Source organism: Stegodyphus dumicola, chromosome 10 (genome assembly GCF_044657685.1).
Source record: "Stegodyphus dumicola isolate Sdum_Otavi_A_Nest chromosome 10, ASM4465768v1".
Taxonomy (NCBI): domain Eukaryota; kingdom Metazoa; phylum Arthropoda; class Arachnida; order Araneae; family Eresidae; genus Stegodyphus; species Stegodyphus dumicola.
The window spans coordinates 159,976,780-160,120,958 of record NC_140777.1 but is presented as its reverse complement, the minus strand read 5'-3'; the positions used below and the strand labels follow the sequence as shown (position 1 = coordinate 160,120,958).

At 38.8% G+C, this 144,179-nt stretch overlaps 1 long non-coding RNA gene across 1 annotated transcript in view; it reads left to right on the top strand.

Moving 5' to 3' along the window:
• The first annotated feature begins 143,459 nt into the window (after positions 1-143,459).
• Positions 143,460-144,179, top strand: part of LOC146995174 (uncharacterized) — a 3,097-nt gene continuing 2,377 nt past the window's right edge. Inside the window, exon 1 of the long non-coding RNA XR_015043711.1 lies at positions 143,460-143,731. This is a non-coding gene — a long non-coding RNA (uncharacterized LOC146995174). The remainder of the gene's footprint in view (positions 143,732-144,179) is intronic.

Sequence of the window (144,179 nt, the reverse complement as noted above, 5' to 3'; positions counted from 1 at the left end):
AAATATTCATGAGACCTCTGACGAAAATTGAGGAGGACGGGGAAACGTATATCACCCTCCGAGAGACTGTCCAAGACGAACAAGAAAGGAAAAAGGGTCCTCTCTTTTTCATCACTCAATTCGGGATCCATCATCTCCCCAAAATCATCCAGAGACATCAAGCCTTCGTTGAAAAGTATCAGAAAGAGGATGATGATGATGATGATGATGATGATGCGCTATGGTCTCCAGTCGCTTAAAGAAGGGGAAACGTTCTCCGCTTTCCCTATTCCATAGACTGGAGAGTTGAATCAGGAGACCAAAAAAATGGGTCTTGGAAGGAATGAGTGCATTTCAAAATGCATTCGATTCCTTCCGAGACCCATTTTTTTGGGCCACTCTCTCCTCCAATATTGGGAGAGAGAGAAAAGAAATTTATCATCTCCTGTCCAACCAAAAAGAAACTATGTATTTTTGTTTTTCTGGATGCGGCCGAATTTGTAGAGGAATCGTCCAGAAACCGGCCCTCAAGCCCATTTTCAGACTATTTCTATACATATTCGGTCATCAAGATGGTCCGGGGACGACTTTGTTTGGACATCATTTCTATATAGATAGTGAAATTTGTATAGCCATTTCTAAAGAATCTCAGAGAAAACTAAAAGCGAGATTGCAAAAAAAGAAATAGCCTCCAGTGAACACAATTCCAACGACAGTGGATTGGAAAAGTGAAGAGTTGAAAGAGAAAGTCGAAAAACGAAATGGGATCGGCTAGGAAAAATTTCTCAGAGCTCAGAAAAAAAAATTCTGAGATGTAAAAAAAAAAAAAAAAAAACTTTTTGTTAATTTTTATCATGTCTTCTAGACATGATAAAAACTCACCCCCCCTTTTGTCTGGGAATGTTGTCTCCCACTTTCTAAAAATAGACCATGACTCATCCTTTTAAAGAATAGAATTCCAAGAAAAGACTGGGTTCTGGTCTATTTTTAGAAACGGTGAGACAACATACCCAGACAAAAGGGGGTGAGTTAATTTCACTTTCAACTCTTCTCTTTTCTATAAAAGCATTCCACGTTTCTGTTCAGAACACTGTGGGCTGTTGAAAAGGCAACATGCCTCCCTCTCTACCCTAATCGGGAATCCTGATCCAGGTGTCCCCCGCTTCACGCTACACATCTTCACCCATTTCTAAAGAATCTCAGAGAAAACTATAAGCGAGATTGCAAAAAAAGAAATAGCCTCCAGTGAACACAATAGACCAGAACCCATTCTTTTCTGGGAATTTTATTCTTTAGAAAGAATGAGTCATGGTCTATTTTTAGAAACGGTGAGACAACATTCCTAGACAAAAGGGATTAGTTATTTTTTATCATGTCTAGAAGACATGATAAAAATTAACAAAAAGTATTTATAATATATATTATATAATATATATTATATAATATATATATTATATAATATATATATTATATAATATATATATTATATATTTTTTCTTTTTTTTCTGACTCAGAATTTTTTCTCGGCTCTCAGAAATTTTTCCCAGCCGATCCCATTTTGCTTTTTGACTTTCACTTTCAATTCTTCTCTTTTCTATAAAAGTATTCCACGTTTTTGTTCAGAATAATATGGGCTGTTGAAAAGGCAATATGTCTGGTCATCAAGATGGTCCGGGGACGACTTTGTTTGGACTCAACGATGACATCATTTCTATATAGATGGTGGAATTTGTATAGCAAGAGTTTAGAAACCGACTCGAACGCCTGTTTTCAGTATATTGCAATACAAATAGGGCTGTCCACACAATAAAAAAGACATCATTTTTTTCGTAAATAGAGCTCCATTTGTATAGAAATAGTCTAGAAATTGACTCGAAAGCCCGTTTTCAGTATATTGCAATACAAATACGAGGCACTCTCTCATCCAATCTTGGGAGAGAGAGATCCGGTTTCCATAGTCATCCTGTCCATTCAAAAAGACATTCTTTTTGTTTCTGAATGCAACCGAATGTATATAGGAATATATTAGAAAGCGCCCCCCCTCCAAGCCCATTTTAAGTATATTTCTATACAAATTCGGTATAAAATTGTCCGGGGACGACTTTGTCCGGAGACGACTCTGTCCGGGGACGACTCTGTTTGGTCTCAACCATGACGTCATTTTAATATAGTTGAATGTGTATAGAAATAGTCGGAAAAAGGACTCGAACGCCCGTTTTCAGCATATTCCAATACAAAATTGATTGTCCACAACATAAAAAAAGACATCATTTTTTTCTTGGATGGAGCTCCATTTGTATTAGAATATACTGAAAACTTTCACTTTCAATTCTTCTCTTTTCTATAAAAGTATTCCACGTTTTTGTTCAGAATAATGTAGGCTGTTGAAAAGGCAATACGTCTGGTCATCAAGATGGTCCGGGGACGACTTTGTTTGGACTCAACGATGACATCATTTCTAGATAGATGGTGGAATTTGTATAGGAAGAGTTTAGAAACCGACTCGAACGCCTGTTTTCAGTATATTGCAATACAAATAGGGCTGTCCACACAATAAAAAAGACATGATTTTTTTCGTAAATAGAGCTCCATTTGTATAGAAATAGTCTAGAAATTGACTCGAAAGCACGTTTTCAGTATATTGCAATACAAATAGGAGGCACTCTCTCATCCAATCTTGGGAGAGAGAGAGAGAGAGATCAGGTTTCCATAGTCATCCTGTCCATTCAAAAAGACATTCTTTTTGTTTCTGAATGCAACCGAATGTATATAGGAATATACTAGAAAGCGCCCTCCCCTCCAAGCCCATTTTAAGTATATTTCTATACAAATTCGGTATAAAATTGTCCGGGGACGACTTTGTCCGGAGACGACTCTGTCCGGGGACGACTCTGTTTGGACTCAACCATGACGTCATTTTAATATAGTGGAATGTGTATAGGAATAGTCGGAAAAAGGACTCGAACGCCCGTTTTCAGTATATTCCAATACAAAATTGATTGTCCACAACATAAAAAAAGACATCATTTTTTTCTTGGATGGAGCTCCATTTGTATTAGAATACACTGAAACCGACGCGAACGCCCGTTTTCAGTATACTCCAATACAAATTGGCTGTCCACAACATAAAAAAAAAGACATCATTTTTTTCTTGGATGGAGCTCCATTTGTATTAGAATATACTGAAAACCGACTCGAACGCCCGTTTTCAGTATACTCCAATACAAAATTGTCTGTCCACAACATAAAAAAAAGACATCACTTTTTTCTTGGATGGACCTCCATTTGTATTGAAATATACTGAAAACCAACGTGAACACCCGTTTTCAGTATATTCCAATACAAAATTGGCTGTCCACAAAATAAAAAAAAGACATCATTTTTTTCTTGGATCGAACTCCACTTGGATTGGAATATACTGAAAACCGACGTGAACACCCGTTTTCAGTATATTTCAATACAAAATTGGCAATCAACAAAATAAAAAAAAGACATCATTTTTTCTTGGATCGAGCTCCATTTGTATTGGAATATACTGAAAACCGACTCAAACAACCGTTTTCAGTATATTCCAGTACAAATTGGCAGTTCAGTAAATAAAAAAAAGACATCATTTTTTTCTTGGATCGAGCTCTATTTGTATTGAAATATACTGAAAACCGACTCGAACACCCGTTTTCAGTATATTCCAATACAAATTGGCAGTCCACAAAATAAAAAAAAGGACATCATTTCTTTCTTGGATCGAGCTCTATTTGTATTGAAATATACTGAAAACCGACTCAAACACCCGTTTTCAGTATATTCCAATACAAATTGGCAGTCCACAAAATAAAAAAAAGGACATAATTTCTTTCTTGGATCGAGCTCCATTTGTATAGAAATAGCCTAGAAATCAGTTCGAACGCCCGTTTTCAGTATATTGTAATACAAATGAAATGACATGAAAAATGCAAAAAGAAGAAAAGTAGCCTACCTTGACGGAAATTCTATTCCAAAAGGGGAAAACTTGTATCCAGGTGGGCCCACAGCACGGCCGGAACTCAGGCGAAACTCGATAGGTTGAAATCGATCCATTAAATAACATTCTTAACAAACAGTAAAGTTTTATTCACATCGAGTCGGCTGGGAAAAGTTTCTGAAAAATAAATTACCCCCCTTTTTAGTCTGAAAATTTGAAAATTTATGTCTTCAATTTTTGAAAAATTGAAGACATCAATTTTCAGACTAAAAGGGTTTTTTTTTTTTTTTTTTTTTTTTTTTTTTCAGCTAGAGAAATTTTTCTCCGGCTCTCAGAAATTTTTCCGCACTCGACTGGATGAATAAAACATCCCCGTTTCTTTAAGAATGGGCTCACTGTTAACTATTTCAGCATTCGACGTTTCGCGTCCAATAATAACTGCCGGGTGTTCAAGAATGCAGATGCACCTACTAGATTTTCTACAGAGAAGCTTGACTGGATGGAGAGTGGATGATTTTTTCCAAGATTCTCGACTTTGGACCGTCAAGAGGTAATGGATCTTTTTGTTTTTTTTCTTTTAAGAAAATTTATGGATAGATTCATTTCTTTTTGAATGGACCTAGAAAATAGGACAAAGTTCTTTTCCAAGATTGGATGAGAGAGGGACCCAAAAAAATGGGTCTCGGAAGGAATCGAATGCATTTGCACTCATTCCTTCCAAGACCCATTTTTTTTGGTCTCCTGATTCGTCTCATTCTCTCTCTCTTCTCAGTCCATTTCCATAAATATAGGGAAAGCGGAGAACCTTTCCCTACTTATTTCTAAAAATCTTTTCTTTTTTTTTCTCCTGAGTTTATGTATATATCAATTCAAATACTTTTGAGAACGGTCATCCCAATTCTCTGTCGTCTTTTCGGTTTCATCGTCCCAACACTCAGTGGACATAGTTTCAGTAGATTTTGGAGCATGGGTCGTCAGTTCATTGTCCCAACATTCAGTGGACATAGTCTCAGTAGATTTTGGAGCATGAGTCGTCTGTTCATTGTCCCAACAATCATTGCACATAGTCTTAGTGGATTTTGGAGCATGAGTCGTCCGTTCATCGTCCCAACACTCAGTGGATTTTGTCTTTGGATCCTCTGAAGATATTTTGGGGGTCTCATGAGATTCTTTGGAAGGTTTGTCCCAACAGGCTGCTGGATCGTAATGGGGAATATTTTCAGGTATGTCTCCCCAACCCTCCGTCTTCCTCGAGTTATTGGAGGAAGTTGACGAGAAAGAAGAAGTAGAAGAGCCCATCAAGTGGAAAGGCGTATGCTCATCCGGATGTTCCATCACTTGGAAACAGGAAGATTATCCCATTTCTGGATGAGGTTATCGTACGCTTTTGGGGACGGATCCTTCTCTAACTGATCGTAGGCCTTATCAAAAGCTTGCAGAGGATTGTCTGCTTCCTCCTGAATTCTCTCCTCTTTCTCCGTTCCGTCTGGATAGACGTGATTGATATGAAAATCTCCTTCCGTAATATGCCATCGATAGTTGCGCACTTTGTTTTCGGCACAATGGAAATATTTCCTCCTTTGATGATGTCGGGCACATTTTTCCCGATACTTCCAAATGATTCCATCTGGCACATAAATTTCCGTCACGGGTTTTTGATAATCCAAGGCTTTAGCAAAGAATTTAGCTTTCTGGCATCCCACCACATAAATCGTGGAGAAGCTGTGAGTGAGCGATTGGAGAACGCGTCCTAAATGGTTGTAGGGAATATGACCCTCGTTCCAACGAAGTCCGTGCCGGTTTCTCGTCAGCCAGGCATTCGTCTTTTGGTTTTTTTCACTCAGTTGGTGGAAGGGGTGAGGAGGAGCAAACGTCAACGATCCCACGGTCAAAAAATCTTTTGTCGCATAGCCCAATTCTTTTACAACGTAGGTAAATTCACCCTTCTTGTGGTTGTAGGACTGGAAACCCTCTAGATCGAGCACGATAAAGTTTTCTGAACACGCCATGGCGATGAATACGGTGATGTCTTCCACAAACAGGAGCAAAAAAAGAATCGAAAAGGTGTATATGTATAACAGGGAAGATCTAGAAAGGGGAAAAAAAACAATAAAACGTTTTAGAGTCGTCGTCTTGAAAGAGACATTTTTCTTTTCAAAGGGTTAAGAAGTCTCAAAGTTTCAAAGGTCTTTTTAAATGAAGTTATGATTATTATGACTATTAAAAAAAAACAAAGAATTAAATCGATTTTATAGATAACCATATTCATAGGACCAAAGGGACTTACCAGCTCAGTTCACGTCTTCTTCTGTTCTCTGAAGAAATCTCGCGGAGGACACACACTTTTATACTCGCGCGACATTTGTCGGGATCGCGACACCATCTAAATGTCAGGGTCATTCCAACCTCTTAAAAGGATCGGGATGAAAGAAACACTTTGATAAAAAATATATTTATGAAACGATATCTGAGGGTCGTGAGAATATTTTCTCTCCCCACCCCCCCCCGCCTATTTCAAAAAAAAAAATAAAAATTCTTTCTTGGATCGCGTCAAGATTACAAAACAACTCACAGGACTTGTTTATCTCGATCTCGTCAGGGTCACCGTTTCACATAAGAAGATGGATGGACCCTGAACTTTAGACATGATAAAAATTAATTCTACCCGCCTTTTGTCTGGTAATAGGGTCTCACCGTTTCTAAAAATAGACCAGATCCCATTCTTGGAATTCTATTCTTTAGGAAAGGAGGAGTGGTGGTCTATTTTTAGAGAGCGTGAGACAACATTCCCAGACAAAAGGGGGGGTAGAGTTAATTTTTATCATGTCTAAGACAGAATAAAAATTAACAAAAAGTTTTTTTTTTTTTTTTTTTTTTTTTTTTTTTTTTTTTTTTAAGGCTGAAAAATTTTTCTGAGCGAGCTGAGAAAGATTTTTCCTCCCAATCTTTTTCGACGATGAAAAGGGAAAAACTACTGATCCGATTTCCCTACGCTTTAGGGAAAAAAAAACAAAAAAATACTTATGAAATATTCATGTGTTGAAATTGGCTATTCAAATAAGTGACATTTTGTTTCTCATTGGAACTGTTCAACGGCGAGTTCACTCGTCTCTTTCTTTGGGGTAGGGGATGAAAGTACAGCGGTTTGTTGAAATCGATGATAATTTCCTCTTTAGTCGGCAGAACTGTAAATCTATCCCGTCTTAAGTCTTCTAATCTCTTTGAAAGTCTTTCCACTTGCTCTGCTAAGGTTTCCTCGGTACTCATGATCTCTCTTAGTTTAGGGAAGTCTTGACGTATTGGCTAGAGAACAGAGGGTCTTTTTCTTTCTATACATATATCATGTGGGAGCGTGTGATTTATAAATCCTTGTGAAATCTTTCTACGTCTTGTGTAACTTGGAAGATTCGTCTTGTGTAACTTGGAAAATTCTTCTTCTTCTCGTCGATTGGGCTGGCGTTATGGAAAAGAAATGGGATTGGAAAGAAATCAACATATTACAAAAAAAAGGAACTTTTTTTTCTATTTTTTTCTCTAGGGATTTACATACCATTTCATTCATGAACATTCAAGGGTTCTCTCCAAGACCAAATTTTAGAAGAGGACCACAAAGAGTACACTTGAGCATCCTCTTTCAGGTCTAGGTGAGATAAGGGTTGAGACCAATATTCTTGGGTCTCTAAAGCATCCCAACTTAGACATTTATTATTATTATTAGAAAGTTCATCCTCCTCCTCCTCATCGTCGCACGAGTTCTCCTGGGGAGATTCTTCCGCCTCCTCTTCGTCTTCGACAGCTTTGCTTTCGGAGGGGTAACAATGTAATTTCCGGAAAACGTAACTACCCTCCATCAAATGGTATCGAAAATTTCTCACCTTGTTCTCGGCACAATGAATCATCTTTTGGAAATATTGGTGTCGCGTGCATTTCGACGTGTTTCGCCACTCGGTTTTCCCTGGGATGTAAAACTCGTAAACGGATCGCTGGCAGAGCTTGCTGAAAAATTTGGCTTTATCGTATCCATTGACGTAGATCACCTCCACATTTTCGGTCAGTATTTTCAGGATCGTAGGAAGATGCTCGTAGGAAAGACGACCCTCGATCCATTGCAGGCCGTGTCGGTTATTTGTAGTCATCGTAATGGACAGGAGGGAGAAAAATCATGGATCCGCATAAGGTTAAATCGCAAGTGATGTAGCCCAGTTCTTTCAAGATGAAACATATATCTCCCGTCTTTGGATCATAACAGTGAAAGTATTCCATGTTCAGAACAATGTAGAAATCTTTGAGAGGTTTGGCACTCAAAATGTCCATCTTCTTCAATTGAGGAAAAAAAGAAAACAAAATTCTCTCTCTCTCTCTCGCTGTGTGTCATGAAGGAAGAAATCGATAGCGTTCTCTCGCCGTCTCCTCTTTTATATATATATAGAGAGAGAAGGTTGCACGTGACAGGTCGTATGAATTCTGGGAAAGGCCACATTCGTATATATATTTGTTTTTTGAATAATATCGTGCGTATCTCAATACACATCCATCATAATAATAATAAAGGTCACCTTGGAAAGAAAAAGAAATAAAAAACATGGAACTCGTGCTCGACTTTGAAGGTTTCTACGATTCTCAAGGAGCCTTTATTGTGAAAGAATTGGCTTACGTCACATTGGACGGTACTTCTCGAGGGGTATTTGTTTTTAAACCCCCGTTTCCATGGCAAATGCTCACCGAGAAAGAAAAACGAACCGCTGTGTGGGCGAGTGATTATTATCAGGGCTTGTCGTGGTACGAAGGAGAAATTCCGTACAGTTATTTTCCATGGGTGTTAACGATGTTGACGGAACATTTTTCCATGATTTGGGTGCGAGGAGAAATGAAACGGCAGTTTTTAGAGAAATGGTTGCAAAGATCCATTTATTGCATTTCGGGATCGACGCAAGAGATTCTCAAATACAATGGGATCGAACACATGAATTGTCCTAACCATACAAAAGGTTTTTTCCATTGCGCTCTACAAAAAGCGGTTCGGTATCATTATTATTTAAAGACACAGAGAAGAAATTCGCAAGGTCGATCCTGCACAATTCAATCTTGACAGAACTCATTAAAAAAAATACATATATCACGTTACTTCTTCAACAGCACAGATGGTTCTGAAGCGAAACTTGGAATTTTGAAATAATAGATCAGGGAGAAATCATTCTTAAAAACAAATGGTAAAGTCTCGAATCGGCTGGGAGAAAAAAAAATTTCTCAGAGCTGAGATAAAAATTCTCTAATGAAAAAAAAAAAAAAAAACTTTTGGTTAATTTTTATCATGTCTTAGACATGATAAAATTTAATGACCCTCCCTTTTTGTCTGGGAAGGATGTCTCACCCTTTCTAAAAATAGACCATGACTCATCCTTTCGCTAATGGCAATCATTCCATGAATGAATCACGATTTGTTTTTCAAAAGAGTGAGACAACATTCCCAGACGAAAAGGGAAGGGGGTCGTTAATTTTTATCATGTCTAAGACATGTTAAAAATTAACAAAATGTTTTTTTTTTTTTTTTTTTTTTTTTTTTTTTGAGTTGGAGAATTTTTCTCAGCTCTGAAAATTTTTTTCCAGCCGACTCGAGACTTTACCATTTATATTTACGAATAGTCTTTGGATTATTTATTTATTTTCTTTTAAAAAGAAAAATTCTGAGCTAGACCTATATATTGGCTTAACATTCTGGTCATAGAAACAGTCTACAATCTCATTTTTTTTTCGAGGCTAATGCACGGGTTCTCCAATCAAAAGGGTTACTATAAAGGGATTGGTTTGAAATTGAAAATGCATTTATCTGCAAATGTTGTAGGATTCTGTTGCTGAGAAGGGGGTATATTATTATTATTATTATTATTATTATTATTATTATTATTGTTATTATTATTATGATGATGATGATGATGATGATTGTGGCAGATTCGTTTTCTACATGGAAGTCTAATCTCCTCCGAAGACCTTTTCTGGGGATCGTCGATAGATGGTTTTTCAATAGGAATCGTTTCCCTCGGATCCTCAAGAGATAGAGGGGGGTCCTGTCTTGAGACATGGAGCGGTCTCTCCTCCTCCTCGAGAAGTCTTGAGAAAGGGAGAGGATTTTCGGTTCCCTTATTCTCGAGGGGTCTTGACAAATTGAGAGGTCCCTCCTCTTCGAAAGAGAGAGAAGTTTTGGTTCCCTTATCCTCGAGGGGTTTTGACAAATCGAGAGGTCCCTCATTTTCGAGGGGTCTTGATAAATGGAGAGGTTTTTCATCTTCGAGGAGGTTTGACAATGGGAGAGATCTCTCCTTCTCGAGGGGTCTCTCTTCCTCAAGGGGTCTTGAGAAAGGGAGAGGTTTTTCATCCTCGACGGGTTTTGACAAGCGGAGAGGAATCTGAACAGGCTTCTCCTCATCCCCATCATTATCGAGGAGGATGAGGATAGGCTTTTGGAAAGGTGTTTTCTTTTTCTTCTGAACAGGCTCCTCTTGATGCTCGGGAAGAGGGATGGGGTAGTTGTTCCACCATTCTATTTTTTCTTGCTCGAGGATTTTTTCAAAAGTCGTGGCCTCTTTAAGATGAGACGAAGGAGGAGAGTCCTCGAGAAGAATATAATAGGTATTCTTCCCAGTCTTCTCGATCGAGAGAGGTTCGTGCAAACATTTGTGCAACCATTCACTAAAATGAACGAGAATCCCTTTTGTCTTCTCAAGACGATCCATAATCCTATTCATTTGCGAGACGGTTAGAAAGTGGGACGTGTAAAAATATTTGGCTCGTTTCATTAACAAAATTTGTGCATCCAAAGGTGGAATGTCACGAGCCATCAACACGTTTTCGTCGGATAAAAATTCGTCCCGCATCTTTTGATAACTCCCCACGGTATGATAACCCGCACATTTTGAAAAATCGGAGGCTTTCAAGTAAACGACTCCTTGGATGATATAAAAGGAAAGATCAACATATTTATATTTGAAAGGAATACACGTAGTGAGCTGGGGATGCCTCCTCATGATCCACTTGGACAAAAATACGACTTTGGGGTTCTCCCCTTTTATTTATAGAGAGAAAGAGAGTGTGACCTTCCCTTCCCTCCTCCTCTCTCCCTGCTTCCTCTATCTCTGGACGTCCTTGGACTGGAAAGGGTGACTTTAAAGAAAAAAAAGAAGGTCATGGTTGGATAATTTTTTTTATTAAATTATTACTTTCACTTCCTCATTTCCACACACATTCATCTTTTAAGAAAAGAAAAAGAGGTCATGGAGATAAGATTTTTTGGAAAGAAGAGAGAGAGAAACAAAAAAAAACAAATAAAACGGACGTCATAGAGCCTCTATGTGTGTCTATGTGTGTCTATATATATACAAAAAGGCGAGAGTACTGGACGAGATCATTTCTTTTCCATTGGGAGCCATGTCGCTATTAGACGTTTTTCCAACTCAACGGATTTCGAACGGGGAGGATTTGAAGACGTTAAAGCAAATCTCCAACTTGAAAATTTTTTTGGCGTGTCATTGTGCGACATTTATTCCGCATTTACCACCTCATCAAGCGATCGTTTCTTTCAACCAAGATGTCGAATCCTCGGTCGACTTACCGGATTCTACCTGGCGTGCAAGATCCGCTTCAGAACCAAGAAGCTTCTTCTTCTTCTTCTTCCCTGACTTGTTCAGACAGGCAACCTCTTTTGGACTCCTCACAGACAGAACCTCTTCCAGTATCCTCTTCTTCTTCTTCTTCTCCAACCTGTCCCGACATCGTAGAGGTAGAATGTCAGCCGGGTCCACAAGTTCCAACGGGTCCAGAAATCATGGAGGCAGAATCACAGCCGGGTTCACAAGTTCCAACGGGTCCAGAAATCATGGAGGTAGAATTTCAGCCGGGTAAACAAGTTCCAACGGGTCCAGAAATCATGGAGGTAGAATCGCAGCCGGGTCCAGACATCCTAGATCCCTCCACTCATCCCAAAGAGACTCCAAGTGTTTCAAGACAGCCTTGTGAGGATCCATCCCTTCCCGTATGGAATGATTATATGGACTTACAAAATTTGGTGCAACAGGAAGGAGAAGAAAATAATCATACGGATGGGTGGGTCAAAGACTGTTTAGATCATTTAACCTCGAATGAAATTGAACTGTTATGGAATTGCATTTCTGAAATCACATCGGAAATGGGATAAAAACCAAAACAAAAAAACTTTTTTAATAACAAATTGGAGGAGGGTCATGATGTCAATTAAAAAAAATATTATATAGAGTCCAATCTTCGTGGTTCACTTCAGTTTTCCAGCATGAGGTGATCCACGTTTCTCGAAATATGGATCCCATTCCAAGAGAGATTTTCTAGAGCCTTCACTTCAGTTCTTTTTTTTTCTACCAAGAGGAGAGGGTCCCCAAAGGGTTACCCATGTCCAAAGAGAGAAAGTGTAGAGCGTTCATTTCAGTTTTTTTCCAAGTTTAGGGGAGGGAGGTCTCAAAATGACACCCCCCCATTTTCAAAGAGAGATGGTGTAGAGCGTTCATTTCTGTTTTTTTCCAAAGTTAGGGAGTTTTTAAATGACTACCCATTTCAGAGAGAGAGAGAGAAGGTGTAGAGCGTTCATTTCAGTTTTCCAAGGTTAGGATGGTGGTGGAGAATCCTCCAAAATGGCTACTCATGTCAAAGAGAGAGAGAGAGAGAAAATGCGTAGAGCGTCCATTTCAGTTTTCCAACATTAGAAGGTCCCAAAATACCGTCTGAATTCAAAGAGAGATCGTGTAGAGCGTTCATTTCCAGTTCTCCAAGATCAGAAGAAGAGAGTCCGCTTTTCCCAAAAGGGCTTTCCGTATTCAGAGACAGCGAAACGCAGACTTCAGTTTTCTCCCTCCCCAAGAATAGAGGGTCCCAAAATGGCTTCCCATTTCAAAGAGAGAGGGAGAGGCGTTCATTTCCATTCTCCAAGATAGGGTCGTCTGCATTTTCCCAAAATGGCTTCCCAATTCAAAGAGAGAGAGAGAGAGAGAAAGGGTGTGTAGAGCGGTCATGTTCATTCTCCAAGATAGGGTCGTCAGCTTTTTCTCAAAATGGCATCTCCCCATTCAAAAAGAGATCGTGACCAATTTTTTCCAGTTTTTTCCAAGATGGGGGGGAGGGAGAAGAAAACCTAGGATGGAATAACACGACACACAGACAGAAAGAGAAAAAAAACGCCATCTTGTCATTTTCTGATAGGGTACCGGTGTTCGAATACTTTTGTGACAGACTGTCTGATTATACTAGGAGAACCATGAAATCGGAAAAGCGATGGGTTTCACAGTTAACGAGGCAATCGAAGACAGACTGGAAAAGAGAGATCCTTTTTTTTAGCTGAGAAGCAGATTGCCCTGGAAATCCGTGACTCTGACCATATAATTTCTCCATAGACTCTTTGAACGGTATTCAGGAGACATCCTCCATGAGGGAAAAAAAATCTCCCCTCCCCCTTCTAAATCGACTGGAAAGAGAATGAGGTGGAAGAGATCCATCCACGAGAGATCATACTATTGAACGTCAGACAAATATGAAGTCGAATAACTTAAACAAAAAATGCTTGAAAAGTCATCGAGTCTCGAAAATCTAGGTCTCTCTCTCTCTGAAGGAAATGAGAAAATGGGAATCTGCGTTTTTCTTCCTAAACGGCTAACATTCATCTGAAGTGACACTCGAAATGTTTAAATAGATAAACGAGAATCCATTCTTATAAAAATGACGCTGTGTCGTCAATTGGAGAATCGAGTCGGCTGGGCAAATATTTTGAGAGCCAGGAAAAAAATTTTCTAACTTTGAAAAAAAAAAAAAAAAAAAACTTTTGGTTAATTTTTATCATGTCTTTAGACATGATAAAAATTAACTACCTTCCCCTTTTGTCTGGGAATGTTGTCTCACCGTTTCTAAAAATAGACCATCACTCATCCTTTCTAAAAAGAATAAAAATCCAAGAATGGGTTCTGGTCTATTTTTAGAAACGGAGAGACAACATTCCCAGACAAAAGGAGGGTAGAGTTAATTTTTATCATGTCTATAAAACATGATAAAAATTTTTTCAAATAAACATGATAAAAATTTCTCAAAATTTTTTCCCAGACGACTCGATTCTCCATTGACAGAATAAACTCTCGCTTATCTATTTAAGCATTCCCAGTTTGGTTTTAGATGAGTGTCAGCCGTTGAAGAAGAAGCATCCTGTCACTTGGGAGAGACATATTTTGAGGAGTCAACATGTTGTGTGGACCGTTGAGATAGATTTTTCTCTTCCCATTTCTTTTTAGCACGCCTCGTTAAAAAGAGGCGTTCGAATCAGAGTTTGGTATAAAGCTTGGATCAGGAAAGATTTACCCGTTCCGGCAGATCCTTGCACAATAATATCCAGAGGAGGGGGACGTTTCGATTCAGGTAACGCGTAATAAGTGTACAAACGGACGAGAACGTAGATCAGGAAATTGTATTGCTCTTTATTACATTGTCGAATACATTTTTGATAGGCTTCTTCGGACCACATATCCTTATACTGCAAATTCGTATAGCTTTCCCACTGCTTGGGAGGAAGATATTTCTTTCGCGGTCGGGAGTTCTTTTTAAGAACAGCATAACGTTCCCTTTGAAGTATTCGTTCTCGCTCTCGATTAGCTGAATTGCTTCGCCAGCGTCGTTTCTGTTCACGCATTCTTTCCCTAAGACGTTCTCTACTGGATAGGCTCATCGTGACACCACTCAAAAAAGGTGAAGTGTGTGTATGAAAGTCACTTCCTTTAATTTATATATATATATATACTTTTTGAGGAGGAGGAGGGGGGTGTGTGCGTGTGAAATGACCTCGTCTCGAAATGAACCAGCGTCGTTTCTGTTCACGCATTCTTTCCCTAAGACGTTCTCTACTGGATAGGCTCATCGTGACACCACTCAAAAAAGGTGAAGTGTGTGTATGAAAGTCACTTCCTTTAATTTATATATATATATATATACTTTTTGAGGAGGAGGAGGGGGGTGTGTGCGTGTGAAATGACCTCGTCTCGAAACGAACCAATAGCACTTCGAGAAGACTTGGAACGAGATAGGTTTCTTAGAGAGAGAGAGAGGGACACAAAAAATATATAAAAAATCAGAATGATTTATCCGTCGATCTCTGGGCTAAAAGTAAACAAACAAAATTTGAAAAGGTCAAGGTGAACTCACTGAATTCATCTTAGAAATCAGATAGGAAAAAAAAATGAGGGTACCCATGTTTCCTCTTCAACAACATAGACTCATCTAAAACGAAACTCGGAATGCTTACACAAATAAACAAGAATCCATTCTTAAATGAAAATGGGGACGTCTTGTCGATCGAGTCGGCTGGAAAAAAAATTTCTGTAACTCTGAATAAAAAAAAAAAAAAAAACTTTTGGTTAATTTTTATCATGTCTTCTAGACATGATAAAAATTAATGAACCCCTCTTTTAGTCTGGGAAGGATGTCTCACACTTTCTAAAAATAGACCATCACTCACCCTTTCTAATGGGAACCATTCCAAGAATGAGTCATGGTCTGTTTTTTCGAATGGGTGAGACATCTATAAGACATGATAAAAATTAACCAAAAGTTTTTTTTTTTTTTTTTTTTTTTTAAACTCAGAAATTTTTTTCAGAGCTCTGAGAATTTTTTTCCCAGTCGACTTGGCTGGACAAGACATCTCTGGATTCTTTCTGGAATGGACTCTATGATCTATTTAAACATTTCGAGTTCCGAGTTTCGCTTCAGTTGAGTGTGAGCCGTTCAAGAAGAAGAAACCATCCTGTGAGTGGAGAGAGAGAACTATTCCTTTTTCCATTCACCCATTGTGTTGAACCGTTCAGATATTTGCTTTTATTATTATTTTTTTTTCCTAACCCACCCGTCTTTAAACAATGGAATAGTTTGAAAGGGTCAACCCATTTTATAGATATCACATCATACCCTCATCTCAACGGGTCTCGAGTGGGAGGAAGGAAGGAGCAGGCGACGAGAACTAAGCATGTCTGTTTATCGAGTAGACGCATCGGGGAAAGAACGATGCCCGACCGACCCCCAACATCCTCACTACGAATTATACGTTACGGATCCTGAAGGAAATCCTATCTTGGCTCGAGACGAAAACGGTCATGAGTATTACGCGGTAGATTTAAACGGAAACCAATACATTTTAGCTCCTCGACGGTATGCCCGAACGTCTTTTGGACGAGAATACTACCCGAAATTTCAAAATGGGGACGAGTATTCGCTTTATACGTCTGTTTTATTCCCTTATGCCAAAGACGAATCGGGCCATGAAATGTATCCTAAAAAGGCGGATGGAGTCGAGTATTGTTTAACGGCCGGCGATCGAACTCGTTATGCTCGCGACGCTTGGGGAAATGAGTTTTATCCTCGAAGAGAGGATCAGCAAACGGATTACCTCTGTGAAGAAGTGGGGTATGCGAAAAGAGGCGACGGATCCGAAACGTATCCTAAATTTTATATCTACACTTCTGGTTAAGATCTCTCTCTCTTTCTATCGAAAGAGAAGAAAATAATAAAGAGTGTGTTACTGCAATGGAGCATTCTGACGCGGAACCTATTTCTTATTCCATTTGGTGTGTGAAATGCCGAGCCAAGACCGATACGGTCGACGTCCACTATCGCATGTCGAAAAATCGACGGCCTAGATATCCAACGAAACGTAAAAAGAGCGACGAGGATCTAAAAAAGCTACGACCCTTTCCAGAAGGGGAGGAAGCAATGAATATTCAGGTGAGTCCACAGCATGGACTGCACGAAAATGAAACGGCTTCCGCAGATAACAGAATGTTCGAGATGTCTGTCGTCGATCGAGTCAGCTGGTAAAATTTTCTAAGAGCTGAGAAAAATGTTCGCATACCTTCACAGAAATTCTTTCCAGGAGGGAGAAGTGTGTATCCAGGTCGAATTCACAGCACAGACTGAACTAAAGTTGGAAACACGAGTGGTTTAAATAGAGAAGGGAGAGTTCCTTCTAGAAACAATTTGGATCTGTCTTGTTTGGATCATCGAGTCGGCTTGGAAAAAATTATCAGAGCTTTGGAAAAAATTTCTGAGTGATGAAAAAAAAAAAAAACTTTTTGTTAATTTTTATCATGTCTTCTAGACATGATAAAAATTAACTCTCTCTTCTTTTTGTCTGGGAAGGATGTCTTACCGTTTCGAAAAACAAACCGTGACTCATTCTTGGAATAATTGCCATGAGAAGGATGAGTTTTGGTTTCGTTTTCGAAACGGTGAGACATCCTTCCTTGACAAAAAGAGGGGACAGTTAATTTTTATCATGTCTATAAGACATGATAAAAATTAACAAATTTTTTTTTTCATTACTTAGAAATTTTTTCCAGAGCTCTGAGAATTCTTTTCTCCCCCCCAACCAACTCAATGGACTAGACGATGAGTTTTTAAGAATGGACGTTTTGTTATTTATGCAGATATTCCGAGTTTTGCGTCAGGTAAATGCGCGCTCACATTAGATTGGATTTTTTTCAAACAGGTCTAGAGAGTGGATAACCCATCAAGAATTCTTCGACAGGTTTTTGGAAAAAGAAATCGTCAAGAAGTGAGTATTGATTTTGATATTTTCTTTTCAACCTTGGTTCAGTTTCTAGTACATTCCTATACTAATTCCATTGTATTTAAAAAAATAATGTCAGCACGGACTGATCTGACCCGAAACGCTTGCCCATCCAGTTGGCTGGAGGGAGGGAAAAAAAAGAAATTTGTTGTGAAGGATATGTCAGTTTTTTTCTAAAAATAGATTTCTAAGAAAAGAACGAACCTTTGTTGGAAATCTATTTTTAGAAACATGTCGAGACAACATGTTGACAAGAAAAAAAATTCTTTTTTTTTCCTGAGAGCGAAATGATTTTTTTCTTTCCACCCACTTTTCTTATTCTTTGGGAGGAAGGAAGAACTTCCCTTCCCCCCGCCTTTTTTCCACTAGTATTTATATAGATCCGAGTTTTTCTGCCTACAGGGTTCATTCTCGTTCTTCCTTCTCAACCGAGCAAAACTAAAATGTCGACCGATGCCGTTGCAGTTCTACCTACCCTGGTGGAAATCACGCCCGTCTGTCATCTCGAACGAGCTCATAAATGGGAACCTCTCTCCCGTTTCGAGGAATGGTTTCGGGACCCGGAGCGTATGGAACAAATCGTCCAAGAAACCATGTGCTATTTATCCTGTTAGGATGGAAAAATCCTGCATTATTTTTCGTCCATCGAAGCTTTCAAGCATTTTGCTTTCCAATCGATGATGGAGGCAGGAACCTTTCGCTTACACGCTTATCTGCGATGGGAAAATGTGATCGCCGTCGATGCTGGAACTTTTTTAAAACTGTTTTACGTTTCACCCGAGTGGGTTCATATCCTTCAAACCGGAGAAGCTTCTATACGTCTTTATGGATGGGAAATGGAATCAGAATCCGACGGGTATCGTATGATTCCCTATCGACTGCGAGCTCGCTCCGTGTACATTATTCACGGACCTCTTTACTACCAACTCCAATTTCATGACAAGACGCTGTTTGCCGTAGACGCCCTCTCCAGGAAGAAAATGGAGCCTTTACGAGCGTTGCATCCTGAACAGCATTTCCAATTCCCTGCTCGCGAGGAAGAGAGGAGAAGGAAAAGATCCAGAAGGAGGAGACACCTAAAGAGGTACTAAAAAGAAGTCGGAAGGTAGAAGAACTTTTTTTTTTCATTAACGGAAAAAAACAGTGGATCATTCTTTGTATATTTCTTGGAAAAAAAAGAAAAGACTAATAGTCATAATAGAGGGAGTTAGGAGGGACCCTATCTATATATAGCTCTCTATATAAATCGGAAGCGTCAACAGGACGGTCCATCCAAAACAATCTATCCTATCTTTCTCAGAGCAGAGTGGAAGAAAGGCCAAGATGCGTGGACTCATTGGAAGCAAAATTCGAGTGGTTTAAATAGATAAGTGAGAAAAGATTTTGAGAGGTGTTGTTTTATGGATGGAGCTGGCTGGGAAAAAATTGGCAAAGCTCAGAGAAAAATTTCTAAATTGAAAAAAAAAAAATTTTGTTAATTTTTATCATGTCTTATAGACATGATAAAAATTAACTAACTCTTCTTTTTGTCTGGGAATGATGTCTCACCGTTTCGAAAAATAGACCATCACTCATCATCCTTTCTAAAATAATAGAATTTCAAGAATGGGATATGTTCTATTTTTCGAAACGGTGAGACATCATTCCCAGACAAAAAGAAGAGAGAGTTAATTTTTATCATGTCTACAAGACATGATAAAAATTAACCAAAAGTTTTTTTTTCTTTTTTTTTTAACTCAAAATTTTTTTCCAGAGCGCTGAGAAATTTTTCCCAGTCGACTCACTCATCCAAACAAGACATCTAAAATTGTTTCTAGAAGGAGCTCTTATTTTTTTCTATTTAAGAAACTCGAGTTTCGGTTTCCCATCAGTCTGTACTGTGCATTCAACCTGGATACCCATTTTTTGGAGATAGGGGGGGAACTTTCGTAGTTTTTTTTCTGAAACTCTCTATGGATCAGAGAATGTCACACATATCCTCCTCCGTGGATCGAAATGGACTGATCGCCACATCTGTTTTAAATAATAGTTTTGAATTTTCCACCTCCTCCCTAAGATTGGACTATCTCAATATTTTTTTAAAAGAAAAACAAAATTATTTTTTATGATTATTCTACAATTTTTAGTTTTTTCTTCCCCCCCCCCACTCTTTAAGAAGAATAAAAACATAAAGCACATTGAAACAGTTCCGATAAATTTTGAAACTGAAAGTCCATCACCTTGTTCTCCACGGGACTAAAATAAGTTTCCCCGGTCTGAGAATCTTCTTGAATTTGAAGAGGTTCTCTCATCACACTCTGAAGCCAGGTCGAAAAGAGGAGAGCGACTGGACCCAAATCGTTGAGCAGTCTTTCCAGGGAATCGAAGGTGATAAAAGGGGTATGGCAGAGAATCCGGCTGGGGCGGTCCGACGTATCGATCCAGAGATCCGTCGTTAAGGATCGGTAAGGGCGAAAAGGGGCTCGAGAGATCCATTGCTGAATCGTCCGTTGACCTTTCGGACTCATCCAAGTCCCTTGCTGGGAAAGGCAAGTCACGAGTTCCGATCCTCGAAAATAGAGCGTGCCCGACCCCAAGTAAAACGTGAGGGGGATCGTCTTCGCGAAACGGAAACGAATCGCGAGGGAAAAAGACTCTCGCCGTAACCACTCTATGGCATTTGGTTTTCTCTCTCTCTCTCTCTCTTTCTCCTGAGGATGAGATGGAAAAAAAAGAAAAGACAACTTTTCTCTCGGTTTCTTTTATATATAGGAAGAGAGAGGGGGAGGAGTGTTCTCGAAAAGACTCATGGGAAATTTCTTCTTCTTCTTCTTTTTGGGGTAGGTGGGAGGAACTTGTTTTTTTTTTGGTGGAGAGAATGCGTCGGATGACATCCTGAGACATTTAAAAAAAGAATAGATAGGATGGATTCTTCAAGTGGGAAATGCGGGGTGGTTAAGGGATCTTATTTTAAAGAATATTATTACCATTCTTCGAGGGTGAGACGTCTTACCATTAAGTCAGGTAATCCGAGATGATGAGCATTCCTTTTGACATGCCTCATATGTTTTCTAATAGTTATGTAACATAAATTTTCCAGGCTAAGAATACGTGGTTCAACAGCATAATTGAGTAACCGCATATTTTCCTCTTCCAATTTTCCATTTTTTCGCCAGCGTTCTAAAACTGTTTTGGGATCGCAACACCGGACATTCGCACCAGCAAGCAACAACATATCCACGATGAGTTTGCATCGTAATTGACAGGCATAGTGTAAAGGGGTAAAACCAAAAATATCATGTTTGTTCATGTCGCATCCAAGAAGAATCAGTTGCCGAACGATATCATCCATTGAGAACAAAATAGCGAAATGTAAAGCATTTCTTTCGTTAATCCGTGTTCATAAAAAACGGGTGGTTCCGCGTTTATTATTAATTTTGTGAATATCCATTGATGAAAACTGTTAGAAAAACTCATATTGAATTCAACTCTATTAAATTTACGCGTAGCTTCTTTGATAGATAGGTAGGAGATATCCTTAAATTCTTCACTGGACGGGATTCTTGAGAAGAGAGGGTAGAACCATGTTGGAGAGCACACACTCATTCTAAAAGGAAACACGGATTGAACTAAAGCGAAACTCGGAATGCTTAAATAGATGAGCGATAGTCCGTTCTTAAAAAATTGGATGGTTTTGTCCATCGAGTTGGCTGGGAAAAATTTCTGAGAGCCAAGAAAAAATGTATAAGCCTTAAAAAAAAAAAAAAAAAAAAACTTTTGGTTAATTTTTATCATGTCTTAAGACATGATCTTCTTTATGTCTGAGAATGATGTCTCATCCTTTCGAATATGTTTCTAAAAATAAATTTCCAAGAAAGAAATGAGTCATGTTCTATTTTTAGAAGCATATCGAGACAACAGGTTATCAACATCATTTGAAAAAGAGGGTATAGTTAATTTTTATCATGTCTAAAGACATGATAAAAATTAACAAAAAGTTTTTTTTTTTTTTTTTTTAGGTTGAAAATTTTTCTGAGAGAAATATTTTTCCCAACGACTTATCTTATTTACTCCTACCTACTTTCATTCCCCCCTCTCACTCTTTCTCTATATAAACGATTGCAGAAGGAATCGCGGCTCATTTTCTTGAGCAGATAGGTCCAGAACAGTTGGCTGCGGGAGACTTAATCATGACGTGTGAAGACGATGATGAACCCTGTTTGGACTTGCAACCTTCTTCGCCTTTATATGAATGTGTTTCTTCGGAGAATGAGTATATCACGTTGTGGTCTGATATATCGCCAACTCCTTCTCCTCCACCTGTCCGCCGTAGGATCAAAAAGAAGAAACCTAATCCAATTCGTGATACTCCTTCTCTGAATTTCAATCCGCCGTTATCGCCCATTCCGTCTCCTTCCTCTCATTATTCAGAAATAATGGACCAATCCTCTCCACCACACATGCGTTCTACAATAGAAGAAGATCTTCCCTCCTCATCTCATTCTACTTCTTCTACTAAAAAAAAGAAATATCGAACTGAAATTCATCCGAGTGTCATAGGTGTGCTGGCCATCACGTCTGATGGATACACTCTGACAAACAGTGTCCGGTTTGCCTCTAGAGACATGAAAACGTATCGACCGCATACCAAATGGATTCAGCAATTGAATGAGGATCTGCGAAAACTTCATATTCAAAGACTGTATGTCGCGAATGAACATTGTCGAAAAAAAATTTATCAATTGCTCCGTGTTGAATCTGTATGGACAGTAAGCTATAAACCTTCTCGTCGTCCAAAGCAATGTGAGTATTGTGGAACGAAATATTGTCATCGATTTATGGCTATGATCGCCCTGCAACAAATAGTGAAATATGGTGTCAATAAATATATTCATTGAAGAACCAAATGAAGTATCATTTTTATAGATGATGATTAATATTTTGTCCAACCTCCTCTGTGTTCTATGACAGATGCAATTCGTCGAGGCATGGACGCGATTAATGTTTCAAAATAAGTTTCTTCCAAACTATAAAAAGCATCGCGGACCAAGTCCCATAATTCCAATCGGTTTCGAGCAACCCGATTCGTTAATCGACGTTCTAATTCCGCCCAAACATTTTCGACGGGATTCAAATCAGCTCCTTTAGGAGGCCAGTCTTCGACCATAGGAATTTCATGTTCTCGAATCCATTGTGTGACGCGTAAACTCGTATGGATCGGAGAGAGATCGTGCATGAACAAGAGACGGTATTCGCTGATCAAAGGGTTTAAAGAAACATCGGGAGGTTGACTATGATCGAGAAGCACCGGCTCTAAAATATTAGAGAGGTAATAGTCGGCATTTAAATGCTGGATCCCGATTCGACGGATTTGGTTGGGAAATTTTCCGCTCATGCACATCCAGACACTGAGATTAAAACGACCGGAACGTTGACGGCCTTCTAACGCAGAAGAAAAATAACGTTCGTCTTGATAACGCAGGACCTGTCGAGGCTGCCATACGCGAATAGGACCGTACCCGATCGAACTGAATACTTTCTCGTCGGAAAATATAATCCGGGACCAATCAACGACCGTCCATTCCGCACGCTGAGAAGCAAAGTTGTAGCGTCGTTGACAATGAATCTTCCGCAAATAATCTTTTCGGACGGGGATGCGCGACACTAATTTTTTTTCTTTTAATCGTCGACGAACCGTTTGAGCGGTGCAAGGCACTTGTAATCGACGACCAATATCCGTCGCGGGTAAAAAAGGATCACCCGTCGACATTTCAAAAATACGTTGATCCATTTCTTGGGTCGTGGCTCGAGGTCGGCCGGATTTGTGTTTGGTTTGATAGTTCTCCTCATTTTCCGAGGAGCGGGAGATCCAATATTGAACTGTGGAAGGAGCGACATTCAAGTGTCGAGCAATTTGACGAACCGTTTGCCCTCGTTCATAATACGAACGACGAATTTCCCGTCTTATTTCAATAGGTGTATACGGCATGATAAGAATAAGAATAATACAAGTAGGATCTTGGTTACCATGTTCCTTGATTTCATTTCAACGTGTCACGGTTCTGATAAAATGGTAGCAAGTGTCAATGGTCAATTACAGTGCACGGAATGTGATCAAGTTCAAGATGCGTATGCTTTTATTTTACGAGCATCCTTTCCTGGTGACAGTGATCCGTTCTTATCAGCTCGTCTAGCTCGAGAATATGCGAATTGGACGGGAGATTTGAACGTACCCTGCACATTTCCTCTCATAGGGATTCCTGGTATTTTACCGATCCGTAATGTTTCCGTCACGTTACGTATTTTATTAAACGGGATTCGATTATTACAATGCGTGAATGCCCCTTTTCGATCCCAGGCCGAACCTTTTGAATCGTATGAATCGCTCGAACGGTTCATGATCGAATACATGGACGAATACGCCCAGCATATCGAAAAAATCGCCAACGAAGAGAATCACTCCCAAGTCGATAAAGCGGCTCTGCACGCTCTTTACACCAACATGTAATCGCTCATGGAAAATGTCCATCAAGACGAGGACCAATCTTTCAATTTCTTAAGTTATTATCACAAAGTCCTAGCTCCCTACGTAAAAATATGTGACGGCGACGATGCTTCGTTCCTTCTACCTCCTACTTCCAAGGATGTTGAAAAGGATCCCGCTTATCAATTATGTTTGGAAATGAAAGCCTCGAATCAAATTCGGGCTCGTTATTCTCCTTACACGACCCTATTTGATCTTGTGCACGTCATGATTTATTGCAATTTATGCCGGAACGAACTCAACGTGGTTGCGAATTTCGTGTTTGAGTTTGGAGTTCGCATTTGTCGTCGCCCCTTCTTCTTCAAAGAATCGTTCTTGACCCAGCAATTGCGAAAACTGGTCACTTCTCAAATTACGTACCATCGGAATACAGAATTCTACTACCTCCTTCGAGAGATTCAACAAGGCGGCACGTGCGATGCCTTATCACTAGAATTTATTGAAAAAATGAGTCGAATCGAAACCTTTTTAGCGAAAGTGTTCCTAGGAAAAGCGGATGATCGAATAAAGCAGTTTGCGTTCAAACAAAATTTCCCCTACGTTCTGTTTGTTCCGAAAGAAGACGAAGAGACGACGAAAAAAGCCACCCAAATTGATGAGTACCTCGGATATCTTTTCGGGACCGGGTTTATTATTTCCAAGCTCAAAGGTAAAGGATTAGTGAAAGGTTCGATCGCGACAGGTAAGAAATTTTACCGTCTTGTACAGAAAGTGGCCTTGAAAATACGCGAATTTGAAAAATCCGACGAAGAAATTTTCTGGACGATGGAAATGGTGAAACTGTTCTTATGTTCCGACGGGTATATGGAAAAAGAATTGAGAATGTTACTGAATGTAGCGACGAAGGAATCTCAAGTTCCCTCTCGTCAAGAAATATGTCAAGGAGGAGGAGGAGGAAGAAGAAACGAAGACGGCGAAGAGATGGATATGTCATAATCAAGTGAATCATTGGGGAAAATGGCAGACGCAGAGGAAGAAATCTGTGGAATTTGCCTGAAGGCCTTCAAAGAAACGAAACGCCATAAAGTCTACAATCTCGATCGTGAGCATTCCTTTCATATTAAATGTATAAAGAAATGGATTCGAGAGTATGGTAAAAAGAAATGCCCGACCTGTCGGACTCGTATCAGCCAGGATGATATGCTCTATTTTACCAGCGGAACATTGCAAATGGAACATTTAAGAATAGATTCGGATGAAGAGGAAGAGGAGGAGGAAGAACCAGAGGTGGAAGAACCGCCAAGGCAACGACGAAGACGAAGACCCGAAGAAGAATTAGTCGATCTGGGAGGCCATGGTCTCATTTTTTCAGGGCCTAGTACCAGTCAGACGAGACCCAGAAGACAGAGAAGAGAAGATTTAGTGGGAGATTATGCTTATATGGATACACCTAGACAAAATTCACCTACCTCAGATGATGAAGAACGGGAAGTCAATCCTTATTTTGGTCGACCGAATGCATTTTGGAGAGAAATGAGACGACAAAGACGAAGTAGAAGGAATTAGATGATTCTTAAAATAAAAATAAATACAGTACGCAAAAAAGCAAAAGTAAGACTCACGACTGGTGTATAATATTTCGTTATCAACAGATCCATCTCCTAAACATCGTTATATCAACAGATCTATTTCCAAATGGAAAAGTAAAACCGACCGACTGTTGAAAAATATTTCTCAAAAAAATTTTGATAGTTAAAAAAAAAAAAAACAAAAAAAACTTTTTGTTAATTTTTATCATGTCTTTTGGACATGATAAAAATTAACTGTACCTTCTTTTTTATTTTGAATAATGTCACCTTTTCTAAAAATAGATTTCTAAGAATGAATCATGCTTTTCTTGGAAATTTATACTTAGAAACATGTCTAGACAACATGTTGACATCATTCCAAACAAAAAGGAGGGTAGAGTTAATTTTTATCATGTCTTAGACATGATAAAAATTAACAAAAAGTTTTTTTTTTTTTTTTTTTTTTTTTTAATACCACATTAGATTTTTTTGAGAAATATTTTCCACCAGTCGGTCGGTCGGTTTTACTTTCTTTTTTTGGAGATGTTGATAACGATATATAAGTCGATATATAAGTTTCACTCACTGGGTTCTGATTCATTCGTTTTCGCCTTTGCTTTCACGAGATATCGAGACCGCTTTAGCATTTCGAAGGAAGCCCCTTTCATGTTATACTGTTTCTTCAATCGTCGCTTTAGATTAAATAAATACTGGTAATGATTTTTTCCAAATAGTTTGGATGGAGGAGCATTGAAAAGAAACTGGAATAACTTTATCTGATTTGGATCCTTATAGACTTCTAAAGATTTAGACGCAAACGCTTTTCTTTTCTCTGGATCATCGTTTAGATAGCCCAAGATGTGAATCATCCACAATTCCGTTTCTAACAGTAATAAGACTATCAGCGACAGTTCATCTGTTTCATAATTGAAGAGAGAGTGATTACGGATTTTATTCATCTGCTCTGCTGTAAAACGTTGGTGTTTTCGACGACGAGGTTTCTTGACCACCACCTCATCTGCAGAAGGTAAGAACCATTTTCGTCGAATAGCATTTAAAGCATTTGAAATATATTTCGCGGAACGTTGTGTTTGATCGATAAGATATTGGTGATATTCTTGAAGTGTTTCGGTATGATTTAGATCTTTATGCATTTGTAACACCAAGTTTCATATTGACTTTCATAAATAGAGTAGACTAATTTACTAGTTTTTGAGGGAGACATGATGCTTCTTTTATTTTTGGTATAATGAAGAACTCTTACTTATTTATAATTTTTTTAATAGGTTTCTGAATCAAAAAAAAATATTTATAATAAGAAGAAGAAACAGTAGAAACAAAATGGCCGAATGTTGTCCAATTTGCTTAGACGAACTCATTGCCGAAGATGTAGAAACCATTTCTACTTTAACGTGTCAACATCAGTTCCACACGAAATGTATTGACATTTGGAGAGAAAAAGCATTGACGTGTCCTGTCTGCCGAGAACCGTTTGAAGATGCCCTGCAGAAATTAATTTCTATGTTTCTCCCTTTGCGACGTTCTTTTTTATATGATGTAATTTACGATTATGAAAACCGCATCAGGTTTTCAGACGATGAGGCTGATTTAGATGATTTACTCATGTATGAATTATTGGGACCTTGGGAAACTTCTGAGGAGGAAGAGGAGGAGGAAACAGAATCAATCGAACCTGAGGAAGAAAACCAGAGTGAGGAAACTAATTGAGACTGGAAAAAGGAATCGAGACCATAGATGGGTTTGAGTAAATTAGCCGATGACGGATGTAGGGATTGGACTCGAACCGATGGAATGGATTGGGACTGATATTCATCCCATTTCTTTAATCCCATCCGAAGATTTAAAGCCAATGACTTTTTCATATATTCGGAAAGAAGGAATCGCCAGGTTTTGGGACGATACTTTCCAATAATCTCGAGAGCGTTTAACATGCTGAGATAGCATTCTTGAGATGTCCGACACAGTTTCAAATGAAAGACAACATCCATTTCATTCTCGATCTGCTTCCACCATCTCCCAGTTTGATATTTCCTTGGGTACAGCACTTCATTGTGTGGATATATTTCAGCCTCATCTTCGATCCACGGTTTCATGGTACTGGAAGGAAGGTCGTAGGGATCGCCTAAATGATAATTCAGTAACTGACAATTAGATAAATTGAGATGAAGATGGCTCGTGAAAACAATGAGACGATCGGCATAGGCTGGTTTGACCACCGAGTCTCCAAAATTCGGTTCGATCCAGATGAGAAGATCGCAATGCGTGACGTCGCATTCATAAGACGGATCTAACCCGCTGACGAACCAATCGTTGGAATCGTCGAGAAGAATATGGACCGTTTTATGATGTCGAACAAAAAGGGTTTCCAAATGATAGGATAAGAGGGAAGGATGCCTTCCTAAATTACCTAATACAACGGTTACGGGTGCGTCTTGACATTTCTTGAAAAGATCTTGAATGGAACCCATGCTGGTTGTTCCGCATACTTGATTCCCGAGACGAGTCAGAAAAGACCCCATGCTTCTTATTCTTTATTTTTTTAACGCAGCTCGCATATATTCTTGATCTTTCTGGAATTCCGATTCAGGATAAGGTGGCTTTTGAAGACTGGCATTCACTTCATTATGAAATTGAAACCAGACGTGGGCAAAGTGTTCGCCTAAAAACCGTTCTTTATACGTTTTGAATTTGGATAAGTAATGATACACACAAATCCCGCATCGGAGAGTTCGATATAAAGATTCTGTCACAAAGTCTCTCCAAAGAGTTTTCGTGAGACGAATATCCTCGTCCTGCTCGTCCTGAACTGAAAACGCTTCGGCCATCCAATGTAAAAGCCTCCAGTAATAAGGACCAAAGACCAACGTGTTGTGGTAATTGATGTGATGAAAATAATCTTCGGCTGAAAAAGGTTGTGGGGATACGGAAATGCCGATCCGGGTCATCAAGTCTCGAATCGCCTGACTTTTCCCCTGGAGTAATTCAATCACCGCTTCGTCTAAAAAGAAAAAGTATTCGCTTTTCCATCGAATACGGTACAGGAGCGTTAAGACGCAGTACGTGGTCAATTTAAAGAGTTGAATCCAACTGTATTCGCCTACCCAAGCTCCAGGTCGTAGAAACGTCCGTCCCCATTTATCTTGGTTCATTAAATTGGCCATGAATAATAAATAGGTGACGACGACTTCATCTAATCGTTGTTGGGCTCTTCTTCTCGGAAAGCGGTCGTAAAGTGGGTGACGTCAATACTCGGAGGAGGAGGTGGAGAAGAAGGGGTTTTGAAGTGTAAAAGTTCATGAATTTTATGAGCCACGAACGGTGAAACACGAGCCTGGCTTTCTTGGAGTTCGTTCGAAACGATCGGTTCATCTTCGAAATAAGTTCGTTTTAAACGTTTAAAGGTTTGAGCATCCATTCTCTTTACTTAAACCACCATTGACGAAAACGGCAATACCAATCTCCCACGTCTTTATTTTGCACCGAACTGCCGAGCAATTCGCCGAAAGTTGTAAAAATCCTCAGCTTGCGAATGTATCCAAAAGCCAGAAAGAGAAAAATGAGTCCGTTGATGAGGAGGAAAAGGAGAAAGAACCAGCTTTGTGTTAAAATGAGACAAAACAGGATCACGAAGGACGGATACGCTCCAGCGATTAAAAGCGTTCCTAATGTTAAGGAATCCATTTGTTTTTTTTCTTCTTCTTCTCTATTCTTGACCTAATGTCTCGTAATAAAGGGTCCAATACGTAATATTCTGGTAAGCATTATAAACGGGATGGTGGATAAAGAGAAATAATAAAATCCATAAGAGGATCGATACCATATTTTTGTTTTCTTTGTTCTGAGTCAGAAGAGAAGAGATAATAATAAAGTAACTCATATTAATTAAAAAAATGGTTCGAAGGGATAAATCCAAATCTGATAAAGCGGAACGAAAATTGCTTCGAATGGAAGCAGCTCCTCCTAATCATGTAGGAGACCCAGTCGTTGACAACCCCCTTAACAATCACCCTCCAAGCAATCCATCTAACCATCCTCCTCCAATCCATGACAATCCTCCTAATAATGATAATGTAGGCAATATTCCCATGGACGTGGATGAGGAAATAATTCGTCGGCATAGGCGAGATCTCCTGAATTACGAAGAATACTACCCCGATGGAATGAAATCAGATAAGCGCTATGCCAAATTGGCTGACGGAAATGAGATTTATGCTAAGAATCGACAAGGAGATGAATTTTATATGCTGGATCCCGATGGAAATATTGTGTTTGCGAAACAAATCTCTCCCATCACCGGTAAAATAACCCCTGTCTATGCCGTCGATCATCTGAACCGTTCTATTTTACCCGTCGATGCCCAAAACCGTCCCGTGTATGGATTTGATAGTGATGGGGAACCCATGTTTCCCATAGAAAACGGAAAAATGGTGTATCTGTTCTACGGAGGAAAAGAATGGTATCCGGAAAATCCTCAGACCAAAGAACAAATCTATGCTTTAGACGAGCACCATCGACCCTATTTTGCCAAAGACGAGCATCAAAAGCCTTACTATGCTCGAAAACTCGATATCAATCAATTCTCCATCGAATATGCCCCTCTCGATTCCAACGGTCAACGGATCTATATTCCCTTAGAGAACAATAAATTCCAATACCCGTTTAATCTCGTCACAAAACGACCGCTGTTTGAACTCTCTCCGGATCAGGACGAAATGCATTTCCGAAACAATACGCTATGTGAATATTATCCCGTCAACGAATTCAACGATGAAATTTACGCTCGAGATCGTTTGCACAATGAAATGCCGGCTAGGAACATCGATGGAACCCCTTATTACGCTAAGAGAGCGAGTGGGGACGAATACTATCCCAAGCAACTCAACGGTCTCGAAACGTATATTCGAATTGGAAATAGGGACGAACCGGCCTTAGATGCTTTAGGAGGAGGCATTTATGCGAAAGATGAAAACTTGGACGAATATTATCCGAGAATGTACCACGACGACAATGACGAATAAAGCAAAACGATTACCAAAGGATCTTCGATGGCAAAAGATGAGTATTATGCAGTCGACAATCTTGGAAATCAACGATATAGAAAGGATCGAAGGGAATTTGAAACATATATTACCACTGACGATCCCAGTCTACTGTATGCCCTAGACAAATATAAAGTTCCCCATTATGCTAAAAAACCCGTATATATCGGTGGAGAAAAAAAATTTGAGGAGTATTATGGAAAAATCAATAACTTGCCCGTCTTTCTAAAATACCAGGGTCAAGAAATTTATGCCAAAGAGCATTCCGGGGCCGAGATGTATCCCAAAGATTTGTTTGGTAACGACATGATTGCTCGAGATGCCGACGGGCGGTATTATTATGCTAAAGATGAGTCAGGAAATGAAAAATATCCCTTGTTCGCTGACGATACGGAACACAAGCCCGAATACATGTCTTACGCCCTCGATAAAAACGGTATTCCGTTCTATCCTATCAATTCTCAGGGTAAACCCATCTATCCTAAAAATGCTACAGGCGATGAATTTTATCAAATCCTTCACCCTTTCACTCAGCAAGCCATCTTTGGAAGAGATACCGATCAGAACCAAGTGTATGCGCGGAAAGCGGATGGAGGCGAAATTTACCCGGACAGCGGTCAATTCGCCATGACGAGGCTGAAAGAATTCTTTTATGCTCATGATAAGAACGGGGTCATTATTTACCCGGTCGATCAACACGGCAACGAACGATATTTAGTGACGGACAAAGGATCGTACGATCAATTGATGAAAGATCCGGCCGTGAAACGATACGCCAAAGATGCAGACAATAATGAAATCTATCCGGAAATTATTCATACCGATAAGCGCATTACCCAAAAACCTTTAGGAAACCGGTACGCTCAAAATAAATTGCGTGAATATTACTACCCGGTCGATCGATACAATAACGAGTACATTGTCCAGTTCAAGAAAGTGAGTGAGGAACAAATCTTTGCGAGTGGATACCCCATCACGTGTGATCAAATCATCATTGTTCCCAATTTAAATGACAAGCCCTGGACGCCTGCGTTTATATGAGACCCTAGAATTGAACCCGAAAATTTGATAGGCTAATTGTACCGATCGCATTCGAAACCGATGGATTATTTGACCAATTTGAGATCTAAACGCGCTTCTCGACACGGGTTCCAACCCTATAAAGTTATATATAATAACTCGGAGGGTAAAGTGGTCGAGAAAGTGGAAAGCGGTCTTCCAGGACAGGAAGATCCAGTGGAAGAGGAAGAGAAAAAGAAGAAAAGAAAGAAGAAAATATATGCCAACCCGATACAGTCTGACGAAAATAATCATCAATCCACCACCAACTGGACTAAAATCATTCTTTCTATGATAGGTATCTTGGCCATACTTGCGGTCCTAATCTGCATTAATATACTGTTTAAAAACTAAAGTCGTGAGAGAAAGAAAAATATCTAAAACAATCCATTCTTAAAAAGATTGGGATGTCTTGTCAATCCAGTCGGTTGGAAAAAATTTTTCAGAGCTGACAAAAAAAAAAAAAAAAAAAAACTTTTTGTTAATTTTTATCATGTCTTCTAGACATGATAAAAATTAACTATCTACTCTTTTTGTCTAGGAATGATGTCTCACCCTTTCGAAAATTAGACCATGACTCACCCTTTCTAAAAATAAAATTCCAAGAAATAAATGAGTCATGGTGTATTTTTAGAAACATGGTGACACATCATTGAAAACAAAAGGGGATAGTTAATTTTTATCATGTCTAGAAGACATGATAAAAATTAACAAAAAGTTTTTTTTTTTTTTTTTTTTTTTTAATAGCTTTGAGAAATTTTTTCCAGCTGACTGGATTCACAAGTCATCACCATTTTTTTTAGGAATGAACTCTTCCTTATCTATTTAAGCATTTCGAGTTTCGCTTCAAATGTGTACGGGCTGTTGAAGAGGGACCCACCTAGATCCTAGTTGACTCATTCATGGGGAAGAAAAAAAAGTATTCTATAACGTGTTGGATAATGTTGGAGGTAAGTCTCTTTCTTTTTCATTTTTTTCTAAAGATTTATGAATGACAAACGGAAAGGTTTCTTTCTTGTACTCTTGAAGGCGATGAAAATAAAACAAAGCTTCTTGGAAAGCACAATATTTGGTCCGACCTATATGTTTCGGACAAAACGATGAATATTCATAGTTCATTGGTATGGGCGCGGTATGAAACGCCTCCTTGTTCTTGGAGACGAAATTGAAATAAATAGGACGGGCCAGTATCTGGTACAAAACATTAATTTTCCAATAATGAGGGCAGTAAATGTTTTTATATCCTGCCGTTAGAGCTACGAGAAACGGTTTTAATTGATCGTACGGCAAATGACCCTCATTCCATGAAAAGCCATGCGTTATATCCGCTAACGGTAAATGAACACTCGATACACTTTGTTTGGCGGAATAGGATAATTCAGACCACGGTATGGGTGGTTCCACGTAGATAATGCCTTGGGAACGATCATGGGTGATATAAGCCACTTCTTTAATAATATAGTCGGAAAAGTCATCATTATAAGAAAGATTGAGTTCTTTGGCGAGAGGATCACCATTCAATTCGAAACCTTCGAAATTGAGAACGATATAGGATTCCATGTTTTATTTTTATCGGTCATCTTGTTTCAGGAGAACATTGAATCTAAAATCCTCTACGGTTATCACATGAAAATCTCTCAATTTGCCTTTTAGATAGGTGGCTCCAACTAAGTGGATGGATTGAGTTCCATATTTTTTCTTTAATTGTTGGAAACAAATCCGCTCTGATACTTGTACTGCAATAGGTCCTAGACGTATCTTATCTTTGCGAGTGAACAGAGTTATATATTCTATACCCACTCGATGTTGACGAAACTTTTGTAGAAATTGTATTAAGGACCAAGATTGAAGACCCAAGGTCGATTTTAAATCTCTTTCCAAATTAAACGTGGCAGTATGGGAAATAAGAACAATATATCGAAAGGAGGGACCTATTTGTCGATTGAACCGTTCGGTGATTCGCCATGGAAGAAAGGTTGAATGATTCATTTTTTTTTTCAATTTAATTTAATTTTTTTTTTCTTCGGTTCGAAGGATTAAACAAGCATGGCAGAGTATTACGATATTTCTGTTTTGAAAACTATTCAATTACCGATTGATCGACTCATCCGATTCGTGATTGGGCAAAATCCTCAACTTGAAAACTATCAAGCGACGTACCGGTTTCTGAATCTATTTTTTGACATTACGCCTCGACTCGCTCGAGATTTTCAATCACAGGCCGTTGCTCATATCCGTCACGTGTTAGATAACATGTCGCAATATGGACACCTATATCTTTTAATCGATCAGCAGCCCCTGTTTAATGCCCTGGAATGGAATGATGAAGAATTTATTTTATCGAATGAAGAAGTCTTAGACCCTATTCGCAAAATGGCCAGTCAGTTTTTTTCTAAAGATTCTGCTCATTACCATATCACTTGCATCTATCTCTTATATTTTTACGCACTACTCGCGAATCCGAAATATACTTGGATCACAATGGATTATTTAATGCACGGCAATAAATATCATCAATATTTATTAGCTAATCATGCTCACGAAGAAAAGTAAAAATAAAATCATTAGACGAGAAATTTATTTTTGAAAAGATAAAGCAATATAATGGAATTTTATCCGAATCGATATGGTAGCGAATATTACAAATATCGAAAAAAAAGATCCAGTCTTTGTGAAAAGTGAATATGGTCATGAAAGGTATGCCATTCACTCCCAAAAGGGGGAAATCTATCCCGACAAAGGTGATCCTTTCGCTAAAACCCGAGAGGGCCTTCCATATTATGCCAAAGATCGCAAAGGAAATGAAAAATATCCTCTACAACGTAAAAAATCCCTCGTTATTCAAATTCAAAACGAATTCGTTCTGGCCAAATACGCGGACGGAAAAGAACGATACCCGGTGGATTTTAGAGGGAACGAATATTATTTAGTGAAAAATGAAGAACCTTACGTCCTGAAAGATGCCCAAGGTGAAATCTACTTTGCTAAAACATGTAGTGGAAAAGTCCTCATTCCCTGGAATTATTTTGAACAGTACAAGTATCTTCTCTCAGAACATTATAAACGCACATGCGATGCTGCAGGAAACTGCGTTTATCAATCCACGGTACCCGTTGAAGAAATTCTTAAAAAGTTGTTTCCATGCCTCTGTTTGTGCTTAGCTGAAATACCTACAATGGCTTTTATTCTAGCAGCTACGTTAAAGTCAATACCAGGACTGTAAGAACAACATTCTTATATATAGTCAGTGAGAAGAGAAAGAATGACTCGAAGCTGGCTGAGAAAAAATTCTATTAAAAAAAAAAAAAATGCCTTTTTCTTCCGAAATTGATGTCTTCAATTTTCGAAAAATTGAAGACATCAATTTTCAGACTAAAAGGTTTTTTTTTTTATTTTTTTTTTAAATCTTTAGAATTTTTTCTCAGCTGTTAGAAATTTTTCCAACCCGACTCGATCGACCGGACATCACCATGTTTTAAGAATGGACTCTCACTTATATATTTCAGCATTGCGAGTTTCACTTCACATGATTCTGTGTTTTTGAAGAAGAAACATCTTGAAATCTGGCTTTCTTCAGTCAACTTTTGTTTTTTCCAAGTCATTACACAATGAAATGTTGGGAACCTACCTCATGCATAAGTAAAAAGGTTAGTAATTCTTGTCTTTTTTCAGATTTTTGATGATAACATTATCGTAATAAATAACTTGTCTTTTATGCTGAGGCAGATCAATGGGTTCATCGTCCATTTTAAATGTTTCGTGGTTGAGTGTTCTCCCTCTTCGTCGTCATGCTTTCGTTTGAGAGACGAATTCAATTCGTCATTTTCAAACTGAAGGGGTTCTACTATATCCAAAGAAGAGGAAATATTATTTTCGGCTGAAAAGGAACTGAAATCCATTTCGGTCCGTTTCAAATGTCCAAATTCATCATTGAAACGCATAATGAGTTCCGTTTCGTGGATGGAGGTGTCGCGCATCGTTTTCAAAAATTGTCGAATGCCCGATTTCAGTTCGTTAAAGGTCGTAACAGAACCGGGAATGATTTGTACATCGGCATACTGTTTGAATTGTGTAAAAATATCGGTCGAAGATAGAAATTCTTTTTTGAATTCTACTAATATTTCAGGTTCGGAACGGTAACGGATCATGCCGTCCTCCATGTTAATATTGTGGGCCAGATGCAGATAAATCATTAAAAAGAAACCTTTATAGGAATCTTCGACGATAGAATCTTTGGTTTCGAGTAAATATTGATCCTGCATCACTTGTTCTGAGGTGAGGGATGGAGCATTTTTCGTAAACACGGCGTCAAAAGGAATCGCTACCACGCGATCATTAAACGCATCTGTGGCCGTACACACTGGGAACGTATTGGTAGAAGCCATGAGTTTGGCACTGGGAATCGCTCCTACATTTTGCTCGTACAAATTCCGAAAACTGGTGGTCGAATTACCCGTGATTTCTTTCACGAGGTTTTCGTTTAATTTTCCCGACATTTCTTCAACAGTCACTACCCGACAACAAAATAACGAAGAGACCAGTTCGGGTTGGGCTGATTGTCCTTGATCACTCGTCGTTTGTAAATTGACGGCTCGAATACCATGACTATAGCCTCCAAAGACCTTCGAGATCATTTGAAAGAATTTACTTTTTCCATTGCGCGTGTTGCCTTTCAAAATAAAAAATTTGCGACCGTAATTGGTCACAATGAGAAGACTGGCCAGGACATCTAAAAGGTACATGAACAGATCGTATTCGAAACACGTATATTTACACATGTGCACATAAAAATGAAGCATGCTTTGAATGAGCGGGTTGGTTTCTAGTTTGTCATGAAACTCGCGCACTTTTTCCCGCAGCGTATCCAGTAAATCGTCCGTGAGGTCGAGAAAACAGCTTTTCAGGTATTGTAGAAAAAATTTCCGGTCGGTTAATAAACCATAGATGGCTATCAAATCCGGATCGTGACGAAATTGCATCAACTCGTGTCGAGTAAAATTGATGCCCAGACGTCGATCCGATAGGTAAAATTCCGGAACCGTCCCTCCTACATGACCCGTCAAGAGATTCAGAACCCCATCGTGGGTTCGAATATGCCATTTATGTCGATCCATTTGAATGATTTCACGATCAATGTTGGTTCGACTCAGAATGGACGAGACCACATAATTAATGTTGACCTGTTTCATAATGTCTGTGAAAGGACACATGTTTTTAGTTTTATCGGCAAACTGATTCCGAGCATAGGCCTGAATGGAGGACCAGATGGCATTCATCAGGTTTAGAATTTCTATCTGGTGGGGCACTTCTTGCCAGTACTCGTGGATATTATTCCACATATAGCGTTGAGGTTTCTTACAGGAATTGTGCATGGTAATGACGAGAATCGGAAAATATCGCTCTTGAATTCGATGAATTTGTTCCACGAGCTGATCTCCAGACACCGAATATAAAATAACGCCTTTCATGGTTTTGATAATAGCTTCCAGTTTATCTTTAAATTTGTAAATTTTAGGATTGAGATTCGAACCACAAAAGAGGATCGTGTCGAGAGTAAAATCTTGGGAAATGATATCTATAATTTTACTGTTGATTTTTTCTACAGAATCTATGAGTTCGTGAGATTCTAATATCGTACGCAAATGGGATGCGAGTGTATGGGAGGACATTCGTAAATGTTGACACAAAGCACAAAAGACAAGTAAAAAATAGTAACCTTGATTGTACTGCATAATCGTACGAAGGGGATTGGGATCGGAATGCAAACTAGGATTGTCTAACTTGAGAGCTTGATTCACCGTCTGGAATACATCGTTTTCGATGACGAGAGAATTTTGACTTTCCCGGTACCATCGTTTTAGAGCCCGGTTATTCGATTCAAAGTCTGAAATCACAAACCCGTTAAACTTGATAAAGTAAAACGTTTTTAATCAATGATGACCTTCGGTTCCAAAATCCTTCCCTTTGTAAATATACATCGGGGTTTTTAGTTTATACACAAACGTAGCCACTTTTTCATCGTCGGGTCCAGCTTCCTCATCTTTGCTAATAAGCGTGGGATACGATACTCGATACAAAGGATCATACAGTGTCACCACAGGCATCATATATTCATAAATTTGTTTTTGAATATCCATTGGCTGGAGGTGGAGCAGTTTACGAAAAAAGGAATTGGTATTATCCTTGCGACGTTTAAATTTTGATTGAATGCCTAACAATCGCATGCTGAAAGCATTAGGATTGGTCAAATCTAAACGCCAGGTGGTTTGTTCGTCTACATAAATAATCAGCATGGGTTCGTATTTATTCGTATAGGGCTTGGAGGAATTCACAAGCGTCGCATTCGCTAAAACGTCCAACTGGAAAATAAATTCAGATGTTTCGTGATAGAACCGGGGTTGAAGTTGGCTGCAGAATTGAATATAATCATCATGAGCGATCGAGATTTCCGGCAAATGGACATGAATACCACCTCCTGGATGAATAGCCACAATAAATGTAAAATGCTTAATGGATAAAAAGTAAAATTTTAAGGTTGAGAGAATAACAGAATCTACATAATCGTAGAGCATAGATGAAGGAAGGGATGCATCGCATTCAGTTTTAATATCAATATCTAGGATAAGGGAATGATGGGTCGTCGAGCAAAGATCCATCGTTAAAAAAAGATTTTCGGCAGACGTTCGAGTATAAAATCGAGAAAATTGTGCGTAGTCTTTTCGGTTACAGTAAAAGATTCCTCCCGACATCTGGTAGAAAATGTAAGCATCGTTGGGCGCATCTTCAACCGAATTAATCCTTGTTAAATAATGGAGGCTCTGCGACATGATTATATATCTTTAACTTGATTAATATTTCTTAAAAAAATACAAGCAATGCTTTGTAAGTAAATATCCTATAAAATCTCCACGTGCTCCTCTAAAGAATAAATAAACTGAGCACTTTTACCTTCATAAAGTCTGTTCCTATATACTGTTGAATTCACGGCACAGAATGATTTAAAGTGAAATTCGTTTCGCACGTCTTAAATAGATAAACCAGAGTTCTTTCTAGCCAGAGCTCAGAAAAAATTCCAAAGTAGATATTAAAAAAAAAAAAAAAAAAAAAAAAAAAAAAAAAAAGAACTTTTTGTTAATTTTTATCATGTCTTTAGACATGATAAAAATTAACTACCTTAACCTTTTGTCTGGGAATGTTGTCTCACACTTTCGGAAAATAGAACATGACTCATCCTTTCTAAAAATAGAACTCCAATAAAAGAATGGGTCAAGGTATATTTTTTAGAGAGTGAGACATCCTTCCCTGACAAAAAGAGGGGACAGTTAATTTTTATCATGTCTAAAAAACATGATAAAAATTAACAAAAAGTTTTTTTTTTTTTTTTTTTTTTTTTTTTTTTTTTAATATACATTTCAGATTATCTGAGAAATTTTTCCCAGCCAGCTTTTACTTTTCTAGACATAAACGTCCTTGTTTATGTCCTTGAATAACGTCATCTCTCATGTATATATAAAGCGTGTAAGTTGGCTCTGTAGACTTATTCCTTTCGAGGAAGAAGGCGAGATAAAGTAAGCTCTGTCATGGATAATGAAAAGTATTACAATGTTTCGGATTATGTGGAAGCGTATGGAAATGTTTATAGACAATATTATTTTATAGCTGTTCGTTTCAAACTACCCATCTTCCATGTCGATACTTTGAAACATTTTAGCCCGGGTCTCGTTCGAGCACCTTGCATTCTCGTGGTCAGTGAAAATCGACTCATTTTCCAAAGAGAAAATTTAGACAAAGACTATCCGTTTCCTCGTGGGTCTTTAGTCTTTTGCGTGCATGGAACAAAAGAGGATCCTCGTTGGATTAACGTCTCTAGAGATACGACCGATCAGTTTTTACAAAGTTTATTTCCCTCTCGAGATTTTATCAAGGTCTCCTATGAAAATAATACCTTATTTGTTTGTTCGACCATCAATCCGTTTTCCTTGTTCTGGAAAGTACTTCCTCGCAATATGGCTTTTCGCGCCTTAAGCGATCTGACGAAGACCTACATTAAAAAGAGAACCTTTCCAGTTAGAGCATTGCATGCGCCTCCGATTTTTCAAACGAAATACGCACGTCTGGGAATCGTGGTCCAACTGGTATCACTATTTACATCCCATGCTCATCCTCCACTTCATACATTTAACGGGACAAGCTGCGAGTGCTCAATTGGCTGCCAAACTTCATAAATTGTGGAAACGCTCTCTTCCACCTTACCTGCATACGGATTCTATTCCATCGGACTTTTATACTTGTGAAATTACTTTTGACGACACGAAATTAACCGGTGTTTGGTTTGTCGTTTTGAATATGCCTTTAGTGATGTATGTTTCGCCCATGATTGCGTCATTCCATCATGAAACGTTCCTCGACGTGAATCGTGAACAATGTAATTATTGGCTACCGTTTTACCGAAATAATGAATTATGGACCCGAGAAGGATTTAAAATATACGTTTCCCACTTTAGAAAGAATCGTCGCTACTTGAAAGAAGTCATGATTTGGTTATCGTCCCGCTCCGAAGAAAAATATCAATATATGTTGCTCGATTTGAACAAAGTAGCCTACCTTTTAATGATTTAAAAAAAGCAAAAAGAAAAGAATGTTACGAGAACTGGTTCGATGTCTTATTCAATACCAGTCCGACCCCACTTTTATATCTTTAAATGTTGTCGATGGTCTCAAACAAAATCTTCGAGACGACGTGATCGATGCTTTTCTCCTGAGTCGACCTTTACTCCATCTCTATCCTCAACTGTATAAAAAGAGTTCGAGCATCATCGATTTCTTGTTTCGCATTTCGGGCTTGCATTTGGAAGAGATTGTTCCGATGGAATCGCAGGACCTGGAAAACAAAATCGCTGCTTTGGAAACTCAATTGGAGGCGGATCGGAAAGCTTTCGAGAAACAAATCGAGACGCTCCAACAAGAGCACCGGAACGAAATACGTTATTTTCTAGCAGAAAAAGAACAATATGTGAATACCGCTCGATTCGGAAAAGAGCATTCAGTCGTGGATTTTCAACGACAATTGGAACGCCTTACATGGGAGAAAGAAACCCTGCAGACTGAGTTGGAGCAGCTGAAACGGAATCACGAAACCTTACAAACTCAGTGGGAGCAATTGAAACGAGATCACGAAACCTTACAGACACAAATTCGAACGCACGAGTCTGAAAAAATACAATGGCAGAGGCAAATAGTAGAACAACAACAACAACAATTGAATAATAATAATATCGAGTTTCCAAACCGTTTGATGAACGAATGGCAAATGCTCCACCAACGCTACGAAACAGGACTTGAAGAATGGATGCAACGAACGGAAAGTTTAATCCACCCTTTGCAAATGGCTTTACAAGAAACGATGAAACTTCCTCCTTCTTCTACAACTACGGTCATTGAAACTTTACCGCTCGAATCGCCTCCTTCTCAGCAGCTCATGATCGAGTCGTCGCGATCTAAATTAGAGCAATTACAAGAAACCCTCGACCAGTTTTTAACATCGTATCAATCGGAACAAAAACAGTACGTCCAGCAATTGAACGAGGAACTGAAAGGACAATTGACCCTTTGTCAAAACGAGAAACGGATATTGGAAAAGCAGTTGGAGCAGGGTCAGAAAGAACGAACCGACCTCCTGCAAAAATGGAAAATCGAGTCCGAAACACATTTCCAGGAAGGTATTCAACGCGTCCTTGACACGCTGCAAAAGAAAAATCCTCATATCGAGACGATTCTTCGAGACGAAATGGCTAAACAAATGAAGGAGTTCCACGAAACGCAGTTTATGACGTTTTTACAGACGATCCTTCCCCCCTCATTTTGGAAACCTTTAGGTGCGAACCAAGATTGGAAAACGTTTTTCTTCCAGCAAATTCAAACGTATATCCAGTATTTACAAAATTGGCAAACCCAGCTTTTGAACCAATTTACACTTCTCGGGAATGCTTTAAATCAATCGCTAACGCCCGACAATTTAGCTCATACCATTCTTCACAGTCTCCCTTCTTCCTCTAAAAGCATGATGGAAGACACGACCCTCTTGCAACGATTGCACGATCTTCAACAATCGATTGAGAACCAGAACGAAGCGAAGGAGGTCCTACAACAAATCCAAGCTCAAATCCATCGGGATCGTAGCCAAGAACATAAAAAATTACAGCAGAGTCTAGAACATGAAAAACGGCAACGCGTCGCTTTGGAAAAGAAACTGGAGGTCCTGAAAACGAATTTGGTAACTCTGATACGGACTAAATGGAATGCGTATTTTGGGGCCACGGATTACGATCAGATTCTCTCGGAACTCGAAAAAGTATTCCATTTCAAAGAAAATCTAGAGAGGACCCTCGAAACGCAATTGGCGCAACTGAAAGGTCATTTTCCCGAAATACCGGTCGTTCAGTTCGATAATTTGGCGTCGAGCATGATCGAATGGGCTCGACAGGTCGAGAATCACAACGATTGTGAAGTCGAGCTCCGTAAAACCAAAGAACAACTTTTCGAATTGAAACAGAAACTCGATCAAGTCGAAAGTAATTATACGAAATGTAATGAGTACCTCCTCTACGCCAAAACGAAATTGACCACGTTCCTAAAAACGATCTTTCAGAATGACCCTAGTGATCAGAGGGAAGATTGGCCGCAAGCTGTTGTCCATCAACTCCAAAACGTGATTCACGAGCATCGACAATTTCAAGATCTCGTTTATAAACAAATTGTCACGCTTCGAGCCCAGTTTCCGAACATATCGGATCCCATTGAAGAATTGGCTAATTTGGTGATTTTATATTTCGAGCAAGAACGAGACCTATACCGACGGCAGTTGGAGGAACGTCCTCACATTACCGAAGTGAAAGAACCCACTACTGTACCGGCCATTACGTATCCTACGGATCAAGTGGAGGAATTACAGCGGGAAGTGAAAGATTTACAAAACCAACTGGAAGTGTCTCGGTCTCGAAACCAAACTTTAGAAAACCAACTGGCTAAAGCTCTCGTAGCTCCGCAGGATGTAGAAATGTCCGATACTTCGAAATATAAACGAAAGCACGTATCAACGGTCGACGAAGACTATGTAAGAGGTCTGTCATTGGATTTACAAGAGGCCAAACACGCTTTGGATCGATGTCTGGACGCAAAAGCCCACTTGCAAAAGGAATTGGAACACATTAAAACCGAACTAACCCCTTCTTCCTCCGTATCGTCCGATTTCTAAATGCTCAGCGACCTGTTTTATCAATTATACGTGTCCTATTTTCGATTACGATTTGATGTCGTGTACGGAAAAACCGTTTTTTCGTCGGAGGAATATATTAGATCCGTGCTGAATAAATTGGATTTCGTGGATCGAAGCATTCGATCCAATATGACTGTGAAAGAATGGACCGATGTTTTATTGCAATACATCAAGTGGGACGTACAAACTCTGACAGGAGGGTTAGATTGGCAGGGGTCGCATACAGCCTACATTAAAGATGAATTCTTAACCTATTGCATGAATCAAACGATTGAAATCATTGACCGGTACGCGAAAGAATTGAGGAAACAGACCGAGATGTTTAGAAGTCCATAAAATAATAATAAAGGGGAACTATGGAATATTCAGAGTTAATCGATCGTATTCTTGCGCACCCGATTTTAAAAGCGGGGATTGACGAAATCGTTGAAAATAACCCGAGAACGTTAAACCTCGTGAGCCGGGAATGGAAAAATATATTAGCCAACAATCCTCAGTTTCAAGATTTTCAAGCTAAAGCGATCCCGTTCCAGCATCCCGTAGAAAAAGGTTATATTCAGATTGAAAATATTAAAGATTTCAATCATCATTATAATATTCTCGTAGCGGGGTATTGGGTTCTCTGCGCTACTAATTATAAGAGGAATCTGAATGCCCATTCTTTCATATGTAAACTCTGTCCTCCTCTGGTGGACATTACCAAAGCCGTGGCCGCCGATCATTCCCAAATGCTGATTTCAGAACAATGTCGGTTCTTCATTGAAAAATGTAGACCTTCTCTCTGTAAAGCGTGTCGGCAAATGAGTCGACGAAATGATCTGAATTCTCAGATGTCTCAAAATTAATGGTGTTTACGCAAAACCAAAGTGTTTGATGGAACGACCCTTTTAAACGTGTTTCAAGAAACCCTGAACCAAGAATTTGGGAATAACGATATGTTTATTGGTATTTTAAATATTAAAATTAATTCGCGGTACTTTTACGAAACGGACGCTGTGTATTGTAGAGTAGGAGGTACTTATAGAGATATGATTCTCTTTCAAGAAGATGCTCTGAATATGATCGAAAAACCCGTGTTTCAGTTAAATATTTTAGAACCTTCTTCGAGAAATATTATTAACGAAACCATTTCCACTACCTTCGATAAAGAGAAAATCAAAACTGAAAAGGTGGATCCAGACCAGGTTCCCATCAAAAGCAAGATCAATCCAGATCTGTGCAAACCATTCAAGAAAGAGAAGCCTAAGAAGGAGGCTGAGGATGTAAAAGGCAATGAGGATCCAGTCTATTTAGGTGAGGCTTCTGCCAGTTCTATGAAGAACAAGTTTAGTAAATTTGCGTATAAACCGTACGCTCTCAGGTCTCGTCGTGATCTGGATGATCTGGATTAGAAGTTAAAAAAAAAAAAAAAAAAACTTTTTGTTAATTTTTATCATGTCTTTAGACATGATAAAAATTAACTACCCTCCCCTTTTTGTCTGGGAATGTTGTCTCACTCTTTCGAAAAATAAACCGTGACTCATTCTTGGAATGATTGCCATTAGAAAGGATGAGTTATAGTCTATTTTTAGAAAGTGTGAGACAACATTCCCAGACAAAAAGGGAAGGGGGTTGTTAATTTTTATCATGTCTTTAGACATGATAAAAATTAACAATTTTTTTTTTTTTTTTTTTTTTTTTTTTTTTTTTTTTTTTTTTTAGATCTCAAAAATTTTTTCCAGCCGACTCGATCAACAAGACCATCATTTTTTTTCAAGAATGTGTTCTCACTTATCTATTTAAGCCATTCAAGTTTCATTTCAGATCGTTTAATGCAGTGGTTTGTGTACAAGCTTCTACATGATAAAAACAGATTCTGTGTCAAGGTATATTACCATTTTGTTTTTTTTTCCTTTTTACATAATAGAAATTTTTCTGTACTGACTTTTTAACCCCCCCCCAACCAAATCAATTTTTTTCTCCAAACCTTTTCGCATTTAGCAAGTTAGGAACCGCGTATCAGAAAACTGCATGGCATTTTTCATAATGAGATTATCGGGCAAATCCTTTCTCGTCAATTGTTTATTTAAAGCCGTTTCTTTGGAATACGTGATGCATTTGGATTGATAGAGATACGAAGATCCTGTTTCTTCTCCCATCACAACAATCGGTTCAGGGTGACAAATATCTTCTAACGTATAAAACCCAACCCCCTTTCTTGTACGCGACATTCGAAATGACGGTTTCGGGAACGAGGTCTAAATTGGGTAGTTTATGAAAATCGAATAAACAATGCGCCAGCAGGAAATTGTAAAAGGGAGAGAATTCCGTTTTAGGGTCGACAAAAAGACCTCCATTCGCCATGTCGCATACCTTTATCTTGTCGAAAAGCGTCGCTACATTTGAATTATTAATACAGTGGTATAAACCGCAAAGACGTTGCTGAAGCGTGCTCTTGAAATGAACCATCATTTCTTCTTGCATCTTCGTGGTATTGTTCACGTCTAAACAAATTTCGTTCGTGTTGCCAACACTTAAATTCCGTAGCAGTTCGTAATGGAAACGCCGATCAAACACATCCATGGCGTTATTGCGTTTCAAGTCGGTCGGGTCTTGAGAATACAGGTGGTTGATATAGTGCTCGATGCACGGGTTGAGTTTAAATGTGAGATCGTCCAACTGGACGTCGTGTAAATCGGGTCGGAAATGTTTATCCAGGAATTCGCGCGTCGGTAAAATGACAGTATTTTTCGGAAACGAGAAATTTTCCTTCACAATCAGGAAAGGTCCAACGACCTTGGTATGCGATTCCGATTCCATTCGATGATAATAAATTTGCAATCCATAAGGATTTCGAAGATGGTTCAGGCAGAGAATATTCCGAAACGCCGAAATATTGTCCGACCCACAAGGAATTTTTCGATTACTAAAAATACAATTGGATTCGTTCATTGTCTTGGTTTCTGAAAATCCAGCAAGGGTCAAGAGACATGCGATTTTTTAACAAGTCTGGAGGCAAAGTCGCTAAACAATTTAAACAATTCGACATTCCTGTCAAACGAGCAGGGGAGGTCGCTAAAGTCGTCGCGAAGAATAAACCCCTTCAAAAAGCTTTTGATAAAGTGTTTAGTAAGAAAGCTCTTCTGACCGCAGGAGGGGTGACGGCCGTCGCGCTCGGTTCTCAATATGTCAACCAATACATTCGGGACAATTCGGGCTGTTTTCTCTACAACGGGGGGGACATGGTTTGTAAACTTAAAGAATTGAGTTGTTGTCAACCCGAACCTGTTCACGGGATCGAATCGTGCACGGGATTTCCTATTCAGCAATGGAATGCGTGTGAAGGGTACGACAACGAGAAAGAGGATACGTGTTGTCGATTATGTGATTGTCAATATCACGATTGTACACCGACGCAAGAATTGAAATGCCGTCGACCCACGATCGGAGAAGCTTTAACGCATTTCAGTCAAGACGTGACGGGTTCCATCACGAGTGGTATTTTGGATGTTTTGGGTAATATACCGTACCTAAAACCAATCTCGTTGGGAATCGTTCTTGTCATCATCGGCCTTATTATTTGGAAATTCGTATAAGAAAAGATGGATATCGTTACACTTCAATCCTTAAAGACTCCTATCGATCACCTTCTTCAACATAAATATCGTCCTCGACTGAATACCGTGGTACCTCAATATATCAAATTTCATAAATTTCCGCCCTTCACGAGCCTCGTCACGCTCGAACTGGTGCGCGATCCAGAAGTACGGGAAGCGGTGCGAGACTATATTCAAACGCTGTTTCGAGAAAAAGAGAAATACGGCTATTTGTATTTTTTGAGTGAACAAAACCTCGTACTTCCATTTACAATTCAATGGAATACAGAATTGGTCGTGGATCCATTGAAATTTTTTACTATCATTACGGAAATAGATCAGATAGCCGACCAGTTCGCTCAACGGGGAGATATGACGTACGAAATAACTCGCGTTGAAATACTCTATTTTTTAGTGTTGATTGTGAATATTCAACTCAATTGGATCACGGTCGATTATTTGCTACGATGTAATCAGATGTATGATTACTTGATTGCTGCTCCTAATCGAATCTTGACCAATTCCGAAATGGAAAAGAATACAATATGATCTCCAAGTTACGAAATGCTTCTTCTTCAACCCTCCTGAGCGATCTGAAGTAAAACTTGAAATGTTTAAATAGATAAGCGAGAGTCCATTCTAGAGAGAATTTTTAGATGTCTTGCCAATCGAGTCGGCTAGGAAAAATTTCTGAGAGCCCAGAAAAATTTATGTAGATAAAAAAAAAAAAAAAAAAAAAACTTTTTGTTAATTTTTATCATGTCTTAAGACATGATAAAAATTAACTCTCTCTTCTTTTTGTCTGGGAAGGATGTCTCACCGTTTGAAAAAAACAAATCATAACTCATCCTTTCTCATGGCAATCATTGCAAGAATGAGTCACGGTTTGTTTTTCGAAACGGTGAGACATCCTTCTCAGCCAAAAAGAAGAGAGAGTTAATTTTTATCATGTCTTAAAGACATGATAAAAATTAACAAAAAGTTTTTTTTTTTTTTTTTTTTTTTAATAGCTTTCAGAAATTTTTTCCAGCCGACTCGATTCACAAGACATTTCAAGATGACGTCATCGTTTCAAGAATTGTGTATATCAGTGGATAACTTTCGCACTTCTTGTGAGTTGAGTTCATAGCTGAGCTAAGGGAATCACCATTTCTCAATCTACAGATATTTGTTTCGATTTTTTTTCTTTACAACAGAACACATGGAGAGGAAACTGGTCGTTCCATAAATTCAATTCTTAACCGGACAATATCGAGAAATTTTCGAGCTTCCCGACTTAGGCGAATGACGATCGGGGACGATGAATTTCTTGGTACAATGATACCTTCTTCTTCTTCGGTTTCGACCGTTTCGGCCGAAAAGCATATTTTATGTCGAGCCAAAGTTAGAGCCAATTGAAAGAGTTTCAGGTTGCCGTACCTGATTTCTGGATCCGTGGAACGATTCTGATGATAAAACTCCAGCCATGATTGAACCAGGTAAGGTAGATGAGCATAGGGTTTAGCAAGTGGAACTGGTTTTTCTTCTTCGATTTTGGTCAGACACCATAAATAATGAGGAATGGAAGCATATCGAACTCGGTGAAGCGCATGCTGACAATCGTATTCGTAACTCTCGAGAAACGTCAATTCGCTCACATCTGTGACGGGATGGAACAGACACGCCGTGTTTCTATTAGTAGGTTGTTTCGGATGAGATTCGAGCATGACATAACTTAAACATAAGAAAGCCTTTTTGTATTCAAACCCGATGACCGTCGAACAGAGTACGACCGGTTGAAGTGGATACGTGGTTTCTGGTTCGTAAAGAATAGGAATCCAGTGCACGGTCGTGGGGATGGCTTGATATTCCATGTACCGCTGATACGGTGATCGAACATATAAAATCGTTTCCGGTTCAGAACCGTTGACGACGAGTCCAATGCATTTCCCGTTAGGATTCGATCGAGTAGCATTTTCGAACCCGATTTGAAACGGGTATTCGATCAAGAGTCCGACCTTCTCAAGCGAATTTCTCTGATCGTACGTATTCAAAATATCTTGGACAATATATTGAGGATGGTGCTGATACGTCCATTGTTTTTGAATGAGCGCCGTACTCTTATTGTACTCAATGGGAAACGGGATGGGTTTCTCAGGATTCACGGACGGTAAAAATTCAATAAAGGAAGACGGAAAAGCCGTTCGCGTTTTCAGAGGATCGTAATAAACGTCCGGTCGATCTTTCCATTTTTGATGAAATTATGGACGAGGTCGTTCTCGCGATGGACCTGGTTGGACAAAAAACAAAGACGATACCTTTTCCCTCCGTCATCTTCTGGTAAATGTAATCTGGGCCCGTTATCGTCATCAAAGTAATGTCCTCCTGGATACGGTATATCCTATCCGTCTAAATAGAGAATTGTATGATTATTTTGGGAACGGTACACGTTTTCGAACACGGGATTTTGTAAATACCGTTCGATCGTTTTAGGATCTTTCACAAAAAATGGTGTGGCGAAAAGTTTGAAAAGATTGTGGGAGGATTCCGATGAATTCCGGATCGTGGGGAAAATGACCCGTTCGTTTTCTAAAAGAAGGATCCATGACGCATTGCGTTGAAGAAAAACGGTACACGACAAGTCCGACATTTTACAATAGGCGGCTAGGGCGAGAACGAGTGGTTTCTGACTCGGGACGACTTTATCGAAATGAACGAGTTTTCGAATCACAGAAGGTTGAAGCCGCATATGGGCTAAGGGAAAAAAAATCGTATCTTGAATCACATTGAATCCTCCTAAATGCAAGCCATGAAATTGGCTGTAAAGTGTAGCGTATTTATGAATATTCATTATCCTTTGTTTTTGAGAGGGTCGGATTAAAAAAAGAAGAAAATAGACATCTGAGAAAGTATCCGCAAGTGGAAAAGCTTACGATGAGCCGATTTTATAGTTGGCGTAGTATCCGAACTGACATTCGCTAAGGGGTCTAATAAAATCTAAAATCCATGGCTAGAGAATAGATGGGAAAGTCTTTTATGCTTCTAATAAAAACCGCTCGTTGTAAATCCAGATTCCATTGGTTAGAACAGATGCGGGAAATGTATTTGGAATTCTAATAAACAGACCAAACTGCCTTGAGTATCTGCAAGTAAAAAAATCTTACGATGAGTCAATTTTATGGTTGAAGTAGAATCTTGGATCCATTAAGGATATTGATAGAACTTGTATGTAAATAGAGAGAAAGGAATGAACAAGATAAAATGAGTTATGAATCATTTCTCCGATCCGTTTTTGGATCTAATTATAAGACATTTATGCCTTTTATTCATACTATTCAGCTTTACTGTTTATTTGTCATTACATTAGTGATTTGTCTGACCATCTACATGATTTATAAAACACAGCAAGATAAACATTAGGAAAACTATGTTCCCCCTTCATGGTATTTGTTTTTCAGATATATATATTATGGATTAAGTTATTTCTTTATCAATAGCGTCAGATCCTGGCACCCATTCAAAAAATCATTAATAATAATTTAATATCATTAATAAAATTTTGAAACCTTCTAGTATAAACCTTTTTCTTAAATTTTTGTAAAATAACAAAAATAACTAAAGTTCTAACCCTTCTATCATAACCCCATTACTTGATCAAGGTGCCTTGTTCGAGAAATGGGGTAATAATAGAGGGGTTAGAACTTTATTATGCTTTGTATTTTACGTTTAAAGGATATTTAAAAGGTTTATAGAACCCCTATATTTTTTTAATCAATTTAATTTTTAGATACCAAAAAAGGATTAGATTAAAAAAATATAAGACGGAATCAAAAATAACATATATAATAATTAATATGAAGGGATTGAATCAAGATGAATAATGAGGAATCTACAATTTTATCTGAAAGGAAAAGGAAGAAAAAGGCCTATATGAAACATTATTGGTCATTGGAAAGAGTAAAAGAAGCAAATCGATGGAGATTACGAGAGAGGAGAAGAGATCCAAACGTTCGATTCAAAGACAGGGAATACCAACGAATGAGACGATGGAAATTTTGTGAAAACTCTCTTCCTAAACATAGACACAAGCATGACAATACAGTATTCATACCATGTCCGTCAATGGAGGAATGTCAAAATATTATTAAACGGATGAATATTTCGGAAGCAACACGAACTAATTATGAATTTTATTTTAATGAATTCTATGACTGGTATCGAAAACATGGTGATGGTATAAAATATCATTATAAGAGAGCACTACAGAAATATGAAGAGTATCTGACTGAGGAAAAAAAGAAATCGCGTAATCAAGTGAAGAATAAACTATGGTTTTTATATCGTTTATTAAGTGTTAAATGGGAGCGCCCGAAGCAAACTAATATTAAAAGGTGTCGAGGCCCTCTTCTTACATTAGATGACCTAAAGAAACTGAAAGAAATAGTTATAAAGTGCTATGAATATGAAGAAATGGCATTATTTATTCTCATCATTCTTGAAACTGATTTAAAAGCAAAAGAAATTTTAAAAATTCTGAACGAAACAGATCTTCGACGGCATTATGCACAAAAAAAATTGGTATCGTCCAATATATGGGATCAACGTAATCGGTTTTTGTATGAATTTCTGGCTTGGGTTATTGCCGGCCCACTTTTCCCTCGAAGATTAGATAGTTGTTCAAGAAAGTTAAAATGATTCTTTCGAAAATATTTTCCGTATCGACCTTTTAATCCTTCCTATACTATCATTAAACGTTCCATGAAAATTGTAGGTTATCGTAAACATATGCTAGAAGAAGTAAAAAAAGAGATGGAATCAAAAACGTAACAGCTTATTTTTTAAAAATATAGTAACTGTTAACGTTTATAGATTGAGTCGAAATGCTTAGATAGAGTTAAAAAAATGGGAGTGAAGAAATATGTCAGAGAATCAGAGTTATGAAAGAATATTCCATGAAAGGAGTTGGTCAGAGAAAATTTCTTTCAAACAAAATGAAAAATAGGTAAAAAGCAAAAGATTTCCTACCTTTACTGAAGTCTTTGTCATAATGCATATGTAAGCCAATTTGGAAGATGTTACCTCCTTCAGCAGCACAGGCGATTTTGAAGCGAAAGTCAGATTACTTAAATAGATAAGAGAGAGTTTATTCTAGAAAGAATTTTGAAATGTTTTGTTGAATGAATAAACTAAAAAAGTTGTCTGGGAATAATGTCTCACCTTTTCTAAAAATAGATTTCTGAGAAAAGATTGATTATACCTTTCTTGGAAATCTGTTCTTGAAACATGTTGAGACCTGATCCAAACAAAAAAGGGGAGGTAGAGTTTTTTTTTTTTTTTTTTCACCCAACTTAATTGACTTGATCCTAAGAGTTCATTATGGTTCCCTATAAAACCGAGCTATATTCCTATGTACACATTGAGGTTTTCCTTGAATTATAGCCTTTACTTGTGGAAATTGACACATGCATTCGTGCTGATTGAACCCCCTATAGATAAATGTACCATTTTGACAAACATCTTTCGCCAATTCTCCACAATCTGGTCCATTGTAAAAAGCTGGATCCGTGCAGTAACACGAAAACTGATAAAATCCATTTTTTTCCGTAAGAATAATCATTCCCCCCTTTTCAGTTTGACACGGGTAAGGGTTCAGTTTGGGCATACAGAGTCCTCGAACACATTGCATTTCTTCCCCGTTTGTGCAAAGAAAATCACATGTATCCACACACCAGACTTTTTCTCGTCGGCAATCTTTAAGCGGTATCGATTCGTTCATGGGGATGGAATCCGATTCCATAACAGAAGTAGGAAAGAAAAATAGAAAGAGACCAAACATCATCAAGAATATATATATTTCAGCCATCTTTTTTCTTTGGACAAAAAACAAAGGATAAGGATATGGAAAGACGAGTTGATCAACACGAAGAACGTCGATCTTGTCGTCGAACGGCTCTTCAGTCTAAAATTAATACTTGGCGAGATGCTTTTACGGCATGCTTTAAAATCATGGATGATTGGGCCACGATCGATTTTAAAAAATTCCATTTCATATTTGAACGATGGGTCTCGATTCTCAATCGTATCTTGGAAAATCCAATTCGTCGATTGGACCGTTACCAAATGTCCATGTATTATAGTGAAGAGCCAGGAGGACCCAAAGAGATTATTCAGTTATATATTAATGAAACCGAAACCGAGGAAGGAAAAATTCCCGTCTACGTTATTTTTAATCTTTTCGAGTTTATTAAAATTCATCGCAATTACTGCTTAAACTATTCCACTTCGAACAAGATGCTGGTAGATCTTAACAGGGGTACGATCAATATGAACACCTATTATGCTAATCAGGTCAATGTAGATCAAACTCGATTTTATCGTAATGAAACGACATGGCAATTATTATTCATTTTTACTTTACATGCCTTGGCTCATTTAGATGTGTTTGATTTATACGATCACGCTTACTATGATACACACCAGCACGTTCGAGATTCAGTTTTCTTCCGATTATATTTCTATGGACAAGTCATTTGGGATATATAAAGCAAAAAAAAATGTCTTATCCTTCCAAAGTTCCTATTGAGTATGTTCAAAAAGTGTTAGAAGAGGAATTAAATCGAAACGTGCGTCGTTCGGAATTAACAGGGACATGTTCGTTGGGGCACGTTTTATTCGACTTGTCTCATTTACAAAACTTTTTTCCCCGCTATAGTCCAGAAGAGTTTATAAAGTTTCGAGACGATAAATTTATAATCATTCCGGGAAATTACTGGTATGACGCTATGAGTGAAGAACCTCGTGTCCAAGACTATGTAAAACGTTTCTTAAACCGTAATATAGTAGAAATAAATCCAAATATGCGGCGTCGATCTCAACGTCAACGTCCTAGAAGTCGATCGAGAAGTCGATCGAGAAGTCCAACGAGAGTCCGAACACGATCTCAAAGTCCAACAAGAGTCCGAAGTCGATCTCCAAGTCCAACAAGAGTCCGAAATCGATCCCGAAGTCGCTCTTCGAGTATAGATATACCCATTCGGCATTACTTGGCTCCTCTACCCAAAAAATGAGGGAGAAAGAGAAAGTCTAAACTCAAAGCTCGTGTTGGCTACGATCAAAAGTTTATAAAAGCCCTCGAGACAAACGAATCAGGTCTGATTCTAAAACCGACTCGAGGAATGGATCGAGATTTAAATTTGCCGGGATCTATTTGTCGGGGTATTCGCCAAGTCTGTCGCTACAAGGATCCTCAAACGAAACGTTACATCAATTTTGTTCGTGACGGGAGTGAAGACGATGAGTATGTGCTGCAACTGGAATATTAATGAATGATGGGATTTTCTAACGGGTTAAAGGCCAGCGGGACAAGAGCTTTCCAGTGATCCGAATAATGTAAATTATAAGGATCGTAATCGTATATATAAGACGGTAAAATGGCTTTATTGGTATGATTCTTCCAAGCATAATCATCTCGAAGAGACAATAATACTGATTTAGAAGTGCATGGTGATAATAAACCTTGAATCATGCGTGTTTCCAGTAAAAGAGATGAACGCGGTCCAAAATATTCGGGATCCATAGCTTGATGAGTGATCTTGGCCGTTTCATAGTTATACACCCACAGTCGTATGGACTGAGGTAAATATCGAGTACTTTCGTCGTGAGTTAAGTTCAAAAATTCTCGAATGGCAGGAATATTACTATTCAGGTACATTATGAAATTATAAATTTGTTCTTCGAACATCTTGTATTTAAACATATCAAATTCAGCAAGATGGTGGCTGGACAGTTTAACACGAAAACATTTTTCCGGATATTGATTTATAATAAAATGTTTAGGATCGATTTGTCGTCGAATAACCAATTTACTACTATCATCCGAAGTGATAAATTCCAGTTTATACGGATTGGGTTCTTCTAAATATCTTTGATTCAGCTCGAAACATGGAGAGTCGAATCGTTTTACTTTCCCGTCTGATTTATAAACCATTTTATAATAAATATCCATAACTACATAATCCACTAAAATGGGATATTTTTTCTGTTTCAATAAATCGAGGACGAGTTGTTTATAATCCATCTTCTTGTTTATCTCACAGAAAGCCACGTTCGAATGAGTTGACGAATAGGCTCATGGGGCATGAGTTCTTGAAAAGTATCTAAAACCTCGGCCAGACTGAGTTGTCGACTTTTACAAATCAGTTGATGCGTTACATCGTTGAAGACAACTTTCTCGGAGAGAATGCATTGACCACGACATTTCTTCTTAAAATAATCCAGATGCATGAGTTTCACGTACCGAATAATGTCTCGAGTCGTTCGTCGTTTCAAGAACCGATGCCATTTCTTCTCGTTTAAAAATTCTCGATGACCGATGCGTTCTCTCTTTTCCACATTCAGAGCTCCAATATCCACGAGCACGGGATGATGGTCCGTGTACACAAAAGAACATAATTTTAAAACGGGAGACGTTCCTCCGAGTCGATAACAAATACTACACAAGAAAACAATGAACGTGTAAAACGTTTCTGCTAAATATTCCGGTTGAAGAATGCGAGCACTATAAAGTCCAGGATTCATTTCAAAGAGACCTATTGTATATCCCGAAAGTTCTCGGAAATGCGTTGCAAAAGGCAACACATACTCCGAACTCAATTGTTGATGAAGAAGGATCAAATCGAAAAAATGTTCGGGCAAGTCACAAGAGCTGCTGGCACTGTAAGATCTCCATTGCATCGAGTGGGAAGTAAGCAGGCAGTGGAATCGTCTTTGATTGAAATTATTTAAAATGAGAAAACAGGCATAATCAAAATGCCAAGGACATTTGGAAGGAGCATAATAAACAATTTCTTTCACGTGTTCAATAATAGTATGAGTGGTGGATCGACTCATCTTCTTCTTTCTCTAAAAAAGAAAGATGGTGGTGGTCTGTGTCTTAGATATGGATGAGACGCTTGGATACGTTGAAGGAGAAACATTTCAAATTCGACCCAAAACCAATTTCCTGATCCAGTTTTTACGTCTTTGCAATATCGATATCATTTTGTGGAGTAAAGGTTCGGATGATTATGTCGAGCGAGTGATCAACAGTTCATTGCACGATATTGCACGATATGCGTATCGGATATTTGGCCGCACGCAATGTGAAAAGTCGTGCCGAAAGTATAATATTTCAAAATGTTCGGAACATATCAGAGTCTTGTACGATTACGACATTCTTTTAATTGGGGTCGATGATAACGTCAATGAAAATATGGACGAGCGCTATGATTTAAGAATTCACGTGAAGCCTTACAAGCAGATAGATCCCCGTGATCAAGAACTGTATAAAGTCGTGGAAAAAATTACCCAATTTTGTATAGATCATCAACGAGAGTTGTAGATGAAGCGAGATAGGGTTTTTGCTGTCAGCTGGGAACCCCATTCCGTATAGAGAAGTGAGTACGAGAAAGTTATGTGTATATAGTTCTTGAAGCAATGACGTCATTCTTAAACAAACCAATAGTAAGCCAGTTTTAAAACATGATGATTGGGAAAAGGTCGGTTGAAAATCTGGCTGGAAAAAATATGTCAGAAAAATTTACAACCATTAAAAAAAAAAAAAAAAAAAAAAAAAAACTTTTTGTTAATTTTTATCATGTCTTCTAGACATGATAAAAATTAATGACACCCCCTTTTTTGTTTTCAATGATGTCTCAACATCATGTTTCTAAAATACACCATGACTCACCATTTCTAAAAATAAAATTCCAAGAAAAGAATGAGTCATAGTTTATTTTTAGAAATGGTAAGACATCATTCAGAGACAAAAGGGTGGTAGTGTTAATTTTTATCATGTCTAAAAACATGATAAAAATTAACAAAAACATTTTTTTTTTTTTTTTTTTTTTTTTACTCTCCAGATATTTTTGTTCCAGCTCTCACACAATTTTTTTCCACTCAATTTCATCAACCAAACAAGACTGCAAAATTCTTTCTAGAATGAATTCTCGCTTATCTATTTAAATCATGCCATTTTCGCTTCAAATCAGTTTTTGCTGCTGAAGAGGTAACATCTCCTGAGGCCAGTAGTCTAATAACCAAGATACTACATTCTACTTTGTTCGAAAAAAAGAAATCTATTGAGTAAGAATGGATTATTCGTTGATTATCAAGAATATTCTTTCTTCTCCCATCCTTGAGAAAGCTATCGACGAATTAAAAGAACGTCAAGGTGCTCTCAACTTAATATGTCCCGACTGGGAAGATGTTTTAAATCACGATCCGCTGTACGAGACACATTGTCAACAAAAAGTTCAATTTTCCAAAGGAACTCGAAAAGATACTGTTCACATCCGAAACATTATTGGTTTACAAAATTGCTATAATGTTCTCGTGGCTGGTTATTGGAATTTGGAACCGGGGGAGAACAATAAAACAGGAACTTCGTTCATGAATCGACTGTGTGCTCCTTTAACTAAAATTGGCGAAAGCATGAAAGAGAATCCGCAACACAAATTTGCGGAGAATTGTCGTTTTTTCATGGACCGGTGCGATCCCGCGTTTTGCTCTGCTTGTAAAGGAGCCCAAGATAAATTTCAAATTCATAGAATTATGTGGTGTATACGAAAGAGTCGGATCTTTAATGGAGAGGGTTTAAAAAATACTTTTCAGTGTTCGATTGAAAATATGTTTGGTACGACGACTTCTTTTCTAGGTATTCTAAACCTTCAAATTTCTAACCGGTACACGTTCGGAGAAAATTCGTACAAGATAGGAGGTTTAGTTCGCGAATTTATCTTATTTAAAGAATCTGTCCTGTTCTCGACCGATCTGGATATCGAAACTCCTCTTTCCCTCCCTGTAGTCGAAGAGATGGAAGAAGGGGAAGAGAAGTGTCCCGAAACTATCGGCATTCCCAATTACGTCAAACCCGTCACTCATTTTTAAATAAGAAGAAAGCATTTAGAAATGGGTTTATGGAAAATCCATCGTCGACATTTATTATCCAAACGACGTTACCGATTTTTTGCCAAGATGGCTCAAAAAGAAATGGATCAACTTCCCTATCTCACCCCTCATAATATGTTTATTCATCGAGGTTTATCAGAATCGCTGTTGAGTAACAGTTTTGTGATTACCGATCATATGCTTTCCAGCATTATACACCGAAAAGATAATATTGATCCTCAGTACAGTCAATATTTGAACAAAATCGTTCCTTGCCGCAATTTTAATCAACCTCTCCTCCTTCAGTTAATAGCCACCTCGATCGCGGAAAAGGTGAAAACGGAACAGAAAGAATTACCGATGGACACAAGAGGACTTCCTAAAGACCCAATAGAGGATCCAAATGCTAGGAAAGTAAGTGTTATTAAGGGGGGTCCAGGAACCTCCACGGAGGATGCACTGAATCAAATGTTTGGCGTAAACAAGTAATTTAAAAAATAATGGACGACCCTGTCAAAATGGTGAAGGCTCAACGAAACGATATGGTCTACAGTGTTCGAAAGTATTTATTATCGATCCAGAATCTACAAACCAAATATAAACTTTTGCAATATTTTGAACAAATAGAGGCCCACCGACATATATCCGGTCTGGTGCATGAAGATCGAGGCGATAAAATAAAAGTTGTGAACCTCTATTGAAAAAAAGAAGATGACACTTTGGATATTTCTTCTCGTCTTTTATCTTTACCTGATCATGATCTACCTGTTTCGAAACGAGTCCCAAACGACTACAACCCATCCTTGGCAATCCATTTCCTACCACCCTCCTCAGCGGACGACGCTTTATTCGACTTGTATTCACGCAACCGATTGTGACGACGATCAAATATGTTTTCGGGGTGAATGTCTTCCCAAACTCCTTTCCCATTCCACTTGTTCTTCAGCTACGGGAGAGTGGGTTCTGGTGAATCAAAAAGGATTGAAATTCGCGACCTGTTTTTGTAAATACCCTCATCTCGTCAAGCAAATAGAACGCGAGGGGAATTGTGACGTAGACATTGCTTGCGGACCTCACGGCCGATTAGAAAGTTTAGACAAAGATCCTTTGAAAGAAGGTAAATGTGTTTGCGATTTTGGATACAAGCCGCTTTTGCAAGGTTTCGGGTGTGAAGAAATGACCGCTCACGAACGATTAGCGTTTTCGAAGGAAGAAGAAAAAAACAACGTATGTGATCCGACCGTATTTTCCGAAAAGTATCTCGCGTCTTTCCAAAAACCCGGTTACTTCCAGCAGCCCTGTTCCTTCGATGCTTTTACAGGTCAGCCTTTAAAACATACTTTTTATCAAGCAGAATTTGGAAGTTGTGTGTGCGATCCGAGGTATGGGAATATTGGGGTGCGACTCGATCATCCCTATTATTTGAAAAATAACGATAAGTGCTATAATGCTTGCGCGAATATTTTTAAAAGCGAACCCAATTCCCCGATCCATCATGTGAAACGTTTTGCCTATTTCTACATGTTTGATTATTCGCCGGTCGCGTTCATCGAATTTGAGAATTTAGACCCGACTCAATTATCCTATCCTTTCAATTATTACGTGGTCCAATCCAAGAAACACCATCTACAAATCGAAGAAACGTGGCCTTTTGACTACATGCAATATGTTTTTAAGTACCCTCCCTTTACGGTACATACGCGTCACTGCCACGAAGATCCTATTTTTCATGTTAAAACGTGCTACGAAACCATTATTCGACAAAACCAGCTCACACATTGCCAGTTGATCGAGCAAGAACTGGATGGAAAATTAAGTCAACACGCGAACGCCTACACGCTCCTGTATCGATATCCCGTATGTCTTTTTTCAGAGGAGGATCGACGCGTTCCCGAAATTTATCAAGGTCATGTCGTTCTCAATCCTTTCCATTTACTGTTGAAAGCCCTCCCAAACCTTCTTCGATCGAACGGTATTCAGATGAAACCGAATGAGGAAGGCATGTGGCACGTCACGTTTGCTCGAGCTCCTTATGTAGAAACATATGCGGCGACGTTAGATCCAGTCGTCTTTCCCGATATTAAAGGAGAACCCACGAAAGCGTTGGAAAAAATCATATCTTTTAAAGAGAAAGAGAGAGAAAATCAAAATAAAAGAAAGGGAGACATATAATCAATATAAAAATGAAACGCGCTCATGAAGAATCCGAAAAGGAATTGCACCATGGAGAGGGGGAGAAGGAGGAAGAAGAACCTACCCATAAACGAATTAAACAGTCGGACGTGTCTCTATTATTAGAGCTTCAAAATAAACACACGGATCCCGGTCAGCAAATGAATCGAGAATTGGAAACGGCTCGCGAAAAATATCTCGTTTCTTATCTACGGAAAGTCATTGAAAAACTGCCCATGAGTAAACACGTTCTAGATTCAACGACCGAAATTCCAGAAGGCTACGAAGGATTTTTAAAAATGTACAGTATCGCTAAAACATGCGTCCATTCGGAAATTCAGTTAAAAAAATTGATGGCGTTTAATTCCATCTTTGACATGTTGAATGGCGTGATCGGGAAAGTCATTCACGATAAATATATCGCTCCATATTTAACGAAACTAGTCACCGATCACGATTTGAATCGGGCTTTTGCCGTATTCCAAGAAACTCTGCAAGCAGACGATACGAACGTATCCACGGAACTCCATTGCGTTTCGTTTTTGATTCAAGACGAATTGTCAAAGAAGGAACCTCTCAAAGTCCCCAACCCTTTGTATAATCGTTTCACGCAGCAAATGTATGCCGTCAGTAAATACGTGACAAGTATATTAATGGCGATCGCAGCGAATCATGCAACTGCATCTACGCCTGACTTTGAAATCGGAACACCTAGAAAAGGAGAAAAATAACCAATGAAAAAAAAAAGCTTAGGAATACGAAAGTCCATTAGTAACAAAACATGACAATGTCAGTTGGAAAAATTTTCTAAGAGCTGAAAAAAAAAAAAAAAAAAAAAAAAAAAAAACTTTTTGTTAATTTTTATCATGTCTTTAGACATGATAAAAATTAACTCTACCCCCTTTTTCTTTTTTGTTGTGAATGATGTCTCACACTTTCTAAAACTAGATTTCTAAGCAAAAGAATGAGTCATATCGTTCTTGGAAATTTATTTTAGAAACATGTTGACACCTGATTCAAACCAAAATAGGTGTGAGGGGTGGTAAAGTTAATTTTTATCATGTCTAAAGACATGATAAAAATTAACAAAAAGTTTTTTTTTTTTTTTTTTTTTTTTTTTTTTTTTTAAATAGTCAATTTGATGTGGACAAGAAGTTACCCTTTTTTAACCAGAATAAACTTTCACTTAACTATTTAAATCGTCAGTCAGTGCTGTGGACTGGATCCAAGCTTATACTCCATCATAGGAAAAAACTTCTTATTTGGGTCCATATTCTTAAAAGAATTTCTTTTTTTGAATGTCTATTCTCCATTCGATAAATCACGCAACCAACACCAGAAACACGATCCATCGAAACTGAAATATATAGAAGAGTTTAGGAAAGAAATGAAATCCATGGAATATAGTTTCGGCCGCTTCATGGTATCGTAAACGCCGATCAAGGTTGACGAGCTGTTTAACCGGTTCAGGAGCGATTAATAATTGTCTGTCTTGATTCACCAGAATCACGGAATGAGCCCAATCCACCTCATTTAAAGAATCCACGTTGAATTTTTCTGCCGAGGGGTAATTGGGATAAACATGTTCCGTTACATATCGTAAATGCGCGTCTAAGAGTTGAGCTGTAAAAATAATATTTTTGGGATACGTCAATAACAATTGACTTCTTAGAAATTCTTCCTGATAAGGAATCCAAGCTGATGAACGATCAAGAATCGTTTCCATCATGATAGTATTTCATCTACTCTGTTTTTTTCTTCTTTACCTATTCCAATGTTTCATGTACCGAAATTTACTCGTCTATTATTCGGGACAATCGATCCCTTTACATTTCAATCTTCTTCAATGGTATCGACAAGTCCATCAAGAAATCACATAATAAAGGAATCATTAGTGGATAAAACAATGTTTGGTTTTAATCTTCGTTCGACTCTCGCCATAACCATTTTAATATGTCTGGTGACAACACTGGTCATCATGGCCCTCATCGTATATCGTCTCTCCTACGGCAGTGTGGCTTTCGTTTACGATGCTGTTGATCCGAATAAAGTCACGACCAAAGGAACGACAGCGAGCGATTTCTGGGCCAACAATAAAATGTTGCTCATTGCTCCAACGGTTGTCAATGTGATCAATATACTAATGGTCGGTTTATTACTTTACGTGTAACCGAAAAGAGAATAAAGACTAGATTCAAAAATACATCACGATGGATAGAAAGGCTATCATGGTAATTATCTTATTAGGAATTGTATTTGTCTCGTTACTCAATTTCGGCTACCTGGCAACAGCTATTTACAGTGATGCGACACCCAAAACAGGAGCCGAACATTTTAATCAACGCAACTGGATGTTTTACGGAAATATAATGCTACATATTATTGCTCTGATGCTAGGTGGAGGCATTTTTATGAAAAAGTAATGATTTAATTAAAAAAATATGACAAGACCTACCCGAGATGAATCTAAAATCTTTCAGAGAAATACTTTCATAGATAACGATGAGTCACTCGTATTCATAAACACGTTCAAGGTGATGGACGGGCGTAACTTCAATCCAAGAAGAAATATACCAACAACTGCTTTTATTGACATCTTGCCCACTCAAGAAGGAAGAACAAGAATGATCAGAGTCAGCTAGAAAAATTTTCCAAGAGCTAAAAAAAAAAAAAAAAAAAAAAACTTTTTATTAATTTTTATCATGTCTTCTAGACATGATAAAAATTTAAAAATTCACTCTACCCTCCTTTTCATTTTGAATGATGTCAACATGTTTCTAAAAATAGATCTCTAAGAATGAATCATACTTTTTTTGGAAATCTATTTTTAGACACATGTTGACATCATTCAAAACGAAAAGGAGGGTAGAGTTAATTTTTATCATGTCTAAAGACATGATAAAAATTAACAAAAAGTTTTTTTTTTTTTTTTTTTTTTTTTTTCATTACAGGAGAATATTTTTCTCAGCTCTCAGAAATTTTCCCAGCCAACTCGATTGACCAGACATCACCATTTTCTTACAATAATGAACTTTCACTTATTTATTTAAACCATCCCAGTTTCACTTCAAAAAATCAGTCTGTGCTATGACCTGAATACAAGCTTCTGTTCAGGTATGTTAATAATATATTTTTTGTTTCTTTGGCTTTTCGCGTTTAGTTTATGTGATTCGTCTTTCGCTATAGAGATCCAATATTTTATAATGGCAATTTTGATTTAAGATGGTCACCATTTTCGCCATTTTCCGTAGCGCTTGATCTGCTCGAGTGTCCATGTTGCGTCTATCTTCATAAGACATATCTAAATACAGCTTATTGGCGTTCGGTTCAATATTTAGGTGATACACTTCATGATTGCGTTCTTTGTCCATGAGAAACTTGAACACATCAAATTCATTTGGTCGGCGATCGGATTTGAACGGTTTCAGGACTCTCGGACTGTAAAGTCGTTTCCCCTTCGGATCAAAGACGAAACCCGGACAAGGTCCACCTTTTTGAGAACGAACTTCCACCTCGTCCGGTTCGACATCTTCTTCGACCTGTCGGCCATTGTCGGAACGATACTGTAATTTAAACCGTCGCCAATTGTCAATAAACGCGTTGAGAGTATCCTCCGATTCTGGAAAATATTGTCGGTAAAGCGTTTCGGCTTGAGTTTGTTCTTCGGGTAATAAATTGGCATACTCCACATATTCAGTGAACAATTTCCGGAAAATAGGATCTTTCTCACTTAAATAAGTGGCCATTTCATCCAACGTCATTTCGTATAACTGTTCGACAAAATTCATGATGGAAGTGCTTTTTTCTTCTTATTATTATTATTGAATTTTCAAAGCGGACATTATATCTTCCATTCTCTCACATTGATAGCGGTATTTTAAATATTTGAAAGATGTGATGGCCATGAGCGCTAGAAAAATGACGAGCGTTAAGACCGTGAAATGAAATTTAAAGTGAGTTTCTTCCTCATGCACAATCAACACGCAAATGGAATAGAGTAATCCGCCCGCTAAAGCAAAGATACCGAACGGTTCTAGCTTCGAAATATTCATGGTGATCCTAAAAGCGACTGGGCAACTCTCAAGTTAGTAAATACTTTATTCCAAAATTCTTCGTGAATAGCGAGCGAATTTTCTAAAGAGGCCTGGAACGTTTCGTACTGAGGCAGAGTTTGAGCAAACGATAAAATACAGTCTTTGGGATTCTGCATCGGCGTATGAACTAACCATTCGCGTAACCGGTTCCACGTCTCGGGCCAACATTGAATTTCTTGGTTGAACCGATCGGCAATCGAGGGACCGAACGTTTCATTCAAAAACCAAGAAATGCAAGCTACAGTTTGTTTCATAATCGTTTCTGAATTCATGGTTCCTTATTTTTAAATATTTTTTTTCATTTATTTCAGAAAAAGAAAAAGAAGAGCAAAGAATGAATCATTTAGACGAATTGTTTCAGTACCTTCTCCAACACAAGAAAACGATTGTGTTTGGGAACCTGAGTCGATTACCCTATGTGATCAACGATTACATTTCCAAACATTTATCCCACCTCACCATTTTTGTCATTTGTCCCTTTTATACGTACCCGTCTTCCCCTCATGTGCGTGTGATTAAACCGGAAGAATTGAGCACGAACACGTGCGATTTATTATTCTACATTGAACCTTTTCCGCATGCCGTTTTACACCACGACATTAAAACGGCTCAACACCTCGTCATTTTAACGAGCCACATGATTTTTATCGATCGATGCCATACGCGTTCCTATTTATCCTATTTTCATTTCCCGGGAAGTTTAGAAAGGTATATGGAAAAAACCAAACAGCTGATGAATTTGGAACAGACGTTCCTTTACAAAACGGATCTACCCGAAGTTAAAGAGTCCAAGAAAGCTCTTTCGATCGGTCCTAGTCCTACCCTGGATCGATGGATCAGTCCCGAGAATCCCGATCCGACTCCCTTAGAAAACACGTCATGGATTTTAATCGATCTCACGTCCTTCCGGAATACGTCGTCACTGTTATTTCATTTTTGGACAGCCTTTGATTACATGCTGAATCATATCGATCGCATTGAAGGCTGGTAATTGTGTTTTAAAACGTCCGCGGAAGCTCGTGCTTATAAGAAACTCGTTCAGAAATGGATCGATTATCTCTGTTGTAGGGAATTCCAGCACGGGAACGTGTTACAATTGAATGAAATTCTCTTCCTCACGCCTTTTTATCGAGCAGGGACGGTCGATCTTCCCATTATTTTAGAAAAGAAACGATTCGGACCTTTGGAATATATTCTTTGCACATCGGTTCAAGATGCGTATCTTGCTTCTATGCGATATAACTTAGATCCTGTCGTCGGATCCGTGTTTCGATTGAAATAAAGTCAGAATGAGTGATCCTAACGAGGATGATGTTTCGAAGGAAATTCCACCTCTTGGAACACCCGAAGTTATTTATTATGACGATATTCTACCTTCACAAATTCAAAACCAAGTCGACCTTCCTGACGATTTCGAACTTCAATTTGCTCTCCACACGTATGCCAAATCCGATGTAACCACTAGCCCTTACATTATTCGACCGTCCGTTTCTCCTTCTTCTCGAAGTTCGAGTCCAAGTTCAAGAAGAAGTCCAAGAAAACGCAGTCCGAGTCCAAGAAGGAGCAGAAGTCCAAGTCTAAGCAGGAGCAGAAGTCCAAGTCCAAGAAGAAGAAAAAGTCAGAGAAATCGTAGTCGTAGTTTAGAAATACGTCATTCTAGAAGAAGAAGTCCTGTAAGAAGAAGTCGTTCGGCTTCCTTTTCATCGTCTGCATCTTCTTCTTCCTCTCCTTCCAATATGAATCGTAGAGGAACACAAAGACCCATTCGTAGAAGACCTATGAGAAAACGTCGAGGATACGTTCTTGGATCTCGAACCGTTCGTGTGGGTCCTAATCGATTGCTTCATAAATATGGTAACCATTCCATTACGTTTGTGACCGAAGGTTGGGCCCACATACGAAATAAGAAAATTCCCAATAAAGCTTGTCGATATCTATTAAGTCATTGCTCACGACGGCATCCAACAGCTCGAGATCGATTGCCACGACAAGCTCGTATTGTTTTGAGAAAGAAAAGAGCTTAAACACAACGAGTTGAAAAAGAAACAATATCCAAGCAATTCAACAAAATAATAAAGTTCACTTACCAAAATGTGTATATAATAGACTTTAACTGAAGCTCTTTCGAGGCTGGTATCCAAAGCACAGACTGATCTGAAACCAAAACTCGAGTAATTTAAATAGTTAAGTGGAAGTCCTTTTTCTGGTTTTATCGATCGAACCAACTGGGAAAAATTTCCCAGAGCTGTAAAAAAAAAAAAAAAAAAAAAAAAAAAAAAACTTTTTGTTAATTTTAATCATGTCTTCAGACATGATTAAAATTAACTATCCCCCCTTTTGTTCAAATGATGTTAATCTGTTGTCTCGATATGTTTCTAAAAACAGAACATGACTCATTTCTTTCTTGGAAATTTATTTTTAGAAATATGTTCGAAAGGATGAGACATCATTCCCAGACAAAAGGAAGAGAGAGTTAATTTTTATCATGTCTAAAGACATGATAAAAATTAAAAAAAGTTTTTTTTTTTTTTTTTTTTTACTACCCAACTTTTGCTTCTCCTTTCTACCTCCCCCCCTTTCGTGTCACAGTATATAAACAGCTGGAGCTGAGACAATTTTCTCATTTCATACTGAGGACAAGATGGATCAGGAAAACACTGTAACCCTGGAGCCTTTGACATTACCCTTGAAGGATCGTCTCAAGTACGTGTTGGATGAAGTCGTGCTGGAAGAATTTAGTCAATCTAATTTGTTTACGACTAAAACCACCGTTCAGTTGAGAGTTTTAAAAAGAATAGCTAATATGATGATGTTTCCGTGGACCTTGATTCAAGATTTGAAACCTCTTGTACCCGTCCATCGATACTGTTTAAATACCATTTGGCGTTTATGGATGGATGTGCAACAGCAGTTGGTACAAAATAAAACCATCTCCACGCCAGATGAATGGAATATGATCGAGAAAGTTTTATCTAAAGACTATTCTAGATCGACCGATCTAATAAGACTTTCCAACATCTTATTCAAACGACAGGAAATACCTAAGATAGAAGTGTATAAATTATTTGCCGTAGACGGATTGCTGGGCGAGGATGTGCAAAAGTATGTTTTTAATCTACAGTACGGAGGAGATGAAAAAACACCTTTAAACGAACAAGAAGCTCTAGATTTTAAAGCAGTTCATGCTCGAATCGTCCGTTGTTTATATCACGAAGTTTCCAAACGATCGGAATCTCTTCTCTACGTGGATGTGATTCGACGTACTATAGAAGAAATAATAAACACTACACCTTCTACCAGTGATGAAGTAAGCGAATGGGGTGCATTGTATTTAAAGTATCTTGGAGAGGATCTATTTTCAAATATATTTTACGAAATTAAAGTCTGGAAGACGAAAGAATTGGAACAATACCAGGCGAAAAAGAATCAACAAGAAAATAATTCTCAAAAGAGAAAGAATGTGAGAGAGGATCCTAGAATCAAGAAGAAAAACAGAAATAATATGTCGGACCCTACTTTAGCTTGGAGTGATTATTTCGACCCTTCGATTGTCGATTTGCAACCTGTTCGTTATCCTTCTCCGAAGAGTCCACCTCCATCGGAAAAGGGGGAAGAAGATCCTATTTCTCCCGAGAGTCCACCTCCATCGGAAAGGGGAGGAGAAGATCCTGTAGAAGCTTCCTTCGAAAGACTAGAGTGTGAAGACGAAAATGTAGAAACTACAAGTAGTGAACAAGGCAAAATGAACCCCTAGAGACTCGGAACATTTTTTCCATGGCTCTTTAATGGAATATAAAGAGTGGACAGTCCAATAATACATTGAAGGTATGTGGGAGACTATATATATATTTTTTTGGAATAGATTTAAATACTTTAGATGCACAAATATTAGACGAAATGAACTTGTTTTTGTCCTTTACAAGAAGAACTACTAACCATGATAAAATGTTTTTGAATAGCATCCTTTCCAAAATATTTTTTCATCAGGTTCCATCCTCAACTGTAAAAACTGATTTTGACAAGATTTTATAGATAAGATAGTTCATTAAAAAATTTTTTTGAGAACTGGTTTTTATCGCTATTCCATACGCAACTGTAAAAACTAAAATTTATAGGATTTTATAGTTGAGACAATTTATTTTTTAATTAAAAAAAATTTTTTTTCGAACTGGTTTTTGTATATGTTCCATACGCAACTGTAAATACTGAATTGAATCTCATTTTATACTTGTTACTATATAAAAAAAAGAATCCTTTTATTTTTGTTGTTAAAAAAGCAACAACATCGAACATTTTTTCGATATATAGGAACAAAGCCCTCCTCCAAGATGAAATGGGATTCGTTTCAAAATAGAAATGAATATACTGTCACTTCTTACGATCTCGATCACGCTATTCGGTATGCTCAAGAAGCGACTCAACTCTATATTTACGAACAAGCTCTTCACAGTCGGTACGCTTTTATTTTTAAACATACCACCTTCCAAATAAGAAAAGCCGACTCCAAACGGGATTACTACATACCTAAAACCCTCGATCCGGAACAATGTCACGTCGTCGAAAAATTTGTTTTTACGCAAACGGGATGTGACATGATTGCCTGCTTCCCTTTCCAAGAAAATTTAGAATCGTGTTCCCCGGAAGATGAACCGCGATGGATTCGACTCGGAACGGGTTTCAGTTTAGCTTGCCAACCCGCCTGCGATCGTTACTATTCCAACACGCAGCAGAATATGGACACGGAATATCGAAATGGAAAATGTGTAGCCGTAAATCTCGCCAAGAAATTATTAGCTCTCTTGCCCGAACAAGTTTTCTTTCAATCAAATCAACCTTCTCTTCCTCGTCATCATGCCGGCCTCAATCTCGTCGAGGGTCATTTACGACTCAACCAGCCTTATTGTGAAGCGTACGGTCTTGTTTTCAACGGGTCTGATTGTGTGACGACGACGGGGCAAGATATTGGCGAATTGTTCTTGGGAAGCAGTATCTATCGATCTATTTCCACTCTGCAAAAAAATCATACGTTACCACCATATCCTCCTCATCTTCCCGACTTTGTACAAAATTGGCCCAAGAAACATGTGAAACGGTCCTTGGTTCATGAATTGGCGATTGATGTAGGGATCGATATTGGATTAGAAGCCGCGCAAAAAATCCTTGAAAAACGGATGCCTAAACTCTTAACCAAATTGAGTATGCAGTCTCTTCCCATTCAATCGGCCATCCTTCAAGCCGTCGTTCGGACCCAATTAAGTACGCTCGCAACACTTTCCAGAATCGCCGCGACAGGATTCTCGGTTACTTCCAATGTGCTGACGGGTATAAGTATTCTGTCCGCCGTACTCGATATATTGGATCCGTTTCATTTCAATAAAGTGCTGACCGCTCGAACTCTTTACGATATCGACTGGCGATTAGACGTTCAGTTTTATCAATCGGAAACGGACCATGTTCTAGAAATCACACCCGGTCTTCTATGGGACGTGTTAGAAGAAGATGCGAGCGATCGATACCTCTTCTTTGCCGAGAAAGTGCAAGAATATTTAGATGCTATCCATAAAGTGCCCATGACCGATCGACCCCAAACGCGAATGTCATTTCTCCAAAAATCACGAACAGACGAAAGAGCCCCGAAAAATTGGATTTATTTCACGATAATTGTTTATTTGTTAACAGGATTCACCTTCCTATTTCAACCCTACATGCATTACTTATGCGTGACCATCTTTTTCCTATTTGTGTTTTATTTTTATCGTCATTCTAAATAAAAGCTGAAGATTTTTGGAGGGGAAAAAAAACGACTGACTTGGAGGGGGAGTAACTAACCAGTGAATAAACTAAAAAATCAGTTAGTACTTACAAATTACAAGAAGATATTTCTTCTTTCACAGCACAGAGTGATCTGAAGTGAAACTTGGAGTTTAAATAGATAAGCAAGAGTCTCTTCCAGAAACAATTTTAACATGTCTGGTTTTCTGGATCAACTCGGCTGGGAAAAAACTGTAAGAGCTGAGAAAAATTTCTAGATGAAAAAAAAAAAAAAAACTTTTGGTTTATTTTTATCATGTCTTTAGACATGATAAAAATTAACTACCTCCCCCTTTTGTCTGGGAATGTTGTCTCACACTTTCTAAAAATAGACCATCACTCCTTTCTAAAGAATAGAATTCCAAGAATGAGTCCTGGTTTGTTTTTTCGAATGGGTGAGACATCCTTCCAGAACAAAAAGAGGGGACAGTTAATTTTTATCATGTCTATAAGACATGATAAAAATTAACCAAAAGTTTTTTTTTTTTTTTTTTTTTTTTTTTTTTTTTTTTTTCAGCTGTGAAAAATTTTTTCCCAGCCGACTCGATGGACAAGATACCATTTTTTAATAATGGACTCGTTTATCTATTTAAGCTTTCCAAGTTTCGTTTCAGATGAGTCCATGCTGCGAATACTGTTCTCCTGAAGATCTTACAATAATACCACTTTCTCGGATAAAATTCATCACCATTCGCTTTTTTAGCATAACTTAGATAGATATAGAGAAATTCCTCGTTTTTATGATCTTTCGGGTAATTCGTCTCTGGCTTTTCCCGAATTCTATCCTGTATATAATATTCTTTTCCGATGCTGGATTTAGGATAAATCTCTCCTCCCCTCGCATTGACAGCATACGTTTTCACATTTACATCCAATGAATTTAACGGGTATTCTCCTCCATTGTTTAATTTAGGATAAAATTCGTCTCCGGAATTGGATTTGGCGTACCGACGAGGAAGCGCTATATATTCATGACCCCGATATTCCACAGCGTAATATTCATTTCCATGCTCGTCTTTGGCAAAAATAGGTCGATTGTCATTATCGAAATAATACAGCTCCTGTTTAGGTTTTTTAGGATCTTTCGGATATCGTTCTTTTCCAAATTCATCTATGGTGTAAACCGAAAGCATGTTTTTTTCCTTTACCGATCTTGATATTTACATGAGTCACCTCCGATTATCCAGTTCTCTTTTGATACATCTTTCGAATCCAGTCTTCAAACGATTGGCCTGTCGTTTTGAGATGTTCGGAATTATGAACGGTCAAATAAGCCATGTAAGCGGCTAGACCAAACGTGAGGACTAATAAAAATAAAAAGATGAGCCGGTTCATTAAGAGGGTGACTGCGACTAGGATGATGCTGATATAAACCGTAGAGTAAAACAATATGCCTTGACCTAAATAACGATCCATTTTTTTTCTACTTTATTCCATTTGAATCAACGAGTCGGCCGAGACCGGATAGTCATCGGTCGTGACGGGCTTTTCGGTCATTTCACACATGTACAACAACGTCATGTCAGGATCGGGGAGGGCTTTTAATTTTCGGTCTTCCCAGTAAGCTGAACGAGGATGCGTGACGAGAATTCTAAAAAACAATTTCATGTCGCGCTCGGTCCAAATTTCATAGACTGAGGTAAGGAGGGGGATACCTTCGGGATGCTGCGTCGCATCAAAAACAGCTTCTCGTCCATCTATTTTATATCGCGCTCCATGTTCCGGTATAATTCTACTCAGCTCTTGAACTTCAAGTCGAAGGGTTAATCCAGCCGGTAAAATCCCTTCATAGGCTTCTTCTTTGGGTACGCATACGTGATACCCGTACAGAGTGGCTCGAATTCCTTCTGTGGAGGAAGAAGGACAAAAGACAAAAGGTTGACGCCAATTACAAGTGGCGTATAATACAGAATCGGGAATAAATCGTCCCGATCGTATGCGATGGCCTTCACGACACGTTTCGGGAACGCTATAAGTCGAAGCCTGTTTCACGAATCGCTGCGACCAAAATTTCAAACCTTGCCGTCGAACGCGTTTTTTTCTAATTTTTCCCTTTTCGAAAAGACACATGTGAGGAGAAGTGGGTAAATAAATAGCCGTTTTCAATTGTTTGAGAAATGGGTACGGCGTGCAGTCGGGATGAGAACAAATATTATAGCCGGGAATATAAACTTCTTCGTTGGTTTCATCACAAGAGGCACGAGGTTCATGATCAAGAGTCGTCCAGGGCCGAATCCAATTCGCAACGATCGATAAATGATAGAATTTAAACACATCGAGATGCCGATACTGAAACGCGCCGGAGATGCGCGGTCGACATTCATTTCCGTCAAAAAATGTTTGAGGAGGACACGTTTGAATTTCCCTCCGAACGCAATTAAAATATTGATCGCTCGTATCGCCTATCGCGAGTTTCGACGATGACGACTTATCCTCACAAGCCCATTCAACCGTATATTGATCCGACACTCGATAGCCTGCTCTAGAACCGTACGTTTTCGGGTTGGATCACACGTGTAAGCTACAGCTCGATCCAAGGATGTTGAAAATTGATAGGACGGAAGATGTTTCGTATACTCGTGAGCGGGAACGACAGTTTCTTTTGAGCTCGGTTGAACATTTTCACAGAAAAAAGGCGGTTGACATGTTTGGGACGTTTCGTCGTACACCATCGGTAAATGGAATAAGGCATCGCCGGTCCATGTGTCCCAGGAAAGAGGACAGGATATAGTGTCGCGAACCATTCCGTTTTCACAAATCGCGTAACCCGGAGAGTACAGAAAAGATCCTTTTTGGACGATGGGGAGAGGTCGTTGCGTATTATCCGGAAATCCGTCGCAGAGATCAGACACGCATCGCCGATAATGTGTCGAATATTTTTCTCCGGGCGGACATCGAATCATTTTCGGTCGATGACCACGACACTCGATATACGTCACCTCGTCAATCGGAAAATGTTGACCGTCTTCACAGTAAGATACGAAATGTTTTCGCGAAGTGCAAGCGTCGTAGTAGAAAAATGTCTTGGGAGGACAGGCGATTCGAATCGGTTGTTCGTTCTGGCATTCGTAATAAAAACGTCGATTGGTTGGATCAGGTAAAACCGATCCGTCATGCTGATCGATGCAGGGATTGACAGGAATGCAGGTAGAAGGAGAATGTTCTTCTTGACACATGAGCACGTCTAGAACACGACCGTGCCGACATCGATAATAATAATACATCATGGACTTTTCGCGGGGTACAAAACTCTGCGATCGTAATAAAAACAGGTAGAGGTTTTTCCCTGTTGCGGGGAGCTGAGTATCATCGGGCTGTCCAAAACATTCATCTTTTTCCCAAATCCGTCCTTCCGCGAAATAATATTCGAATGGGAGAGGAAACGTCCATGTTTTTCCCGTGGAGGTGTGAAACGAAACCTCGTTGTCGTTTGAGGTCTCGATCTGATATTGGAAACGCGTCGTTGTCGTCCGAGGAGAAGAAGGAACTTTCGGGGACGGGACCGAAAAATTATAGAAATACAAGTAGCAGTAGTATAATCCCAAAACGAATAAAAGTATGGCGAGCATCCAGCCTTTATTCATAAACGAGATGTGCCAATTATGGAAAGAGCAAAAAATTCCGAAAAAGGACACAGCAGCGTGTTGTTCCAAACCGAATTATCGACATTTTTTAAAACAAGATCGCGCGTTGGATGAAATGCCGGCTCTGTATCGTGAATGTTTATCCTGTCAACAAAAAAGAAAGATCTTGGCGCGATAAAAAAGTAAGTCAGAATGGATTCGTATCGTCTAACCCGACGTTATTTTCGTCAATTGCAACGGCTTCACTTCCTCTCGCAAATGCGGCAACGCGATTGGTATCATCATATCGTCATCCAATACGTGATGGATCCCCAAAAAGGACGCCATTTCACACTTTTTCATCCGGCTATGGATACCCATACAGAAGAGTCGCTGGTTTTCTTTGGAAAACGTCGCTTATTTCTTACGTTTATGTTGAAACGGATCGTTCACCAAGGTTTGAATGCCGAACAACGGTTACAACCGAACGCGTTATTACTTCTCAAATCGCTCGACGATCCCGTCTATGAAACACAACGCAAGGCTATTCAAAATATTTGGGAGGTCGATGCTCATTGGTATACTACGGAGAATAAAAACGATATTGCCGTGAAGAATACGGCTCCTTTCATCAAAACCGAACCTCAAGCTCTGTAATTTAAAATATCCATCGGATGGGTGAGATGATTCGGATACGACACGATTTCAATCGTATGAGGCCATTTTAGCATGTATTTATAATGTAAAAGATTGTACCGTCTCAGCGTATCGAGCCGGATAGCTGAAATATAGGTTTTTTCTTCGTTGGTTTTCTCGTACAAATAACAAATACCTTGATCGACGAACACGTAAACGTCTTGAGGAAACAGTTGCAGAAGCGACTTGTCCTTGGAAAAGTGTCGAATCACAGTATAATGAGAACTCGTAGGGATCGGAACCGGTTCTAATTTATAAAGGAGGAAAGAAAGAAAAATGATACACCCGAGCGCGATCATTCTATGCATTCTATTTCTAGTGACTCTCTTGAATCTTTTTTATAAACCCGATCTCCGGATGTCTTCTATTCCTCCCTCATCATCATTAGCCTTACCAGAAATTTCAACCGAGACGTATTGCCCTTTCCAAATCTTTCAGTGTCCCGATAGCTATTGCGATTGTTCTCAGCTCTGTGAAACAAATCCCACGTTTTACGAAAAACTCACTCTTTCTGATAAAACATGGAATCATCTCGAACCGGGTACTTATTGTATTCCCCAAGGAATCCGGACCGCTTGTCTTTCTTCCTCGGAAATTCCTATTTTTTCGGCCTCGGGATGGCTCTGTGCTCCTCGTTCCTCTTTCACCCATCCCTGTCAACATCCAGAAGCCCGTGATCCTTTTCTCAATGTTTTAATAGATCGTCGAACCCAACAACCCGCTCAAGAAGTAGCCGATTATTACGAAACGTTAGAAGATGGATCGTTCCGATACCAATGTCAATGCCATTCTTTAGATCGACGAGGTAATCGAATGATTCAAACATCTCCGTGGATCTGTTCTGTCGATTACTGCGTTCGAGATTTGTGGAACGTGCCCGGACTAGGATGGGACGCCGAACAACACGTCTGTGAATGTGGACCCTACGTGCATCGAGTCCTGGGCGATCTATCTTCCCCCTGTGTTTTGGAATATACACACATAGACGAAAAGCATAGGTTAACGGGAAAACGAGAATGTATGACCGACCAATCTGTTGAATTCCGACCGATTTATTGTCCAGAGAATCAGTCGGTGTTACGGTTCACAAAACGGGTCTTGCGAGGCAACACAGCGTACGATTATGTCATTGTACATGGAACAAGTGTTCCTAAAATTTCGAGAGGTCAAGAATGACATCTCATTTCAAACGAATCGAGAAAAATTTTCAAACGGACCAAGAATTGAGTCGGTTTGAAAAGGAAGACGAAAGCCCCAAAGAGGAAGGATGGTCGAAGAGACAAACGTTCGCCATTCATTTACTACTGGTAACGGCGGGTCCTACGATTCTTTTCGCTTTACTGGGCAACGTATTGAAGATTCATTATTATGTCGTCTGTTTAATTCTATTATTTTACTTTGGAGCTCTGGCCTACTTGATACGATACCGATTTCAGTGGCTATTGCAAGCTTTTAAAGAAAGCCAGAAATATATTCGTTGAATATGGGACTTGAAGAGTGGATTATATAAAAAAACTTTGAAAAAAAATGAAGAGGGAGAAGAGGAATAAAAAAGGAAGAAGCAATAATTTAACCATGGCGATGGATCCTGTACTTATTCATCTATCTCCCAAAAATTCTGAAGGTAAAGAGTTAGATTTGGAAATATGGATAAACCCCGATGATACGGATGACAAGATTATAGAAATACATCGTCATGATCGCAAAGACAAAACGAAAGAATTTGAACCCTGTTGTCAAAATCCTTTTTTAACTCCCGCTATCCTCCAACGTAGAGAAAATGAAAAGAATAAAACGATAGATAAAACATTAGAATTGACCAAAGAAGCCATCCACATGTTGAAAGAAGTCTTTTCGGGAAATGGAGAATTCAGTACAATGGAATTTGATGCATCGTCCACTGAGATAAGAGCTGATTTTAGACAGCCGACCAAAGAACCTGAAGTTGAGAAAGCAACAAGTTGTCAAGGTCGTAAACATAAGAAAAGAGTTAATAAAAAGAAATAATACATTTAAAAAGACCTCCCCATCCTTCTCTGAATTTCTTGAACAATGAACTGTTTTCACGAGACTCAATCCACATCTTTGCTGGATCTAAAGAGAATCTTGAGAGAGACATGGCTTAAACTGTTTCCAGGAGAGTTGAAGTGCAGGCTTCTTCAACAGCACAGAGGGATCTGAAGCAACAGTTGAAATGTTGAAATATATAGAACAGAAATTCCATTCTTAAAAAAAAACTGGGATGTCTTGTCAATCGAATCGGGTAGAAAAAATTCTTGGCTGAAAAAAAAAAAAAAAAACTTTTTGTTAATTTTTATCATGTCTTTAGACATGATAAAAATTAACTCTACCCTCCTTTTTGTTTTGAATGATGTCTCACCTTTCCTAAAAATAGATTTCTAAGAATGAATCATACTTTCCTTGAAGTCTATTGTTTACAAACATGTGTAGACAACATATTGACATCATTTTTGTCATGTCTTTTAGACATGACAAAAATTATCATGTCTAAAAGACATGATAATTTTTATCATGTCTAAAAGACATGATAAAAATTAACAAAAAGTTTTTTTTTTTTTTTTTTTTTTTTTTAAGGCTAAAGAATTTTTTCTCCCATCTCTCAGAAATATTTACGATGTCTCGATACCTCTACCTACTTTTATTTCCCCCCTCTCCCTCTCTTAGTATATAAATGGTTGAAAAAGAAATCGGAGTTCAATCTGTTTCGTAAAAAGATAGCGAACACATGGCAACGGATAACTTAGTCATTTCATGTGAAGAAGATCCCTTTGAGAATATTCCAGATACGGAACCCACTTTCTATGGACGATTTTCACCCGTTTTTAGAGTACCGAAAAAGTCTTCTCCTTCTCCAACTCATTCTTTGGAAATACTGTCTTCTCCTCCCTCGTCATCCACTCATCAGCGCTCTAAAAAGAAGAAGTCCTCACAGACCAAGCTCCACCAAAAAATTGTTGGGGTGTTGGCTGTCACCTCTGATGGATATACTCTTACGAACTGCGTCCGGTTTATAGCCAGAGACCTGAAAACACATACGAAGGAATTTATTCAGCAATTGAATGCGGATCTGGAACGACTTCATATTGAAAAACTCTACATGGCGAATGAACCCACTCGAGAAAAAATTCATCAAAAGGTACATCTCAAGTTTTTATGGACTGTTATTTACAAACCTCAACATCGTCAGCCACAGCCAGAATCCATCCTATCTATTCATTTTTTTAAATGTCTAGGGATGTCATCCGACGCATTCTCTCCACCAAAAAAAAACAAGTTCCTCCCACCTACCCCAAAAAGAAGAAGAAGAAGAAATTTCCCATGAGTCTTTTTGAGAACACTCCTCCCCCTCTCTCTTCCTATATATAAAAGAAACCGAGAGAAAAGTTGTCTTTTCTTTTTTTTCCATCTCGTCCTCAGGAGAGAGAGAGAGAGAAAACCAAATGCCATGGAGTGGTTACGGCGAGGTACATGGTTCCAACATGGTTCTACCCTCTCTTCTCAAGAACCCCGTCCAGTGAAGAATTTAAGGATATCTCCTACCTATCTATCAAAGAAGCTACGCGTAAATTTAATAGAGTTGAATTCAATATGAGTTTTTCTAACAGTTTTCATCAAAGGATATTCACAAAATTAATAATAAACGCGGAACCACCCGTTTTTTATGAACACGGATTAACGAAAAGAAATGCTTTACATTTCGCTATTTTGTTTTCAATGGATGATATCGTTCGGCAACTGATTCTTCTTGGATGCGACATGAACAAACATGATATTTTTGGTTTTACCCCTTTACACTATGCCTGTCAATTACGATGCAAACTCATCGTGGATATGTTGTTGCTTGCTGGTGCGAATGTCCGGTGTTGCGATCCCAAAACAGTTTTAGAACGCTGGCGAAAAAATGGAAAATTGGAAGAGGAAAATATGCGGTTACTCAATTATGCTGTTGAACCACGTATTCTTAGCCTGGAAAATTTATGTTACATAACTATTAGAAAACATATGAGGCATGTCAAAAGGAATGCTCATCATCTCGGATTACCTGACTTAATGGTAAGACGTCTCACCCTCGAAGAATGGTAATAATATTCTTTAAAATAAGATCCCTTAACCACCCCGCGTTTCCCACTTGAAGAATCCATCCTATCTATTCTTTTTTTAAATGTCTCGGGATGTCATCCGACGCATTCTCTCCGCCAAAAAAAAACGAGTTCCTCCCACCTACCCCAAAAAGAAGAAGAAGAAGAAGAGGAAATTTCCCATGAGTCTTTTCGAGAACACTCCCCCCCCTCTTCCTATATATAAAAGAAACCGAGAGAAAAGTTGTCTTTTCTTTTTTTTTTCCATCTCATCCTCAGGTGAAAGAGAGAGAGAGAGAGAGAAAACCAAATGCCATGGAGTGGTTACGGCGAGAGTCTTTTTCCCTCGCGATTCGTTTCCGTTTCGCCAAGACGATCCCCCTCACGTTTTACTTGGGGTCGGGCACGCTCTATTTTCGAGGATCGGAACTCGTGACTTGCCTTTCCCAGCAAGGGACTTGGATGAGTCCGAAAGGTCAAGGGACTATTCAGCAATGGATCTCTCGAGCCCCTTTTCGCCCTTACCGATCCTTAACGACGGATCTCTGGATCGATACGTCGGACCGCCCCAGCCGGATTCTCCGCCATACCCCTTTTATCACCTTCGATTCCCTGGAAAGACTGCTCAACGATTTGGGTCCAGACGCTCTCCTCTTTTCGACCTGGCTTCAGAGTGTGATGAGAGAACCTCTTCAAATTCAAGAAAATTCTCAGACCGGGGAAACTTATTTTAGTCCCGTGGAGAACAAGGTGATGGACTTTCAGTTTCAAAATTTATCGGAACTGTTTCAATGTGCTTTATGTTTTTATTCTTCTTAAAGAGTGGGGGAGGGAAGAAAAAACTAAAAATTGTAGAATAATCATAAAAAATAATTTTGTTTTTCTTTAAAAAAAATATTGAGATAGTCCAATCTTGGGGAGGAGGTGGAAAATTCAAAACTATTATCTAAAACAGATGTGGCGATCAGTCCATTTCGATCCACGGAGGAGGATATGTGTGAGATTCTCTGATCCATAGAGAGTTTCAGAAAAAAAAACTACGAAAGTTCCCCCCCTATCTCCAAAAAATGGGTATCCAGGTTGAATGCACAGTACAGACTGATGGGAAGCCGAAACTCGAGTTTCTTAAATAGAAAAAAATAAGAGCTCCTTCTAGAAACAATTTTAGATGTCTTGTTTGGATGAGTGAGTCGACTGGGAAAAATTTCTCAGCGCTCTGGAAAAAAATTTTGAGTTAAAAAAAAAAGAAAAAAAAAACCTTTTGGTTAATTTTTATCATGTCTTGTAGACATGATAAAAATTAACTGTCCCCTCTTTTTGTCAAGGAAGGATGTCTCACCGTTTCGAAAACGAAACCAAAACTCATCCTTCTCATGGCAATTATTCCAAGAATGAGTCACGGTTTGTTTTTCGAAACGGTGAGACATCCTTCCCAGACAAAAAGAAGAGAGAGTTAATTTTTATCATGTCTAGAAAACATGATAAAAATTAACAAAAAGTTTTTTTTTTTTTTTTAATTACTCAGAAATTTTTCCAAAGCTCTGAGAATTTTTTCCCAGCCGACTCGATGATCCAAACAAGACAGATCCAAATTGTTTCTAGAAGGAACTCTCCCTTCTCTATTTAAACCACTCGTGTTTCCAACTTTAGTTCAGTCTGTGCTGTGAATTCGACCTGGATACACACTTCTCCCTCCTGGAAAGAATTTCTGTGAAGGTATGCGAACATTTTTCTCAGCTCTTAGAAAAATTTTACCAGCTGACTTGATCGACGAGAGACATCTCGAACATTCTGTTAACTGCGGAAGTCGTTTCATTTTCGTGCAGTCCATGCTGTGGACTCACCTGAAATCCATTGCTCCCTCCCCCTTCTGGAAAGAATCGTAGCTTTTTTAGATCCTCGTCGCTCTTTTTACGTTTCGTTGGATATCTAGGACGAACTTTTTTACCTTATTCCTTTCAAACTCTAATATTGAGTTTGGAGAGCCGTCATGGAAAATCAGCCATGATCCTGACGAATCTAAACCGACTCCTTGAAAGCAGAGCTATGTCATGTTTTTTTTTTTTGATGACAGATTTCCAAGCTCCGAGTGATGAGAAATTTAGAAATTTTGCAGTGTTAACGGAAAGGAGGAGACAGAAACCTGGAGAATGGAAATGAAGCTGAGAAAAAATGCTAAGAGCTCAGGAAAAAAAAGGCTCTTTCCAGGAGGGAGGAAAAGCGCAATTCTAGGTTGAGTGCACAGCACACACGGATCTGAAGTTGGAAACGCGAGGGGTTTAAATAGAGAAGCGAGAGTTTCTTCTAGAAACAATTTTGTATGTCTTGTTGTTTGGATCATCGAGTCGACTGGGAAAAAAAATTCTCAGAGCTCTGGAAAATATTTTCTATGTGATGAAAAAAAAAAACTTTTGGTTAATTTTTATCATGTCTTCTAGACATGATAAAAATTAACTGTCCCTCCTTTTTGTCTAGGAAGGTTGTCTCACCGTTTCTAAAAATAGATCATGACTCATTCTTGGAATAATTGCCTTTAGAAAGGGTGAGTGATGGTCTATTTTTAGAAAGTGTGAGACATCCTTCCCAGACAAAAAGAAGAGAGAGTTAATTTTTATCATGTCTTAAGACATAATAAAAATTAACCAAAAGTTTTTTTTTTTTTTTTTTTTTTTTAATCTCATCTAGAGAATTTTTTCTAGCCGACTCGATCGACAAGACATGACATGACCATTGTTTTTTTTTAATAATGGACTTTCACCTATCCCTTTCAACCCTCCGAATTTGGCTTTGGATCCGTGTCCTTGCTTCCACATTCAGAGCTCTTTTCTTCAACATTTCGATGCAGGGGAAGAATCAATTCACTCACGACGTTTATATATTCTTTCAGAATGCTATAAAACTCATTCAAAGAAGAAGTATCTAAGGGTGGAGTTGCCGGTTGAGGAAAATTCACGAGTCTTGGAACCGGATTATGCGAATCCGTCTGTATGCCAAACTGTAAAGGAGAACCACCCGCTTTAGGAGAGCATATAATAGTAAGATCCATCTTTTTCCAATTTTTGATTTGTATACTTGTTTCTTCTTACTCGGAACATTTTCCTTTTTCTTCCTCCTCATCCAGGAACTGAATTCCAGGTGGAACGGAAGCATTTGTAATAAACTGTTGTTTCTTGGTTCCACACGCCTGACATTTTCCCGTGACCATCGGCCGTCGATTTTTCGACATGCGATAGTGGACGTCGACCGTATCGGTCTTGGCTCGGCATTTCACACACCAAATGGAATACGAAACAGGTTCCGCGTCAGAATGCTCCATTGCAGTAATACACTCTTTATTATTTTCTTCTCTTTTGAGAGAGAGAGAGAGATCTTAACCAGAAGTGTAGATATAAAATTTAGGATACGTTTCGGATCCGTCGGCTCTTTTCGCATACCCCACTTCTTCACAGAGGTATTCCGTTTGCTGATCCGCTCTTCGAGGATAAAACTCGTTTCCCCAAGCATCGCGAGCATAACGAATTCGATCGCCGGCCGTTAAACAATATTCGACTCCATCCGCCTTTTTAGGATACATTTCATGCCCCGATTCGTCTTTGGCATAAGGGAATAAAACAGACGTATAAAGCGAATACTCTTCCCCATTTTGAAATTTCGGGTAGTATTCTCGTCCAAAAGACGTTCGGGCATACCGTCGAAGAGCTAAAATGTATTGGTTTCCGTTCAAATCTACCGCGTAATACTCATGACCGTTTTCGTCTCGAGCCAAGATAGGATTTCCTTCAGGATCCGTAACGTATAATTCGTAGTGAGGATGTTGGGAGTCGGTCGGGTATCGTTCTTTCCCCGATGCGTCTACTCGATAAACAGACATGCTTAGTTCTCGTCGCCTGCTCCTTCCTTCCTCCCACTCGAGAACCGTTGAGATGAGGGTATGATGTGATATCTATAAAATGGCTTGACCCTTTCAAACTATTCCATTGTTTAAAGACGGGTGGGTTAGGAAAAATAAATAATAATAAAAGCAAATATCTGAACGGTTCAACACAATGGGTGAATGGAAAAAGGAATAGTTCTCTCTCTCCACTCCCAGGATAGTTTCTTCTTCTTGAACGGCTCACACTCAACTGAAGCAAAACTCGGAACTCGAAATGTTTAAATAGATCATAGAGTCCATTCCAGAAAGAATCCGGAGATGTCTTGTCCAGCCAAGTCGACTGGGAAAAAAATTCTCAGAGCTCTAAAAAAAATTTCTGAGTTAAAAAAAAAAAAAAAATTTTGGTTAATTTTTATCATGTCTTATAGACATGATAAAAATTAACTGTCCCCTCTTTCTGTCTGGGAAGGATGTCTCACCCATTCGAAAAAACAAACCATGACTCATTCTTGGAATGGTTCCCATTAGAAAGGGTGAGTGATGGTCTATTTTTAGAAAGAGTGAGACATCCTTCCCAGACAAAAAGGGGGATTCATTAATTTTTATCATGTCTAGAAGACATGATAAAAATTAACCAAAAGTTTTTTTTTTTATTATTCAGAGTTACAGAAATTTTTTTTTTCCAGCCGACTCGATCGACAAGACGTCCCCATTTTTATTTAAGAATGGATTCTTATTTATTTGTGTAAGCATTCCGAGTTTCGTTTTAGATGAGTCTATGTTGTTGAAGAGGAAACATGGGTACCCTCATTTTTTTCCTATCTGATTTCTAAGATGAATTCAGTGAGTTCACCTTGACCTTTTCAAATTTTGTTTGTTTACTTTTAGCCCAGAGGTCGACGGATAAATCATTCTGATTTTTTATATACTTTTTGTGTCCCTCTCTCTCTCTCTAAGAAACCTATCTCGTTCCAAGTCTTCTCAAAGTGCTATTGGTTCGTTTCGAGACGAGGTCATTTCACACACACACACACACCCCTCCTCCTCCTCAAAAAGTATATATATATATATAAATTAAAGGAAGTGATTTTCATACACACACTTCACCTTTTTTGAGTGGTGTCACGATGAGCCTATCCAGTAGAGAACGTCTTAGGGAAAGAATGCGTGAACAGAAACGACGCTGGCGAAGCAATTCAGCTAATCGAGAGCGAGAACGAATACTTCAAAGGGAACGTTATGCTGTTCTTAAAAAGAACTCCCGACCGCGAAAGAAACATCTTCCTCCCAAGCAGTGGGAAAGCTATACGAATTTGCAATATAAGGATATGTGGTCCGAAGAAGCCTATCAAAAATGTATTCGACAATGTAATAAAGAGCAATACAATTTCCTGATCTACGTTCTCGTTCGTTTGTACACCTATTACGCGTTACCTGAATCGAAACGTCCCCCTCCTCTGGATATTATTGTGCAAGGATCTGCCGGAACGGGTAAATCTTTCCTGATCCAAGCTTTATACCAAACTCTGATTCGAACGCCTCTTTTTAGCGAAGCGTGCTCGGTTCTCAAACTCGCACTCAGTGCTCAAGGAGCGGTTTACATTACGGGAGATACTTTGCATCATGCCCTGCGTCTTCAAATGAACGGGACTTTTGTTCGACCTCTGACCCAAGAGACTTTAGACTATTACAGACCCCTGTATGCTCCTTTACGGATGGTGATTTTGGATGACGTTTCCACGATCGGATCCAATTTATTTTCGCGCCTCGACCAGCAACTTCGACAATTGTGTCATGTGCCGGATAAGCCGTTTGGGAATGTGCATATGATTAAATTCGGAGATTTGCAGCAGCTCCAACCGATAAGCGACATGCCCATTTTTTATTCTGAAGGGTGGTGGACGCCTCAATCCACGCTCTACTATGAACTAGTCGAATGTATGCGATTCTCTCTGGATTACGAGGAGAGACTCGATCGTTTAACGAGAAATCACTTTTTAGAACCGGACGATGTGGCATTTTTCCAGTCCCGCGTTCGCAGTTTCGACGAAATTCCTCGCGAAGCTATTATTCTCTGTTTTTCGAGCAAGGATGCAGAGAAATATAATATGAAACGTCTCCAATCCCGAGGGACGTACTGTTCGCGTCTGGATCGAGACGTGATTTATTCCGAGAGCGAAAAATTGCGGAAGAGGATGATGAAACGGAGTCAACATTTACATCGATCTCAGATGGCGAATCTCGAATCCGTCCTCCATTTACAAAGAGGAGCGCGATATCAATTGACTAAAACGCTCGACAGATCCAAAGGATGGATGAATGGAGCGATTGGAACACTAAACCAAATAGACCAGAATGAAGACGGAGTTGTGACGCGAGTCTGGCTGCAATTTTCGAATAGTCTAGCTCCTATCGATCGCGTCTCCATTCGTATTGACACCTGTTCGACGAAAACACTCGCATTTTATCGCGAACAGTTTCCTTTGATGTTAGCCGAAGCGATCACGGCTCATAAAGCCCAAGGAGCCACCTTTCCGTCGATCGCAATTTACATGCACGGACCTTTTAATCGATTTCAGCAATATGTCGCTTTTTCTCGAGTGACTCAACCCCAGGGATTGTATATTCTGGACCAGTTTCGTCCCCGCATGAAATTGGCGAGCAAGCAAAAATACGAGGAGGAACTGGAGCGATTGCAAAACATGTCCCGGATTCCGTATGATATTTCGGCTCTAGAAGAGAACCAAGATCCGTACGAATTTCTCATGAACCTTCTTCAATGTGGGAATCGTCTTTCCTTCCATCTTTCCAATAGAAACATCTCCCAAGAAAAAGAAATCGTCAAACTAGAAGAAAAACCTTCTTTCCATGTAAAGCCTGTTATAAAATGTCAATCTTAAATCTTTTTTTAAAAATTCAATAAAAAGAAATATTCTCCATCAAAACACCTCCATTCTTTCAAAGCTTCACAAAACGCTCAACAATGTCCACACAACGGGAAGAGAAAAATCGATCTCAACGGTCCACACAACATGTTGACTCCTCAAAATATGTCTCTCCCAAGTGACAGGATGCTTCTTCTTCAACGGCTGACACTCATCTAAAGCAAAACTGGGAATGCTTAAATAGATAAGCGAAAGTTTATTCTTAAAAAAAATGGCGCTGTCTTGTCAATGGAGAATCGAGTCGGCTGGGAAAAAATTTTGAGAGCCGAAAAAAAAAGAAAGAAAAAAAAAAAAAAACTTTTGGTTATTTTTTATCATGTCTTATAGACATGATAAAAATTAAATCTACCCTCCTTTTGTCTGGGAATGTTGTCTCTCCGTTTCTAAAAATAGACCAGAACCCATTCTTGGAATTTAATTCTTTTTAGAAAGGATGATTGATGGTCTATTTTTAGAAACGGTGAGACAACATTCCCAGACAAAAGGGGAAGGTAGTTAATTTTTATCATGTCTAAAGACATGATAAAAATTAACAAAAAGTTTTTTTTTTTATAGAGTTAGAAAATTTTTTTTCCTGGCTCTCAAAATATTTTCCCAGCCGACTCGATTCTCCAATTGACGACACAGCGTCATTTTTTAAGAATGGACTCTCGTTTATCTATTTAAGCATTTCGAGTGTCACTTCAGATGAATGTTAGCCGTTGAGGAAGAAAAACGCAGATTCCCATTTTCTCATTTCCTTCAGAGAGAGAGAGAGGCCTAGATTTTCGAGACTCGATGACTTTTCAAGCATTTTTTGTTTAAGCTATTCGACTTCATATTTGTCTGACGTTCAAGAGTATGATCTCTCGTGGATGGATGTCTTCCACCTCATTCTCTTTCCAGTCGATTTAGAAGGGGAAGGGGAGATTTTTTTCCCTCATGGAGGATGTCTCCTGAATACCGTTCAAAGAGTCTATGGAGAAATTATATGGTCAGAGTCACGGATTTCCAAGGTAATCTGCTTCTCAGCTGAAAAAAAGGATCTCTCTTTCCCAGTCTGTCTTCGATTACCTCGTTAACTGTGAAACCCATCGCTTTTCCGATTTTATGGTTCTCCCAGTATAATCAGACAGTCGGTCACAAAAGTATTCGAACACCGGTACCCTATCAGAAAATGACAAAATGGCGTTTTTTTTCTCTTTCTGTCTGTGTGTCGTGTTATTCCATCCTAGGTTTTCTTCTCCCCCCCCCATCTTGGAAAAAACTGGAAAAAATTGGTCACGATCTCTTTTTGAATGGGGAGATGCCATTTTGAGAAAAAGCTGACGACCCTATCTTGGAGAATGAACATGACCGCTCTACACACCCTTTCTCTCTCTCTCTCTCTCTCTCTTTGAATTGGGAAGCCATTTTGGGAAAATGCAGACGACCCTATCTTGGAGAATGGAAATGAACGCCTCTCCCTCTCTCTTTGAAATGGGAAGCCATTTTGGGACCCTCTATTCTTGGGGAGGGAGAAAACTGAAGTATGCATTTCGCTGTCTCTGAATACGGAAAGCCCTTTTGGGAAAAGCGGACTCTCTTCTTCTGATCTTGGAGAACTGGAAATGAACGCTCTACACGATCTCCCTTTGAATTCAGACGGTATTTTGGGACCTTCTAATGTTGGAAAACTGAAATGGACGCTCTACGCATTTTCTCTCTCTCTCTCTCTTTGACATGAGTAGCCATTTTGGAGGATTCTCCACCACCATCCTAACCTTGGAAAACTGAAATGAACGCTCTACACCTTCTCTCTCTCTCTCTGAAATGGGTAGTCATTTAAAAACTCCCTAACTTTGGAAAAAAACAGAAATGAACGCTCTACACCATCTCTCTTTGAAAATGGGGGGGTGTCATTTTGAGACCTCCCTCCCCTAAACTTGGAAAAAAAACTGAAATGAACGCTCTACATTTTCTCTCTTTGGACATGGGTAGCCCTTTGGGGACCCTCTCCTCTTGGTAGAAAAAAAAAGAACTGAAGTGAAGGCTCTACACAATCTCTCTTAGAATGGGATCCATATTTCGGGAAACGTGGATCACCTCATGCTGGAAAACTGAAGTGAACCACCAAGATTGGACTCTATATAATATTTTTTTTAAAAAAATTGACATCGTGACCCTCCTCCAATTTGTTATTAAAAAAGTTTTTTTGTTTTGGTTTTTATCCCATTTCCGATGTGATTTCAGAAATGCAATTCCATAACAGTTCAATTTCATTCGAGGTTAAATGATCTAAACAGTCTTTGACCCACCCATCCGTATGATTATTTTCTTCTCCTTCCTGTTGCACCAAATTTTGTAAGTCCATATAATCATTCCATACGGGAAGGGCTGGATCCTCACAAGGCTGTCTTGAAACACTTGGAGTCTCTTTGGGATGAGTGGAGGGATCTAGGATGTCTGGACCCGGCTGCGATTCTACCTCCATGATTTCTGGACCCGTTGGAACTTGTGTACCCGGCTGAAATTCTACCTCCATGATTTCTGGACCCGTCGGAACTTGTGAACCCGGCTGTGATTCTGCCTCCATGATTTCTGGACCCGTTGGAACTTGTGGACCCGGCTGACATTCTACCTCTACGATGTCGGGACTTTTTGAAGCTTGTGGACCCGTATGACATTCTACCTCTACGATGTCGGGACAGGTTAGAGAAGAAGAAGAAGAGGATACTGGAAGAGGTTCTGTCTGTGAGGAGTCCGAAAGAGGTTGCCTGTCTGAACAAGTCAGGGAAGAAGAAGAAGAAGAAGCTTCTTGGTTCTGAAGCGGATCTTGCACGCCAGGTAGAATCCGGTAAGTCGACCGTTTTCTAAGAGGTAATTTTTTTTCTTCCTCCTCATCTTCAATTGTGATGACTTCAATTTCATTCCGTTGCCGGGTCGATTTTGTTTCGGGCCATGACGGTTTGGTCCAGCTCCTCTTATCATCTAAGGAAGGGATGGATAAAGGTGGCGGAGGGTTTTCTTCTTTTTCTTGAAACATCATCGGCGATTGGAAAGAAATCTCCTCTTTCAATTGTTTCCAAAGCGAGTACGAGCACCGATCGACGAGAAAGAGACTCTTCTGGGTTGTGACGATGAGATATTGCGTTTTCGGGGGAACGACATAGTTTTGAAAAGGTCTTAGAATATATTTCTTATATTTCATCCTGTCGCTGACTTTAAAACTTCTTTCCTTCAGATTGGAGGACGATGATTCCTAATAGGCGAGAGGAGCGGCTGTGGTTTGAACAATATGAACTTCGTCCTCAGCCGTCGTTCTCACTCCAAACGTAAAATACCGTTTCGTGAGAAAAATATTCTTCTACCGAAAACTCGTGCGCGGATCCGTATATCGCCGGTCTGTTTGAATGGGCCGTCTCAAAGCTCGATCCATCCGATTCCAAGAGAAGGGAGATTCCTCTTTCGATTGTTGCGATTCGAATAAATTTCTGTATATATTCTGAACGAGCAGGTTGGAGGATTTGACATCTTGGTTGAAAGAAACGATCGCTTGATGAGGTGGTAAATGCGGAATAAATGTCGCACAATGACACGCCAAAAAAATTTTCAAGTTGGAGATTTGCTTTAGCGTCTTCAAATCCTCCCCGTTCGAAATCCGTTGAGTTGGAAAAACGTCTAATAGCGACATGGCTCCCAATGGAAAAGAAATGATCTCGCCCAGTACTCTCGCCTTTTTATATATAGAGAGAGAGACACACACAGACACACATAGAGGCTCTATGACGGCCGTTTTATTTGTTTTTTTTTGTTTCTCTCTCTCTTCTTTCCAAGAAATCTTATCTCCATGACCTCTTTTTCTTTTCTTAAAAGATGAATGTGTGTGGGAATGAGGAAGTGAAAGTAATAATTTAATAAACAAAAAATTATCCAACCATGACCTTCTTTTTTTTTCAAAGTCACCCTTTCCAATCCAAGGACGTCCAGAGATAGAGGAAGCAGGGAGAGAGGAGGAGGAGGGAAGGGAAGGTCACACTCTCTTTCTCTTTATAAATAAAAGGGGAGAGCCCCAAAGTCGTATTTTTGTCCAAGTGGATCATGAGGAGGCATCCCCATCTCACTACGTGTATTCCTTTCAAATATAAATATGTTGATCTTTCCTTTTATATCATCCAAATAGTCGTTTACCTGAAAGCCTCCGATTTTTCAAAATGTGCGGGTTATCATACCGTGGGGAGTTATCAAAAGATGCGGGACGAATTTTTATCCGACGAAAACGTGTTGATGGCTCGTGACATTCCACCTTTGGATGCACAAATTTTGTTAATGAAACGAGCCAAATATTTTTACACGTCCCACTTTCTAACCGTCTCGCAAATGAATAGGATTATGGATCGTCTTGAGAAGACAAAAGGAATTCTCGTTCATTTTAGTGAATGGTTGCACAAATGTTTGCACGAACCTCTCTCGATCGAGAAGACTGGGAAGAATACCTATTATATTCTTCTCGAGGACTCTCCTCCTTCGTCTCATCTTAAAGAGGCCACGACTTTTGAAAAAATCCTCGAGCAAGAAAAAATAGAATGGTGGAACAACTACCCCATCCCTCTCCCCGAGCATCAAGAGGAGCCTGTTCAGAAGAAAAAGAAAAAACCTTTCCAAAAGCCTATCCTCATCCTCCTCGATAATGATGGGGATGAGGAGAAGCCTGTTCAGATTCCTCTCAGTTTGTCAAAACCCGTCGAGGATGAAAAACCTCTCCCTTCCTTAAAACCCCTTGAGGAAGAGAGACCCCTCGAGAAGGAGAGATCTCTCCCATTGTCAAACCTCCTCCAAGATGAAAAACCTCTCCCTTTCTCAAGACCCCTCGAGAAGGAGGGACCTCTTCCTTTATCAAACCCCCTCGAAGATGAAAAACCTCTCCATTTATCAAGACCCCTCGAAAATGAGGGACCTCTCGATTTGTCAAGACCCCTCGAGGATAAGGGAACCAAAACTTCTCTCTCTTTCGAAGAGGAGGGACCTCTCAATTTGTCAAGACCCCTCGAGAAAAAGGGAACCGAAAATCCAATCCCTTTCTCAAGACTTCTCGAGGAGGAGGAGGAGAGACCACTTCATGTCTCAAGACAGGACCCCCCTCTATCTCTTGAGGATCCGAGGGAAACGATTCCTATTGAAAAACCATCTATCGACGATCCCCAGAAAAGGTCTTCGGAGGAGATTAGACTTCCATGTAGAAAACGAATCTGCCACAATCATCATCATCATCATCATCATAATAATAATAATAATAATAATATACCCCCTTCTGAACAACAGAATCCTACAACATTTGCAGATAAATGCATTCAAACCAATCCCTTTATAGTAACCCTTTTGATTGGAGAACCCGTGCATTAGCCTCGAAAAATAAAATGAGATTCTAGACTGTTTCTATGACCAGAATGTTAAGCCAATAGATAGGTCTAGCTCAGAATTTTTCTTTTTAAAAGAAAATAAATAAATAAATAACCCAAAGACTATTCGTAAATATAAATGGTAAAGTCTCGAGTCGGCTGGAAAAAAATTTTCAGAGCTGAGAAAAATTCTCCAACTCAAAAAAAAAAAAAAAAAAAAAAAAAAAAAAATTTGGTTAATTTTTATCATGTCTTAGACATGATAAAAATTAACGACCCCCTTCGCTTTTCGTCTGGGAATGTTGTCTCACTCTTTTGAAAAACAAATCGTGATTCATTCATGGAATGATTGCCATTAGCGAAATGATGAGTCATGGTCTATTTTTAGAAAGGGTGAGACATCCTTCCCAGACAAAAAGGGAGGGTCATTAGTTTTTATCATGTCTAAGACATGATAAAAATTAACCAAAAGTTTTTTTTTTTTTTTTTTTTTCATTAGAGAATTTTTATCTCAGCTCTGAGAAATTTTTTTTCTCCCAGCCGACTCGAGACTTTACCATTTGTTTTTAAGAATGATTTCTCCCCGATCTATTATTTCAAAATTCCAAGTTTCGCTTCAGAACCATCTGTGCTGTTGAGGAAGTAACGTGATATATGTATTTTTTTAATGAGTTCTGTCAAGATTGAATTGTGCAGGATCGACCTTGCGAATTTCTTCTCTGTGTCTTTAAATAATAATGATACCGAACCGCTTTTTGTAGAGCGCAATGGAAAAAACCTTTTGTATGGTTAGGACAATTCATGTGTTCGATCCCATTGTATTTGAGAATCTCTTGCGTCGATCCCGAAATGCAATAAATGGATCTTTGCAACCATTTCTCTAAAAACTGCCGTTTCATTTCTCCTCGCACCCAAATCATGGAAAAAGGTTCCGTCAACATCGTTAACACCCATGGAAAATAACTGTATGGAATTTCTCCTTCGTACCACGACAAGCCGTGATAATAATCACTCGCCCACACAGCGGTTCGTTTTCATTTCTCGGTGAGCATTTGCCATGGAAACGGGGGTTTAAATCAAATATCCCTCGAGAAGTACCGTCCAATGTGACGTAAGCCAATTCTTTCACAATAAAGCCTCCTTGAGAATCGTAGAAACCTTCAAAGTCGAGCACGAGTTCCATGTTTTTTATTTCTTTTAATTTCCAAGGTGACCTTTATTATTATTATGATGGATGTGTATTGAGATACGCACGATATTATTCAAAAAACAAATATATATACGAATGTGACCTTTCCCAGAATTCATACGACCTGTCACGTGCAACCTTCTCTCTCTATATATATATAAAAGAGGAGACGGCGAGAGAACGCTATCCATTTTTTCCTTCAGGACACACAGCGAGAGAGAGAGAGAATTTTGTTTTCTTTTTTTCCTCAATTGAAGAAGATGGACATTTTGAGTGCCAAACCTCTCAAAGATTCCTACATTGTTCTGGACATGGAATACTTTCACTGTTATGATCCAAAGACGGGAGATATATGTTTCATCTTGAAAGAACTGGGCTACATCACTTCCGATTTAACCTTATGCGGATCCATGATTTTTCTCCCTCCTGTCCATTACGATTATCGTCCAGCAATCAAGCTGTGGTCAACCAGACTACAAATAACCGACACGGCCTGCAATGGACCGAGAGTCGTCTTTCCTACGAGCATCTTCCTACAATCCTGAAAATACTGACCGAAAATGTGGAGGTGATCTACGTCAATGGATACGATAAAGCCGAATTTTTCAGCAAGCTCTGCCAGCGATCCGTTTACGAGTTTTACATCCCAGGGAAAACCGAGTGGCGGAACAAGTCGAAATGCACGCGACACCAATATTTGCAAAAGATGATTCATTGTGCCGAGAACAAGGTGAGAAATTTTCGATACCATTTGATGGAGGGTAGTTACGTTTTCCGGAAATTACATTGTTACCCCTCCGAAAGCAAAGCTGTCGAAGACGAAGAGGAGGCGGAAGAATCTCCCCAGGAGAACTCGTGCGACGATGAGGAGGAGGAGGAGAAGGAGGATGAACTTTCTAATAATAATAATAAATGTCTAAGTTGGGATACTTTAGAGACCCAAGAATATTGGTCTCAACCCTTATCTCACCTAGACCTGAAAGAGGATCCTCAAGTGTACTCTTTGTGGTCCTCTTCTAAAATTTGGTCTTGGAGAGAACCCTTGAATGTTCATGAATGAAATGGTATGTAAATCCCTAGAGAAAAAAATAGAAAAAAAAAGTTCCTTTTTTTTGTAATATGTTGATTTCTTTCCAATCCCATTTCTTTTCCATAACTCCAGCCCAATCGACGAGAAGAAGAAGAATTTTCCAAGTTACACAAGACGAATCTTCCAAGTTACACAAGACGTAGAAAGATTTCACAAGGATTTATAAATCACACGCTCCCACATGATATATGTATAGAGAGAAAAAGACCCTCTGTTCTCTAGCCAATACGTCAAGACTTCCCTAAACTAAGAGAGATCATGAGTACCGAGGAAACCTTAGCAGAGCAAGTGGAAAGACTTTCAAAGAGATTAGAAGAGTTAAGACGGGATAGATTTACAGTTCTGCCGACTAAAGAGGAAATTATCATCGATTTCAACAAACCGCTGTACTTTCATCCCCTACCCCAAAGAAAGAGACGAGTGGACTCGCCGTTGAACAGTTCCAATGAGAAACAAAATGTCACTTATTTGAATAGCCAATTTCAACACATGAATATTTCATAAGTATTTTTTTGTTTTTTTTTCCCTAAAGCGTAGGGAGATCGGATCAGTAGTTTTTCCCTTCTCATCGTCGAAAAAGATTGGGAGGAAAACTCTTTCTCAGCTCTCTCAGGAAAATTTTTCAGCCTTAAAAAAAAAAAAAAAAAAAAAAAAAAAAAAAAAAAAAAAAACTTTTTGTTAATTTTTATCATGTCTTAAACATGATAAAAATTAACTCTACCCCCCCTTTTGTCTGGGAATGTTGTCTCACACTTTCTAAAAATAGACCATCACTCCTCCTTTCCTAAAGAATAGAATTCCAAGAATGGGATCTGGTCTATTTTTAGAAACGGTGAGACCCTATTACCAGACAAAAGGCGGGTAGAGTTAATTTTTATCATGTCTAAAGTTCAGGGTCCATCCATCTTCTTATGTGAAACGGTGACCCTGACGAGATCGAGATAAACAAGTCCTGTGAGTTGTTTTGTAATCTTGACGCGATCCAAGAAAGACTTTTTATTTTTTTTTGAAATAGGCGGGGGGTGGGGAGAGAAAATGTTCTCACGACCCTCAGATATCTTTTCATAAATATATTTTTTATCAAAGTGTTTCTTTCATCCCGATCCTTTTAAGAGGTTGGAATGACCCTGACATTTAGATGGGGTCGCGATCCCGACAGATGTCGCGCAAGTATGAAAGTGTGTGTCCTCCGCGAGATTTCTGCAGAGAACAGAAGAAGACGTGAACTGAGCTGGTAAGTCCCTTTGGTCCTGTGAATATGGTTATCTATAAAATCGATTTAATTCTTTGTTTCTTTTTAATAATCATAATAATCATAACTTCATTTAAAAAGTCCTTTGAAACTTTGAGACTTCTTAACCCTTTGAAAAGAAAAATGTCTCTTTCAAGACGACGACTCTAAAACGTTTTATTGTTTTTTCCCCCTTTCTAGATTATCCCTGTTATACATATATACGTTTTTGATTCTTTTTTTGCTCCTGTTTGTGGAAGACATCACCGTATTCATCGCCATGGCGTGTTCAGAAAACTTTATCGTGCTCGATCTAGAGGGTTTCCAGTCCTACAACCACAAGAAGGGCGAATTTACCTACGTTTTAAGAGAATTGGGCTATGCGACAAAAGATTTTTTGACCGTGGGATCGTTGACGTTTGCTCCTCCTCACCCCTTCCACCAACTGAGTGAAAAAAACCAAAAGACGAATGCCTGGCTGACAAGAAACCGGCACGGACTTCGTTGGAACGAGGGTCATATTCCCTACAACCATTTAGGACGCATTCTCCAATCGCTCACTCACAGCTTCTCCACGATTTATGTGGTGGGATGCCAGAAAGCTAAATTCTTTGCTAAAGCCTTGGATTATCAAAAACCCGTGACGGAAATTTATGTGCCAGATGGAATCATTTGGAAGTATCGGGGAAAATGCGCCCGACATCATCAAAGGAGGAAATATTTCCATTGTGCCGAAAACAAAGTGCGCAACTATCGATGGCATATTACGGAAGGAGATTTTCATATCAATCACGTCTATCCAGACGGAACGGAGAAAGAGGAGATGATTCAGGAGGAAGCAGACAATCCTCTGCAAGCTTTTTATAAGGCCTACGATCAGTTAGAGAAAGATCCGTCCCCAAAATCGTACGATAACCTCATCCAGAAATGGGATAATCTGTCCTGTTTCCAAGTGATGGAACATCCGGATGAGCATACGCCTTTCCACTTGATGGGCTCTTCTACTTCTTCTTTGTCGTCAACTTCCTCCAATAACTCGAGGAAGACGGAGGGTTGGGGAGACATACCTGAAAATATTCCCCATTACGATCCAGCAGCCTGTTGGGACAAACCTTCCAAAGAATCTCATGAGACCCCCAAAATATCTTCAGAGGATCCAAAGACAAAATCCACTGAGTGTTGGGACGATGAACGGACGACTCATGCTCCAAAATCTACTGAGACTATGTCCACTGAGTGTTGGGACAATGAACAGACGACTCATGCTCCAAAATCTACTGAGACTATGTCCACTGAATGTTGGGACAATGAACTGACGACCCATGCTCCAAAATCGACTGAGACTATGTCCACTGAGTGTTGGGACGATGAAACCGAAAAGACGACAGAGAATTGGGATGACCGTTCTCAAAAGTATTTGAATTGATATATACATAAACTCAGGAGAAAAAAAAAGAAAAGATTTTTAGAAATAAGTAAGGAAAGGTTCTCCGCTTTCCCTATATTTATGGAAATGGACTGAGAAGAGAGAGAGAAAGAGACGAATCAGGAGACCAAAAAAAAATGGGTCTTGGAAGGAATGAGTGCAAATGCATTCGATTCCTTCCGAGACCCATTTTTTTTGGGTCCCTCTCTCATCCAATCTTGGAAAAGAACTTTTTCCTATTTTTCTAGGTCCATTCAAAAAGAAATGAATCTATCCATAAATTTTCTTAAAAGAAAAAAACAAAAAGATCCATTACCTCTTGACGGTCCAAAGTCGAAAATCTTCGAAAAAATCATCCACTCTCCATCCAGTCAAGCTTCTCTGTAGAAAATCTAGTAGGTGCATCTGCATTCTTGAACACCTGGCAGTTATTATTGGACGCGAAACGTCGAATGCTGAAATAGTTAACAGTGAGCCCATTCTTAAAGAAACGGGGATGTTTTATTCATCCAGTCGAGTGCGGAAAAATTTCTGAGAGCCGGAGAAAAATTTCTCTAGCTGAAAAAAAAAAAAAAAAAAACTTTTAGTCTGAAAATTGATGTCTTCAATTTTTCAAAAATTGAAGACATCAATTTTCAAATTTTCAGACTAAAAAGGGGGGTAATTTATTTTTCAGAAACTTTTCCCAGCCGACTCGATGTGAATAAAACTTTACTATTTGTTAAGAATGTTATTTAATGGATCGATTTCAACCTATCGAGTTTCGCTTGAGTTCCGGCCGTGCTGTGGGCCCACCTGGATACAAGTTTTCCCCTTTTGGAATAGAATAAAACTTTACTGTTTTTTAAGAATGTTATTTAATGGATCGATTTCAACCTATCGAGTTTCGCTTGAGTTCCGGCCGTGCTGTGGGCCCACCTGGATACATGTTTTCCCCTTTTGGAATAGAATTTCCGTCAAGGTAGGCTACTTTTCCTCTTTTTGCATTTTTCATAACATTTCATTATTATTTTCAGTATTACAATATACTGAAAACGGGCGTTCGAACTGATTTCTAGGCTATTTCTATACAAAGGGAGCTCGATCCAAGAAAGAAATTATGTCTTTTTTTTATTTTGTGGACTGCCAATTTGTATTGGAATATACTGAAAACGGGTGTTTGAGTCGGTTTTCAGTATATTTCAATACAAATAGAGCTCGATCCAAGAAAGAAATGATGTCCTTTTTTTTATTTTGTGGACTGCCAATTTGTATTGGAATATACTGAGAACGGGTGTTTGCGTCGGTTTTCAGTATATTTCAATACAAATAGAGCTCGATCCAAGAAAGAAATGATGTCTTTTTTTTTATTTTGTGGACTGCCAATTTGTATTGGAATATACTGAAAACGGGCGTTTGAGTCGGTTTTCAGTATATTTCGATACAAATAGAGCTCGATCCAAGAAAGAAATGATGTCTTTTTTTTTATTTTGTGGACTGCCAATTTGTATTGGAATATACTGAAAACGGGTGTTTGAGTCGGTTTTCAGTATATTTTAATAAAAATAGAGCTCGATCCAAGAAAAAAATGATGTCTTTTTTTTATTTTGTGAACTGCCAATTTGTATCGGAATATACTGAAAACGGGTGTTTGAGTCGGTTTTCAGTATATTCTAATACAAATGGAGCTCCATCCAAGAAAAAAATGATGTCTTTTTTTTATGTTGTGGACAGCCAATTTTGTATTGGAGTATACTGAAAACGGGTGTTTGAGTCGGTTTTCAGTATATTCCAATACAAGTGGAGCTCGATCTAAGAAAAAAATGATGTCTTTTTTTTATTTTGTGGATTGCCAATTTTGTATTGGAATATACTGAAAACGGGTGTTCACGTCGGTTTTCAGTATATTCCAATACAAGTGGAGCTCGATCCAAGAAAAAAATGATGTCTTTTTTTTATTTTGTGGATTGCCAATTTTGTATTGGAATATACTGAAAACGGGTGTTTGAGTCGGTTTTCAGTATATTCCAATACAAGTGGAGCTCGATCCAAGAAAAGAATGATGTCTTTTTTTTATTTTGTGGATTGCCAATTTTGTATTGGAATATACTGAAAACGGGTGTTTGAGTCGGTTTTCAGTATATTCCAATACAAGTGGAGCTCGATCCAAGAAAAAAATGATGTCTTTTTTTTTATTTTGTGGATTGCCAATTTTGTATTGGAATATACTGAAAACGGGTGTTCACGTCGGTTTTCAGTATATTCCAATACAAGTGAAGCTCGATCCAAGAAAAAAATGATGTCTTTCTTTTATTTTGTGGACAGCCAATTTTGTATTGGAATATACTGAAAACGGGCGTTCACGTTGGTTTTCAGTATATTTCAATACAAATGGAGCTCCATCCAAGAAAAAAATGATGTCTTTTTTTTTATGTTGTGGACAGCCAATTTTGAATTGGAGTATACTGAAAATGGGCGTTCGAGTCGGTTTTCAGTATATTCTAATACAAATGGAGCTCCATCCAAGAAAAAAATGATGTCTTTTTTTATGTTGTGGACAATCAATTTTGTATTGGAATATGCTGAAAACGGGCGTTCGAGTCCTTTTTCCGACTATTTCTATACACATTCCACTATATTAAAATGACGTCATGGTTGAGACCAAACAGAGTCGTCCCCGGACAAAGTCGTCTCCGGACAAAGTCGTCCCCGGACAATTTTATACCGAATTTGTATAGAAATATACTTAAAATGGGCTTGGAGGGGGGGCGCTTTCTAATATATTCCTATATACATTCGGTTGCATTCAGAAACAAAAAGAATGTCTTTTTGAATGGACAGGATGACTATGGAAACCGGATCTCCCTCTCCCAAGATTGGATGAGAGAGTGCCTCCTATTTGCATTGCAATATACTGAAAACGGGCTTTCGAGTCAATTTCTAGACTATTTCTATACAAATGGAGCTCTATTTACGAAAAAAATGATGTCTTTTTTATTGTGTGGACAGCCCTATTTGTATTGCAATATACTGAAAACAGGCGTTCGAGTCGGTTTCTAAACTCTTGCTATACAAATTCCACCATCTATATAGAAATGATGTCATCGTTGAGTCCAAACAAAGTCGTCCCCGGACCATCTTGATGACCAGACATATTGCCTTTTCAACAGCCCGTATTATTCTGAACAAAAACGTGGAATACTTTTATAGAAAAGAGAAGAATTGAAAGTGAAAGTCAAAAAGCAAAATGGGATCGGCTGGGAAAAATTTCTGAGAGCCGAGAAAAATTCTGAGTCAGAAAAAAAAAGAAAAAATATATAATATATATATTATATAATATATATATTATATAATATATATGTTATATAATATATATTATATAATATATATTATAAATACTTTTTGTTAATTTTTATCATGTCTTCTAGACATGATAAAAAATAACTAATCCCTTTTGTCTAGGAATGTTGTCTCACCGTTTCTAAAAATAGACCATGACTCATTCTTTCTAAAGAATAAAATTCCCAGAAAAGAATGGGTTCTGGTCTATTGTGTTCACTGGAGGCTATTTCTTTTTTTGCAATCTCGCTTATAGTTTTCTCTGAGATTCTTTAGAAATGGGTGAAGATGTGTAGCGTGAAGCGGGGGACACCTGGATCAGGATTCCCGATTAGGGTAGAGAGGGAGGCGTGTTGCCTTTTCAACAGCCCACAGTGTTCTGAACAGAAACGTGGAATGCTTTTATAGAAAAGAGAAGAGTTGAAAGTGAAATTAACTCACCCCCTTTTGTCTGGGTATGTTGTCTCACCGTTTCTAAAAATAGACCAGAACCCAGTCTTTTCTTGGAATTCTATTCTTTAAAAGGATGAGTCATGGTCTATTTTTAGAAAGTGGGAGACAACATTCCCAGACAAAAGGGGGGGTGAGTTAATTTTTATCATGTCTAGAAGACATGATAAAAATTAACAAAAAGTTTTTTTTTTTTTTTTTTACATCTCAGAATTTTTTTCTGAGCTCTGAGAAATTTTTCCTAGCCGATCCCATTTCGTTTTTCGACTTTCACTTTCAACTCTTCACTTTTCCAATCCACTGTCGTTGGAATTGTGTTCACTGGAGGCTATTTCTTTTTTTGCAATCTCGCTTTTAGTTTTCTCTGAGATTCTTTAGAAATGGCTATACAAATTTCACTATCTATATAGAAATGATGTCCAAACAAAGTCGTCCCCGGACCATCTTGATGACCGAATATGTATAGAAATAGTCTGAAAATGGGCTTGAGGGCCGGTTTCTGGACGATTCCTCTACAAATTCGGCCGCATCCAGAAAAACAAAAATACATAGTTTCTTTTTGGTTGGACAGGAGATGATAAATTTCTTTTCTCTCTCTCCCAATATTGGAGGAGAGAGTGGCCCAAAAAAATGGGTCTCGGAAGGAATCGAATGCATTTTGAAATGCACTCATTCCTTCCAACACCCATTTTTTTGGTCTCCTGATTCAACTCTCCAGTCTATGGAATAGGGAAAGCGGAGAACGTTTCCCCTTCTTTAAGCGACTGGAGACCATAGCGCATCATCATCATCATCATCATCATCCTCTTTCTGATACTTTTCAACGAAGGCTTGATGTCTCTGGATGATTTTGGGGAGATGATGGATCCCGAATTGAGTGATGAAAAAGAGAGGACCCTTTTTCCTTTCTTGTTCGTCTTGGACAGTCTCTCGGAGGGTGATATACGTTTCCCCGTCCTCCTCAATTTTCGTCAGAGGTCTCATGAATATTTTACACATCCAAGGGAAGAGCGACTTGTTATGCAGGGATTTCGAAGCGACGAAGGCCGCTTCATTCGAAGTGAGGACAATCTGGTTCCTTTGACCCCATTCTTTGGAGTAGTTGTCCAAATCGCCTAGTCGAAGAAAATGGTGTCGATTAGGAAAAAAGACTTGGAGAACACTCGTCGTATGCGAGACGTTCGTAGGCAAGAGAGTCAAGATATCTTTGGCATTCCAGTACAGAAATCCTAGATCCACATACGCGTGCACGTAATAGTCATCGTTATATTCCAGTTTGAGCAGCATGGCTTTTGTGTTTTTTTTTTCCGTTCTCAAGGCGAAACACTCGTCTGATATGAACAAGAGCTCGCTGGCGATCCGTTTATATAGACTCCTCAGAGAGAGAGAGAGGGAGAGGGGAGGAGGAACAAGGTTGATGAATTCTAAAATAAAAAAAAATGATAAAACATGAGTGTTTGTGAAGGTCATAGAGAGATGATTATAAAGTTGTTTTATTTTTTATTTTCTCAAAAGAAAAAACCAAAAGGGTCCCATTCCATACGACATGGCCTTTGAGAATGTGACGGGGTCATGTGTCTACAAAGTTGATAAACTCTAGAATAAAAAAAAGCTGTCATCACGTAGCTCTCGAGAAGAAAATGACAGGGGTCTCTAGGAGAAGGTCATGGGTAGTATACAAAGGATGGTTGTTTTTTTCTTTCGTTCCTCTCAATCCCATGACTTTTGTAAAGGTGACAGGGTGTCCTTTAGGAAAAAAAAATAGAAGGTTATAGAGAGAGAGAGGTAGACAAAGTTGATTTTTTTTTCTATAAGTCAACCGTCACGTCGCCCATCACGTGGTCTTCTCGTATATATAGAGAGGCGAGTGGAAGACAGACTCTATTTCCCAGAGAGAAAGACTGCTGTGCGTATCCATATTTCTACTCAAGATGATGATCCGCGTCTTATATAATGAGTTTGTGAGCATTCGCTGTTATGTGGATGACGGAAGATTGTTTTGGAACGCTACGGACATTTTGCCTCTGATTCATACTTCCAGTAAAAGAACCTGGGACATTCTCTCCGTGTTTTTCGACGAACACCACGTCTTCAGGAAAATAAAAGATCTCGAAAGTCTCGGGAGTTCTCAAGAGGGATATGTCCTCTCCAGCGAAGAAATGTTAGATCTGGCCGAAGGGAATCCTAAAAATAATCAGATTCTGGCCTGGGTGTATAGCATTTTAACTCAGCCGCTGGTTCGAGTTGTACCCAATCAACCCGTTTACCGACTGCTCTATCCGGGGGAGAGTTTTCCCTTCATCACCCTCTTTAATTTGGGAGTACGCTACATACCGCCTCATCCAGGCATGACGGACTCTACTACTTACCCTAAACAATATGCCAGCGCTTATTGCCAGACAGACCCCCGTCAAGAAAAGGTCGTCGAGACTCAAACGGATCCTCTGGTGGTCTCTTTAAATGTCACTAAAGTTATCACCTTCTAAAAAAAACCACCACCACCACCCAAAAAAAAATTTGCTCCTCCTCCAATTTTTTTTTTATCTTCTCGAAAGAAAAAAAAAAGAAACTTTTCCATCTAGCCTCTTTCTTTCAATCCCTCTTAAGAGAGAGGGAGGAGAAAAGAAAGAGAGTTCTGAGGAGGCAAAAGAAATGGGTCTGGAAGGAAACGGGTGCATTGCGAGAAAAAGAGGGTCCTTTTTACTTTTCTCGAAATGCACTCTTTTCCTTCCAGAACCATTTTTTTATCACTTCTTCAAGCCAATCTTGGAAAGGTGGGGATACAATAAATTGTGTGTAAAGTCCATTTCGATCAAGACTGGATTTTGTTTTTGAAAAGAAAACATAATGTTATATATAGATAGCTAAATCTTTATCATGATATTCTTTAAGAATTCCTTAGCCATTTGTCAAAGAAGGGGACTATAATTGAAGAATTTATGAATTTGGCAACATGTCACCCATGGCAAATCTAAAATCTTGGAAGTGGATACTGGAAAGCCCCGCTCTGATTATAATTCTGAGTTCTAGCATGGGACATTTTTTAGATCAATAAGCTAAACTATTTTTCTAGTCTCATATTCTCTCGTGACTAGGGTTTCAGATTTGGGTAGAGAGAGACACTGTTCTGAACAGAAACGTGGAATGCTTTTACAGAAAAGTGAAGAGTTGAAAGTGAAAGTTGAAAAACGAAATGGGATCGGCTAGGAAAATTTTCTCAGAGCTCAGAAAAAAAAATTCTGAGATGTAAAAAAAAAAAAAAAAAACTTTTTGTTAATTTTTATCATGTCTTCTAGACATGATAAAAATTAACTCACCCCCTTTTTGTCTGGGAATGTTGTCTCCCACTTTCTAAAAATAGACCATGACTCATCCTTTTAAAGAATAGAATTCCAAGAAAAGCCTGGGTTCTGGTCTATTTTTAGAAACGGTGAGACAACATACCCAGACAAAAGGGGGATGAGTTAATTTTTATCATGTCTAGAAGACATGATAAAAATTAACAAAATTTTTTTTTTTTTTTTACATCTCAGAATTTTTTTCTGAGCTCTGAAAATATTTTGCCAGCCGATCTCATTTCGTTTTTCGACTTTCACTTTCAACTCTTCTCTTTTCTATAAAAGGCAACACGCCTCCCTCTCTACCCTAATCGGGAATCCTGATCCAGGTGTCCCCCGCTTCACGCTACCCATCTTCACCCATTTCGACCCCGTCACATTCTCAAACGCCATGTCGTATGGAATGGGACCCTTTTGGTTTTTTCTTTTGAGAAAATAAAAAATAAAACAACTTTATAATCATCTCTCTATGACCTTCACAAACACTCATGCTTTTTCATTTTTTTTTATTTTAGAATTCATCAACCTTGTTCCTCCTCCCCTCTCCCTATCTCTCTCTCTGAGGAGTCTATATAAACGGATCGCCAGCGAGCTCTTGTTCATATCAGACGAGTGTTCCGCCTTGAGAACGAAAAAAAAACACAAAAGCCATGCTGCTCAAACTGGAATATAACGATGACTATTACGTGCACGCGTATGTGGATCTAGGATTCCTGTACTGGAATGCCAAAGATATCTTGACTCTCTTGCCTACGAACGTCTCGCATACGACGAGTGTTCTCCAAGTCTTTTTTCCTAATCGACACCATTTTCTTCGACTAGGCGATTTGGACAACTACTCCAAAGAATGGGGTCAACCGAACCAGATTGTCCTCACTTCGAATGAAGCGGCCTTCGTCGCTTCGAAATCCCTGCATAACAAGTCGCTCTTCCCTTGGATGTGTAAAATATTCATGAGACCTCTGACGAAAATTGAGGAGGACGGGGAAACGTATATCACCCTCCGAGAGACTGTGCAAGACGAACAAGAAAGGAAAAAGAGTCCTCTCTTTTTCATCACTCAATTCGGGATCCATCATCTCCCCAAAATCATCCAGAGACATCAAGCCTTCGTTGAAAAGTATCAGAAAGAGGATGATGATGATGATGATGATGATGCGATATGGTCTCCAGTCGCTTAAAGAAGGGGAATCGTTCTCCGCTTTCCCTATTCCATAGACTGGAGAGTTGAATCAGGAGACCAAAAAATGGGTCTTGGAAGGAATGAGTGCATTTCAAAATGCATTCGATTCCTTCCGAGACCCATTTTTTGAGCCACTCTCTCCTCCAATATTGGGAGAGAGAGAAAAGAAATTTATCATCTCCTGTCCACCCAAAAAGAAACTATGTATTTTTGTTTTTCTGGATGCGGCCGAAATTGTAGAGGAATCGTCCAGAAACCGGCCCTCAAGCCCATTTTCAGACTATTTCTATACATATTCGGTCATCAAGATGGTCCGGGGACGACTTTGTTTGGACATCATTTCTATATAGTTAGTGAAATTTGTATAGCCATTTCTAAAGAATCTCAGAGAAAACTAAAAGCGAGATTGCAAAAAAAGAAATAGCCTCCAGTGAACACAATTCCAACGACAGTGGATAGGAAAAGTGAAGAGTTGAAAGTGAAAGTCGAAAAACGAAATGGGATCGGCTACGAAAAATTTCTCAGAGCTCAGAAAAAAATTCTGAGATGTAAAAAAAAAAAAAAAAAAAAAAAAAAAAAAAAAAAAAAAAAAAAACTTTTTGTTAATTTTTATCATGTCTTCTAGACAAGATAAAAATTAACTCACCCCCCCTTTTGTCTGGGAATGTTGTCTCCCACTTTCTAAAAATAGACCATGACTCATCCTTTTAAAGAATAGAATTCCAAGAAAAGACTGGGTTCTGGTCTATTTTTAGAAACGGTGAGACAACATACCCAGACAAAAGGGGGTGAGTTAATTTCACTTTCAACTCTTCTCTTTTCTATAAAAGCATTCCACGTTTCTGTTCACAACACTGTGGGCTGTTGAAAAGGCAACACGCCTCCCTCTCTACCCTAATCGGGAATCCTGATCCAGGTGTCCCCCGTTTCACGCTGCCCATCTTCACCCATTTCTAAAGAATCTCAGAGAAAACTAAAAGCGAGATTGCAAAAAAAAGAAATAGCCTCCAGTAAACACAATTCCAACGACAGTGGATAGCTTTTTGGGGTCCTTCCAGATATATTACCGGTGACCGATAGGTTGTTCAGGGTCTACAGCACAGACTCAATGTACCCCCTTTTGTCTGGGAATGTTGTCTCACCGTTTCTAAAAATAGACCAGAACCCATTCTTTTCTTGGAATTCTATTCTTTAGAAAGAATGAGTCATGGTCTATTTTTAGAAACGGTCAGACAACATTCCTAGACAAAAGGGATTAGTTAATTTTTATCATGTCTAGAAGACATGATAAAAATTAACAAAAAGTATTTATAATATATATTATATAATATATATTATATAATATATATTATATAATATATATATTATATAATATATATATTATATAATATATATATTATATATTTTTTCTTTTTTTTTCTGACTCAGAATTTTTTCTCTGCTCTCAGAAATTTTTCCCAGCCGATCCCATTTTGCTTTTTGACTTTCACTTTCAATTCTTCTCTTTTCTATAAAAGTATTCCACGTTTTTGTTCAGAATAATACGGGCTGTTGAAAAGGCAATATCTCTGGTCATCAAGATGGTCCGGGGACGACTTTGTTTGGACTCAACGATGACATCATTTCTATATAGATGGTGGAATTTGTATAGGAAGAGTTTAGAAACCGACTCGAACGCCTGTTTTCAGTATATTGCAATACAAATAGGGCTGTCCACACAATAAGAAAGACACCATTTTTTTCGTAAATAGAGCTCCATTTGTATAGAAATAGTCTAGAAATTGACTCGAAAGCCCGTTTTCAGTATATTGCAATACAAATAGGAGGCACTCTCTCATCCAATCTTGGGAGAGAGAGATCCGGTTTCCATAGTCATCCTGTCCAATCAAAAAGACATTCTTTTTGTTTCTGAATGCAACCGAATGTATATAGGAATATATTAGAAAGCGCCTCGCCCCTCCAAGCCCATTTTAAGTATATTTCTATACAAATTCCGTATAAAATTGTCCGGGGACGACTTTGTCCGGAGACGACTCTGTCCGGGGACGACTCTGTTTGGTCTCAACCATGACGTCATTTTAATATGGTGGAATGTGTATAGAAATAGTCGGAAAAAGGACTCGAATGCCCGTTTTCAGCATATTCCAATACAAAATTGATTGTCCACAACATAAAAAAAGACATCATTTTTTCTTGGATGGAGCTCCATTTGTATTAGAATATACTGAAAACCGACTCGAACGCCCATTTTCAGTATACTCCAATACAAAATTGGCTGTCCACAACATAAAAAAAGACATCATTTTTTTCTTGGATGGAGCTCCATTTGTATTAGAATATACTGAAAACCGACTCGAACGCCCGTTTTCAGTATACTCCAATACAAAATTGGCTGTCCACAACATAAAAAAAAGACATCATTTTTTTCTTGGATGGAGCTCCATTTGTATTCAAATATACTGAAAACCAACGTGAACGCCCGTTTTCAGTATATTCCAATACAAAATTGACTGTCCACAAAATAAAAAAAAAGACATCATTTTTTTCTTGGATCGAGCTCCACTTGTATTGGAATATACTAAAACCGACGTGAACGCCCGTTTTCAGTATATTCCAATACAAAATTGGCTGTCCACAAAATAAAAAAAAGACATCATTTTTTTCTTGGATCGAGCTCCACTTGTATTGAAATATACTGAAAACCGACTCAAACGCCCGTTTTCAGTATATTCCAATACAAATTGGCAGTCCACAAAATAAAAAAAAAGACATCATTTCTTTCTTGGATCGAGCTCTTTTTGTATTGAAATATACTGAAAACCGACTCAAACACCCGTTTTCAGTATATTCCAATACAAATTGGCAGTTCACAAAATAAAAAAAAGACATCATTTTTTTCTTCGATAGAGCTCTATTTGTATTGAAATATACTGAAAACCGACTCAAACACCCGTTTTCAGTATATTCGAATACAAATTGGCAGTCCACAAAATAAAAAAAAAGACATCATTTCTTTCTTGGATCGAGCTCTATTTGTATTGAAATATGCTGAAAACCGACTCGAACGCCCGTTTTCAGCATATTCCAATACAAAATTGATTGTCCACAATATAAAAAAAGACGTCATTTTTTCTTGGATGGAGCTCCATTTGTATTAGAATATACTGAAAACCGACTCGAACGCCCATTTTCAGTATATTCCAATACAAAATAGGACAGTCCACAACATAAAAAAAGACATCATTTTTTTCTTGAATGGAGCTCCATTTCTATTAGTATATACTGAAAACCGACTCGAACGCCACTCGAACGCCCGTTTTCAGTATACTCCAATACAAAATTGGCTGTCCACAACATAAAAAAAGACATCATTTTTTTCTTGGATGGAGCTCCATTTGTATTAGAATATACTGAAAACCGACTCGAACGCCCGTTTTCAGTATACTCCAATACAAAATTGGCTGTCCACAACATAAAAAAAAGACATCATTTTTTTCTTGGATGGAGCTCCATTTGTATCGAAATATACTGAAAACCAACGTGAACGCCCGTTTTCAGTATATTCCAATACAAAATTGACTGTCCACAAAATAAAAAAAAGACATCATTTTTTTCTTGGATCGAGCTCCACTTGTATTGGAATATACTGAAAACCGACGTGAACGCCCGTTTTCAGTATATTCCAATACAAAATTGGCTGTCCACAAAATAAAAAAAAGACATCATTTTTTTCTTGGATCGAGCTCCACTTGTATTGGAATATACTGAAAACCGACGTGAACACCCGTTTTCAGTATATTCCAATACAAAATTGGCAATCCACAAATTAAAAAAAGACATCATTTTTTTCTTGGATCGAGCTCCACTTGTATTGGAATATACTGAAAACCGACTCAAACACCCGTTTTCAGTATATTCCAATACAAAATTGGCAATCCACAAAATAAAAAAAAGACATCATTTTTTTCTTGGATCGAGCTCCACTTGTATTGGAATATACTGAAAACCGACTCAAACACCCGTTTTCAGTATATTCCAATACAAATTGGCAGTTCACAAAATAAAAAAAAGACATCATTTTTTTCTTGGATAGAGCTCTATTTGTATTGAAATATACAGAAAACCGACTCAAACACCCGTTTTCAGTATATTCCAATACAAATTGGCAGTCCACAAAATAAAAAAAAAGACATCATTTCTTTCTTGGATCGAGCTCTTTTTGTATTGAAATATACTGAAAACCGACTCAAACACCCGTTTTCAGTATATTCCAATACAAATTGGCAGTTCACAAAATAAAAAAAAGACATCATTTTTTTCTTGGATAGAGCTCTATTTGTATTGAAATATACTGAAAACCGAGTCAAACACCCGTTTTCAGTATATTCCAATACAAATTGGCAGTCCACAAAATAAAAAAAAGACATCATATCTTTCTTGGATCGAGCTCTATTTGTATTGAAATATACTGAAAACCGACTCAAACACCCGTTTTCAGTATATTCCAATACAAATTGGCAGTCCACAAAATAAAAAAAAGACATCATTTCTTTCTTGGATCGAGCTCCATTTGTATAGAAATAGCCTAGAAATCAGTTCGAACGCCCGTTTTCAGTATATTGTAATACAAATGAAATTACATGGAAAATGCAAAAAGAGGAAAAGTAGCCTACCTTGACGGAAATTCTATTCCAAAAGGGGAAAACTTGTATCCAGGTGGGCCCACAGCACGGCCGGAACTCAAGCGAAACTCGATAGGTTGAAATCGATCCATTAAATAACATTCTTAAAAAACAGTAAAGTTTTATTCTATTCCAAAAGGGGAAAACTTGTATCCAGGTGGGCCCACAGCACGGCCGGAACTCAAGCGAAACTCGATAGGTTGAAATCGATCCATTAAATAACATTCTTAACAAACAGTAAAGTTTTATTCACATCGAGTCGGCTGGGAAAAGTTTCTGAAAAATAAATTACCCCCCTTTTTAGTCTGAAAATTTGAAAATTGATGTCTTCAATTTTTGAAAAATTGAAGACATCAATTTTCAGACTAAAAGTTTTTTTTTTTTTTTTTTTCAGCTAGAGAAATTTTTCTCCGGCTCTCAGAAATTTTTCCGCACTCGACTGGATGAATAAAACATCCCCGTTTCTTTAAGTATGGGCTCACTGTTAACTATTTCTGCATTCGACGTTTCGCGTCCAATAATAACTGCCGGGTGTTCAAGAATGCAGATGCACCTACTAGATTTTCTACAGAGAAGCTTGACTGGATGGAGAGTGGATGATTTTTTCCAAGATTCTCGACTTTGGACCGTCAAGAGGTAATGGATCTTTTTGTTTTTTTTCTTTTAAGAAAATTTATGGATAGATTCATTTCTTTTTGAATGGACCTAGAAAATAGGACAAAGTTCTTTTCCAAGACTGGATGAGAGAGGGACCCAAAAAAAATGGGTCTCGGAAGGAATCGAATGCATTTGCACTCATTCCTTCCAAGACCCATTTTTTTTTTTTGGACTCCTGATTCGTCTCTTTCTCTCTCTCTTCTCAGTCCATTTCCATAAATATAGGGAAAGCGGAGAACCTTTCCCTACTTATTTCTAAAAATCTTTTCTTTTTTTTTCTCCTGAGTTTATGTATATATCAATTCAAATACTTTTGAGATCCGTCATCCCAATTCTCTGTCGTCTTTTCGGTTTCATCGTCCCAACACTCAGTGGACATAGTCTCAGTCGATTTTGGAGCATGGGTCGTCAGTTCATTGTCCCAACATTCAGTGGACATAGTCTCAGTAGATTTTGGAGCATGAGTCGTCTGTTCATTGTCCCAACACTCAGTGGACATAGTCTTAGTGGATTTTGGAGCATGAGTCGTCCGTTCATCGTCCCAACACTCAGTGGATTTTGTCTTTAGATCCTCTGAAGATATTTTGGGGTCTCATGAGATTCTTTGGAAGGTTCGTCCCAACAGGCTGCTGGATCGTAATGGGGAATATTTTCAGGTATGTCTCCCCAACCCTCCGTCTTCCTCGAGTTATTGGAGGAAGTTGACGACAAAGAAGAAGTAGAAGAGCCCATCAAGTGGAAAGGCGTATGCTCATCCGGATGTTCCATCACTTGGAAACAGGACAGATTATCTTATTTCTGGATGAGGTTATCGTACGCTTTTGGGGACGGATCCTTCTCTAACTGATCGTAGGCCTTATCAAAAGCTTGCAGAGGATTGTCTGCTTCCTCCTGAATCCTCTCCTCTTTCTCCGTTCCGTCTGGATAGACGTGATTGATATGAAAATCTCCTTCCTAATATGCCATCGATAGTTGCGCACTTTGTTTTCGGCACAATGGAAATATTTCCTCCTTTGATGATGTCGGGCACATTTTTCCCGATACTTCCAAATGATTCCATCTGGCACATAAATTTCCGTCACGGGTTTTTGATAATCCAAGGCTTTAGCAAAGAATTTAGCTTTCTGGCATCCCACCACATAAATCGTGGAGAATCTGTGAGTGAGCGATTGGAGAATGCGTCCTAAATGGTTTAGGGAATATGATCTTCGTTCCAACGAAGTCCGTGCCGGTTTCTCGTCAGCCAGGCATTCGTCTTTTGGTTTTTTTCACTCAGTTGGTGGAAGGGGTGAGGAGGAGCAAACGTCAACGATCCCACGGTCAAAAAATCTTTTGTCGCATAGCCCAATTCTCTTAAAACGTAGGTAAATTCGCCCTTCTTGTGGTTGTAGGACTGGAAACCCTCTAGATCGAGCACGATAAAGTTTTCTGAACACGCCATGGCGATGAATACGGTGATGTCTTCCACAAACAGGAGCAAAAGAAGAATCGAAAAGGTATATATGTATAACAGGGAAGATCTAGAAAGGGGGAAAAAACAATAAAACGTTTTAGAGTCGTCGTCTTGAAAGAGACATTTTTCTTTTCAAAGGGTTAAGAAGTCTCAAAGTTTCAAAGGTCTTTTTAAATGAAGTTATGATTATTATGATTATTAAAAAAACAAAGTATTAAATCGATTTTATAGATAACCATATTCATAGGACCAAAGGGACTTACCAGCTCAGTTCACGTGTTCTTCTGTTCTCTGAAGAAATCTCGCGGAGGACGCACACTTTTATACTCGCGCGACATCTGTCGGGATCGCGACCCCATCTAAATGTCAGGGTCATTCCAACCTCTTAAAGGGATCGGGATGAAAGAAACACTTTGATAAAAAATATATTTATGAAAAGATATCTGAGGGTCGTGAGAACATTTTCTCTCCCAACCCCCCGCCTATTTCAAAAAAAAAATAAAAAGTCTTTCTTGGATCGCGTCAAGATTACAAAACAACTCACAGGACTTGTTTATCTCGATCTCGTCAGGGTCACCGTTTCACATAAGAAGATGGATGGACCCTGAACTTTAGACATGATAAAAATTAACTCTACCCGCCTTTTGTCTGGTAATAGGGTCTCACCGTTTCTAAAAATAGACCAGATCCCATTCTTGGAATTCTATTCTTTAGGAAAGGAGGAGTGATGGTCTATTTTTAGAAAGTGTGAGACAACATTCCCAGACAAAAGGGGGGGTAGAGTTAATTTTTATCATGTTTAAGACATGATAAAAATTAACAAAAAGTTTTTTTTTTTTTTTTTTTTTTTTTTTTTTAAGGCTGAAAAATTTTCCTGAGAGAGCTGAGAAACATTTTTCCTCCCAATCTTTTTCGACGATGAGAAGGGAAAAACTACTGATCCGATCTCCCTACGCTTTAGGGAAAAAAAAACAAAAAAAATACTTATGAAATATTCATGTGTTGAAATTGGCTATTCAAGTAAGTGACATTTTGTTTCTCATTGGAACTGTTCAACGGCGAGTCCACTCGTCTCTTTCTTTGGGGTAGGGGATGAAAGTACAGCGGTTTGTTGAAATCGATGATAATTTCCTCTTTAGTCGGCAGAACTGTAAATCTATCCCGTCTTAACTCTTCTAATCTCTTTGAAAGTCTTTCCACTTGCTCTGCTAAGGTTTCCTCGGTACTCATGATCTCTCTTAGTTTAGGGAAGTCTTGACGTATTGGCTAGAGAACAGAGGGTCTTTTTCTCTCTATACATATATCATGTGGGAGCGTGTGATTTATAAATCCTTGTGAAATCTTTCTACGTCTTGTGTAACTTGGAAGATTCGTCTTGTGTAACTTGGAAAATTCTTCTTCTTCTCGTCGATTGGGCTGGAGTTATGGAAAAGAAATGGGATTGGAAAGAAATCAACATATTAAAAAAAAAGGAACTTTTTTTTCTATTTTTATTTCTAGGGATTTACATACCATTTCATTCATGAACATTCAAGGGTTCTCTCCAAGACCAAGTTTTAGAAGAGGACCACAAAGAGTACACTTGAGGATTGAGGATCCTCTTTCAGGTCTAGGTGAGATAAGGGTTGAGACCAATATTCTTGGGTCTCTAAAGCATCCCAACTTAGACATTTATTATTATTATTAGAAAGTTCATCCTCCTCCTCCTCATCGTTGCACGAGTTCTCCTGGGGAGATTCTTCCGCCTCCTCTTCGTCTTCGACAGCTTTGCTTTCGGAGGGGTAACAATGTAATTTCCGAAAAACGTAACTACCCTCCATCAAATGGTATCGAAAATTTCTCACCTTGTTCTCGGCACAATGAATCATCTTTTGGAAATATTGGTGTCGCGTGCATTTCGACTTGTTCCGCCAGTCGGTTTTCCCTGGGATGTAAAACTCGTAAACGGATCGCTGGCAGAGCTTGCTGAAAAATTCGGCTTTATCGTATTCATTGACGTAGATCACCTCCACATTTTCGGTCAGTATTTTCAGGATCGTAGGAAGATGCTCGTAGGAAAGACGACCCTCGGTCCATTGCAGGCCGTGTCGGTTATTTGTAGTCTGGTTGACCACAGCTTGATTGCGGGACGATAAGTCATCGTAATGGACAGGAGGGAAAAAAATCATGGATCCGCATAAGGTTAAATCGCAAGTGATGTAGCCCAGTTCTTTCAAGATGAAACATATATCTCCCGTCTTTGGATCATAACAGTGAAAGTATTCCATGTCCAGAACAATGTAGGAATCTTTGAGAGGTTTGGCACTCAAAATGTCCATCTTCTTCAATTGAGGAAAAAAAGAAAACAAAATTCTCTCTCTCTCTCTCTCTCTCTCGCTGTGTGTCCTGAAGGAAAAAATGGATAGCGTTCTCTCGCCGTCTCCTCTTTTATATATATAGAGAGAGAAGGTTGCACGTGACAGGTCGTATGAATTCTGGGAAAGGTCACATTCGTATATATGTTTGTTTTTTGAATAATATCGTGCGTATCTCAATACACATCCATCATAATAATAATAAAGGTCACCTTGGAAAGAAAAAGAAATAAAAAACATGGAACTCGTGCTCGACTTTGAAGGTTTCTACGATCCTCAAGGAGCCTTTATTGTGAAAGAATTGGCTTACGTCACATTGGACGGTACTTCTCGAGGGGTATTTGTTTTTAAACCCCCGTTTCCATGGCAAATGCTCACCGAGAAAGAAAAACGAACCACTGTGTGGGCGAGTGATTATTATCAGGGCTTGTCGTGGTACGAAGGAGAAATTCCGTACAGTTATTTTCCATGGGTGTTAACGATGTTGACGGAATCTTTTTCCATGATTTGGGTGCGAGGAGAAATGAAACGGCGGTTTTTAGAGAAATGGTTGCAAAGATCCATTTATTGCATTTCGGGATCGACGCAAGAGATTCTCAAATGCAATGGGATCGAACACATGAATTGTCCTAACCATACAAAAGGTTTTTTCCATTGCGCTCTACAAAAAGCGGTTCGGTATCATTATTATTTAAAGACACAGAGAAGAAATTCGCAAGGTCGATCCTGCACAATTCAATCTTGACAGAACTCATTAAAAAAATACATATATCACGTTACTTCTTCAACAGCACAGATGGTTCTGAAGCGAAACTTGGAATTTTGAAATAATAGATCAGGGAGAAATCATTCTTAAAAACAAATGGTAAAGTCTCGAATCGGCTGATAGAAAAAAAATTTCTCAGAGCTGAGATAAAAATTCTCTAATGAAAAAAAAAAAAAAAAACTTTTGGTCAATTTTTATCATGTCTTAGACATGATAAAAATTAATGACCCTCCCTTTTTGTCTGGGAAGGATGTCTCACCCTTTCTAAAAATAGACCATGACTCATCCTTTCGCTAATGGCAATCATTCCATGAATGAATCACGATTTGTTTTTCAAAAGTGTGAGACAACATTCCCAGACGAAAAGGGTAGGGGGTCGTTAATTTTTATCATGTCTAAGACTAAATAAAAATTAACAAAAAGGGTTTTTTTTTTTTTTTTTTTTTTTGAGTTGGAGAATTTTTCTCAGCTCTGAAAATTTTTTTCCAGCCGACTCGAGACTTTACCATTTATATTTACGAATAGTCTTTGGGTTATTTATTTATTTATTTTCTTTTAAAAAGAAAAATTCTGAGCTAGACCTATCTATTGGCTTAACATTCTGGTCATAGAAACAGTCTAGAATCTCATTTTATTTTTCGAGGCTAATGCACGGGTTCTCCAATCAAAAGGGTTACTATAAAGGGATTGGTTTGAATGCATTTATCTGCAAATGTTGTAGGATTCTGTTGTTCAGAAGGGGGTATATTATTATTATTATTATTATTATTATTATTATTATTATGATGATTGTGGCAGATTCGTTTTCTACATGGAAGTCTAATCTCCTCCGAAGACCTTTTCTGGGGATCGTCGATAGATGGTTTTTCAATAGGAATCGTTTCCCTCGGATCCTCAAGAGATAGAGGGGGGTCCTGTCTTGAGACATGAAGTGGTCTCTCCTCCTCCTCCTCGAGAAGTCTTGAGAAAGGGATTGGATTTTCGGTTCCCTTTTTCTCGAGGGGTCTTGACAAATTGAGAGGTCCCTCCTCTTCGAAAGAGAGAGAAGTTTTGGTTCCCTTATCCTCGAGGGGTCTTGACAAATCGAGAGGTCCCTCATTTTCGAGGGGTCTTGATAAATGGAGAGGTTTTTCATCTTCGATGGGGTTTGATAAAGGAAGAGGTCCCTCCTTCTCGAGGGGTCTTGAGAAAGGGAGAGGTTTTTCATCTTGGAGGAGGTTTGACAATGGGAGAGATCTCTCCTTCTCGAGGGGTCTCTCTTCCTCAAGGGAATTTGAGAAAGGGAGAAGTTTTTCATCCTCGACGGGTTTTGACAAACTGAGAGGAATCTGAACAGGCTTCTCCTCATCCCCATCATTATCGAGGAGGATGAGGATAGGCTTTTGGAAAGGTTTTTTCTTTTTCTTCTGAACAGGCTTCTCTTGATGCTCGGGGAGAGGGATGGGGTAGTTGTTCCACCATTCTATTTTTTCTTGCTCGAGGATTTTTTCAAAAATCGTGGCCTCTTTAAGATGAGACGAAGGAGGAGAGTCCTCGAGAAGAATATAATAGGTATTCTTCCCAGTCTTCTCGATCGAGAGAGGTTCGTGCAAACATTTGTGCAACCATTCACTAAAATGAACGAGAATTCCTTTTGTCTTCTCAAGACGATCCATAATCCTATTCATTTGCGAGACGGTTAGAAAGTGAGACGTGTAAAAATATTTCGCTCGTTTCATTAACAAAATTTGTGCATCTAAAGGTGGAATGTCACGAGCCATCAACACGTTTTCGTCGGATAAAAATTCGTCCCGCATCTTTTGATAACTCCCCACGGTATGATAACCCGCACATTTTGAAAAATCGGAGGCTTTCAAGTAAACGACTCCTTGGATGATATAAAAGGAAAGATCAACATATTTATATTTGAAAGGAATACACGTAGTGAGCTGGGGATGCCTCCTCATGATCCACTTGGACAAAAATACGACTTTGGGGCTCTCCCCTTTTATTTATAGAGAGAAAGAGAGTGTGACCTTCCCTTCCCTCCTCCTCTCTCCCTGCTTCCTCTATCTCTGGACGTCCTTGGATTGGAAAGGGTGACTTTGAAAAAAAAAGAAGGTCATGGTTGGATAATTTTTTGTTTATTAAATTATTACTTTCACTTCCTCATTCCCACACACATTCATCTTTTAAGAAAAGAAAAAGAGGTCATGGAGATAAGATTTCTTGGAAAGAAGAGAGAGAGAAACAAAAAAAAACAAATAAAACGGACGTCATAGAGCCTCTATGTGTGTCTGTGTGTGTCTATATATATACAAAAAGGCGAGAGTACTGGACGAGATCATTTCTTTTCCATTGGGAGCCATGTCGCTATTAGACGTTTTTTCCAACTCAACGGATTTCGAACGGGGAGGATTTGAAGACGTTAAAGCAAATCTGCAACTTGAAAATTTTTTTGGCGTGTCATTGTGCGACATTTATTCCGCATTTACCACCTCATCAAGCGATCGTTTCTTTCAACCAAGATGTCGAATCCTCCAACCTGCTCGTTCAGAATATATACAGAAATTTATTCGAATCGCAACAAACGAAAGAGGAATCTCCCTTCTCTTGGAATCGGATGGATCGAGCTTTGAGACGGCCCATTCAAACAGACCGGCGATATACGGATCCGCGCACGAGTTTTCGGTGGAAGAATATTTTTCTCACGAAACGATATTTTACGTTTGGAGTGAGAACGACGGCTGAGGACGAAGTTCATATTGTTCAGACCACAGCCGCTCCTCTCGCCTATTACGAATCATCGTCCCCCAATCTGAAGAAAAGAAGTTTTAAAGTCAGCGACAGGATGAAATATAAGAAATATATTCTAAGACCTTTTCAAAACTATGTCGTTCCCCCGAAAACGCAATACCTCATCGTCACAACCCAGAAGAGTCTCTTTCTCGTCGATCGGTGCTCGTACTCGCTTTGGAAACAATTGAAAGAGGAGATTTCTTTCCAATCGCCGATGATGTTTCAAGAAAAAGAAGAAAACCCTCCGCCACCTTTATCCATCCCTTCCTTAGATGATAAGAGGAGCTGGACCAAACCGTCATGGCCCGAAACAAAATCGACCCGGCAACGGAATGAAATTGAAGTCATCACAATTGAAGATGAGGAGGAAGAAAAAAAATTACCTCTTAGAAAACGGTCGACTTACCGGATTCTACCTGGCGTGCAAGATCCGCTTCAGAACCAAGAAGCTTCTTCTTCTTCTTCTTCCCTGACTTGTTCAGACAGGCAACCTCTATTGGACTCCTCACAGACAGAACCTCTTCCAGTATCCTCTTCTTCTTCTTCTTCTCCAACCTGTCCCGACATCGTAGAGGTAGAATGTCAGACGGGTCCACAAGCTTCAAAAAGTCCCGACATCGTAGAGGTAGAATGTCAGCCGGGTCCACAAGTTCCAACGGGTCCAGAAATCATGGAGGCAGAATCACAGCCGGGTTCACAAGTTCCAACGGGTCCAGAAATCATGGAGGTAGAATTTCAGCCGGGTAAACAAGTTCCAACGGGTCCAGAAATCATGGAGGTAGAATCGCAGCCGGGTCCAGACATCCTAGATCCCTCCACTCATCCCAAAGAGACTCCAAGTGTTTCAAGACAGCCTTGTGAGGATCCATCCCTTCCCGTATGGAATGATTATATGGACTTACAAAATTTGGTGCAACAGGAAGGAGAAGAAAATAATCATACGGATGGGTGGGTCAAAGACTGTTTAGATCATTTAACCTCGAATGAAATTGAACTGTTATGGAATTGCATTTCTGAAATCACATCGGAAATGGGATAAAAACCAAAACAAAAAAACTTTTTTAATAACAAATTGGAGGAGGGTCATGATGTCAATTAAAAAAAAATATTATATAGAGTCCAATCTTGGTGGTTCACTTCAGTTTTCCAGCATGAGGTGATCCACGTTTCTCGAAATATGGATCCCATTCCAAGAGAGATTTTCTAGAGCCTTCACTTCAGTTCTTTTTTTTTCTACCAAGAGGAGAGGGTCCCCAAAGGGTTACCCATGTCCAAAGAGAGAAAGTGTAGAGCGTTCATTTCAGTTTTTTTTCCAAGTTTAGGGGAGGGAGGTCTCAAAATGACACCCCCCCCCCTTTTCAAAGAGAGATGGTGTAGAGCGTTCATTTCTGTTTTTTTCCAAAGTTAGGGAGTTTTTAAATGACTACCCATTTCAGAGAGAGAGAGAGAAGGTGTAGAGCGTTCATTTCAATTTTCCAAGGTTAGGATGGTGGTGGAGAATCCGCCAAAATGACTACTCATCTCAAAGAGAGAGAGAGAGAAAAAGCGTAGAGCGTCCATTTCAGTTTTCCAACATTAGAAGGTCCCAAAATACCTTCTGAATTCAAAGAGAGATCGTGTAGAGCGTTCATTTCCAGTTCTCCAAGATCAGAAGAAGAGGGTCCGCTTTTCCCAAAAGGGCTTTCCGCATTCAGAGACAGCGAAGTGCAGACTTCAGTTTTCTCCCTCCCCAAGAATAGAGGATCCCAAAATGGCTTCCCATTTCAAAGAGAGAGGGAGAGGCGTTCATTTCCATTCTCCAAGATAGGGTCGTCTGCATTTTCCCAAAATGGCTTCCCAATTCAGAGAGAGAAAGAGAGAGAGAGAGAGTAAAAGGGTGTGTAGAGCGGTCATGTTCATTCTCCAATATAGGGTCGTCAGCTTTTTCTCAAAATGGCATCTCCCCATTCAAAAAGAGATCGTGACCAATTTTTTCCAGATTTTTCCAAGATGGGGGGGAGAAGAAAACCTAGGATGGAATAACACGACACACAGAGAGAAAGAGAAAAAAAAACGCCATCTTGTCATTTTCTGATAGGGTACCGGTGTTCGAATACTTTTGTGACCGACTGTACAAGAATCTGAAAAATTTCTCAGAGAATTGAAGTCGAGATTCAGAATCACAACTAAACTAGCAATATACTTTCTTGGACTTGAAATTAAACATCTTGAAGATGGAAGGGAAGATTGCAAGCCAGTGTCAACTCCTATCCTGAAGGAAGGTCTAACTGAAAAGAAAAAGGAAAATAAATCAAACAGAGAAATTTTTCTTTATATTGAAGCTGTAGGAGCTTTAATGTATCTTATGTTAGGCACAAGACCAGATTTAGCTTACTGTGTTGGCATTCTATCACGTTACCTAGAAAATCCTTCGAAAGATGATTGGAAAAAAGTGAAACGTGTATTCAGATACATAGCAGGTTCTCTAACTAAAGGTGTTACATACAAGAATAAATACAAACCAGGAATTCTAGAATGCTATAGTGATGCAGATTTTGGAGGCTGTCAAGAAACAGGAAAATCAACGAGTGGAGTAGTGATATTATATAGTGGTGGAGCTATATCATGGATTAGCCAAAGTCAATCAGTTGTCGCAACTTCGAAGACTGAAGCAGAAGTAATTGCAGCTAGTGAATGTTCTAGAGAAGTAATTTGGTTAAAGCGATTATTTAGTGATGTACCAAGTTACGTGAAACTCCAGTAATTCAAGTAGACAACGCCGCTGCTGTGAGACTGTCACAAAACCCGGAGTTTCATCGACGCACAAAACACATTGATATCAAGCACTTTTTCATACGAGATAAAGTTCTAGAAAAGGAAATCATTGTGCAGCAGGTACCTACAGAGGCGCAAGTTGCTGACATAATGACTAAACCTTTATTTAAACCGAGACTGTTAATTCTTTGTGATAAGATGGAACTTTTGTGACATCTTTTTTTTCTTTTAATTTATTATTATTTTTTTACAAGGGGAAGTATTAAAGTATGTTAATAAAAATAAAAATAATAATATAATATATAGTTTAGATAAGTTCTGGCAACAGTGAGTGTTGTTATCATCAGGAGATCGTGCTTCACGATACTGTCGTTCAAAAAAAAAGCTATGGCTTGTAATTCCAATAAAAAGCATCGTATTTTTGCTCTGCTGTTTGTTTTCTCTATTTTTAGAAATACCTTTTTAGGTTATGTATTTTTTAAGAAATACTTTTTTAATATCGTGGGGAGCTACCACAAGATGCGGGACCACTTTCTGGCCGACGAAAAAATATTCATGGTGTAAGGATCTTAAGTTTTACTAACGTTTATTTTATTTTAAATCTTTACTATCACTTCTTATTTTCTACTTCCGGCCAGAATTATAAGCGTGAAGGAGTTTATGCAAAGTTGTCTGCCGAACGCCAAGTATTTAAATGTGGCCTTTTTGCCAAGCAGAAGAGAGAGGAAGCAGTGAGTTCGAAGCAGGCCGCTTACCTTTGAAGTTACGCAGTTGCTATTTGCCTTCCAGGCCAGAGGTTTTAATCCTCTTGATAAATTAAACGTATTGTAGTGTTCACAGTCTCTGTGCTACATACGCTTCCTGTTATTATAAGGCCAATCTTATTCTAAAGTTAAATTAGAGTTTAGTTTTATTTTTATACCTTTTACGTTAGACCCCGAGTGGAGGGTCATTGTATTCCGAAGTACGGAAGTCATTGTATATAAAGAAAAATAAAGGGTCTTGTATACCCTTCGTCTGTATCCTGTCTACTTACTACAATTAGTGAACATAGCTTTAGTAAGCTCTCTGTTCCTAGTCAGGTCATTGTATGTTTCCGAAGAAGGTTAGAAGAAACATTGAACCTGATAGTGGCGCCCGACGAAGAATAACCATGGCCGAATTTCAAGAAGAACCTGTGCTGCCTGCAGAAACGGCTCAGAATCCAGAAATGCCAGCTGCCGCTCTGGAAGGATTTGGGTACATCGTCCAGACCATGCGCGCTTCGATGAAACCAGAAGCAACGTTTAATGGAAACTCACAGGTAACCAGTTTTTTGGAAAAATTGGATGACCACTTCATGCTCTACCCCGTGCACGAGTTTCAAAAAGTTACCTTAGCTACCAGCGCTTTGAGGGGCCAAGCGCTTAACTGGTTCAAATGTATCGGCAGAAGTCTCTTGGATCAAGCAGGAAGTCCCACCTATACTTACGAAAATTTCAAGACTGCCCTACTAAAAGCCTTCCCTGTTGTAAGGGATCGTGCGAAATTAGAAACAGAACTTTTCAGTATATATCAACAAAGAATGGAAAACCTCTCGAGCTTTATTTTAATAAAAATTCACGTTTTCAAGCTCTTGTATGGAAACCGTCCGGATCCTGAAATAATTCAAGTGATTTTGCCGAGGTTACTACCCCAAGTGCAAGACTTTATTGAATTACGAAATCCGACTACACCGGAAAAGTTATTTGAGCTAGCAATGCAGTTTGAAAGTAGAAGAACGGCGGACGTCGAAAGAAGACGCCAATATCAACAGCGAAACCAATTTGGTACGCCAAGACTACAGCAAACTCAAGCACATGGCTACGGAAAAAAAGCGAATCAGTGGGCAAGGAAACCCGAGCATTCAAAAACAGCCGGCGAACGTCGACAGTTCAATAGCAACCCAGGAAAAAAGTCTCAAGGCCAGTGGAGAAAGAAGGAAAGCACCGAAAGGAAAAATAATTTAAACTAAAACGGATTTCTGCTGACGAGAGGGTGCGGAAATCCGAAGGCCACGAAAACCCCTCTTCCTACAAGTTAAATACAGTAATGGTGAAAAATTTAACTCTTCCGAAGATTGAAGTGTTGGTAAATAATATCCCGGCCACCGCACTCCTGGATACCGGCGCGCAGTGTTCCTGTGTGGCAGAAGTCTTTTTTAGAAAGTATTTTCGCAAATACCGCATATATAATGCGGATAATACAACAGTATTAGCGGCGCAAGGAGAACAATGTAAGTGCGTAGGTAAAGTACCTTTGTACATCCGTATCAAGGACGAACAAGTAAAGGTGATGTTTTTTATAGTAAAGAATTTGCAAGCAAATTTAATCCTAGGAATAGACTTTCTTTCAGACGCACAAGCTACACTGGATTTTAATGCAGCGTCCCTTAAGCTGACGATGAAACCAGTGCGTGTAGAAAAGGTTGAACCGCCAAGGTTAAATCTTGACCACCTGCCTAATGACGAGCAAGATAGAATCCGACAAGTGGTAAGTGAATTTGCTTCCTTATTTAGTGATATTCCAGGATTTACTCAGGTTACTAACCATAGTATTGACACCGGAGATGCATTGCCGGTTCGTCAAAAGCCATACCGGTATGATAAGAATAAGGAAAAAATTATAGAATGGCATATTACCGATATGCTACGTAAAAAGATCATAACGCCTATCTCAAGTAGTTATGCTAGTCCGGTGGTTTTATGTAAGAAAAATAATGATTATCCTTTGGAGCATCCAAAAAGGTGGAGATTCGCTATTGATTACCGTAAATTAAATTCCATAACGAAATATCCGGTATATCCGTTACCGATCATAGAAGAAATTTTAAGGAACATAAAATCAACCAAATTTATGACGACTTTAGACTTAACGAATGGTTATTTTCAAATAGGGGTCAGGCCTGAGGACGTGCCTAAGACTGCTTTTATAACCAAGTCTGGCACTTATGCATTTTTGCGAATGCCGTTTGGCCTTTCAGGCGCCCCAGCAACATTTCAGCGATGCATGGACATTGTGTTAAGACCTGTTCTTGGAAAGTCCACATTTATCTATTTAGATGATATCATTATTACTAGTGGTAATCTCGACCAACATATACAGGATTTAAGACAGATGTTTTCTTTATTAAATGAGGCCGGTCTAAAAGTTAATGTCGAAAAGTGCAAATTTGCAGCCCCTGAATTAAAATATTTAGGTTACAAAATATCGCAAAAAGGGATCGAGACAGATGAATCAAAAATAATCGCTGTACAAAAGTATCCGACTCCAAACACGGCAAAGAAGCTTTCTTCTTTTCTAGGACTTTGTTCATATTATAGGTCCTTTATAAAAGATTTTGCGGCTATCGCTGAGCCATTGTTAAAATTAAAAAGGAAAAAGGCAAGATTCTCGTGGACTGCCGAAGCCAATAGTGCTTTCGAAAAATTAAAACAAGCATTAACGCAAGCCCCTGTGTTGAAATTTCCTGAAAAGGATGAATATTTAGAAATTTCAGCGGATGCTTCGGATTATGCGGTAGGAGCGGTACTTTCGCAAAATCAGCAGCCCGTGGCATTTTTTAGCCGAACTTTAAATCAAACACAAAGAAACTATTCCGCGACCGAGAGAGAGGCACTTGCAGTTCTGTTAGCAGTGCAAAAGTTCCGAGTCTATTTTGGAAAGGCGCCGATAACAGTATATTCTGATCATGCGGCGGTAACTAGATTGTACTCAGGGAAAAATTTATCCCCAAGGTTAATAAGATGGGCACTCAAGCTGCAAGAATATAATCTGGTAATCAAGCATACCCCCGGAAAGGAAAATATCGTAGCAGATGCCCTATCACGAATTAAATTAGACGAACAGGGTAATACCGTAAAAGTTGCAATGCTGACAGCGTGTAAAATAAATTCCCGAGAAACTGTAATAACCGAACTGGGTAAGGATCCTGAGTTTGGAAGTATTTATGAGTATTTGAAGGATCCTGAAAATTTTAGCCACCAAGATATTGTGGCGATAAGAAATAGGGCGGCCCATTACGAACTAATAGATGGTCTATTATTCTACACAAAAACTACGAATTCCAACAACGAATTTCGACCTGTTATCCCAGCTAGTCTTAGATTAAATATCCTGCAAGAGCTCCATGACAGCCCTTTAGCTTCTCATGCTGGTATTCGAAAAACTATCCAACGCGTACGCGAGGCAGTCTACTTTCCTGAACTGCAAAAGTTAACAAGGGCGTATGTCCAGTCCTGCCCAACATGTCAAGCCGTTAATTATATTAATTTCCGCCCGGCCGGGTTTCTAAATAGTATTAAATCCGAATTTCCAAATGAAATAATCGGCATCGATTTATTGGGCCCTTTCCCAAAAAGTCAGTTAAATAAAAATCGCTATCTCTATGTTATGGTTGATCATTTTAGTAAATGGACCGAAATTGTTCCCTTAAAACGAGCCTCCGCGAAATTAGTTACTGATTCTATTTTAAATAAATATATTTTAAAATACGGGGCGCCCCTAAAAGTTATATCGGATAATGGTCCTCAATTTGTAAGTAATATATTTGAAGACATGTGTCAAAAACTGGGCATACGTCATTTAAAAATGGTCCCGTATCGGCCGCAATCAAATATAGCGGAACGGGTCAACAGAAATATAGTGAAAATTATCCGTAGTTATGTTAAAAATTTTCATAACAGCTGGGATAACTATGTCAATGAATTTGCTTTCGCCCTTAGGACCGCAAAACATGATACAACGGGCAAAACTCCTGCTGAGTTATTTCTAGGCAGAAAGGTTATAACACCGTTAGATAAACTATTTTATGTGCAACAAAGAGCCCCAGAATTTAAAATGGGTGATATAGAAAAACTAATAAAAGAATCAAAAAAGAATACGGAAGTAGCACAAAGAAAACAGAAGTTATACTATGATCTGAAACGACGGGGAGTAACTTATAAAGTAGGGGATGAAGTTTTAAAAATTAAGCATTCACTTTCTTCAGCACCAGAAGATAAAACTGCCAAATTTTTTCCACGCTTTGAAGGACCATATGTTATAGAAAAAATAACTCACGCTGTTGTAGTGTTAAAGGCAAGAAATGGTGAAACCTGTTCCGCAAATATGGATCAAATTAAACCCTACTTCGATCGTAATAAAATGAAAATTTTTTCAGATCTTTTGCAGGATCCGGTACGGCAGACACCGCAGGTACAAGTTCCAGAGGTGGGAAAACGACAAGTACAAGGGCAAGCCAATGAGAGACAGAAGCAAGTGAAAAGAAAATTGCCCCGCGGAAAAACTGAAGGTAAAAAGAAAAAGAAGCCGTTCCACCGTCCAAAAAACAGAGTTCACGAACACCCCCAGAATGAAGAAGGGAGAAGGACGACGTATGTGGAAAAGACCGGGAGAAAGGACGGCAACTATAACCCGGCTGTGAAACGGAAGATTGACTCATCCGACAGAACTCTCCGCAGCAAAAGTCGCCGAACTGCGGAAGGGCCATCAGCGGCGGAGGAAAAAGTACAAGAAAAATTTGAACGGCCAACAACGAGGTCCAAGCAGGATCACGACAGAAGTTTCCCGGTTCCACCAAGACCAGCTGCCTTCAAACGGCCAAGACCACAAGCAGAGGACAGAAGGAAGATGTTCAAGGGTGGCCGTAGTGGTGAAAAACGGAAGCTTCCAGAGGAAAGCACTGAAGGGCGAGCCCGTACAAGAAGGAGGATTAACCAAGCTACTATCAGCTATACCTTTAAAGACTGGGCCCAGAAAAGGATGTCTGAATATTACAAAGATAAGTAAAATTTTATGTTACTTTACAAACTTAAGTTAATCTTTCATTCTTACTGCAAGTGGCAGATTTCAAGAAGTTTTACCTCATGCGAGGTCTACCTTTATCGCCAAAAGGGCGAGAAATGAGTTGTGACCGATTTTCTTATTATGTTTTTCAATTACTCGCGCGTAAAACTAAAGTTGATGTATAATAGCGTTGTGTAAAGACTTAAATATTGTAAAAAGTTATTGTATAAATTTTATTTAAAACATTCTAGCAAGAAAGAAGTTTTAGTCTGAAAGACTTTTTGAAATGTAGTATTATTTCAATGTAGAAAGAATTGGCACTTGCTTTGAAAAGAATAGAAGTTAACAATGTACTACTAATGTATGTTTTCAAATGTGTAAAATTAACGGCATGTTGATATGTTCTTGTATACATGTGAACTGTTATTTTGAATGTTAAGAAATACCGTGATATGGTAAAAGTGAAAGTAATGTTAAAAATTTGTTATTCGTGTGACTGTAAAGATTAAATCATGACGAATATATGTTAAAGGTTGAATGATGTAGTTAGGCTCTCTGACGCTACACTTTAGAGTTAGCCACTTTCAGAATAGTACCTCAGGGTCTAGAGTTGAAATTAGGGTGTGTTAAGAGGTCTCGTATGTTGAATTTTAACACGTTAGTGTTTTGATTGTAGGAGGAAGTGTGGCACACGTAGACAGAAACACATTCGTGGTTGGTGTTCTTTTACAACACATGTCAGAGAGCACGGGGAGAGATAATTAAAATAGTCATGAATGAAATAAGAATGTTAAGAAAAGTATATTCTATATGTTATTTGCAATGTCATTCTGTAACATTTCATTAAACTAGTTTTCTTTCCAGATCTCTGGAAGGAACCAGAATTGAATAAAGCTCCTGTTTAGATGCAGTACAGATGAAAAAGAAAAAAAAAGATTGTTGTATATCCCGGGAGCTACTATTGTAACAAATTTCTTTCTTTTAAATTTTCTAGTTTCTAGCTAAGTTATGATTGTAAAAGGTTGGCCTCGCGTTAGTTTTTAGAGTTAAAAGTTTTCAACAAGGTCGTTTTAGACCTCAGTTTCAAACAAATTAACTCTTGCGGGAAGTATGTAAGGATCTTAAGTTTTACTAACGTTTATTTTATTTTAAATCTTTACTATCACTTCTTATTTTCTACTTCCGGCCAGAATGATAAGCGTGAAGGAGTTTATGCAAAGTTGTCTGGCGAACGCCAAGTATTTAAGTGTGGCCTTTTTGCCAAGCAGAAGAGAGAGGAAGCAGTGAGTTCGAAGCAGGCCGCTTACCTTTGAAGTTACGCAGTTGCTATTTGCCTTCCAGGCCAGAGGTTCTAATCCTCTTGATAAATTAAACGTATTGTAGTGTTCACAGTCTCTGTGCTACATACGCTTCCTGTTATTATAAGGCCAATCTTATTCTAAAGTTAAATTAGAGTTTAGTTTTATTTTTATACCTTTTACGTTAGACCCCGAGTGGAGGGTCATTGTATTCCGAAGTACGGAAGTCATTGTATATAAAGAAAAATAAAGGGTCTTGTATACCCTTCGTCTGTATCCTGTCTACTTACTACAATTAGTGAACATAGCTTTAGTAAGCTCTATGTTCCTAGTCAGGTCATTGTATGTTTCCGAAGAAGGTTAGAAGAAACATTGAACCTGATAATGGCACCTGAAATTTCAACTTTGGATTCACAAATTTTGTCGATGAAAGGAGCCAAATATCATTACACGTCTACCTTTCTAACCCTTCCGCAAATGAACCATATCATGAAATGTCTTGAGAAGAAAAGGGGGATTCTCGTTCATTTTCGCGATTGGTTGCACAAATTTCTGCACGAAACTCTCTCGATCGTGAGGACTGGGAAGAATCCGTATTATATTCTCGAGGACAATCATCTGAACGAGACCACGACTTTTCAAAAAATTATCGAGCAAGAAAAGATAGAACGGTTGAAAAGCTACCCCATCTCTCTCACCGATGATGAGGATGAGGAGGCGGGGGAACATGTTCAGAAGAAAAAGTCTTTCCAAAAAAAGTCTATCCTCATCCATGAGGACGAGGAGACGAAGGAGTCTGTTCGGATTCATCTCCTCCCTTTGTCAAAACCCCTCGAGAACGAAAAATCAATCTCTTTATCAAAACCGCTCGAGGATGAAAAACCTCTTCATTTATCAAGACCCCTCGAGAATGAGGAAGGACCTGTCCTCCCTTTGTCAAGACCTCTCGAAGAGGAAGAACCTCTCGATTTGTCAAGACTTTCCGAGGATAAGGGAACCGAAACTTCTCTCCCTTTGTCAAAACCCCTCGAAGAGGAGGGACCTCTCAATTTCTCAAGACAGGATTCTCCTATATCTCTTGAGGATCCGAGAGAAATCATTCCTACTGAAACACAATGTAGGGACGATCCTCAGAAAAGAACCTCTGATGAGACTAGGCTTCTCTTCAAAAAACGACTCTGCAATGTAACATCCTCTCCTTCTCAACAGGATCCTAGAGAATTTGCAGATAAATGCATTAAAACCAATCCCTTTATAGTAACCCTTTTGATTGCAGAATTAGCTTCGGAAAAAAAATGAGATTTCACAATATTTCTATGACAGTTTAGGAAAAAGGGAGGAGATGGGGAGTAAAAACTTTTGAAAGTCAATAAGTATGTCTGACTCAGAATGAAAAAAAAAATAGATTAGGAAGAGCACATTCTTAAAAAAAATGGCGCTGTCTTGTCAATCGAAAATCGAGTCGGCTGTGAAACATTTCTGAGAGCTGGAAAAAATTTTTTCCTGGCTCAGATTAAAAAAAAAACTTTTTGTTAATTTTTATAATGTCTTTAGACATTATAAAAATTAAGTACATATTCTCTTTGTCTGGGAATGAGGTCTTCCCCTTTCTAAAAATAGACTATGACTCATTCTTTCTAAGAACAGAATTCCAAAAATGGGGTCATGATCTATTTTTAGAAAGAGGGAGACTTCATTTCCAGAAAAAAGGAGGAAGATAGTTAATTAAGTTCTTGGAATTATATTCTTAGAAATTGGAATGATTCCAATGTGTCATGGAATGATTCCAAGAATGGATCATAGTCTATTTTGAGAAAGAGGGAGACTTCATTCCCAGAGAAAAGAGGGGAACAGAGTTAATTAAGTTCTTGGAATTGTATTCTTAGAAATTGGAATGATTCCAAGAATTCATCAGTATTTCAGTATTTTTTCCCTTTTCATCATCGGAGTTGAATGGAAATCTGTTTTAGAAACATGTTGAGACCTGATTTGAAGCAAATAAGGGGAGGTAGAGGTAATTTTTATAATGTCTAAACACATTATAAAAATTAACAAAAAGTATTTTTTTTTTATCTTAGCTAGAGAAATTTTTTTCTCGGCTCTCAGAAATTTTTCCCAGCCGACTCGATCGACAATACGTCACCATTTTTTTTAAATGGACTCTCCCTGATTTCTTTCAGTATTCAAAGTTTCGCTTCAATTCAATCTGTGCTAAATGCAAACTACTACATTGTGTATGGAAACAGATTCTATCCATCGATCCCCGATTTTGTGAAGAGTGGATTTTCTGTTAACGCATTTTTCGCTGTAGAGCCCATTTCTATCTATTGCTCTTCATGATAGATACTATGTATCCATTGACTTCCCATGACAATCCTCTCATAGCCAAGATTGGATTCAAGAGGTTATCGAAAAAACTGGGTTGAGTAAAAGAAAACGTACATTGGATAAGACCATTTTTTTTAAATTTCTTTTCCAATGTACCATTTCCTTCAATCAACGCGGTTTTTTTCGCCTCCTCCCTGACAGAACGGGAAAAAAACGAATAGGAGAAGGTCCCGTATATCATCGACAAATACCATCTCTTTTATATAGATCGCGTGATGCCACCTCTTTTCCTCATGATTCCTTTTTTTAGGGGAGGGAGGGAAGCTCGATGATGAAACTCCAATACACAGGAGAATTCATGATGTTTTTAAAAAAAGTTTTTTCCGGTGTAAAATATAGCTCTGCTTCAAAGAATTTCATATAAGAATATAAAAAAAGGAAAAGGGGGAACGAATGAGTCCTTTTCAATATTTCTCTCGTTTTGGAAATGTTCCAAACCGACCCGTTCATTCTTTCGAAAAGTCCAACCAGATTAGGATTTCCCCCCCCCCTCCGAGGTGACCTTTAGAGGACAAGCCCATCGGGGGTCCATAAATCACCTTATGTGAAACGGTGACCCTGACGAAATCGAGATAAACCAGTCCTGTGAGTTGTTTTAAGACTTTAACGCAATCCAAGAAAGATTTTTTTTGGAATAGAGGGGGGATCATGAGAGAGTTAAAAAAAACACTAAATGTTCTCACGACCCTTACATATCATATCATTTTCATAAACATACTTTTTATATCAAAGTGTTTCTTTCATCACGATCGTTTTAAGAAAAAGTTTGGAATGACCCTGACATTTGGAAAGGGGTCGCGATCACGATAGATGTCGCGCGAGTATAAAAGTGTGTGTCCTCCGCGAGATTTCTTCGGAACAGAAGAAGACGTGAACTGAGCTGGTAAGTCCATTTTGTCCTATGCATATGTATATAAAATTGATTTCATTCTTTTTAAATGATCATCAAAATTCATTTAAAGAACGATAGGACTTAAAAACGTTTTATTTTTTTCTTTCTAGATCTTCCCTGTTATTTTTTGAGATTCTTTTCCTGTTTGTGGGAGAAATAACTGTATTCATTTTTTTTCATCGCCATGGAGTGTCCAAATAACTATCGTGCTCGATCTAGAGGGTTTCCAGTCCTACAACCACAAGACGGGCAAATATACCTACATTTGAAAAGAATTGGGTTATGCGACGAAAGATCTTTTGACCGTGGGATCGTTGACGTTCGGACCTCCTCAACCCTTCAACCAACTGAGTGCCAAAAACCAAAAGACGAATGCCTGACTGACCAGCACCCGACACGGACTTCATTGGAGCGAGAGCCATATTCCTTACAACCACTTAGAGCAGATTCTCCAATCGCTCACTCACACCTTCTCCACGATTTATGTGGTAGGATGCCAAAAAGCCAAATTTTTTGCTAAAGTCTTGGACTATCAGAAACCCGTGACGGAAATTTATGTGCCAGGTGGAATCATTTGGAGATATCGAGGAAAATGTGCCCGACATCATCGAATGCGGAGATCGTTGCATTGTGCCGAAAACAAAGTGCGCAATTATCGGTGGCACATTATGGAAGGGGATTTCTACATCAATCACATCTATCCAGACAGAACGGAGGAGGAAGAAGAGAAGGAGCCCGAAGAGGAGGAAGATGCTCTGCTAGCTTTTGATAAGGTTTACGATGAGTTGGAGAAGAATCCGTCTCAGGAAACGTACAACAACCTCCTCCAGAAATGGAAAAATCTGACAGGTTCCCAAAAGCCTCCGGATTAGCCTACGTCTTTCCACTTGATGAATGCTCCTTCGTGTTCTTCCTCTTCTTCTCCCCCTATCTCTACCAAGACGGATGGTTGGGGAGACCTACCTGAAAATATTCTTCATTACGATCCAACAGCCTGTTGGGACGACGAACCTCCCAAAGAAACTCCTGAGACTTTAAAATTATTTTTAGAGGATCCAAAAGCTACGCAAGCCAAGGGTCCGACCTCCACTGAGACTTTGTCAGAGTGTTGGGAGGACAAACGAACGACCCATGCTCCAAAATCCACTGCGACTCTGTCAGAGTGCTGGAATGACGAAATAGAAGAGACGACCCAACCCAATGACCCGATATCTACTGAAACTCTGTCAGAGTGTTGGGATGATGAAATAGAAGAGACGACAGAGAATTGGGATGACCGTTCTCAAAAAAATTTGATTTCGTAAAATCAGGAAAAAAAAACAAGTAGGGAAAGGTTCTCCGCTTTCCCTATTTTATGGAATGGACTAAGAGAGACGAATCAGGAGACCATAAAAATGGAAGGAATGAGTGCCAATGCATTCTATTCCTTTTAAGACCCATGTTTTTAGGTCCCTCTCTCATCCAATCTTGGAAAGAACTTTGTCATATTTTTTTGTCCACTCTATAGATCCATCCAAAAAGAATGAATCATCTAATCTATTTAAAAAAAACAGATGACTCACCTCTTGATGAGTCCAAAGTTGGGGGAAAATATTGAAAATGTCCTCCACTTTAGACAAAGTCAAGTCGCTCTCCAGAAAATCTTGCATGTGGATCTGCACTCTTGAACAGCTCGAAGTCATCTGATGCGAAACTGGGAGTGTTGAAAAAGATAAAGAAGAGTCCATTCTTAAATTTCGTCTTGTCGGCGATGTTAAAACTTCTTTCCTGGAGATGGAGCGACGAGGATTCGTAATAGACGAGTGGGGAAGCTGTGGTCTGAACAATATGCACTTCGTCCTCGGCCGTCGTTCTGACTCCAAACGTAAAATATCTTTTCGTGAGAAAAATATTCCTCCATCGAAAGCTCATGCGGGGATCCGTATCCCTTCGATCTGTTTGAATAGGCCGTCTCAAAGCTCGATTCACCCGGTTCCAAGAGATGGGAGATTCCTCTTTCGTTTGTTGAGATTCGAATAAATTCCTATACAGGTTTTGAACGAGCAGGTCGGAGGAACCGACATCCTGCTTGAAAGAGACGATGCCTCAATAAGTGGGTAGATGTGGAATAAATTTCGCAGAATGACATGCCAGAAAGATTTTCAGGTTTGTAATTTGCTTGAGCGACTTCAAATCCTCTACACCCGAAATCGGTTGAGTCGGAAAAACATCGAACAGCGACATGGCTCCTAATGGGAAAGTTCATCTCGCTCAGTGCTCTCCGACTTCTTATATATATACACACACGTAGAATCTCTATGACGTCATAGTTTCATTCATTTTTTTGTTTTTATATATACCTCTATCTTTTTTTTCCAAGAAAATCTTATATCTCCCTGACCTTATTTTTTTTTTGGTTTGAGTGGGTCGGAATGCGGAAGCGAAAGTCATCATGAACCAACCATGAAATTTCCCAATTTATTTTTTCAGTTACGCTTTCTCTATCCCAAGGACGTCCAGAGACATAGAGAGAGAGGAAGAAGGAGGGAGGGAACTCTCTCTTTCTCTCTATATATGAAATAGAAAAAGGAGAGCCAAACAGTTATGTTTTTTTGGAAGAGAAGTCGATCATCATGAAGAATCCCCAGCTCACCACATGTATCCCTTTCAAATATAAAAATTTTGAACTTTCTTTTTATATCATCCAAGGAGTCCTTTACTTGAAAGCCTCCGATTTTTCAAAATGTGCGGGGTATCATATCGTGGGGAGCTACCACAAGATGCGGCATCACTTTCTGGCCGATGAAAAAATGTTCACGGCTCGTGAAATTTCAACTTTGCATTCACAAATTTTGTCGATGAAAGGAGCCAAATATCATTACACGTCTACCTTTCTAACCCTCCCGCAAATGAACCATATCATGAATTGTCTTGTGAAGAAAAAGGGAATTCTCGTTCATTTTAGCGATTAGTTGCACAATTTCTGCACGAAACTCTCTCGATCGTGAGGACTGGGAAGAATCCATATTATATTCTCGAGAACAATCATCTGAACGAGACCACGACTTTTCAAAAAATTATCGAGCAAGAAAATATAGAATGGTTGAAACGTTACCCCATCTCTCTTACCGATGATGAAGATAAGAAAGCGGGGGAGCCTGTTCAGAAGAAGAAAAAGTCTATTCTCATCCATGAGGACGAGGACACGAAGGAGTCTGTTCGGATTCATCTCCTCCCTTTTCAAACCCCCTCGAGAACGAAAAATCAATCCCTTTGTCAAGATCTCTCAAGAATGAAGAAGGACCTCCCCTCCCTTTGCCAAGACCCCTCAAGAATGAGGAAGGACCTCCCCTCCCTTTGTCAAGACCCTTCAAGAATGAGGAAGGACCTCCCCTCCCTTTGTCAAGATCTCTCGAAGAGGAAGAACCTCTCGATTTGTCAAGACTCTCCGATTATAAGGGAAACGAAACTTTTTTCCCTTTGCCAAGATCCCTCGAGGAGGAGGAGGAGGGACCGCTCAATATCTCAAAACAGGATTCTCCTATATCTCTTGAGGATCCGAGAGAAATCATTCCTACTGAAAAACAATGTAGGGACGATCCTCAGAAAAGACCATCTGATGAAACTAGGCTTCTGTTCCAAAAACGACTCTGCAATAATAATATGACATCTTCTTCTTCTCAACAGGATCCTAGAGAATTTGCAGATAAATGCATTAAAACCAATCCCTTTATAGTAACCCTTTTGATTGGAGAACCTCTGTATTAGCTTTTTGAAAAAAAAAATGAGATTCTAAAATGTTTCTATGACAGTTTAGGAAAAAGGGAGGAGATGGGAAGTAAAAAGAAAAAACTTGTGAAAATCAATGTGTATATCTGGCTAAGAATGAAAAAAAATAAAAAATAGATCAGGAAGAGCTTATTCTTAAAAAATGGCGCTGTCTTGACAATCGAAAATCGAGTTGGCTGGGAAAAAAATTCTGAGAGCTGGAAAAAACTTTTCTCTGGCTCAGGTAAAAAAAAAAAAAAAAAAAAAAAAAAAAACCCACTTTTTGTTAATTTTTATGATGTCTTTAGACATCATAAAAATTAACTTGACCTCCCCTATTTTGGTTCGAATCAGGTCTCAACATGTTTCAATATGCATCTAAAGCATATTTCCAAGAAAGATATGACTCATTCTTTTCTTAGAAATCTATTTTTAGAAAAGGGGAGACATCATTCCCAGACAAAAAGGATATGTCGTTAAAAAAGTTGTTCTCTTTTTTTTTTTTTTAAATCTGAGCCAGAGAAATTTTTTTCCCAGCTCTCAGAAATTTTTTCCCAGCCGACTCGATTTTCGATTGACAAGACAGCGCCATTTTTTTAAGAATGGACTCTTCCTGATCTATTTAAAAATTCCAAGTTTCGCTTCCAAACCATCCATGCTGTTGAAGAGGTCATGTTATATTTTTTTAGAAGTTTTGTCAAAATTGAATTGTGCAGGATCCATTTTGCGAATTTCTTCTCTGTGTCTCTAAATAATAATGATATCGAACCGCTTTTTGGAGAGCGCAATGGAAAAAACCTTTTGTGTGGTTAGGACAATTCATGCGTTCGATCCCATTGTATTTGAGAATCTCTTGCGTCGATCCCGAAATGCGACTCATGGATCTTTGCAACCATTTCTCTAAAAACCGCCGTTTCGTTTCCCCTCGCACCCAAATCACGGAAAAGGGTTCCGTCAACATCGTTAGCACCCATGGAAAATAACTATACGGAATTTCTTCTTCGTACCACGACAAGATGTGATAATAATCCCTCGCCCACACAGCGGTTCGTTTTTCTTTTTCAGTGAGCATTTTCCATGGAAACGGGGATTTAAAAACAAATACCCCTCGAGAAGTGCCGTCTAACGTGACCTAAGCCAATTCTTTCACAATAAAGGATCCTTGAGAATCGCAGAAACCTTCAAAGTCGAGCACGAGTTCCATATTGTCTTTTTCTTTCCAAGGTTATAACGTTGCGCGCCTACAACTTGCACGCAACCAAGGGTGACTGTGAAAGCTTGTATAAACCACAGAGTCTTATAAAGGGTTTAAGTCCCTTTTTATTCAACGTACTAAATTACAATTGCGTCCTCTTGACGCTTACAAACTGTGCCAACTAGGCAGTCAAAATAAAAATAATAACCTGAAAAGAAAATAAAGACAATATTCTAACTACGAGGCTCTCTAAAATAACTAACTCACCGCGTTTTACAAAAGCCGCAGCTAATTCAGCAGACTTGAAGCTCACTGGAACAATTTGCAACTACTTCCCGCCAAGCACATAGGCCGCAACGCGGGGTTCTTTAATTCTCGATTTCTACCTCCGCGCTCGCGAAGTAAGAATAACTCTCTCTCACCGAACTTGTTTCCTTCTATTTAAATCATACTACTTCCGCTGATAATTTGAATGCTTGCGCGTTCTACTCAAATTTACATATTCTGGCATTGGCAGTTCCAGGGGAAAGTAAGGCTTGACAGGAAAGATAGTTTAAACTTAAAATAAATGTTAGTTAAAATAAATATAAACCCTACATTTGCCGCTGCCAGAATTTGGAAAACTTGGAAGCAGGTCCTACAAACGACCTGTTGTAAGTTTATCTAATTCTGAACTAACTGGCGAAAGCCTCGTTTACACAAAAAAAATCTTATGTAACAATTAAAATTCTGTTAGTCGTTACAAAGCTTTCTTCTTACAGCAACTTTTCCTGGACTTCATCAATCAATCTTGGTCTTTCCTTCCAGCATCTGGAAGGAATAAGTATCAGTATCTTTCTACATACATTATAATTTACACTTTCTTGACACAATAAATTTTTGTTTTTAACGTTTCGTTTTTCTTAGTTATTGCTTACTTCACATTCATTCAATTTTTCAAGCATTAATTTAACTTTACCCTGGCTCTCCACCGTGTGTGGTGTCAAACGGGAATATTCGTGTTTTAGTCTTACAACACTTCCCCTAACCACCATGATTTGTTAGAATTCAACAACCAAATAGACACACCTTACTCAACATTCTACAATTCAATGAGCTACTTTAACAATCTTAAAAATTCAAATGTAGGTGGAGAACCCTACAAAACACATTCATTCTAACTTCCCCCTCATTCATCTTTAAACATGCAGGCTTTCGCTCTAAAGCATGACTTTACAGTTTAATACTTAAATTTTGACTTCATTGCTTTTAAGCATTCACTTTTAGCATCTACAATTTTATGCTTCTAGACTAAATTCTACTTTTACATAACATGCAAGTATTTACATACATTTACAAAAGTTTAATACATATGCTTTTTACAATTTACCATAAAATGAATAAGAGAAAATAAATTTTTACTTTACTCATTCTTCGCCAAGCTGGCGGCACTGAAACTAAAATTCTTATTAATAGAATAATACAAAGTTATTTTTATCTTCGGCCAAATTTTGGCTTTAACATAACAGAATTAGTCTTTCGACCAACAGAAAATGCTTGTTTTTAGCTTTTACACTTAAAGAAAATAATACTTTTGCTTTAGCTAAATAAAGTAAAACAAAACTAAGTCTCAACCGAGACATATTGACTTTCGTCAAAACATAGAACTTCGTACTTATGCATAACATTTCAGAACAAAAGAGAAAAAAAATTTATAGAAGGTTTTAACTTATCTTTGAGTTTTCGATGCTTGAAACTCTGTCATCCGTTTTTGACAAAATTGATCCCAAGTTAGAGGTGTCATGGATGTCAATCTTCTCCTTATTGATCTCCGCGTGTCGTCCCCGTTGATCTTTCTTTTGCGTCCTCTACATGCTGGCCTCTTGACGGAGTAATCGTCTGGTTGTTGGCCTTTGCGTTTCTGCCTGGGACGGCTGGTCTTGACGTCCTCCGGTCTGGAGTCCTTGAATTTCTTCTGTTCCTCGTACTTCTGTGCCTCCTGTTGGCGTTTCAGTTTCCGGAACGGCGGCCTTGCTGGCACCTGACTCTGTGGCCGTGTGCGCGTTCTCCTTGATGTGTAATTTCTCCTGCCATCTTTTGTAGGTGGTGTTTTCGTCTTTACCACGGTTTCTTTACCCGGTTCATCTGTATTTTTGTTTTTCTTAAACGCCGGAGTTTGAAAATCCTTTTTTCTTTTTGATACCGACGTCCGGGTTGTAGAAGTGCTAGGTCTCTCTTCAGTTCTCCGTTTCTTGGGTGGTGGAATAGTTGTTGCAGTCTCTGGCCCTTCTATTTCGTTTAGACTTGAGTCCTGCAAGAAACTTTTAAGGATTTCAAAATCATTTGGATTATGGTATTTTTTCACCTGGTCGGGACTTGCTTTACAGATTTCCCCTCTCTCGTTTTTAAGATATAAGACTACTCCTTTGATTTCCTGAATTACATAGGGGCCTTCAAACTTTGGAGCTAGCTTTGCCATAAAATTGTCTGGGGCACTTGATAAAGAAAATTTCCGTTTCAATACTTTATCCCCAACTTTAAAATCTGCTTCACGGCGTTTTCTATCGTAATATAACTTTTGTCTATTTCTTGTCGTATCCGAAGTTTTAAGCGCCTGATCAATTAGTTTTTGCACGTCCTTTTGTCTAAATTCCTGCTCTCTTTGTTGCACAAAGAATAATTTATCTAAAGGCGTAATTAACTTTCTGCCTAAAAATAATTCTGCTGGAGTTTTTCCCGTAGTATCATGATGTGCCGTTCTTAAAGCATAAGCTAATTCATTTATGTAGCCATCCCAGCGCTTGTGATGTGTGCTAACGCAACTGCGAATTATTTTTACAATGTTTTTATTAACTCTTTCTGCTATGTTAGCCTGTGGTCTATACGGAACCATTTTGATATGGCGTATATCAAGTCCATTGCATATGTTTTCAAATATTTGACTAATGAATTGTTTTCCGTTATCGCTAATGACTTTTATCGGTGCACCGTATTTTAAAATGTATCTGTGTAAGAATGCATCTGCGACTGTTTTGGCTGACGCGCGTTTAAGTGGAACAATTTCTATCCATTTTGAAAAATTATCTACTATTACTAAAAGAAAACGATTTTTATTTAACTCGCTCTGGGGGAAGGGACCAAGGAGATCTATGCCTAAAATTTCATTCGGAAATGTAGCGCGAATGCTATTTAAGTACCCGGCCGGGTTGTAATTAATATCATTTATTAACTGACATTGATTGCAGGACCTGACATACGCCGTTACTATTTTGTATAATTGCGGGAAATATACCGCCTCGCGTACCCTTTTTAAAGTCTTTCTTACCCCGAGGTAGCCCGCTGTTTTTTTTTTCGTGCAACTCCTTCAAAATGCTTAATCGAAGCGAGGCTGGGATGACTGGCTTATACTCAAGATTTTCGTTCGTTGTTTTCGTATAGAATAATAAATTATCTATTATTTCATAGTTTTTTGCTCTATTTCTCATCGCATCGATATCTGTATGCTCAAAGCTTTCGGGGTCTTTCAAATAAGCATAGATATTTCCAAATTCAGGATCAGCTTTCAGTTCAGTAATAACCGTATCTCTAGAATCTAAAATTTTTGAAGTCAACACAGCGCATTTAAGTTCATTACCTTCATCGTCCAGTTTTATACGAGAAAGTGCGTCAGCTACATTGTTTTCCTTACCCGGTTTATATTTTATTGTGATATTATATTCTTGGAGTTTTAAAGCCCATCTTATTAACCTGGGCGTTAGGTTTTTTCCCGAGTAAAGTCTACCAACCGCCGCATGATCCGAAAAGACTGTTACTGGCGATTTGCCGAAATAAACTCGAAATTTGTGTACAGCCATTAATACGGCTAATGTTTCTCTTTCTGTAGCTGTATAATTCCTTTGTGTTTGATTCAATGTTTTACTAAAAAATGCCAGCGGATGGTTATTTTGCATAAGAACCGCCCCACCGCATAGTCTGGTGCATCTGCCGCAATTTCCAGGTTTTCGTCCCCCTCAGGGAATTTTAAAACAGGGGCATTAATAAGCGCTTCTTTTAATCTTTCAAAAGCCGTGTTAGTTTCCGCTGTCCACGTAAATTTACTCTTTTTTCTTTTGATTACTAAGAGTGGTTCAACAATATTAGCGAAATCTTTTATGAAAGACCGATAGTAAGAACATAACCCAAGGAAAGAAGAAAGTTTCTTGGCGGTGTTGGGCGGTGGGAAATTCTTAATAGCTTTTATTTTTGAATCTTGCGTTTCTATACCCTTTTGCGAAATTTTATAACCGAGATATTTAAGTTCTTTAGTTGCGAACTTGCATTTTGAGGCGTTAATTGTAAGACCGGCCTCTTTTAATGTGTTGTTCCAACGTACTACTCGTTATAATTATATCATCTAGATAAATTAAAGTTGATTTTCCTAGGACAGGCTTTAGAACAATGTCCATAGCTCTCTGGAATGTTGATGGGGCCCCACACAACCCAAAAGGCATGCGGAAAAATGCATAAGTGCCCGATTTTGTTATAAACGCGGTTTTATGTATATCTTCGGGTCTCATAGCTATTTGATAGTAGCCAGACGTTAAGTCCAAAGTAGACATATATCTTGTCGATTTGATCTGTCTAATGATCTCGTCTATAACCGGCAAAGGGTAAACTGGGAATTTAGCTTTGCTATTTAGTTTTATATAATCGATAGCAAACCTCCAAGCCCTTTTATCCGAAGGAGGAAACTCGTTCTTTTTCCTACATAATACGACTGGACTCGCGTATTCACTATTTATGGGCGTTATTATTTTATTCTTTAACATCTCCTGAATATGTTCTTCGATGATTACGTCTTTTTGTTTGTCATAGCGGTAAGGTTTAGTCCTACAAGTTTTTTCGGCATTTAGTTGAATCTTGTGAGTCACGATCTGACAGTTTCCCGGTTTTTCTGAAAACAAATGAGAAAAATTACTCACCACTTGCTGTACTGCTTTACTTTCCTGGTCATTCAAATGGCTAAGGTCCAATTCAGGTGTCTCCACCGGTTCCACCACCCTCTGGTCCATCTCCAGCACCACGGAACTATCTTGAAAATTTAATTTGGCCCTCGCGGCCCTTAAAAAGTCCATACCTAAAATAAGAGAGGGTTGGAGGTGTTTCACCACAAAAATTAATACTTTGAGATTTTCCTCTTTTACCTGTATGTTTAATGATACTTTCCCGATGCAGTGACATGTTTTCCTTGCGCCGCTATAATTTCCGTATTTCTGGTTTTAAAGAGTCGTATCCTATAAAAATTCTTTTTGAAGAAATTTTCACTCATGAAATTTCCTTCTGCTCCTGTATCGATGAGGGCTTCTACTGGTACATTACCAACCAGGACTTGTATAATTGGTAGCTGTGAGTTTTTTACGATGACTGTATTTAGATGTCTATTTGAGGGTTTTTCTAAAACTTCCGGGGTCTCGACCCTCCCTTTCACAGGCCCCTCTAGTCGTTTAAAGCTTTCCTTTCAATGTGTGTCTTCTGGGTACGCGGATGCTTATTTTCAAATTTTCTTTTTGGGCCTTGCCCTTCAAGTTTCGATGCGTTAGCTTGATAGTTCTTTCCCCGATATGAGCGATTTCCATTTCTTGTTTCCTCCTTCCTTCTGGTACTTTGAGAATATGTTTCCCCTCTCGCTCTTTCCGCGATTCTGCGATTTTGAAACTTCACCGCCAATTCGAAAAGTTCCTGCAATGTGGTTGGGTTTCTAATTTCAAAGTAGTCTTGGGCAGCGGGTAACAATCTTGGTAATATTATTTCAATAATCTCCGCATCGGGTTTCTTGCCATACAGCATATCCGTTAGCTTGATTTTTCGTAAAATAAAGTCCGTCAATTGTGCTGTATCCCGTTGATAGAAACTATATAGCTCGGCTTCCAGCCGTGCGCGATCTTTCACTATGGGGAAGGCCTTTACTAACGATTTTTCGAAATTTTCAAATGTATACGTCGGGCTTCCAAATTCACCTAGAAGAAATTTGCCTATATTTTTCCAACATAGCGCGGCCTGTCCTCTTAGTGCTGACGTGGCGATGGAAACTTTTTGTCTTTCAGGCACAGGGTAGAGCTGAAAGTGGTTTTCTATACCTTCGAGAAATACCGCCACCGAATTTTTTCCGTCGAAATAGACGTTTGGCTTGATTGATGCTCTCAAAGTCTGGACCAGGTATCCAAATCCTTCTAACTGCATTGTCATTTCTTGGTGTTGTCCAGCGGCTTCCATCCAATTTTCGGCCATTTCAGTTCGATAAGTGTTCGGGCGCCAATATAACGTTGCGCGCCTACAACTTGCACGCAACCAAGGGTGACTGTGAAAGCTTGTATAAACCACAGAGTCTTATAAAGGGTTTAAGTCCCTTTTTATTCAACGTACTAAATTACAATTGCGTCCTCTTGACGCTTACAAACTGTGCCAACTAGGCAGTCAAAATAAAAATAATAACCTGAAAAGAAAATAAAGACAATATTCTAACTACGAGGCTCTCTAAAATAACTAACTCACCGCGTTTTACAAAAGCCGCAGCTAATTCAGCAGACTTGAAGCTCACTGGAACAATTTGCAACTACTTCCCGCCAAGCACATAGGCCGCAACGCGGGGTTCTTTAATTCTCGATTTCTACCTCCGCGCTCGCGAAGTAAGAATAACTCTCTCTCACCGAACTTGTTTCCTTCTATTTAAATCATACTACTTCCGCTGATAATTTGAATGCTTGCGCGTTCTACTCAAATTTACATATTCTGGCATTGGCAGTTCCAGGGGAAAGTAAGGCTTGACAGGAAAGATAGTTTAAACTTAAAATAAATGTTAGTTAAAATAAATATAAACCCTACAAGTGACCTTTATTATTTTATTTATTTATTAAGATGTGCACGATAATATATTGGGGAAAAAATGTGACCATTTCCCAGAATTCATATGACCTGTCACGTGCTCCCTTGCCTATCTCTCTCTATAAAAGAGGAGATCGCAGAGAGAACGCTATCCTTTTCTTTTTTCCTTCAGGACACATACAAAGAGAGAATTTTCTTTTTGTTCCATTGAATATGGAAAACCTGAGTGCCAAACCTCTCAAAGGTTCCTACATTGTTTTGGATATGGAGACCTTTCTCTGCCATGATCAAAAGACTGGAGATATATGTTTCATCTTGAAAGAGCTGGGCTACCTCACCTATGATTTAACTTTATGGGGATCTATGATTTTCCTCCCTCCTGTTCCTTACGATGACTTATCGTACCGCAATCGAGCTGTCGTCATCCAGACCAAGTGGACCCGACACAGCCTGGAATGGAACGAGGGTCGTCTTTCCTATGAGCATCTTCCTACGATCCTGAAAATGCTGACCGAAAATGTGGAGGCGATCTACGTCAATGGATACGATAAAGCCGAATTCTTCAGCAAGCTCTGCCAGCGGTCCGTTTACGAGTTTTACGTCCCGGGAAAAACCGAGTGGCGATACAAGACGAAATGCACGCGACACCATTTTTTCCCCAAGCAGCAGTTGATTCATTGTGCCGAGAAAAAGGTGAAGAATTTTCGAACCCATTTGAAGGAGGGCAGTTACGTTCTCCTGAAACTACACTCTTACCCCCAGAGAGCAAAACCGTCGAAAAAAAGAAGCAGAGGAGGAGGAGCCGACGGTGGAGGAAGAAGAAGTGTACGAGGTCGAGGCGCCCCAGGAGAATCCATGTGATGACGAGGAGGAGGAGGATGAACTTTCTACAAAATGTTTAAATTGGGACGCTTTAAAAACCCAAGAATATTGGTCTCAACCTCTATCCCACCTAGATGTGAAAGAGAATACTCAAGTGTACTCTTTGTGGTAATCTTCTAAAATTTGGTCTTGGAAAGATCCCCTGAATGTTCTTTAATGGAAGAGTAGGGGCATTTTTTTAAAATTATATATATATATATATATATATATACAGGGGTTGGACAAAAATATGGAAACACCTTTAAAAAAACATGTTTCTTTGCTTAATATGGTGTAGGAAACCCGTTGGCATCCAAAACAGCTTGCAGTCTTCTCGGAATGGATAAATACAGTTCCTGTATGTTTGCCAAGGGAATATTATACCATTCTTCCTGCAAAACGGTGGCAAGTTCAGATAACGATGTTGGCGGTGGATAACGAGAATGCACTTTCCGTTCCAATGTAGACCACAAAGGTTCGATAATATTCAGGTCTGGTGACTGTGGTGGCCAGGGGAGATGGGACAACTCATCCTCGTGCTCAGAAAACCAGTCCTGGACAATGTGAGCTGTGTGAACAGGGGCTCTGTCGTCTTGGAAGACACCATCACCATCGGGGAACAAAGTTTGTACCATGGGATGAACTTGCTCGGCCAAAATGTTCACATAAGTCTTGGCAGTCATGTGCCCTGACACAGTTATCATGGGGCTAGCAGAGAACTACGATATGGCTGCCCAAACCATAACAGAACCCCCGCCATGTTTCACTCTTGGCAACAAGCAGTCTGCATTATAGGCTTGAGATGGCGTTCTCCAGACGTAAACTCGGCCAGAAGTGGGAAACAATGTGAAAGTAGACTCGTCAGACCATATTACTCGCTTCCACTCCTCTATAGTCCAGGCTTTATGACTTAAACACCACCTTTTCCTGTTACAGGCATTAGCATCACTGATGAGTGGCTTCTCAATTGCAGCACAGCCAGCAATTCCCTGTTTATGAAGCTCTCTTCTAATTGTTTTGGTACTCACAGGGTTCGGTAACACAACATTCATTTCAGCAGTAACATTTGCAGCTGTGGTCTTCTTATTTTTCGTCACAATTACCCTTAATGATCGTCTGTCACGATCACTCAGGACACACTTTCGTCCGCGCTGTGATTTAGCAGATGATGTTTTTCCGCTTTTCAAATATGCGGAATAAATCTTCGATACATTACCTCTTGAAACACTAAACACCTCGGCTACCTTGCTTACGAAAGCACCTACCATACGTGCTCCAACAATTTGCCCACGTTCGAAGTCTGTTAACTCTGACATAATGCAAAGACAACCTCACATAATAGTACTCCGACAACAACTGGCCTGTTTAGCACATTTACGAAGTTGTATAGGTGGCGTCAGTAGTCAAAACGCCAGCGCAACCTGCATATTTCATTAAAATCAATCTTTCTTTTCAAACATGCATTTCTCAAGGTGTTTCCATATTTTTGTCCATCCTCTGTATGTGTGTGTGTGTAAATCTCTAGAAAAAATAATAATTAAAAAAAAGAGTTCCTTTTTCATGATTTCTTTTTTTTTTTTCAATAACTCCACCAAAGTCTATACGAGAAGAAGAGGAATCTTCCAAGTTACACAAAACATATATATATAGAGAGAGAGAAAAGATTTCACAACCATTCATTAATCCCAATCTCTCACACACACTCTGTTTTCTTGCTAATCCCTTTTGTTTCCTTAAACTAAGAGAGACGATGAGTACCGAGGAAACCTTAGCAGAACAAGTGGAAAGGTTTCAAAGAGATTAGAGGAATTAAGACAGGACTGGTTGACAATTCCGCCGGCTAAAGAGGAAACTGTTATCGAGTAGCATGAATACGAGGCAGTTTTCCTGTTTTCCTCCACGAATCCAGTTCCAGTTTTCCTCCACGAATTCATTGCCTCCCTTAGGCAGATACCATTTGCACGGTTCGTTATATTCGAGTATCCTTAAATAATTTTTAAACAGTTTTTAAGTTTTTGAAAAATTTAAATTTTGAATTAAGGTTTTGGTCTTTTAATTCAAAGGATTCTTTGATCAATTGTACAATTCATCCAGATATAATTTGGAACTCTCTGTTTATAATTCTATTTTCTTTCGGCTGCTCTTTGATAAAGACCAAAGATATTTTTTAATTCTTAACATTTCATGCGAACTTTGTTTTATTTATGTATTGATTTAATTTTGCTTCAATTTTGTTTTCCATGTTTTTGATTCATTCTTTTGATTTGTGCCTTATTGTTACAGAGTTCATCATTTGGGTTTATATTAATTCTATTTGTTTGAATTCACATCCCTCTCTCTCTGTATGTATGTATATATATATATATAATGCTGTATGATCTTAAAATTCACTTAGTTCGAAAACAATTTATT